Source organism: Melospiza melodia, chromosome 1 (assembly GCF_035770615.1).
Source record: "Melospiza melodia melodia isolate bMelMel2 chromosome 1, bMelMel2.pri, whole genome shotgun sequence".
Taxonomy (NCBI): Eukaryota; Metazoa; Chordata; class Aves; order Passeriformes; family Passerellidae; genus Melospiza; species Melospiza melodia.
Genome location: NC_086194.1, coordinates 126,261,981 through 126,406,159, shown reverse-complemented (window position 1 = coordinate 126,406,159; position 144,179 = coordinate 126,261,981). Strand labels below are relative to the sequence as shown.

Sequence of the window (144,179 nt, the reverse complement as noted above, 5' to 3'; positions counted from 1 at the left end):
AGTAGGACAATGCAAAGCAGGTCACATACAACTCCCTCCACACAAATTGCATGTGCTGCAAGATACTCACACAAGCTGTTCTACCCAGGAGTATCTGGCAGGAGAAATCAGTCCTGTGATATCAACACCACAGATGTGACAGGACACAAAAAAACCCCAATACATATTCATACTTACTGAACACAATGAAAGTGTGTGCACACTTTATACAACCCTGGGCCCAGAGGATAGCTTAAAATGCAGAAATTCCTTTAGAAGCAGTGATATAATGAATCCAGTAGTCCTAAGGTCCTTCCAAAAGTTAGATTATAAACACAATCTCCAAGCAATTGGTGAAGTTGTAACATTAAGGGTCATGAACAGTTTTAAAAGGAAATGAGAAATTACTACATGGGGGTTGTTTTCCCCCTGCCCCTTATCTCTCTGCTCTTCACGAGCACTGAGCAGTGCAAAGAGGACACTTTTTCCTGGCGTGGTTTTTTTGATGCACCCACCACAAAATACTTACCTGGTAGTCAAGACACAGGGAGACAGGGAGTTCCAGGTTCCTGCCTGGAATGGAAGAGCTCAGCCCTTCTCTGTCTGCAAAAAGGTTTCGGGGTTAGCTAAGGGCATGTGGCACTATGCAAGTGGGGCACCTACTCTGTTTCTTCCCAGGAAGGTCGTGAGGGTTGAGGGAGGAAGAACAGCAGCTCTTGGTTCACAGAAAAAGATCCTTCAGTCCTCATACATACCAGCTGCTCCAGCTCCAGCTCAGAGGGGCCTTTCTGAGCTTTCCTGTGTCCACACACTTAGGAGCACATAGTGCCTAATGCACCTTTCCCGTTGCAGCCACATCCCTCAGGAACCCTTTTGGATGCTGTCCTGGGCTGACTATATGATGCTTTTATCCCCAATCGTCTCATTCTGTTCATGTTGAATAATAAGTTTTGCACCTTTAAGAGTGTTCCAGAGAGTGAAGGGGGGGGAGAGAAGAAGCGCGCAGTTTGTTTTCAGACACTGTACTCCACTCCTCCACATTCGTCCTCCTGGACTGTTGTTGTCTGCGGACAGACAGCGGGACAGAGCACTTCTTTGCTTTTTAGTTAGTATTAGCTAGCTGAGGCAAAGAAGTTCCCTGGACTGTGTTTTTTCCCTTTTCTTTGGACCCCTTGAAACCTGCTCTGGACTGAACACCCAGCAGAGCACCGGCAGCTGCAGCTGTGGCCCACCGGGCCGGGCCTGGCCTAAGACAATTCCAGCACTGGAGAGACTGATCAGAGACTGAGTGAGCTGAGCTGCAACCTGGGGTTTTCTCAGTTTGTCATCTCTTTTAGAGCGGCAAGGGGTCTCATTGTTTGATATTGTTTTGGTTTTATTGTTTAATAAACAGTTTTTCCCCACCTTTCTCCAAGGAGGTATTTTTTCCACCCAGACCAGTTGCGGGGAGGGGCCGATTGGATCTGCTTTTCCCACCGGAGCTCCTTTGGGGGATTCTTCCCCAAATTTGCTCTAAACCTGGACAGATGCCAAGACATGGAAGGAGGGAGCAGAGGGAACATTATTTCTGTACACGCTCGGGTCTCTGTGGATGTTGGTACTTGAGCCTGGAAACCTTGGGGCTCAATGGAAGAGCATCAAATGGAAGTTGAAAAATAAGTCAGGAGGGCAACTGGAGGACAACTGTGGTTTGCCAGGGCTGTAACATCTGGGCTCACTGGCACCCACCGTGTGCCAGTGCTTTACAATTTCAAAGCTGTCTTATTTGTTTCTGTGGGAATTTCGGGGAAGTTTGTTATTTGCTGTTGGGTTTGTGTTTTTGTTTTGCTTTTTAACAAAGCACCTCTCAAAAGGGTATGCTTTCCAAAAAGGCATTGTTTAAGGTAATAATACAAGAGGGAAAATGGAGGATGTGGGGGAAGGCAGGAGAGAAGCAAAGCAGACAGAAAACCTCTGCAGCTGCTCTCAGTAGAAAAACTCTGGGTCTATAGGGTGTGATGGGCTAAAAGCAACAGGGCCTCCTGGAAATTTTCAGATGTGTTCCATGGAAGGCCATTTATTCTGGGGGGAAAAAAAATAAAAAAACCCTCAGTTTTTTTCTTGAAATGTGATGTTGTTGTTTAAGAGGACAGGAGACCCAAGCAAGGCGGAATACCAGGCTCCCAGAGCTCATGCCCAAAGCACAAACATCTGTGGCAAACTGGATTTTGGCTCTGGCCACACTAATAACCAAAAGAAAAGCCATGATGACCATTTTCCTGATGAGGTTATAGGACACTTGAATAAAAGCCACAGATTACCTAGGATCTGCACTTAGGGCCTCCACCACTGGCTCTTTGGCAGAACTGGTTTGCTTATTTCTGAGGAGGCAGTCAACTGGAAGAGGTAAGTTTTAAAACTCAGATTGGGCAAATGAAGGTGATTGGAGTTGCTTGGCTCCAAATGCAACAGAAAGCAGCAAATGGAAGATGAGGGAGCAAAGAGAAATGGCAGGACGCACCATGACTCCACTCTGTGAGCACAACACCGTGACTCCACTTTCTGAGAGCAACAGCTGACTTCTCCTCTGCATGCCACCACTTTGGCAAATTTCAGGAAGGGCAAGAGCATAATAGATGGCTGTGCTGATGATGGACATTGCCTACATCAGTCATCTGCAGGAGAAATCAATGCACAACGAGTCTTTGACATCAAGCAGAAAGATAAACGCTTAATATCAGAAGGGACAGGCAGAAGATTACATCTTTCCCCATCCCTTTAAAGGTTTGTCTTGAGCAGTGTATAATTAATGCTAATATGCAGGTACCTCAAATAATGTATGAGGTTCAAACAGCCCTGCTGGTTACCAGTTAATTGCAATAACAGGCTTTACATGAGAGGCTGGTATTAAATTAAAACTATTTGTTTTACCTGCATAACTTATATTAGTGACAACTTATCGGGCAAAAGGTTGAACCCAGGCAGTGTGAGGTGAGAACAGACTTCACAAGATAGTGGCATTCACCTCACTCTGGACGTTTCACAAGCACCTGGGTACCTAATAGGGTGTCACAAAGGAAGGATTCTGTGGGGTATCTCTCCACCTGTGTAACACCTATTATTACTCTGAGCCTCTGCATTACTTGCACAAAAATAAAACAGCTACTCACACATATAAAAGTCAGACACAGCTACTTGTCTTGCTGGATCAAGATAAAATTTCTTGCATCTCCAAAACGGAATTAAATGGAACTAAAAATCACAAGTTCTCATGGGATTTCCAGTACTTCCCATCTCGAGGCAGGCTACCAATCCTGCCTGAACATTTCACAGCGCTACACCTTGCAAGCCAATTCTGGTCAGATCCAGCAATGGCCTCCTTCCTTAAAATGGAAAATACTTTATGTAAGATATCTATGCACACGCTAACTTCAAGTTAAAAAAACAAAAAAAAACCAAAAAAAACCAAAAACAAACAAACTGAAGCTTGGTTCAAGTCTGGGCTTTAGATTAACTCTGCTTACGTGCTTATTTTTGCTCTGTACTCATTTTTGTCCTCTTAACATGCTTATCCTTTCCTTCTCTTGCCCAGCATTTCCAGACCTGCTAAATCTGCCCCTTTTTTGTAACATGTTTCTCTCGAAAGAATGAGCCCCTGGTCCTTCCTCCCCCTTATCCCTGTGTAAGTAACATCCATTGCTGTATCAGCCCCTGACTGAGCAGCACTAGGGAAGGGTTGAGGTATTGCTTCCTACCCTTGACAGGTGCCATAACAACACTGAACCACCTCAGCTTATAAAACTTCCATTCTACAAACTGTTGCACAGACTTTTCCTCTTGTTATTCCGTCCTCCCTGGAGGCTTCCTGGCTCTGCTTGTGCCAAGGCAAAAAGCCACTCACACTTCTGCAAGTACAAAAGCCAAAGACAGACTTTCTCCATCTCGCAGTGTCTAGAAGAGCCAGTGAAGGTGAGCCCAGCCTCAGGTGTCCTCTGTGATGGGCCCAGCTGGCATTGTCCCCTGGGCTAGGCTCTCTCTGAGGCATGGTGCTGGGAATTTGCCCACCAAGCAGGGCAGTGCTTGGGCTGAAATAGAAGATCCAGAGGAGAAAAATAACCACACAGAGGCACAGGAATTCTTCTCACACACCAACCAGTTAGCCCTTCTCTGTGGAGGGGTCAACACGCACGGGCACTTAGCACTTACAGAACTTACTTACACAAGCAACATCATAACCAGAACTAGGAAATCAGGACCGAGTTTGAAGTGTGGGGATGCCAGTTTGGTTGTGGAGGAGGTAACAAATGCCAGTGCTAAGTAAAAGCAGTAATGCACCCATGAAGAGCACAAGCACCTCAGAGGGTGATTTTCAGAGAGATGCCTGATACTCTTCCTCTCACTGCATTCCTCACTGTCCTTTTCTGCCTCTTATAAGTGTCCAGACTAAACTAGTTTAAATCACTCCATCTCTGTGGCCATCAACTAATTCAGACAACTAGCTGAAATGAAACATCTAGATTTCAAGCAAGTGGAATGAATTCCCTCCCTTGGGATCCAGATGCTTAGATGTTGTTCAAAAGTTCTCATTTCCCACATGACACATTCTCTGTTAGCTTGTAGCTCAGAGACACAATGCAGCAGTCATTTGTCCAAGAAAAAGAGGAGCTCCTTGCAGAGGCTGCATTTTGGGACTGTCAACCTCCTGTACACCCTTCCCTTTAGCAATGCTTTTATCTTCATGCAAATCAAGCTATTATTGCTGGTTCAACCAGTAGCCCAGTACAAGGATTATGCTTGGTCTTCTCCTCAGGAAATGCAAAAAAATTTGCTTATCAACCTAACTATGTGTGGAGAAAGCACAAGAGAAGGCTACTGGGGAGGCGGGAAACTGTACTGTTTCTAAAATATTTAATATTACAATATATTATTGTACATACTTCCTTTCACATGGTTTGGGCCATTTTGTTGGGTGTTTTACTCCACATCAAGCAGCACTGTGTTTAAGGAGTAATTTTGTACATCCTCTAACGTTCAGTTGATGATAACCATTGTGGAAAAGCTGCAGACCTGCAGCCTCAGAAGCAACCAAAGAGTTAAGTATTGACTGGACCTGCTCAGAGGTAGAGTGAGAATATTTCTGACATTCCAAGGCTTGCAAGCAGGTGGACAGGACCTCAGCACAGCAGCAAGAATTAGTGATTTCCACTCTTCACTTACATTCCTACAGACTGGAAGGTGGAATAAGAGACATAACAGCAGCCTTTGTCCATCAGAGACACCGTCCAAGCAGAGGAATCCTTGCAGAGACTGTCTTAAAAACCAACCAACCAACCAACCAACCAACCAACCAACCAACCAACCAACCAACCAACCAACCAACCAAAATAACCACCAAGAAAAATCCACCAAATAACCCAACAAATTTATTCCTTAATTCCTATTAGTGGTTTAACTTAGTTTGGCTATAATTCATAAAGCAATTTCAGGCATCTATCCAGCAGAGATGTGCAAAGTTTCTTTGACAGTGGCACCAGAACTCCTGTACTGGCGGGAGAGCATGTACTGGCAAAAGTGCTTTCAGCAAAACTCAGAAAGAGAAACTGCAAAAACAAGAGAAAATAAAATAATACCCTAGGCAGAGGATAAAGAAAAGGCTAAAGTCAGCATTTTATCTGATAGTCTGTCTTCAGGAAATGCCTGTGAAAACAGTTTTGGAAAGTAATAGCTGATCTGGCTGCAGATATTCCCTGAAATAAGAAAGGTGGAAAATCCTTGTGCCATTTGAGTGAATTTTTTTTGTTGTTTTGGTTTTTTTTTTTAAGAAAAAAGAAAATAATTCTCACTAGAAGAGAGATATTCTGCCACCCCAGGAAAGGCAGAGTGCCTTTTATGGATAAAGTATTAGAAGATACAAAGCTGACAGGCAAAGGAGACACATAATTCTAAGTGCAAAAGGAAATAAGTCTGCATGAAAAATGAGTGAATGGAAAGGGATAGACAAACACAAAGAAGGTCACTATGGTGTTGAAGTGTTTACCTAGAGAGGCTCTTTCTGAATCTCTGAGTGCCATCATCACAGTTTTCCTCATTCTCTGAATTTTTATGTGCTTTGTTTGGTTGGTGTTTTTTAATTGACAGACAATTGTAGCTGTGAAAATCTGAACCTTGCTCTGCTCTGCTGCATACCTTCTCTTCTTTATTCACTTGAAGGCGTGCATTCTGCAGGAGACGGAAACAGCCGGAGAGCTGGCAGGTGTCACACTGCCATTAAAGACAAGAAATGTGTCTGCAAAGGTTTTCAACTGTTATAACATCCTGCCTAACCACCCCAATTAAGCAAGGGATTGTAATTGCTGCTCCCAAAATAGGGCTTCCCTTCATCCCTCACATTCACACTTGCTTAAAACATACATGTCTCTTGCAATGGCAGTGGACTTGATCTCTCTCTGTCAATAGCTTTTTATGGGGACAGAAGCTGAGTGCAATGGAGCCACACATCTGCAATGCAAATGATATCCTAAACGTGTCTCCTGAAAGCAAATGCACAGCACATGGGAGCCCTGACAGATGTACTGTGTCCTGAAACCTGGGAGCAGCATAAATAACACCAACCTCACTGTCAGCACCCAGGGCCCTGGGGCAGCACTGCCATGGGTTCTAGGGTGACACATAAGCAGGCATCTTCCCCTTCAATTTATGGTTTTTTCTCCGTTGGTTTAAAGACAGGAGAAAGCTCCTGAGGAAGAGACATGGAGAGGTGCCCTTGTGCCTGGAGCTGGCGGAGTGGTCTGCAGGGAGGATGGTGGAAGATGCTGCACCTCCTGGCCTACTTGGCTGAAATGGCAGCTCAAAACTCCAGGCTTCCCTCAGTTGTGGTTTGTGGCTTATGGTTTCTTGGGAGGAAGGGCTCCTGAGGGGGAATAAGGAAGCTGATGCCATAAAACAGGCTGTAAATCACATGTCAGCTTTTATGGCCAGCATTCATACTTGTAGAAGCATCTTTCAGATTGCTCAGGCTGCTGGACTGTAGGATGGCTCTTACTGAGCTGGGCAATATTGGGACTGTGCAAGCAGCACTGTGGAAGCAGATCAGGCACCCTGCAGACAACACCGGGTTTGGGATCCCAGCAGGTAGGCTGGGATGGGTGTTTGGGGGCTGCAGAAGCACATGCATTTCACTCAGCTGTAGCCAGTCCAGAGCCCCTGAAAGTGCCAGGTATATTAAATACTTGTAGGCTCAGATACTGGATGCAGCACACCTGGAAACTGTGCTGTAGAAACGAAGTGGCAGCCTGGCGTCTAAGTCAGGCACTCCAGCATCCATGTCTTCCTCACATCTGGTGCCAGAGTCAATCAGCCAAACCAGATGCTGATCCAATATAGCTGTTACTGGCATGGAAATGGGAAGGGAACCATCCCAAATAACAGCAAAGCGAATATCTCTTTAGAAACTGCCTAAGTAAATAGATTAACACAATAACCTAATCCAACCAAAAATTAAAAATTATTTCCCTGAACAGCAGCAAGTGGAAGATAAGAACCAGACTTTATCAAGTCCAGAGGCCTCCTGGACAGAAGGAAAAACAAGTGGAAGATCAAATGGATTGTGGGTCAAGTAAAGCACTAGGCAAAGAGGTTTGAGCCAAACCACAGGACACATTTGTCAAGCTCTTAAAAAAAATAGAAATGCAGGATCAAAGCAGAAGCACTTTGCAAATATTAACATTTGTCACCTACTTTTACTTTTGATGTGCTTCATTTTGAAGACATTTCTCCCTTTTCTCTCTTTTTTTTTTTTTAACAGGATAATCTAATCTTTCAGTACACACACTTGTCTTCTTCAAAAGAAACACAGGGACAAAATTACTGAATCATGGAAGACTTTAATAAGAACAGATTAAAAGAACCAACATATGGAGAACAAATATTAAAAATATATTAAGCACCAGTCCAGGGAAATGTTGTTAACACTACAGTCAAATATTCAAACATAAAGGTTTTGGTAGTTTTCCCAACAAAATACAAATGAAACAATAACTCCTTGTATTGCTTCACATTTGAGTGGAGGAAGAGCATTCCTGTAGCACTTGAGTCAGCAACAACATAAAGAAAATCACATTAGCACCAAATGGATCACATTCATTACTGATCCGTAGGTATTGTTATGGAGATGCTACCCCATTGATTACCAGGATCAGAATATGGTTTCAAAAAAAAAAAAAAAAAAACAAAAAAAGGCAAGGATAAAAAAAAAAGGTTGAAAACTCTTTATGGAAAAACTCTTTATGGAGCATCTTCAGCTGTGTGCTTGTCCCTGCTACACCAGCAAGAGGAGTCCTTACTCAGCAGTGCGCTGATGTCCCTGCAAGACTGGGTTACAGCTTTGTTTTCTTCTGCCCTTCAGTCAGAAGGTTTCCGTGTCTCCACTGACATCCTGAGCCACGGGACTGCGGAGGGAAACAGCCTTGGAGGACCTTGGGCCTATGTGGAGAGCAACCTGCTGCACACTGGGCCTCGGCGACCTTTTGCGCGCTGCGGCCCAGGCGCTGCTTCGCACGGCGCATGATACACACCAACAACAATACCTCGGGCTGAATTTAGGAAATTCGGTAATTGTCAAGTGTGGTAAATCATCTTTAAAGCAAACACTCTTGAAAGCACGGAGATAATGTTCATTCCCCCGGGACGAGGCGGTAGCGAGGAGTAGCGAGGCTGTGGGCAGGGCTTCAAAGCAGCCCCGTCACACTGGGCGAGATAGTGCCGCCCGCTCCCGACGGGATTTGAGACTGCTGGCACCAGGGTGACAGGCCAGCAATCGTTAACAGGGGAAGTCTGTCTGGTGCCTGCTCTTTGTTCCAGCCCCACTTTCATATTTGAGAACCCTTAGTGTATACTTTCTATTCACAGCAACATTTCAGCCTGTCGCAAGTGTGGCCCCGGTGATTATAGTTAGGCAAATACAGCAAGAACCCACACATGCTTGAGCCCTTCAAAGTATCTTTTTTTCCCCCCTCCGCTCAGTTTCCACTTGTTAATATTTGACCGAGTCTGTAGTTTGAACAAGTACTTCCCAAATATATTTCAGCTTTCAAAAAGAAAAAAAGAAAAGGCACCGAACGTTTATGGTGTTCAGAGCATCTATGGCTGAAACTCGTTCTGCAGGTTCAGCCATCTGTCCTGCCCATCCTTGCACAACCGTTCTCCTGTAAAATGCAGTCGGCCTTCTTATTGGGGAATGCTCAACACCCCTGGCACCACAGTCAGTTCCTCGATATCCCACCAGGATGACTTCTTGGAAATACTAAAAGCAAGGAAGATGCTAGGAAGATGTGGCTCAAGATGCTTACAGCTGCAGGGGGGAAGAAAGCATTGAAATGTAGATAACTATCTTTTAAGGGATCCACCTGAAGGAAGGACATACACAAAGTGAGGGATTGTGATCACCTGCCTAGAAAGATGATGATGGGATACATACCTCTGACTACATGAAAGGGAATTGCAGTACCAGGAGGAACATCAGAGATGGGCCAATGTAAATGTTACTCATATTAACAAGTATGGTAATTGCCATTCCTAACTGCTATCCACATGAAAGAGCTTGTCAAGGGGACCTATTCCTGTTATTCATGATTAGGAGAAATATACCTGGAACTTCACAGAAGCTGGAAAGCACAGAGTTCCAGCATCTCCAACCACTGCCTTTCAAACACTTTACAGTCTTAGCACAGGTGACTCAGTGGGATTTTACACAAAGGCTTCTTCATTCTGCTTCTGGCAGCATAAAACATTTTAAAGCAGATATCAATAGTGCTGTTTTTATAGAGGCTATAACAATTGTTCTTATGTGAATCTGTTCAACTGTTTTAAATCTCCTTAATCCTATGAGTGGACAAATGTGAAACCAGAGAATTTTACAGACCCAGCTTCTTTTTTTTCAGTCATGCACATGTACCAGTGCTGGATTTCATATTTCTGTATATAAGCCTATGCCCTGTACATCGATATATTTTGCTCACCAAGATAAGAAAACAAGGATGCTGTGATATTAATAACAAGGCAGCCCATTTTTCCTTCGAAGAAAAGTTCTTCTTTAAAAATAAGCTTTATGATAAACATAAAAAATTGCATATTCTTAGAAATTATGGGTATTTCTTAGCATGCCAATATAGAACTATTATAATGACCCTCAAACAAGCCTGAAAGGCTTTTCCATGAGCAAGAAAGGAATATGTGGGGTTCATCTCAAAGTCTGTGTAATTACACAGACCTACAGGAACTGTAAAAATGGTGTGGGAAATGCAATGTATGACTCCACATTTATATTTGCCTTGCCTGTAACTGGAACAAAGTTACTGTAGGTGAAGCTCAGTCCCACTACAGCAATCAAAAAATTCTGATCTCACAGGGACACCAGGGGAAAAGATGTTGGGAAGGCTGAAAATGGGAGAGAAGGTTTTTCTAACAGGTTAACTTCTGAAAAATAAATAGCTAAGGTTAATAACATTTATTAGCAGTGCTTGTCAAGTGTTTGAACCGAGCAATTTTTTACCAAATTTGTCTCACTTTACCATAGGAAACCTCAGAATTACAGAAACCTTCAAAGGTTTCTGTAGAAAAAGAAGAAGAAGAAGAAGAAGAAGAAGAAGAAAAAACTATGGCTCTCCATCCTCCCTAATGGCTGTTACAGTGCTGTTGAAGACACACAATCTCACAGTGCCCCTGCAAACATCTTGGGTGAAAGCACAGTTTTGTTGAGTTTTATGTGGCCACTTAAATAAGTATAAAATTTTCCATTATTTTCTTCCCATTCTTCTCACAGACCATGGATGCTTCCTGTCCATTTCACAGACTGCAGATGTTAATGCCACAACTCCACTGTCTCTCCTCCACTACCCCTTTTCTAGGTGCCCCTTTACTTTCAAACATGCTTCTTCCACTCTACCTTCTTATCTTCTACTTTCCCACTGGGCAATCACAGTTGGAGCTGTTTTGTCATTTTTTTTCCCTGGAAGACATCCCTCTTTCTGCAGCTCATGCAAACATCACAGCTTTCTCTTCACTAGTAACACTTCACCAGCTCAAGCAGGCTAGAAGAGGCAACCTGCAATCTCTTGTCTATAAGGCCAACGAGTGCTGCCAAATGACCTCTTTGTAGCATTTCTTCCTCCTGGAAATGCAAGCATGGAACAGTTAACATTTTCAAAGTGTAAATCAGGCTCCTATCTTGGATGCAACTGGTACAGTTGTGTTTAAATCAGCTCATAAAATGAAAACTACATAATGAATGAGCACAGAAAATTGACTTGGCAAAACTCCACTGCAATGATTTGTTTTCCAAAGTGCAGCTGATTTACAGATTTGAGGCCTTCACTGGTGCTCTCTAGGTTTAAAGCAAGATATTTCAACAAAAATTATAGCTGAAGAGCTGCTCTGCTAATCCAGGAAATGTTCTGAGGGTGACAGTAAACGCTCGAGGTATGTGTGAGAGGGCTATGTCCCAGCTGGTACTGTTACATCTCTGCACAAAGCAGCCAAGCAAGCAGAGTTCCTGGATTTATTGGCTTTCCAGGGCCCTGCCCTGCCCATGGCCCCAGAGCCATCCCACCACTCCAGCAGGCCAGGCGTGGGTTTAGCTGGATTCCTGTGAATTCCCACCAAGCTTCCACCCCGTAGCTGGAATGGGCACGTGCAGACCCTGCTGGCTCTGTGTGATTCCCAACTACCCAGCCCCAAAACCACCCCTGTTCATGGGGGCAGGGTGATTCCTTGGAGGGCAGACAGAAGCCTTCGAGGGCTGAACCATGAGTCACAGCCCTTGGATGAAACAAATGCTGAACAAGGCACTTCCGTTTCTCTTAATGAAGGGAGAACATGATCTCCGTGTTCTAGCAACTATCTGTGTTTTCTAACCCCAGCATTTAAGTTTCATCTCATTCCTGAGCAAGGAAACAAAAGTTCTTGGAGAGACTGACCTACTACATGCTTTGTCAGTTGTAAGGTAAGTCTCATTCCTTAATAAATGGGAAGGTGACTCTGTTGTGATGACAGAGGACCTGGTAGCTGACATCAAATGGAATGCCTGACTACACACCAGCCATCTGTGGGAAGGTGCCCACAGGCATTTAGGAGCTCTCCTGGATGGATTTTTTTTTCTTTCTCCAGCATGAAATAAGATGATGGAAATTTAAAACTACTTAAGACATAACAAAGTGCCCATCAGAGACAATATAAGCTGTACAACCCTACAAATGTCAGTGTCCTGAGTATCTTTAACCACCATGTCAATTTAAAAACCAAAACAAGAGCACAAGGGAAACTCAGTAGGATGGACTGTGCCCTCCCTTCAACTCCTATACTGCAATTAAGTCCTCTGGCTTAAGGATGTGATGAATGAGGTTGATTTCTCTTTTAAAGGATGTGATATTAGCTTGGAAAGCCATGGGGATATTTACTGACAGCTTCCTCACAAATGAAAATAGGATAAAGAGTTTATTAAACTTTCAAACTTTTAAAGATGACAGACTCAAATTATTGTTCCATATATGATGCGAAGAATAGAAAGACAGAGGCCCTTCTGCTGTGGGGTGGGAAGATGGCTTTGTTTCTAGCAGACCTGAACTCCAGAAGTTAGGAAACCACAGATATTTCATATCACTCATTTGCCTGAGTCTGTGGAAAGAGAAGCTTAAAAGTTCTGCCACAATACTCTCTGACCAGAAGTACTGACAGTCATCCAACCCTCCTCAGGAAGCTGGGAAAGGTCTGAAGAAGAACTTTTACAGGACAGAAATTGGAAGGAGACAAACTCAAATTACCCAGAAATGACTTGGTTGCAAGAGGGGGCTAGTCAGAAATGTAAATTCAGAGTTAAAGGTGTAAGATTTTCAGAGGGCCATCACAATGCCTTGCCCAGCACCACCTGGACCTTTGTGACACATTTTGGAGGACACAGCAGGATGTGGCCACTGAATGGACAGCAGGCAGGAACTGGGAAACATGGCCCTTGCTAGTTCAGCTGGGCAAACAGGGCTGGACCTGCACCCTCCCAGACACAGAGCACCTGCCCAGCAAGGCATTCAGAGGCTTTTTCTTTCCCTGGGGTTTTTTTGGCAGGAAAAAAGAAAATCCTTCAATTTTTCTGTACTTTTTTCTTGCTCCATTTTTTAGCCCTGGTTTCTTTCGAGCTACAAGTTCTTCCTCTTTGTGCCACCTCCATGACTTTCTTTTCCTCACAAATTGGAGTGGAAAAATGTTGGAGGAATAACAGAAAATTCTCTAAGAATTCTCTTTTTCTGGAGATAAATTCTGAATTTTTTTCTTCTTTTATTTTCATTTACAGATTTTCAAGCTGACAGTTTTCTCTATCAAGCCTTGGAAAGACTTGATAGCTCCTAAGGGCATGTGAAACCAAACTCACCACCCTGATTCTTAAAATCCTCAGAAGGTCAACATTCAGCAATGCAAAGCCTGAGACTATTACTTCTTGCATTTGCACATCATTATTATCTACTCGAAACTGTAGCTGAAGGAAAGGCAGGGAAAACCGCAGGGATGAATTCATGCGGCTACCAGGGAAAATTTGCAATTGCCTTAATGTGGATAGTATATTTTTTTCTGTCAATGCTTGCAGGGCAGTGTAAGAGGGCAGCTTGGCTCTGTATGTGTATCACACAGAGTAGCAAGTTGGTGGCATGAGCAAAAGTTGGGTTAGGATTTTTTTGCTTCACATTTTTTTTTTTTTTTTCCAATAGACCTGGGCAAAGTTTTGTGTATTTTTCCAGTGACCTTGATTATGCAATTGGGCATGGCTGCTGCCCTAGACGACATCAAAGATGCCACTTTCATCAGGTGGCAGGCAGCCCCAGCCAGGGGAGGGACACTGCGAAGGCACCGGGCAGTGGCAGATGGCTCTCCAGCCTGCCTGGTTTAATGAACTTCTCGGGAAGCTCTTATTGCTCCCACACATTTTTTTTTCTTCTTTTTTTTTTTTTTTTTTTTAAGCAGGAAAGTTACAGAGCTGCCAGTCATAAAACACACAGAGGCATCAGCAGTTAGACGATGATTTACTGCAAATCAACCGGATTATTTATTTCCCCTTTCGAATAAGGAGAGGAAGGTCCCAATCCAGAAACAGCACGTGCCTAACTCCAGCCAGGAGCTCAAACCCCACTGAGGTGAAAGGGTTAAATTCAGCCCCCTTTGAAGTCAGCAAGGGCAGCCCTTCATCTCAACAGGGCCGGCTCTTCCTCCCGGCACCAAGCGCTTTGATGAAGCCGCGCTGTAACACCCAAACGAGGTGCAAAGCCACATCCCCGCTTCCAGGGTCCCTCCCTGATGCCGACACAAGGCTTTGGAGCCGGGCTGGAGCCAGGGCCGGGACACGGCCCTTCCACCCTTTCTCCTGTAAACGTCAGGAATGTCAGGTGAGAAGCACCTGGCTCCTCTCTGCCGCCCTGGCATGGGCAGGCGGCAAGGAGCGATGACCCTGCAGAGGCAACGGGGTGGGGAAAGCAGAAGCATTGCTGCCCCAAATTTTCTATGCTATTGGAGACCCTTGATAAACCTCCTCACCAACCTCACAGGTACAGAGGAAACCAATTTCAGTGCCAAACTGCAAAAATGTGGCTAACATTACCCAGAAACCCTCCCATCACCACCAGATTATCTTTCAATGTTACCATAATTTTACCCTTCCCCCAAAGACAGATGAAAGCCACCTACACCCAGTGTTTCAGGTGGTTGAATGTTAGTTGTTTTTGTGGTAGGACCTGGAAAACTAAGCTATGAGAGGTTTGTACCTGGTTCTCTTTGAGTACTTCTCTCTCTTTGGTCCCTTTACCACAATTTCTGTTCCCTGAAAGCCTGGGAGGCAGACCTTAGCAAGCAGGTAATCTGTCTCCCAAGTGCTCTTGACACAAGTGAGACAAGGAAGAATGAAAATTGCCCGTTAATCCTTGGTTTTCAGACTTTTTTTGCATCAAGAATTTTCTGACCAAAGCAAGTTCTTTCCAAAGCATCTTTTTCTTCTTTCCCTCCAAAAAAGGCAGAAAATTGAGTGAAAAATAAGAACGAAGAAAAAGAAAAGATAAGCTCTGGTCAATCAAGCCCCATGTCTCTTGTCTCCAGTTTGTGATTATGTTTTATGATCTCAGACACAACAGATTGTGAGCCTGCAATGTTTGGAAATAGTAGATGATTAAACCTTCTGGCCAGGTGTAAATGCAACCTTTGTCTTCTGATGACTGTGTGAGAATTACCTTCCTTCTCAAAGTCCCTGGCTGGCCCTGCTCTTACTGATACAAACACCCCTGCTTGGAGTTATAACCACAATGTGCTTCCACTTTATTTCTTATCTATCCACAGGCACCATCACAGCCCATACCATTTCAACTGTCCTGAGACAGAGGAAGAAAAATGCTGAGCAAGCTACCAAAAATTTGAAAGAGTGTGGCCTGTGAGTTTTTCTACTTCTTCACCCAGGGGGATTTTGTACCAGGTAAATAATAAAAAATGTGTAATGATTGACTAGGCTTTTAAACCTGAGCTGAAGGTAAGTTTGCCTTGCTGTTCCAGTTAAATATTCTCACTAGCCCCCTTCTTTTTCTCCAGTTGATCATGCCATGAAATCCCATTCACTCCCTGATGCATTCTTTATTCTTTAGAAATTTGGGCAATAGTCAAATCTGACCTTTAGAGCCATAAACAAATTAAATTGTTTCACAACCAAATACTATGAAACAATATATATTGAATAGCTCGGCTTCCGCCGAGTTTCCTCTTAAAGAGAAAGAAGCCCTGGAACAGCACAGACGTGGGAGATAGAGAGAGAGAGGTGGAGGACAGGGGATGCTGATACTCCACACAGCAGTGAGATGGCAGAGCACTGGGGCTCAGCCAGGGGCTGATGGCTATTAGCCCTTTGGAAAATGTTGTGGGAGGCATTTATTAGTTATTCCCTGTTCTGGGAGCAGAGCACTCCCTGAGAGCCTTGCCCCCCTGCACAGACACCAGTGCCAGCAGCACCTCGTGCTCCGGCTGCGCTTCAAGGTGAAACCCAAAAGCGGCCAAGGCGGCCTTGGTGCCACTGGGTCGGAAACCATTCCTGCTCTCCTCTGTTTGCCTGAACTTTGGCTGCAGGCAGGGCAGCCTTCCTGCACACACAGCTCCCGCTGCCACACACGGTCCTGCTGACACGGCTGAGGGGCAGGGCTGTGTCACCTGCTGCCAGCCCTGCGGGGACGTCCTTGGGAGCACGGCCCTCCCTTCCCCTCGGAGCGCATGCAGGAAGCTGACAGCTGCCGAGGTGGCAGCAAGTGAGTCCTCTTTGGAGACATGCTGTAGGGTTCAGCACCTTTGTGGAGCATTGCTGGAATGCAAAGCATCTGGAGCAGATGTGGAAACGTGATAAGGCTCCTTGCTGTCCTTAAAAACACTGTGAAGTGGCCGGGTAGGGATTCCCCTGGCAAAGGGAGATTCCCCAGCTGGCACCAAGCAGATCTCAGTTGCCAGTGAGACTCTGGGACCACCACAGGCAGCCCACCCTCAGCCCCTGGGGAGATCTCTGCTGTGGGTGGCACCCTGTCTCCTGCTCCCCCTGTCTCCTTTGCAAGGGGACACCCCAGCTGGAGACAGGCCACCCCTCTCCTCCCTTGCCTGTGCAGCCAGTTATGGTTTATGCATAAAGGCATAAAGAAAGAAACAGAGCAATGAGAGGAGCTCTGGACCAACATGAACTGCACACTACTGCAATGATATTGGGCAGGTGGCACCCACAAGCCCCTTGCTCTGACACCAGGGCTGGCAGAGGCATCCCTGTGCCCCTGGGCACCCATCAGCACAACAACCCATCCGTGGGGCACCTCTCAGCAACTACACCAGCACCAGGACACTCAGTATAGAGATCCCAAACCACAAATAATTCTTTCCCTACATGATGTCTGCCCACACCATCCAAGCAACAATCTGCTTATTGGAGATGTACAAATGACACTTAGAGCTGCTGCTGTTCCCCGAGGCTGGACACCTAAACTGCCATTACTGTTATGAAAAGCATTTAATTACCTACAGGTATGTGCCATTTACAAGGCAGAGGCAGCAGACATGAAGCACATTTAGATGCCTTAATTAGCTTGAAAAATTATGAAGCCGTGCCTGTAACTGAACTGTAGTTTTGCCTTCTGTAAACCGTTTGACGTAAGAATGATGAGTATAAGAATTAGATGTAGGAATACATCTAAATATTTATACTACATTCACTACACCAGTATCTGAGCACATGTTTATGTTGTAACCTCCACTTTTACATCCGTTAATTTTGCCTTGCTGTGTAACCCCGGGTTAGCCACTGCTCAGTGCCACAGTGCCCTTCTACAGGCACTGACTTGGCTCTGGGATGATTCAGGGTAGAGCTCTTTCTCTGGGCAGTGCACTTCCATGCTCTTGGGGCAAGACCTGCTGAGGCTTCAAAACCAGGACCAAGGATTGACCAGACTTATGACCCAAACCAGGCTGGCAATCCCTGCCTTGCACAGCCCCAACAAACTGAGCCTCCTCACGTTGTATTTCAAAGTCCTCTGACACAGGGCAAGGAAATGCTGTGGCTGGGATCCAGTAGCTGCTGTCATCAAAATGCTGACAGAAACAGAGGTTAAGGGTACTAAATATTTCACTGTTAACAAAGCCAATCTAACGTGGTTTTTTGGGGAGAGGGGGACTCTGCCAGCAATGATAGTGAAATAGACACAAAGCCCTGAAACTAACTTCGAGTGAGGTTTTAGAAGTCTTCCAATTAGATGAAATAAACGTGCATTTTGATCAAATGTTTTGCTCTATCTTTAATGCTTGTTTTCATTTAAAATATTAACCAGAAAAATTAAGAAAATTAATTTTTGGGGAACAAAGTCGTGCTTGATTTTGAAAAGTTCAAAACAAGTCTTCTTGTGCCTTAGCATTTTGTTCCTAAAACACATGTGCTAATAAATTGTTATCCAGAATAATCCATCTAATTCCACAATTATTGTAGCAAAAAGAAATGTTAGCAATTATACACTATCTCACACACAGGGATTTACCTTTTTTTTGCCCATGGAACAGAATTTCAAGTGCTGTAGGCAGAATTTTTGACCAAAGGGCCATTTGGAGTTTTCATATCAGCAAGCTAAATGGTTGGACAGAGTATTTCTAATTTTTTCTACTAGACACCATGGCACTTTCCCCTTGCCACGTTCCAGAAGATCTCTTGAAGTCAGCATCTTCAGGGAGGAGGTCCCAGCAGAAGCTTTCCCCCAACATCCTCGATTCTAAATTTCCAGCCCATCTTCTACCACTCCAAGCAACAGACACAGTGTCATCACAGGCTCAGTGACTGAGAGCTCCCTCCATGAAGCTCAGCCACTCAGCATTGTCACTTTGTTCTGTCATTTCCATGCTTGTCCTTCTTTCCCCTCCACACACACAATTTCCCCAGTCAGCACCCTAAGCCTGGCTCTGGACAGTAGCAGCTCCCTTGCCACCCTCCTTGAAAAATGAGTTTTGCTTTGCAAGGGACAGTCCTGTTTTGCCAGCAGGGTGAAGGGCAGGCATGCCATCCTGCTCTCTGCAGCCACATCCCCAGGTGAGTGGGTGGGAGCTGTTGGCCATTGCTGGGAGCAGAGCCTGGGAGAGCCAGTTTAGGTGGGACAGGGATTTGTCCCCTTGACACGTGCTGGCAGGTGGCTGCTGGGGAGCCCAGGCTCCATGCTCAGGGCCCTTTGCATTGCAGGGACCTCTCACCTGCATCTCTGTATCTCACAGCAGTTTTGATTACTGGGATTCAGCCCCAGACTGTTTCATCCTATTCCTGCTTCATCCACCTGCTATTATCTCCTGCCGTTCTTGAGAAATTACTGCCAAATTATGCTGCTCTCTCTTTTTTCCCTCCCCATCATTAATTTCTTTTCTAGGGTGGAGAGCTTCCCAGATCACCCTCCACCCACTTACACACATGCATGCACACACACACACACTTTATAGAAAGTGTTTACTTATGCGGGGGCAATAGTTTAAAAGGTAAATGAAATAGAGGACGCAGCCTGGATTGGCTTAGCAACACAAACAGTGCCAGCAGGTAAAGGGCCCAGGCCTGTTCTTTCCCACCTCAGAATTGTTTTAAAATGACACCCCTTCATAATTAATTGTACAGCACCTGATTAGTCACTATTGACAGACCTAGAGCCAATTGACTTTTTTTCCTTCTTTTTTATTTTTTTTTTTCATCTGGCTGGGTAGAAAATATGAAGTGCCTGTAGCCACACACACAATATACCTTCTGGTGATTACATCAGGCAGCTGAGCAATTAGAGCTGGTAGGATCAGCTCAGGAGCTGGAGGCTACAGCAGCAGGATCACAGCCCAACCTTACCCTTTAATATGAAAATGAAGAAGGGAAGCAACAAATCCAATAAACCCTAGAAGTCAAACAAAGCCAACTGGGAGCTCATTTTTGGTTAGCTGAAGGAAGAAATGGGGCTGACAAATCCAGGTGCTGCTTCTGCTGCTCTGGTCTCTCTCCTGCGTGAGGAGGATTAAACTAGTCAGGAGGCAGCACCAGAGTGAGAAGGCAACCTCAGTGGCAGAAAATGTGTGTGTGGTTCATCAGCACTGGAGCTGTGTCAGAAGGGGTGTGTTTGTACCCCTTTCCACTCCCAGGCATCTGTGAGCACTTTGCAATGCAAATGAGTTTGCTGTGGGACAGGGCAAGGACACATCATACTGGGGGAAGGAGCAGGCAGCCTTCGCCCACCTTGATCTAAAACAGCATTATCTTGCTGGAAACTCTGAAAGAACAAAGTCAGTCTCCACCACCAGGAATGCAGTTGAGGTGCTCCATCTCCTGATCTCCAGCAGCCCGACTCCAGACATGCTGCTTCCAGGCACCCCAGCCAGCCTGGTATCAGCTCAGCCCAGCCATTGTACAACCCAGTAAAGCCGAGTCCTGCCCCTGTGCAAACACTTTACTCTCAAAGAAGAGGATCTGTACAAGACCTCAGCCAACTTCAGAGTACTTCTGAGTGAGGTATTAAGCCAATATCAGTGCCTACACAGGCGTTTGCTCCAGTGTGAGTTAATCAGGTTAAACCCATACCTTTGGGTAAATACTCATGTGCAGACAGACAATGACTCGGGATTTGACCAAAGATTGGTGAATACAATGTGAATGAATGTGTGCTCTGAATAAATAAATAATTAAAGACACACCTAATTAAGGCTCCTCTGTAGTCATTCTTGAAGATGAGGCACTGTATGCAGGAAATCTCTGGGTCAGCTCTAAAGCAGATTACATTAATTTATCAAAGGACCTCCTGTTCTGGAAGCTGATGAGTTCATCAGGAATATTTTGCTCTGAAAAACTCTCTTGCATGGAAAGGCCTCAACATAGCCTGTATTTAAACTTCTTAGACACAGGTGATTTTACGTCCTAGATGTAGAAACTTCCAGACTTAGACCCCAAGGCACAGGAGACTGCAGAGCAGAAATTCCACAGCTGGCTGACAAGAACCACTTGGCTGCAGGAGGAATTCAAGCCACTTTGGGTCCAAGGTGACAACTCCTGCTAAAGATGTCTAGCCCTGGACTGGGTTAGTAACATGGTCCAGATGTACTCAGCTACTTTCTCAGTTTAAATCAGTACAAAATGCAGCATAATGTTTAACTGCTGCAGTTAGATTAGAACCAAGTCACAGCTGCTTAGAGTTCCAGTTTAGGGTCCAGTTCTCTTTGGAAGAGTGTAAATACTGCACCAGTTGATGTCCTGAGACCCCATAGATGAACTCTAGGATCAGGAATGTATCACAAAATTGCAAATTCAAGTAGTTTGGAAAAGACCTCTGAGATCATCGAGTCTAACCTTTGACTAAACACATTTTTTGTCAACTAGACCATGGCACCAAGTGCCATATCCAGCCATTTCCTGAATGCCCCTAGCTATGGTGACTTGACCACCTCCCTGGGCAGCCTGTTCCGATGTTTAACAGCCCTTTCTGTGGGGAAATTCGCCCTCATGTCCAACTTGAACCTCCCCAGGTGCAGCTTGTGGCCATGTTCCCTTATCCTGCCACTTGCTGCCCGGGAGAAGGGATCAGTCCCCAGCTGGCTACAGTTTCCTTTCAGGTGTGAGAGTATAGAGAGTGATAAGGTCACCCATGAGCCTCCTTTTCTCAAGGCCAAACAACCTCAGCTTCTTCAGCTGCTTCTCATGGGATTTACTCTCTAGACCTTTCCCCAGCTCTGTTGCCCTTCTCTGGACATGCTCCATTGGACATGTCCAATGTCCTTCCTGAATTGAGGGGCCCAGAACTGGACACAACACTCGAGGTGTGGCCTCACCAGTGCTGAGTGCAAGGGGACAATCCCTGCCCTGCTCCTGCTGACCACGCTATTCCTGATCCAGGCCAGGATGCCATTGGCCTTCTTGGCCACCTGGGCACACACTGGCCCTTGTTCAGCTGGCTGCCAACCAGCACCCCCAGGTCCTTTTGCACTGGGCCCCTTTTTCAGCCACTGTTGTTGAAAAGTTGCACACACTGTTGAGGGAGAGATGAGAAGGGCTGACACTGGGGCAGAGGGTGAACACAATATCGGTTTCAGGCTGTGTTTGATGGCACTGAAATGTGAGCCCAGTTACAAATATCTCAGGCAACGCTAACACAGGAAGATCTGAATGCCACTTTCAGAGGAGGAAGCAACCAAGAATTCAGGTCTTGGAGGAAGGGTGTTAGGAAGGCACTAAGGATGGAAATGCTGGGCCCAGTGACTCAGAACACTGGCATGGGATAGTGCAAACTCTGGTTCCATTGCTCACCTCTACATCCAACTTGCCATGTGGACTTCACACGAGCTCACTTGCCTCTGTGCTATGGTATCTACTAAGATAATACTTAGATAAGTATCTTAGTGGTCATGATGTTGCCTTCTTTTGTGTGTGTGTGTGTGCACAAGGGCAAGACCAACAGATCCCCAGATCCCAAGGTACTGCAGCAACATGAACGATCCTGACAAGGGGAGGAGCAAGAGACCATGGAGCCCTGCTTCCCCTGGACACCAGCAGCTGAAATCTACTATGGACAACACTGTAATAAGTGCTGATCATTTTTTGTTAGTGGAGGACAAGTGTCTGGGGTGGGAGGGCAGTGCATTCAGGCTGAGTGCTTCAGGACAGATGTTGAGGAAGTGCTGTCAAACTTGAATGGCCTGAGCATGGGGATACCTTTCAAAATTTTGTGGAAGTCCCACCTTGATCATCAGGGAAGACCTACCAGTAAGTTTGTACTTCCTAATGTTATCTATCCCTGACATTATCATGCTTGATCTGGCTGTATTTTTCTAGCCCTTGAGTGGCTTTTCCTCCATGGGTTTGAAGCTATACCTATGTAAGAGAGATATGTCTGTACCCATATCAGCAGATATACTTTAGCCATAGGGCTATCAAAAGGATATTCTGTGTGCAACAGCTTGTAGACTTGAATTATTTTTCTTTCTCATTAGTAGTGGTTAGGAATGATAATTTATATTCTACAGATTATTTTACCATTACAGAATTTTTTGCCATTTTGACATCAAAGTATTAACCTGAATTGCTACCTAATTTTCAATTACAAAATTGATATTCAGGAGGGTTTTGTTGGGATAATTCCAGGAAAGTTCACTTTGCCAAAGATGATGATTCATTAGTTGAATAATTTACTTAGAGTAAAATGTTGAAATAACAGATTTTAATTTCATCCTCTACATGAAATGCAGAAGAATTAGTGACTTGTTTCAATATTTTTGGTCCCATTAGAACTGGAATTCTTTTTGTATGAAATGTTTAGAAATTTCAAAAGGAATAACTGTTCTACTCAGGCTTTAATATATCCTGCAGTTATAGCAAGCATCACTGTTCCTAGTTTGCTATTTTTTATTCTCTTTGTACTTTGCCTGTGGGCATTAGCCAAGAGGCGGGGGAAGATCATTTAAAAGAGTCAGTAATCCATGAATAAACTATTTCTTGTAGGAGAAACCATAAATTTTGCCACAGTTGTCCAACTCAGGATGCTTAAAAGTACTCCCACAGCACACTGTTATTCCAGAGGACCATTAATTCCTGCCAACTTTTGCTTGTTTGTCTGTAGATATTTGACTGTTTGTTCAAACTATGGAATGATAGTCTGAAGATACCTACACACAGGGAGCATTTGCTCTTTACTATTTGCAGTGTCATCTTCTATTGTCTTCACACAGTTGAGTAAAGCTAAAAGGACTGTGCCATGGTACTGGGGCAACATGCCACAAATTGTCTCTGATAAGAGTTTTATCAGATAAGCAGCTTGTTGATCTAAGAACCTGTCACAAAGAGAAAATTTACTAGACAGCTCATTTCCAAGGAAAACTCCATCTATTTGAAACTTTCCTTCCAGCAGCAGTCAAGACCCAGTGTTTAAAGAAAAAAAAAGATTGTAAAAATAAACTCATAATGCACCCGTAGAATTGTGCATTCTTTTATAGGAGAGATCTCTGCCTCTGCCCCTACTGCTTCTGTAGGATGAGAAGGTTGTAACGGGGTCTCACCAAGTCTCAGGGAAGTGAAGACAGCACTAGTGGACTGTGACTCTTGTTCTGGGGTCAAGACTCCCAAAACCACCAAAAAAGTGGAGAATGTGCAGGAAAATACAGATCAGAGGCAGCATCTCTCAGTCAGTGTCCAGCTTTTATTTGCTGGTAGTACAAATCCATTGAGAAGGAAACTGCGTCACTTAGCAAACCCCTGCTTACTTTTGCTGGGGAAAGACACAATACAAAGAAGTGGAATTTGAAGCCAGATAAAAAAAACCAAAAAACAAACAAAGCCAAAAACTGATGTGAGAACTTACAACTACATTCTTTACAGTGAAGCATGAGCAGAATGCCAGCAAGCTGCTGGGCTCACAGGGGGACAAAATGCAGGGAGGAACTCTGTGGCCAGTGTTAGGCAGGAGACCCCCAGAGCTGTACTCTGGCACCCTCAAACCTTCACAAATAACACTGGAAGGACTAAAACCACTAACACTTGTGTTAAGCTGCTGATGTCAGTAGCCACCTGTTACACAATGTTTCCTGATTTTCATCTTTCACAATCATTTCTATTCCTGTAGGAAAAGGTTTGGCCCCTCGAAAGCATCTTTATCCACTTACTTCAGTACACATATAATTTTTCCCTGAGCAGACCACCTCCATCCACTTGCTAATGCCTTAGCTTTCCCAGATTGTTGCACTCCCAGATGCTAAACACTAATCACCAAGCAGGGAGGCGTGTGTAACCACCAGGAATAGATCTTTTACATCCCACGTTAGGTCATGACAAATGACTTGCCATTAATGAATTTCATTGGGACTTGCAGGGTGGGGGATGCAGGTGTGGCTTTCAGAAATCCCAGTGGCAGCTGTTCGAGGTGCAGCAGCCACAGAGGCATCAGCAGGAGTGCATGCAATGGTCAGACCTGAGAAGTGACTGTCCAAACCACAGAGATGTGAAGAGATGCAAGAGACAGAGGGGCCTGAGGTCAGCTTAGGCTGGTATTGCTTGAACAAATCCAGGCTGTACAAAAGACTTGATGATTTAGGTACATTTTTTGCTTTTTCTGCTGTCATTTTTTAATGTCTCTGCATCCACAACATGTCTTGTCCTTTGATTTTCCACATAGCTGGTTCCCCTTCCCACCCCTGGCCTATTATTTCTCTCTCCTCTGCTAACAAAGTAAACCTCGAGCAGAGGCAGCACCGGTGGGATCATTGCAAATCAGCCCTCCACAAAGTCATTTTGGGGCTGGCTCTGCATGTCCTGAGGGTGGGGAGGGGTCACATCCCGGTGCTTTCAGTACCACCATCGATGACACCAGACTCACCTGGCTGGATGTCCTGCAGCTTGTCAGCCCAAGGGGCAGCGGCAGCAGCTTCCCCTTGCGTCTGCACAGAGCTGCTCGTTCCTTCAGCCCCTTCACCCTCCCTCGCCAAGAAACATCCTCCCTAGCCAGACATCCCATATTATGGCTAAGGCAGAAGGCCACAGGTTTAGTCAGTTTGTGTACAGTTTGCAATTATTCAGCTGTTTTAATGAGAAGAAAGACCTTGAGGCCCGTGATGTCAGAGATAAGAAAGTGTGGAAAGCAGCAGATGTGTGACCTTGCTGCTCTCCTATTGCTTTCTCCTTTGTTGTGTGTGCTGCAGCTCTTCAAGGTTTTAATGCCAGGAAGGGGTGAGGGGAAGGCAGAATGCAGGTTTCACTGTACCTCAAACCCCTGGTTCATGGAGCAACCCCTGACTTTTAATGCAAGGCACTAGTGACAACCAAAACCCAGCAGCTGCTTGCGAGCTGTGGTCTGGTAGGCTGTAGCGCCTGGAGATTTCTTCTCCCTGGTAAGTTGGGATAGAAGTTCTTAGTATCCAGTATTTTCCCAGAGAGAGAAAATTTTCCAAAAGAAAAATACCAGTTAATGAACACTGAGAGAACACTTTTTCAGCCAGAACACCATCTCCAAACATACATCCAGGATTGAGTGAAAGATTTCAGTTTGACGTGCGTTTGTGCCCTTTGGCCTCGCAGGGAGCTGCACTGAGAGAGCTGGAGCCAGCACACAGGCAGAGGTGCCTAAACCAAACCTCAGTGGTCCCAGAGGCACCTGAGTACAAAGGTTTGGTGCTAAACTTCTCTGCTCAGGTGCCTTCAGACCTCTGGGATGTACCCGGCTTCTTAAAACATGGCCAAGCTGAGCAGCAAAACGCCTAAACCCCACAGGTGTCTGTGCCAGGGTGTCCTCCCAGCTGTCTTGCCAGCAGCAGCATCTTTTCTTCTGAGCACTGTCTGGGCACAGGGTTGGTGCTGTGCCTTCGGGTATACCAGGAAAACACAGCTTCAATGCAAAACTGGTTGGATAATGCTGCCCAAGAAGCAGCTGATGGTGGTTGTCAAAAAGGGTAGAGACACAGAGGGGTGGGTAGAGGAGGCTTGTACCCAGCTCTGCCTGGCATCATCTGTCAGAGCACAAGGGAACACAGACTGTGATGGCAAACCTGGCAGAGAGGATCAGAATTTAAAATCTTTCAAATGAGGATAAATGGGGGAAAGAGACATTGTTTTGACAATTTAGAGAAGGCACATGACAAAATTCAGCAGAGCGGAGTGCGAGGAACTACAGTCAGGCAGAAATAACCAGGCAGAAATGGCTGGTTAAGAAGCAGTTCTGTGGAAAATACTCTAAATCACGCAATTACCAAAACCAAAAACCAAAACCAGCAAAGCAAATATCATGTTGGAAAGAATAACAAGCAGTACTGCCTGTACAAAGAAATGGCCCTTTTGTTCAGTGTGGATGAGCTATGCTGCTGCTCTTATAGGGTGGCCAGTTTTGTGCAATGCATTTCAGGAAAGATGTTGGCCTTTTAGGGACAATCTAGGAACACCAGAAGTCTGGGAAATGCATCCTGCAGAGGAGAGCTGAAAGAACTGGATGGCTTAGGTCAAAAACAAACAAAAACAAACAGCTGAGGGGGATGCAGTAATAATCCTCAGCTACATAAAACAGCTCAGAGATGAAGAAGGGAAATGTCTGCTCCCCTGTTCTCAGTGAACAGGGAGAAGAACCTTTCTAATGGTAAGGGGGACGCTTAAGAATTATGTAACACCTTTCACAACACAGTGCATGTATAGTTGGTCTCTTCTTGGGCAGAGACACACTTTTGGAGACCCCTTCCAATCCCTCCATCCATTTCTGTGCTCCAGGCATGGGATCCCTCACTTGCAGGTGGGCAGCCATCCATACATATCCAGCACCAATAAACATCCTCACCGCCAGCCTTGAGGCACAGTTCCCTTTTAAATTATTCCACTTGGCACAGGACTGCGGAGACATTTGTCTGAAGTCGAAGATCCCCCTTGCCTCGACCAGTCTGTGCAGGTGTGGCCAGAGTGGTGTGGATTGGAAGAGTTTGTCACAGCTGAGGGTCCCTGCCTGACCAGCCAGCTCTTCCCTGGGGCGTCAAAAGGAAAGATAGGCCTATTTGAAGAGTATTTAGAGCATCTGTGTTACCCCTGAAAATACTTCCTGAGGGAATTTCTCTCCTCTGCTCAGCTATAGAGTTAGCTAAGACGATCAGGAGGCTAGATAAGCAAACTTGGTGCATCAGCTTGTATGATCTCTCCCTTCCCCAAAATGTCCTGTTTGCAAAAAGTGGCATTTTTGCGTACATTACAGGAGACATTTAATCACATTGTTGTCATTTCTCTATGTAAGATCTAGACCCTTGAACTGTGAGGGGGAAACTAAATATTAAAAAATATTAGCTGGACATGATATTTATTTTTCAAATTAAAAACCCACAGCACAGTTCTTTATTGATTGCAGCTGGAAGTCAACCCGGCAGGCCATTCCCACTTGCAAATACTTGGCCTGACACGTCAGGGAACAACAGCTCCAAGCAAGCTGTGCCAGCCACAGCCCTGGGACAAACAGTGCCTGCTCCCAGAGCTCACCCTGTGCCTGAGAGGGGGCCAGCACCTCGCCCTGAGCCATGGCACTCCCAAAGAGACAAAGCAGAAGAAAAGCAGCAACCCCGAGGCTATGATGCTGGAAGCTGTGCCTGTGCCCATCATTATGTGGCTGCTACATTCTCAAGGCAACTTTTTGGGACAAGATGCTGTGTGCACATCACCTGCAGAAACACAGCGGCCAGAAAATACAAAATTCCAGCTGTACAATGGCTTTCTTCCACTTATCTCCCATAGCTCTCCCAGCAACCCTCCCTTTTATACCTCTGGACATATTGAGAGGCCGGTGTGGGGTGCGGGCAGGGGCAGGGTGGGCTGGGGCAGCCCCACGGAGCAGGTAGGCAGCCCCAGGCCGGCCCCGCCCGCAGCCCCAGCGCACCATTGTTATCCTTATCGGCCTGAGGCACATTTTTCGCTCAAGGTGGCAAAACGCCCAGGACTGCCAGGCTGCCAAGCTTTCACTAAAAATACCCCTCAGACACATTTCAGACAGGGCTCATTGGAGAAAAGAAGGAGCGAGCGTGTTCTGGTTGGAATGGAAATTATGTGGAATGAGGCAGGGGAAGAGAGAAAGGGAAGGGGAGACAGGGAGAAGGATGTGGCACGAAGGCTGGAGCCCTGCCCATGGCAAGTTAAAGCCAGGCTGAGCCTGAAGGGGGAATTGGTTGTCCCTGGGGGACATCACTAGTGTCCCATCCCACTGCAGAAAATGTTTGTCCTTGGTGTGCTTCCTGTGATGCCACCAGCATGGCAGGAAAAGAGGGAGCACCCACTGGGATGTCCCCAGCAGTGCTCAGAGTAGGCAGGGATGTGGCATTAGGGAGAGAGGGACCGGGGTGAGAGGGCAGGAGGGAGCCCAGGAGACCAAAGGGAGCCTAGGCAGCCGGGATTAAGGCAGTCTGGTGTGGAAAAGGAGGGAAAGGAAAGAAAAAAGTTGGGTGAGAAGAGGGTACAGAGTGTGGGAAAGGGCTAAAAGCAAAGGGTGGGTGATGCTGGGTGGGTGACAGGAGAAAGGGAGAGGAAAAGATAAAAATTAAAAAGGGTTAAAAAGAACAGGGGATGGTAAAGCACTCTTAGCATGAGGATCCTCTGGCATCCATTCTCTGTCAAGCTGGATGCCATTAGCTAGAAGATCCTTGGGCAGATCCCTATTTTGGGAGCCCTGCACAATGACCAGTAGTTCATTGACTTTCCTGGCCTCCAACAAAGCTGGCTTTCATTAAATATAGCTGATTGTGTTTTATCAATATTGCAAATGCAGTTGCGGGGGGGAGCAGTAAGGAAGGGGCTTAGATTTTTGAGAATTGGGACTAACTAACTCATTTTGCTTTTCTTCTTTTTTTTTTAACATTTACCTCTGTGTTTAAACTGTTTGAGAACTGACAAACCTTCACTAACACAGCCTGTACTTCTCTCTGACCTTGCAGATAACCATGAACCAAAATGTGCAGCTCCCTAATTGCTGTTCCTGGTGGCGCTTTACAGGCTTGTGCTAAATTTAACGAGGAGGAGGAGGATCTGACTGAAAACCTTTCCAAATGTTTTTTTTTTTTTTTCCTGTGGCATGGGGAAGAATTGGAGATGCACGAGGATTGGAATCACTGTGTGCCTCCTGTGGCAGGGAACAAAAGTGCAGGAGATACAGAAATATCCAGAGGGCACAACCTTACTGTGGGGAATTAATCCAACCAGAGGCTGGAGCCTGCATGCACTTTTATCTGTATTTATTTATTTGTATTTATTTGTCCATATGGCCATAACAAACATAATCCCAAGGTTTTTTGTTGCTGGTCACAGCCCCGTCCTTCAAATCCTGCCACACATACCCATGAGGTTCGTGTGACAGTGGAGGACCTGAGGGACAGGAATGCCCTCCTTGGCCAGGGTTTCTTCTGCCCCACCAGCCAGGGGACACCCTGCACAGGGTAAGGACACAAGACAGCAGCTGGATCCAAAAGGTCCACATGTGGCTGCTGGGAGGCTCAGTGCCAGCCAGGATGGCATTCCTGGAGCACAGACATGCCACCCTGGGCCAGCCTCAGTGCCAGGACATAGCACTGACATGCTGTAGCTGCTGAAGGGTATTTTCTTTTTCATTTTTCTTTTTTCAAGATGCTTTTCTCTCCCAGTTCTGTCTCTTCTGGCCTGGCATGTTCCACACTTGCAATACATCAGAGGAAGGAGATGTTGCCCTGACCACAGAAATTGCCACAGTGTTTAATTTTATTAGTCTCTTGAGAAAAAGACTGTAGGCATCTTTCACAAGCTGCATATGCCAGCCTGAGAGCTGCAGATGACACCAGGCAAAAGCCATCACTCAGGAGGATCACAGTGTATCCAAAGAATGACCTTACAACAGGAGACATCAGATCAGCTTGAAATTACCTGCTTATTGAGTTAATGTTGCATTGAAAAAAAGAGAAGAAAAAAGAAAAAGAAAAAGCAAAAAGAAACAAACATCAAACCCCAAAACAAAAAACCCCAATTTACCAGAAACACACAGAACAATATAAAAGTCATAAAGAACAGAATATTCACTGATCAAGTAAAAGGGGCTGTAAAATTCAGTGGGTGACTTGGAGCCCTGAGGAGCCCTTCCTGAGCAGGAACCTGGTTTCATTGCTCCTTGTTCCAGCACCCATCTCCCCATGCCTCCTCTCCCTGCCACTGTCCTGTCTAACAGGACTGCAAGTTTCTCAGGCCAGGGACTGTTTCTCCCTGGGGTTTTGCACATTCCCAGGGCAGTTCAGATGTCTGTTTGTTCCCCCCACTCCAAGCAGTGGCAGCAGGAGCAGCAGCAGCAACAAAAATCTTTGTACCTCATCAGAACCCAGGCTGGTGAGCCTTTTCCAATCGTGTTGTATTGTTTGGCTTTGGAAAAGAGGAAGAACACATGACTTGCAAGGATATGGGAGATTCTCCCATGTCCCCATTGCATATTCCAATCAACCAAAATACACTTCTTCATGAGAGATGAAGATTCAGTGCAGGCAGGATTACAGTGCGTGTGGTGGATGCAGCAAGGACAAATAGAGAAGAAACAAAGCAATTCACAAACAGAGGAAACAAAAAACTGCTGCAGATAATCCAATTAAAAAAAAAAAAAACAAAACACCAAAAAACGTGGGCCAGCTGCAGAGAGCTGCCTGAGCTGGAAAAAGAGATGAAACAGTCTGTGCAGTACACTAAAGAAGAAAACCCAAAAAGTCTGAAGGATTAGAGAACCACGTCCTTCTAGGTGCATACAGCCAGTTGGTAGTGGCTGCTAAGTACCACTTATCACAGCAGAGACAGAAGTCAATCTTCTCACTAAATATTTAAATGAAGACAATATTTTCTAGTGTGTGAGGGGCAAGGGCGTGGAGGACATAGCAAGGGAAATGGCTGTGGATGAGCTGCACATGTGAGAGCAGCATTTAATAATACATGCTTGTGTTGCAAAGGGCCTGTTATCCATTTCTTTTTCCCGAAAGAGCATTCAGCCTTAAAATAGTGTAGGAAGCACCAACTGAGGAAAATGCCCACACTCCTGCAGTGCCAGGAGATGGGCTGTCAGCAGCTAGAGTACCTCCACTGGTTTTGCTCCCAAAGGTTGCTGTGTTAAACCATCCAGTTAAAAACCTAAACTTCTCCCCAAGTGCCCTGGGTGTTTTCCCACCTTCCCTGCCTGCCTGAGCGTGCCTGGGAGTGTGGCTGCCAGCTGGGTGCTGCAGCATGGGGAAAGGAGATCAGCAGGTGGGCCGGGACAGGGATCCCAAGGTGCTGCTGTAACTCATCAAGTATCTGACAGAATTTTTGGATTCATGGTCAGTTCTTTACAGAACAAGAAACATGAGGATGCAGGTCTAAAAGGCCCCACAGGCCTTTCCTGTCCCTAGCCATGTGTGGGTGTGCTGGGATTTGGTACCTGACAGAGCCTATATGAACATCTGGCTTTATTTCTGCTGGAATCCAGGCAATGCCTCCAGCCACCTCAGGTGGCAGGCAGGGAAACAGCAATATTGGCAGAGTCTGACCAAAATTGTGGCACAGCTCTTGACATATGCACAGATTTCCTCCTCTCCTTGCCAGCCCTGGCTCCAAAGTCAAGTGCTATGTAAAGCTGAAGAAGCTCTAACTGTACCGCAAGTAGACGTAGGGAATTTTTGTCCAGAATTAACTGGTTAATAACAACCCTTCCGTTTTTTCCTAACTGCTGTGTTCCAGGACACTTGAATTAACAATTCACCGAGCCTGTTCACTTTGAATGACTGCATTGAAATCGGCACAAACTCAAACAGAAGGCCTATAAAAAGCCAGGGCTTTATCGTGTGCTCGGCGGTGGCAGCGAGGAGGCCTGTGGCAAGGAAACAATGCCCGTCTGAGCGGAGCGAGGCTTTATCTGCCTGCCATCAGAACAGCCCAGCCGTGTTGTTTTTCCGTCCGTTCCCCGTGGAAGCCAGCCCCGGTGTACAGTACCAGCCTGAGCAGGAGCCCGCGGCCGGCTCCCTCTGTTTGTAGGGCTTGCTGACATAAGGTGGAGTTGAGGTTATTGTGGTGTGGGACGTTTCCTGCCCCGGCCGCTGATAACCGCAAATCCCAGCAGCCTCACAGGCTCCCTTTGTGCGAGCCGTGCACAGCCTTGCACACCGGGGCAGGCGCATCCCGGCGCCCAGGGATGCTCTGCCGCCCGCTGATCGCTGCCCGGCAGAGCTGGCCGTGCCGAAAACCTTTCTGCACCGGGTCCAGCTGAACTTTTTACCTCCGGGGGAAAAGGAGGAGGCTGAGGGTGGGTCTGTGTGCGGCAGTCGCAGCCATCCAGCACACATTCCTTCACACCAGAAGTAAAAGGATTAAATTGACTGCTAAAATCCGGCGTCATTTATACCGGCTGAGGTGTAAATGAAGACCTCGCTAGGAAAACAGCATTAAGTTCACTTTGCATTGTCCATCTTGGTGCCAGTGCGGGTGGCGAAGGGTGACACCTCCGTGACAGTGTGTGTCCCCTGCCCCAGGAGCCGGTGAGGTGGTGCCAGCCAATGCACGTAAAGACCCGACTCTGTGTGTGGCTCTGGTGAGCAGAAAAGGAGTGCAGGGGATGCGTTTTCATAAAGAGGTGATACAAGAGTAGGTGTGGACAGTCAGTCGGGAGAAGGATGAAGTGTGGGATGCAGGAGAGGGGAGCACAGGCGCTGAAAGGGTTGAGCACCAGCTTCCAGGAGGTGGGCAGCACAGAGCTCTGCACCGCTCTGGGAAAGCAATGGAGCAGCAAAGGGGCCATGCACAGCACGGTACAAAACCAAAGGGTGTGGAGACCCAAAGAGTTTTCCTGAAGCCAGAGCTCCCTTCCAGCCTACCTGCTGCAGGATCACCCCAGGGACCAAGTTGTGCAAGTGCCAAATGCAAGTTGCAGCAGGGAAGTGTAGTTACATCTCTCTAAGTGAATAAAATCCTGCAGGGATGTCCCCTGGTGTCACAGCCTGATAGCTCAGTGCAGCTCACACACATGTGGCCAGTTAACACACCTCTAAAAACAGACCTGTCACAACTAACGTGCTCGGTAGTCACAAACACCTGAAACACTCCAGTCACAGAATCATAGAATTGTTAGGGGTGGCCACACTGTTCCCAAAGCACCTCAGCATATCACTGGCCCTCCTGGGCACAAGGCACTGCCAGCTCATGGTCAACTTGTCATGCACTGAGACTCCCAGGTCCTCCTCTACAGATCTGCTCTCCAGCAGGTCACCCCCAGCCTGTGTTGGTATTTGGGGTTATTCCTCCCCAGGTGCAGGACCCTGTCCTTGCCCTTGTTGAACCTCATCAGGTTTCTTTCCACCCAACCCTCCAGTCTGTCAAGGAATGGCAGCAGAGCCTTCAGCTGTATCAGCCACTGCCCCCAGTTTTGTATCATCAGCAACCTTGCTGAGGGTACAGTCCAGTCCATAATTATTTACTTTCATGCAGGTAAACAATTATAAACAAGCAATTAACAAGTTGAATAAGACTGGGTCTTGATCCCTGGGGAATGCCACTGACCACAGGCCTCCAGCTTCAGCTCCACTGATCTCAGCCCTCTGGGTTCTGCCATTCAGCCAGTTCTTGATCCACCTCACTGTGCATTCATCCAACCCACATTTCCCGAGCTACCTACAAGGAGGTTCTGGGAGACATGTCAAAAGCCTTGCTGAAGCTGAGGTAGACAACATCTACTGCTGTCCTCTTATTGTCCCACCCTGTCACACCATCATAGCTGGGATGACGTATTCCTCAGAATGATCAAGCATGATTTTCCCTTCACAATTCCATGCTAATTACTCCTGATTAACTTTACTTCTACATGCTTGGTGATGACCTCCAGAATGATCTGTTCTGTCACCTTTCCAGGGATGGATCTGAGGCTGACTGTCCAGTAGTTTCATGCATCCTCCTTCTTGCTCCCTTTGAAGATGGGAGTAACATTGGCTTTTCTCTAATCACTGGGCGCCACCCATGATTTTTCAAGGATGATGGGGAGTGTCTTAGCAACCAGATCTCAGGGTGGTGGTAACTGGCATGGTCCAAGCTCATACTTGTGCTAACAATTCAGTTATACAGAACAGCTACATCCTGGACTAATTTAATTTATTGACATAGGTGTGGCTGATGGCTTGGAATCCTCTTTCCCTTTTGATTCTTTGTGTGTGGGCAACAGCCCAGACTGGAGGCATCCTGAGCTGCCCTGTACTGATGCTTTCTATGTCCAGACTCACCAGCCAAAGCACCCAGACCTTCACTCCCACTCACACAGGCTCTGCTGCCCTGATCCATAACTGCAGCAGCCACAGCAGACAAGGTGCTGGAAAGATCTGGCAAACTGCTCTGGTGCAAGGCAGAGGACCAGAGTCCCTCCCATCAGCAGGGCATTGGGACATGCTGAGGGAGGAATTGGGCTCAGAGCCAGCAGAGGGGCAGCACTCACCCTTGAAGAAAGGCAACCCCCTGGTTCCAGGGCTGGTGCTGACACTTGGCAGGGAGGTGTTAGAAGGCAGCAGTGTTTTACCTGGGCTCACAGGGAGCCTCAGCAGGCTGTGCCCTGTGGCTAAGCTGTGCTGCTGGAACAAATTGCAGTCTCCCTGAGCACCCCAGGGGGCTCACGAGGTGTCCCTGGTGACATCTGTTATCCCAGAATGGAGAATTCCTTCTCCCCACCCCACCTGGCGAGCAAGCCTGCTGTGCATGGAGAGTAAAGCTGCACAACAGCACCCATGAAGAGGAAGACAAATAAATTTCAGGTTCCCTTACTCCAGTACTCTGACTGCTCACTGCAAATCTGGCTTTGGTGTGCGTCTGTGGATGGCAGAGCAAAGAGTGTGGTGGGAAAAATTAATTAAACCAGGGCTTGAGGGTCTTGGTGGCTAGGCCTTACTTTGCATGAGGTACAATTCACTTCTTGCCCGCACAAGGAGCCCAGCAGCCCCTGTTACTGCTGGTATGGATCTATAGATGGTGGGATGGTACATTCCTCTCACAGCAAGCCCAACTGATGCGCCCTCCAGCTGGGAAGGACTGCAGACTTTCACTTTTAAACTGTATTTGCTTTACTGCGCTCACACCAACTTGGGAGAAGAGCACTAACACCATCAGCTACCAGTATCTGCCTCTAGTAATCAAATATCCTGCTCCCTGTGAAGCTCAGACACCAGGCACCCAACACTGCTGCTCCCTGAGGCTGCAAAGCAGGAAGATCCCCCGACTCCTGAGCAAATTCAAGTGAGAAAATAATCTGAATAACATGTCCTACTCACCTCAATCTACAGCTGCAAGGCCTCACACTCACAGATTACCCAGCCCTGGTAATCAGAGCAGATCCCATTTAACACAAATGTTAATTTATCAGGTGTTTCATCTCTCTTAAATGTTCATTTCTCTGTTGTTGGATCAGACAACATCCACATCTTTCATTTGGTTCGCTGTTTCCCCACGCTTTGGAATTCTCAGGGCTTTCATTCCTCCCTTCCACTTTGTCAGCCAAAGAGCTCTCCCAGTCCAGGCACAGCCAGTCATGTCTGAGTCATGTCTGTACCCCTCGTGGGGACAGATTTCTGTGCCCAAGGATGATGCTGCACACATGGCAGGGAGTGTGGTGGCAGAGGCTGGAAAAGGCCTTGGGAAAAGGATGTGGCAAACACACCCAAGGTGGAGCTGCTCTTAGGTGAAGTCTGTAATGTTAATGGCGTAGTGAGTCAGACCTCGGAGACTTCTCTTACTTCCCTTACCTGTCCCCTGAGCCATGTCAGAGGCCAAGCTGTGGTATTCCCAAGGCCCTTCCACCAGCCAGAGGGATTCATTGAGTGCTCTGCTTGGAGGAGAGACCCTTTGATCCCCAGCTTGAAGGCAATTTTTTGGTGTTAACACACCAGTAAGGCAATGCTCTCCCCCAGCCACATTTGGGCTGGAGCTCCAGCTCTGCAAGAGCCCAGCAAGCTCTTCTGACCAGGCAGCTGTGCTGGGCTGCACACCAACCACAGAAGGTACAAACCAACCACAGAAGGTACAAACCAACCACAAAGGTACAGACCAAGCCACGGAACAGAGAGGGGAATAAACAGGCAGCACATGGAGGGCTGGGGATGCGCAGGCTGGCACTGGAGCAGATCCACTGGCTGTGCGAGGTTCGGCTGGGCTGTGCCAGCGCCAGGGAGCACAGGTTCAATTCTGCTGGAGGCACAGAGCGAGGGAGAAGCCTCGGATTCCGTCCCTCTGGAGGAGTGGAGTGTGGTGGGTACGATGAGCTGGAGCCAGGGTGACATGTCACTCAAGGCCCAGCACTCCATCCATCTCGCTGTGCCAGTCACTGCCGGCAAATTTCCTCGCTGTGAATATTCCACCCGGCTCCCTCAACTCGCCCGGATAATGGCATTTCTGTTCCAGTTGTTTAAACTAACAGCAGCGCAATTCGCAGCCAGCGGCTTCAGCGCTTTGTGCTCATTTGCTCAATCAACATTCGCCCCCTAGTAAGTGACTTTCAGAGAAAAGTGTCACCGGCAGACAATGGGCTGGCTGGCAGCAGCAGCAGCTCTGTGTCTAAATGTTTGCAGACGCTCGGGTAAAATGTCTCAACCCAAATTTATAAGGACAGTGCGTGGGGCGGGAGAGGCAGCGGGGAGACGAGGCTGGCTTTCCTTCATCCCTGCCCCTGCGCTGGGAAGGCCGAGGGAAGGCGTCTCCAGGCGGGAATCCAGGCCTCCCGCCCTGCCCGGGCCTGCGCCGGCAGGGAGCCCTTTCCCCGAAGGACGTGGCGCTGCTCCCAGCTCTGCTCCACAGCCCCCCGCCACCAGCAGCTCCCTGGCAGTGCCCCCAGACCCCAGAACTTCGAGAGAAGGGTTGGCCTCCCTTTCTGCGGCTCACGTAAAACATTTATTTCGACAATGAAAGCGATTATTAATTCCACCCGGTGATTTATTTTTCCTAAAAGCCCATTGTTATCCCCTAAATGTGCATGATAACTTGCCATTTGAGATACCAGCAAATGGCTTATAGTCTTGTCTACAAGGAAAAGCCGTGTCAGTTTATAAACAGGCTGGGTAAGTGACTCCCTTGTGGCAGTGTCCTTATTTTGCTTTGACAGTAAAGCTTGATAGGGCTTGAACTGTAGACAAACCATTACTTATGTAAATTGATATGATTTTCTCGTGCAGCTGAGACACCCCCTGGTTTTGATAATGCCATAGAAATCCTACGTATCAGCAGGTCATCTAGAAGTTAGATCCTTCTCATCCTTCTGATAAGGAAAATGTCCTGAATTGTGAACTTTCCTGAAACTTTTATCAGAGTCTTTTAAACAAATAAGTCTACTTTCTTGCCTTAGGAAAAATAAAAAAGACATTTCTAGCTTTTCTGGCTGCACAGCAAACCTTGACAGACAGGTCTTCCAAAGATTCAAAAGCCAGAAAGAGAAAAATGAAGAGTGTCTTGGGTTTTTCTGTCTCTTCAGGCTTACAAGAGTCTCTAGCTCCTCAAGCCAGACCTGACTGCAGCACGTGTGAGTCTCTGGCAGTGCAGTCTGCCAGCCTGCCAGGTGATGAAGATCCAGGTTTTACACAGCTTGACAAAAGAGTGTCTGGTTTTTACCACCGGTGTTTCCCACACAGCACATGTTCAAATGTGAGCCAAGAGGCTGTGCTATAAATCACCCCGTGCACCTTCTGCCTGCTCACAGAGGCTTTTCCTAGCCCAAGCCCTGTGGCCCTCCAGAGGCCCTCTCTCCATCACACCACCAAGGCCCTGCTCATCCCAGGGATGTCCCCGGCAGATTGATCCCAGCTCCAGGGCCCGGAGCAGCAGCCTTCCAGCGCACATGCATTTGGGGAAGGTAAATACACAACCAAAATATCCAAGCTGCGGGGCGGCGTGACCCTCGGGCGACCCTTAGCCTGACCTAACGCTGGTCACTCTCACCAGAAGATTTGTTTATCTTGGGACCTCGAACCTCCCAACCTGAGAGCACCGGGGTGACTCCCAGCTCCAAGGCCTGCCAGCGCTGGCTGCCAGCCCCCATGAGAGGCAGATTTCATTTTCAGTCCCATCCCCCAGGCTCAGGCCGGGCGAGTGGCTGCGATCGTGCTAGAAAAGGCCTGGCAAGCCAAGCTGGAGTGTGAGCCCCTTCCCTGGCCTGTGGAGCAGCTGTGGGCACCCACTCAGGAAACAGCTCCGAGAGGGGCTTTTCCTTTCATCAAACTTTGAGGAAATTTTGCCCAAGGGTTTCCTCTCTTTTACAGCGTGGACCGGGAAGCAGTCAGGGCAGCAGATGCAAAAGCAGGGGGGGATTTTCTCTCCCCATCAGAGAGCAGAATGCAGGGGGCAGGGGCGGCAGCGGCACACATCATTTCGGGAATGTCTGCTATCCCAGAAGTGAGTGGAAACAACCCATCTGAAATATGCAGAGCCATTATCAGGCCAGGGCTTAAATAAACTTTACTGTCCATTCAGTGATCAACCTCCCTGGGAGCCACCGGCTCCATTCATCACTGTCACCTTTTCAAAGTGACTGTGATGACAGTTCATGATCATTAACTAGTAATGGTGTGCTTTGCATTAACAGGAGGGCACATCAAACGGGCAGGCTCGCAGCTCGAAAGTTAACTAAATTATATAATAAACATTCTCCAGCTAACCATGTACAGATGGTGACAAAAGGTGGGACAAAGTGGCAGGCGGGAGAGGAGAAGGAGCACTTTGGTACCTACCGGGTGATTCGCCCCTCGGCTTGCTATTAATTAGAAATAGCACAACGTGGCTCTCCAGCTAGAGGGACCAGAGCTGCTTGCTGAAGTTACAGAAGTTTTGCTGTCAGAAAACTTGCTTTAAGATTTCACAGATCTGCCACGGCCATGGGATTTTTTTTCTGCATTTTGTCTTTTTTTTTTTTTTCCTTCTCAAGTGGTATTCATTGCGGGCAAAGCTGAGGCACTCCAGGCACAATTCAGATGGGAAACATTGGAAATTGAAAAAAAGAGGATGTGAGGAGAGAGATTTCAACTTGTCCTTCATCTCAGAGGGCTGGGGTGGCTCGGTACCACTTCCTACTGGCACAGAGCATCAGGCTCCTGTGCAGCCTGGTGCATGCTCAGAGCCAGAAGTGCCCATGCTTGAGTGGGCCCACCAGCCCAGCCAGCTGAGGCTAAACAGCCTTGTTTAGAGAATAGCTTGGGAGCCAAGAACTCCTAGCACAATTCCCAGTACAATCCCTAGTGACTGAAAAACATTTTAAAAAAATCTGATTTTTTCCATCTATTCACTAGCAAAAAAGGAAAAAAAGCAATAAATCTATTTTATTACAATATATTATATTATACTTGTAACCAGATCATTCACACAGAGAAAAATGGTGCCTAGAGTCAGGTTTTTAAGTCCATAATTCAGCACTTTAAGGAAATGGAAATATATTTTATGTGGGACTTCAGCAGTAGCTGCTGGATATTCAGAACTTTTGCAAAAGTCCAGCAAAATTCCCCTAAATGCACTGCAGCAAAGGGCTCTTCTGCTACAGAATCCAGAAACCTCTCTACTTAAATGCTTAACTATGCATTTGAAGGGTTTTAGTTTCAGGCACCAATTTTTTAACCATTCATTTTAATGTTTTAAATTAGTGCAGTCACAATCAGGAAAACATTTGTGTTCTCCATTACTTAGAAATTACAAAAATTTCACCAGTCAGTGACAGTTAGTCTTCCTTCACGTCCCCACACCTCAGCCCCTTCAGCAATCTCTCAGATGATGTACTTTTTCATTATTTACCCTTCTCTCATATCTATGTCTTCACAGAAAAACGTCCCAGAAAAGGTAATGCAGACTCAGCTTTTATCCTAACCTAAACAGACGCTGGAGGGGAGGAGAGGGAAAGAGGGTGGCCTGATTTTTGTAGCTCCTCTCCTAACAGTTCTTCAATCTGCACTTGAAGAGCTGGCATCCCTGCATGAAACATTTTTGGGCATGTATTTTCAAAAACAGTCAATTTTTCAATGCTTAAGTTATCGTGGATTGAAGGGATTGAGTTTTCCTCTGCTGATGCACCCACCTGTTTTCACCTGAGTCACTACTGGGCAGGGTGACTCTCCCACTGGTTCATTGCAACTGCGGGGAGTGTTGTTAGAATTGAGATTTTTCATAAGAGGCTTTTGAACCTGCGTCGTTCACCATTTGGGAGCATAATTTTGAAAGCGTGTGGCCTCGGCTCTCTGAGGTGCCCAGGGCTCCCACTTGTGTCAGGTCTGTGGGAATTCCACGTGCGTAAAGTCACGAGTGCTTCCAAGGATCCGAGAGACCTGCAGACAGAAGGTCCCGTCCGAGTATCTGAGCAGGTAAATTGCATTTCCGAGCGCAGTCTGCTGCTGCCGCCTCCCCTGTCCCGGAGTTTGCTGGGTTCCTGCAGCAGGACAGCAGCAGCAGAACAAGAGCTCTCCTGGCCCAGAGCATCCCCGCGGCTGACAAAAGGAGGCAGCTCCGATGCAGCCGGCTGAGAGCTGCTCTGACCGAGACAGGGCCCAGCCTCTGCCCCGGGGTGAGGAGGGTGGGGCGGACGCCGCCGGCTGCCGGCGCTGCTGCTCGCCAGCAATGTAAATGGGGAGGCGCGGCCGCGGCAGCACATCCCTCCAAGGCTAAGGACGTGAGAGAGAACCTTAACTTCTCCTAGAGCTGCTCTTTTCTCTTTTAAGCTGCAGGACAAGAAGTGCCAGTGTCCAAACTCTAGAAAGCCAGCTTGGACACCCACTGTCATTCACCCCCGCTCTCATGCTCTGCCAGAATCCCAGCTGGGCTCCGCCGCCGGCCCAGCACAGCATTTCTCCTCGGGAATTTGTTGGGACACCAGGCGTACAGTGCCCTAGAAGGAAAGAAAGCCTTTCAGAAATCAGATAGAATGAAGAAGCTGCATTATTTTCTCAGGAGATTTATATTTCTTGTGGGATGTTGTTTAACAAATCTTTATGTCTCTCTTCCTTGGTTCTAAAACAATGTTTCTGACAGAAAAGAAAAGCAGAGAACTACAACTGGTTTGTGATTTGTTCCTTCATGCATGCAGATGTTTCCCAAACATCTGTAAAATACCAATCCGCCCTGGGAACAGAGTGGGTGAGAGAGGCAGCACAGCCGAGGACTTCTGGGTCCTGTTCCTGGTCTCATCTGCTGTCAGCTGTGTCATGTCACAGGAGTCACCTCGGGACTGCTTCATGCCTCTCTGTGGCTGTCTTGCAAATGAGATGCTTTGTATTTCAGCATCGATGGAGTCTTTCAAGCAGCCCTTGAGGTGATATTGAATGGGAACTGATGGACTCAGATGTACTCAAAGCAAAAACAAACAAACAAACAAGAGCTAAGCCATTCTCTAATATTAACCATATGCCCCACACAGGGATGACAGAGGTTTTGCACTTACTCCTGAAGGTCTGTGCTGGGCTAAATGTTACCATATGCCATAGGAATGCTCCGCAAACACCAATGAGTGGCCATCAAAGCTGAAAATTGAAGTTACTGTACAGTCAGAGGTGGTTAATTGCAGCTTCTGCAGCCTGCTTGCCTAGGTGTACAGAGCATTCAACCGCTTGGTTACCAGGGATGTCAGCTTTTCTGCTCACACATGACTGACTCATTTTCTACATACCATTCAAAAAAAAAATGCTAACAAAAGTGGTTTTCAAACAGAACATGATTTCTTCTCCAGCATGGCCTCTACAAATCTTTATCAGTTCTACAGTGACTGGTCAGGAAGAGAAGATCAAGATGCATAGCCAAGTGGCTTAGGAAGGAAAGGGAATGGAGTTCTCAGCAGGAAAATCAAACTCTGATTGCCAATAACTATTTTTTCTTATGCTGGAAGGTCTCCACATATTTTGCAAGCAGTTAACTCCTTTCACACATCTCATGCATCAAGCCCCTGATGTGGGTAAGAGCATATGATAAAGCACATTTTATCCTAAATAAAGAGCAAGAATGGACATCAGGAACATGGATCCAGAGGGGCTACATTTAAAGTGACAAATAGTGACTGCCATTTTTCAAGGACTGTGAAGTCAGGGACTAGCAAAGTGGGGCAGGCAAGCACATCAGAAGCATGAATGAGATTGGGATTATCATAGTGTGGGATCCAGCTGTGATCAATGGAAAGAAAATAGCTTGGTTTGCCAAGATCACCTGAGTGGAGCTGTGTTCACACTGAGTGATGGGTGATGGGTGTCCATCTCACAGGCATGGCTCAATCTGCAGAGGAAGATGTTCCTCTGCAGGAATGTGTCTCCTCATACACAGAAACTAGATGAAGGAGCATGCTGAGATGAGGAATGACAAGCTAAGACACAATAGGAAAGTGTCCCTGAGGCACATATTGGTCTTCCACTGTCACTGAAAGATATAAACTCACAAACATAAATTATAGAATATATGTGTAAAAAGAACCAGCAATCAGTCTGAGATGGAGGTGAAGGCAGAGTGGGAATTAGGACATCCAACAGTATAATTCAGCCATTCTCCTACAGTCTTCATTCAAAAGTAGGTGGTGATTCAGGTTCTTAATTTCACCAGAGCCCAATGAAGCATCTCTGCCCCCACCATGTATGCAGCTGAATAGTCTGTTGCAAAATCCCTCCCCTGGTCTCTTAGTAAAGATCTACTCCAGTCCGCTGGCTTCTTTGGAAACATCTGCCCACACACACGGTTCCTTCTTTGAAAACAAAAAATCCTAAAAAGCCAAGGAAACTAAAATTGACAAAGCCATTCTCACCTGGTAGAAGATATGAGAGACATCACTAGTAAAGTGACTTGAGCAGGAAAGCCTGCAAAAGTGATTTTATTAATCCAGACAGACTGGGAAAGTGCAGGATTCTGATGCTGAGCTTTGCTCTGAAGGTATGACAAGTATAGGCAGCAAATGAGCAAAGGGGAAAACTGAGCAAACCTTATATACTGAAGAGTGAAAGGAAAGTGTTTCCTGACCTGCTTCATTGCAAATTAGACCCATGCAGCTGGATTCCTACTTCCCACTTTCAGGAAAAGCGCTCCAAACAGAGAAAATGGCAAGCTCAGGTCTGACTAGGAAGCAGGTCTGGTTGAAATTATGAAAGGAACTAAATTTCCCTTCCCCCAGCCTCTTCAAGGGCCAGAGATTTGTGTGCAAAATAAGCTGAGTTTTCCCCCATGGTCAAAGACTGGTGTTTTATTTATTTGTGGTCAGTAATGCTGGACTCCTGTCATATTTTGCTGTGGTACTCCATTATTTAATAAAGTCCCAAGGAAACTGGCCAATGCCTTTGCTTGACAGGGACTACTTTCTGACACTGCACCTGGCCAACAAGATCACTTTTTATTGAGAGAGGAGAGGAATTAAAAGTACAACAAGAAATTGGTTTATAGCCTGAAGGAAGGGGAGCTGTCAACCCTGCAGTGGTTTGTGATTTTTTTTTAACACATTAGACCAATCCTGCTGCTTATGCCACAGAGCACTTGTGTGTTTAGATCGAGCTGCTTTTAACTCCTTCTAAGCACAACAGGCCTTGGCAATTTCCCCCTGTGACCAAAACCTGAGTCTGCCCAGCCACTGCTTAAGAAAAGCCTTGGGTTTTATCCATTCTGAAAGCCAGGAGTGAGACCCCTCAAACAGCTCCTTATTCCCATGTCCCAGGAAAGGCAGGCGGGCTCCTGCAGTCCCTTGTGCTGATAGCCACCCACTGTAGTCAGAGTTGAAAGCCTTTCCTCAAGGCAAGGAACATTACCATTGCTCAGCACCAGCCCAGAGCCTTTGTTACTGCCCTGCAGATCTGAATCCTGGACATGATGAGGCTTTTGGGATGGAGGTTCAATGCAGCAGCACTGTAGTACCAAGCCCTGCAACTCTCACTCTGAAGACAGAGTGAAAACAGGCGCCTCTCGGCCTCCTCAGTGAGAACATTTTGAGACAGCAGCTACTAGGCCTGGGAAAACAAACCAGGGGAACTAGACAAGAGAAAATTATAAACTGTTGAAGTCCTGGAGTACTTCCAGGTATTCAAGCAGGTAATAGATTTGTTTAAATAAGTGGAAATAGTTTCAAAATGTCAACTTTGCCACATTGTCTGGCTTCTCCTTTCTGGTTCAGCTCCAGTCTGGGAGGTTTATTCATGCATGAGCTCAGAGAAAAAGTACCTACTGCAGAAATATAGCAAAACCTACAGTGTTTCAGCAAGGGGATTTTCAGCTGGCACATATCTAATGTTTTCATGGTTTCCTGTTGGACAGATAGCTCTGGGGAAACAGTTATGTGACCTACTGCCCAAGGAACTATGCACAGAAATAAATGAGCAAGCTTAGATAAATGTGACACTTGTTCCTCTCTTCCCTGCCAGAGTTCTAAAGGCTGTTGGATTCTTGATAATCCAAACATCTATTTTGGCCAACACTTTATAGCTAATATCAATTAGGTAGGTGACACAATAGAGCGGTGCCTAATGACTTCCAAAGTCCATCAATATACAACTATATATATATATATATAAATATACACATATAGACTATATATATCTATATCTATCTATCTATCTATCTATACACAGTACCAATCAATAGGTTCATTAGAAATAAACCAAAACAATATTTCATCCAGGATGTAGCACGTAAGTCTATTTGCTTCTCAAAGGAATGATGGCATTTCAAACCTATGCAGACAGCCCATTAATCTCCAGAAGTGCTACTTTAAGACTTTTTACCTTTTCAATATCCAACATTAATTTGTGGCAAATACCACTATCTGCATCTTTCCAAAATTGTTCTTTTTCTCTGCAGCCCTGGCTAGAACAATAATAATACACTCATTAAGTACAACTTCTGCCTGAAGGTATTTTATAGTACAGCAGTTTCTGTAGATGCTGTCCTTGATTCAGAGTTATGGGAAAACAAGGCAGACAATGATTATTGGATACTCACAAGAACTGTGGCTGGTATGAAGATGTCACAGATGTCCCAATTTTCATTAATGTTCACACACTTCAAGACAATTCCCTTTATTTGTCAAAGTGATCACAAATTGGCTGCCAGATTTAAACCAATTTGCATTTAGCTCAGAATCCTATGGAACCAAACCTTGGGCAAATCAAATTTCACAAACGGAATTTCAACAAAGTTGGAGAAAAAATAGACAACTGCATAAAAAGGAAGAACAAGTGGGAGGGAAGGGGAGAGAGAGCGAGAGCCAGAGAAAACAGCATGGCTCACAGCCGGAGCTCAGAGAATCTGCTCCAGTGAAAGCTGATGAAAATCTGATTCAGGTCACTCGCTTAATCAGAGAGAGACTTGTTCCTCCATATGCTCTGTAAAAAAAGCACTTCTCATGTCAGTAACATGTGGAGACAGCAAATATTTCTCAATTGTGAATGATTCATTGACTTAATAAGCATCTGGCCTAAACATCTGATATATATTTGAAATTCCATCTATTTCCTAAAAAATAGTCCTTTTTTATTTCGAGTGATCAAAACCAAACGATAACAGTAAAAAAGGCAATAGGGTAGTTTTTTTGGATGCCATTTGTGATCAGGGGAGAAGCTGTTTACCATTGGTGTGGGCCAGATTGGGAGCAATTCCTGGCTAAAACCCTTCAGCTGCTCCTTTCTCAAGTGGAAGAGACTGAGCACGGTGAATCTGGGCAGTGAGGGACCAGTGGTGCTGCTGGGGTCTGCGTCAGGCAGGGGAGGTGATGACAGCATTCCTGTGCAGAGGGCTATCCCCAAAGGCAGCTGGTGACTCAGCCTGCCAGGTGCACACCCACTGCAGGAGGACACAGCTCCTGGCTCCAGCTCCAGCCCACACCCTGCACCACTGGTCCCTATCAGTGACTTTTGCCATGCACGGAAACTGGCATCAATCACAGATCAATTTATCACTTTGGAGCTGGATCAAGCACCAGCCCTCTAGGTCACTGTGGCTCCAGCCACACATGAATCAACATTTAATATGGCATTAAAATTCTCTGGTGATTGCTTTTACGCAGCGTGTGCTTAGGGCTGCAGAGCAGGGGTTCTCCTGTGCAGCATTTTGTAGGCTGGTTTGAGCTGCGTGTCCAGAGTGACATTCCTCCTCTTCTGGATGATCCAGAATATGACACTCTCTCCCTGCACCCATTTCCCCTCTCTCTTCTATCTAGTAACAAAGCAGCCTGAGCTCAAGGATGCACAAAACATCCTTCTGTGGTGTGCAGTACAGCCAGGATATGAAGGACCATGACAAAAGGGCAGCTTGTTATCATCCAGCATTTTAACTTCTTTTCTTTTCCTTCCCTGTTCCTGCTGAATTAAGCTTTTCCAACATAACTGGGCCGACTCTGGGTGTCTGGACTAGATTTAAAGTTCAGTGAGGTTCTTTATTTTCCAGGAAACATTCTTCCTTCCTCCCCTTCCACGATTGTTCCCACAGGTTTTAGTTTCTCATTTTGGGGTTTTTTTTCCTCCCTTTCTGGGTTTGACCTTTGTCCAATTGCTTTTTAAACAAGAGTCTTGAGGGTCTCACAGCAGGTTTCAACACAGTTGTTCTTCCAGTCTGAAAGGGGACTTAGCTGGGCAGATTGGAAGTCCCAGAGCTGGAAGCTCAGGCTCAAACCCTGCTTGGTCACCTTACTCCACACAGAGATTTACACCACCCAACAGACTGTTCAGGGGCTGCTGCTCTCATTAACTCAAAGAGCCCATTCCTGCCCCTGCCTACCGCAAGCAAGGATGGCTACAAGAAATTTAAGGCAGCATACTGAAGCAGGAATACCCTCCTTTGAGGCTTTTCATGAAAACTACATATATGTCTGTGCACTTGTGTGTGGATAAAATAATATGGAAAGAATATAGAAAGAAAATCCATTGTCCTCCTTCATCCCTTCCCACATCCACCAGAACGAGTCTCTTCTCCACCACTAGGTTAAGCAGTTACCATCTACCAAAATTGAATACATTTATCCTGAGATGCCTAATACCATTGTATTGGCAGAGAAGACAAGACCTAGGACAATGTCATTTGATCTAAAGCCTCTGCAACTTTTCTGTCTTTCCAGCATGGTTTGCTTGGCTGAGGTCTGTCCCTGCCCTTTCTTTCCTACAGATCCCTCACACTAGGCCAGCATTATAATGAATATTGCTCTCCCCGCTGCTGGCTTGATCATCTGTCTTTGCCAATCTAATAATGCACATACTGAACTCTTACACACTCACCAGGTTTTCTAAGCTGCTCATCTTAGAAGGCTCATCCAGAATCTCACAGCTCAGACTATGGGAATCTCCTCTTAAACCTGCAGCCTATATTCTTAAATCTACACTCAACTGTTCTCTCTACTATTTTTTACTCGCACAAAACTCATGACTCTTATGACTCTTTATACCACTGCCCTCCAGTTCCAGTTCCTCTTCTTTGCACCTTTCCCATTCTGTAGCTTGTGAGTGAAGCTGGTTTGCCCTCTCACAAGACAAAGGTTTCCAGCCTCCTGGTTGATCTTCCAGCCCGATATTTTTAGCATGGTCTCTTTCTTTTTTCCAGTTCTTCCTACAAAGGCAGCTGCCCAGAGCCATTGACAGTGTTTCACACGAGATCTCTCCTCAGTGCCTGGCTCAGCAGTACAGCTACAATGCTCCCCCCTTCCCTGGAAAGACCTGCGCTGGCACTGCATCCAACTTACACTTCCTGTCACTCACTACAGCACCCTGGTTTTCACCTTCTCTGAACCCTCCGGCTCCAGCTCATTGCCAAAATGTTTATTATTTTTCCCTAAATACTATGAGATCTTATCTCCTGCAGCATTAAATTTCACACCTCTTCTGCTATGTGATTATTCCCTTCTCCTTGTGGAAATCTAAATTCCACTCTTTATGTAAAATGCTTCCCAAGTCCAGGTCATCAGCATAATCCTACACTGACATTTGGTGAAAATATTAATGCAACTTAGTAGCCAAATTTAATTTTATGAAACTATGCCAAGAAAACTCCCTCAAATCTATTATATATTTTTAATGGGTAAATCACTTCAATTTTTTGTCTGTTAACCACACATTGAATTCTCAATGGCAATAGTTTGAGTCAGAGTTCAAATAAAAATCATGACTGATAATTTCACATGTGAATTTTTCTTGGCTTTGTGAGACAGAAATGGAGATGAAAGAGCTTTTCCTGTAACTCTTCCATTGGTGTTACTTGGGCTAGCTCTCCCTTCTTAACCAAAGCAAAAGGAATGAGCACACTTAATTCAAGCTAAGTGTGGTAAAAATTCATATTTAAAAAATAATGAAAATTTTAGGTCTTCATGAACTACTGTGTTTTAAGTTCCAATTCTCCATTTCCCACAGTCTTTAATTTAATCTGCTGCAGCATGTCTTACTTGGCTAGGTTCTCCTTGGAGCTGGTGTTGCATTAACATTCCTCTCCTGGCATGAGAAGACCTCAGGCCAGCAAAGTCAAACCAAGATTCTCCAAGTGTTCCACAGAACTTTTCTGGCATGTTTGGTCCAGAATGCTTCTGCCTCCCTCTCTAAAGAATCCCTTAAATACAAGTGACATGAATTGCTTTGCCAGATGCCTGATACGATTTCTCTCAGGAAAAATGCATGTTGATGTTAATCTCACAAGACATTGGGAGATTATATTTCCTCCAGGGATAAAAAAATAGAAATCATCCTGATTTTCCTCTTCTGTGCTCATATAAATCTGGTTACATGGAAGACAGAACCCCATAGGTCTCATCTACCAAAATACTTTGTTCAATACTCATTCTGAATCAAATTGCCCTGAATTTGTGACTCTACAGCTATGAAATGTCCATGTTTCCTTCATTCCCAAACAGGCTCATCAGTTTGTAGAACCTTAGTGAACAAATACAGCAAGAAAAATACTAATTTCCATCTCTTTGGATCAGACCTTATGCTGGAGACTATTATAGAAGAAAAGGGGGAAAAAAACCAAACAAAAACCTAAGTGGTGGGAGAGGACAAGAAGCTGCAGCAGCTGAGGACAAAAGTCCAAGGCAGAGCTTATCCAACATGACCACAAGCAATTCTGTCAAACTTATAAAATCTGCATCAATGCCAGACACGACACACAATCTCTCAATCAACTCATTGGCACCACTCCCCCTCCCTGGTAACCCACCACACCACCCTCCCATTTCCAGCTCCCAGTCCCCCATCACAGCAATGCGAGGGACCAAGGTGCTCAGACCCTTCTCCCTTCCAGCTGGTTTTCCATGATGGCCTCATCAGCCAGGAGCAGGCCACTGGAGATGGCACACACACTCCCTGATGCCACTATCCATTGACAAGGACCCAACATGCTTGAAAAGTGAGGAAAACTGGGGTCGCTGAACGTCAGCGAGCTCAGCATCCTTTCTTGGGGGTGCCCAGTGCCTTTGAAGATCAGGCCCTCGGGTACTCTCTGTGTGAAGACATGAATAGACCTTTCTCTCTGCCCTCACTGCAGACACTGGCAGCATTGTTAGAGCACAAGCACAACCAAGTCTAAACTGGCTGAAAATTTGGCTGGCCTTTTTGCTTCAGCGTGATCAAATGGCAGCATTGCTCACCGAGTGTGAAGGGCATGAAAGGATTAGCCGCCCTCCCCCAGCAAGCAGGTGAGCTGAAACCTTCTCCAATTCACTACATGTCAGTTTACAAGTAAAACATAAGGTATAAATGCAGCTATTGTTAAGGTGAAGCAGCCATCCTGGCTGGGCAGTTAGATTAGCAATTTACCCTTTGTAAAAGGATTAGCACAGCCCTATTGTTTCAGTGTTTATTTATCAATTTGCATTTTTAAAAGGGGGCATATATCTGATGAGGGCCCACGTTCTCCATGTACCCCAGGCCACACCATTTCCTCCCAACTCCCCATTGACAGAACTTACCAGAGCATTTTATAGACCAGAAATCGAGGAGAAACCAAAACTTTGGCAGTGCTGCTGCTCACACAGCATTTTGTTGGGCCAGCAGGCATCCCTCCATCTTTCAGCTGAGAGCAACTGCTGGGTGCTGCCAGCCACGCAGATCAAACACCAGAACTGGCTTCCCACTTTTCCTCAGAGACCTGAGCTGCATGCTAAGATATTTATGGCCCATTCACCACAGTTTCTAAGGACATGAAAACCTGTGCCAGGTTCTTCCCTCACACTGATTGCAGGCACCAAAGCAATGAAGCTCCTCCATAGAGGTGATTCCACACTTGTGGTCTTCAAAGCTCCTCAAATAATTCCTATAGCCTCCACTGGGCTGATAAAAGCCTGTTTTTTTTACTGACAAGGGTAGTGAAGAAATTACTCGGTCCATTAAGCACAGAGGCTAGCATCAAACATCATTTCTTGGCATCCCTACATCTCCAATGGGCCCTCAACTTCAGCGGTGTTGGGCGCCTACAGAGTCTTTGGGAGCCTTTATTGCTGCAAGGGCTGGTTCAGTCTCCAGGTGCCGCAGGGACTCCTGGCTGGAGTTCAAGCTCAGGGAAGAGGTTTCACACCGAGCCCTTCGCAGCAGGGAGAGCGGGAACGCTGCTCACCCAGCCAGCCCCGCCAGCAGCACGGGCTGGCCCTGGCCGTTTAGCAGGCAGCAGCTGCTCGCTCGGATTAGGTAAAAATTCCTTGGTCAGAGGGAACAGGGGTGCTCTGGAAGGTGAGTGAGAAAGTAGAATTTTTAATTAAATGACACCTTTGCACTCTGGTGCAGCCCCACACTCTGCTTTTCCATGAGACGGTGATTTAGGAAGCTATTCTTTCAGACCATAAAAACAGTTTGGAAGACGAACAAGCATCCAGCTGCGCTAAATTATTTTCCTGCTCCCGCAGGACCCAGCAGCAAGCTACAGCATGTATTTTACAGGCCTATGATTTATTTATATGGACTAACATACAGGTATTGATTTTGACCCACAAACCCCTTCTGTGGCTGGGGGCCTTCACATCCCAAAGCCTTCTCCCAGCCTGGGCTCCACCACCCCAGCTGTGCAGGAGCAGGATCCCCATCTGTGAGAGATGGAGAAGAAACCACAGGGTGTTCTCTGGCTTTTTGTAACTCCTTCCTCACATCCATTTCTTTTTCTTTTCCCAAACAATTCTAGTTTGTTGATCAAGCATCTCACACAGGCAATTCATTTTTCCTGGTCATGGGGGAAGTGAGGAGGCTCCAGTGGGAGCTGTTAAGATCTTAAAATATGCTCTGTGCTGCTGGCTTATTGCAGATACTCTGATTCATGGTGGAAAAGAGAGGCCCTGAGTGGACTCGATTAAAGACAAGAATTTAGGAATCATCAAGGAGCATGTAAGGCAAGCAACAGCTACTCTGCCCAGAGGATCATGTGCAAATGTAAAATAAAGTCAATTAAATTAAATTTAATACACAGAAAAGGAAGGGAGAGAATGTAAGGGACAGACCATGTCCCACAGGGCTTACAATTTACATTTAGATTAGTACAAGAAGCAGCAGCATTGCAGGGAAAGTGGGTGAGGGTTACAACAACAAAACTTGGTGGCTGGCCTGAATTGTAATTTCACTAATTATAAAAAATGAAGTTTCTAGTTAATAAATCAGTCCTATTGACTGATTTGAGGGAGGTACACAAATATCTGTGGGATACACTCTTTGATTGGATTTAGCCATTCTACTCTCTGGGTAAATGGTTTTAAATCATTTGCCTTTGAGGTCTGCTTTGAAGATAAATGAAATGTACCTCAAGAAGAAACAAGCCTATTTCCTAAACTTACATTTGCTGTATGTCCCCGAGTAATGCTGGTGGATACAAAAGAACAAATCAGGTGATATTGTAAGCAATTGCTCCAGAATGACACATGGAGAGGATTTCTTACTCGTTTTACTCAACTGAGAAAATCAATTACCACATCCTCATGGACAGGGGCTGGCAATCTCCCAGTACATGGAACTGACCTCTCCATAGGAGCTGGTTTAACTAGGCTGACTGCTGGTGAGCACTGGGGTGTCCATGAACACTGACCTACATACAGATGCCTCACCTTGAGAGCAAGTTTTCTCAACAGACCTGCAGAGGCCCCAAGTCATCTCTTAGAGTGGACTAGCGTGCCTATTAGCAATAAATATCTAATCACAGCTCAGCACAGCACCAGCCCAGAGACATCCATCACTCCCCAGGTGCCATGGCTACGGCACAACACACGGCAGCAAGGCCACGGCACCGCTGGCACCGCCGCCGCCCTTTATCGGCACCGCACGCTCTGCCGCCCTTCACGAGGCAGCAGCGTGCTCTGGGGAGGGGTGGCACTGGCAAACACCATTGTTCATGGCTCTTCCCACAGCAGGGCCCTCTCCTGCTCCTGAGTTACCACAATTCCCCTCTCAGTATGGAAGCAGAGAAGTGACTGTGACTCTGGTACTCCTTGACCCTACTCCAAAGGCTGGTGATAGCAGCCTAAGGTCTGTGAAGAAAACTGCTGATGCCAAGAACTGTACTAAAGTGTAGTTTTTGTTCAGCTCAGTGTCTAAGGTTGGATAGTACAGGTGAACTACCACAGGCTGAAACAACCCCTGTGTGGATACAATTGAATATATTGCCTCATCCAAACAAGAATAGAAGGGAAAAGCCAATTACTCTGTACTGAGAGCTCTTTCCCATTCAGCTGGGTAGAAACAGACCAGGGATCTCTTGGTATTGTTAATATTTGAACGACTTTATTTTTCTATACCAAATTATCCTCAGATTTTCAGCCTAATATTCTGTTGTTATGAGCCTTCTGGATTTAAATGAGGAAACAGAAATCAATATACATATGAAGCCAGACAAGCTTTTGGATGGCAACCATGTTCTGGCAATTTGGCATGTTAGCACACGTGTCTGGGGTGAGACTTCAGCTTCCAAAGGTACCTTTCATTGCCATGCTCCAGATTCCCCTTCCTCACCCTGCCAAAAGTGCTCACTGAGTGAAGGTGGTTTCCTGAACCCAGCGACTGGCTGCAATCCCAACACTTTCTACCTTAGCTCCAGGAACATCAGAAGGCAAATAAATTACTATTTTAGACTGCCCACAGTCAACTGTTTGAAGTCAAACAAAGGTTTAACAACACATTCTAGTTCTAGTTTTAAGGCAAGCTTCAAAAAATACTGGATGACCACAAAGTATTCCATGGTCAAGGCTAAATGGACACCACTGTACCAGGCAAATATTCTACAGAATACCGTGACTACTGTTTAAAGGCAAACAGATAGAGCGAATTGATAAGGCAGAGGTCAACAAGTGGTTCTGATATAAAACATTTTTAAAAAAAGCAGACCCAGATCATGGTACAGTAACTTTTATTGCAGAGATCAGTAGGCCAGCACAGCTATTCATAAGTACTGTACACACGAGTGCCTCATGCTTATGCCAGCCTGCACAGGGCTAAAATGGAAGCATATAACCAATTAGTGTTAATAGGCAAACAATCATTAGAAGTGTTAACAAGTGATGCTGGAGAGGCTGTTTTTCATTTTATTACTGATCTCTAGTAAGTGTTATTATCCTCATAGAATAACATTCTATTATGAAATGCACATGCACAGCATTAAAGCCTTTGATAGTCCAATGCTTGCCAGCAGCAGCAAAACTGTAAACAAAGTGAAAGAATCATTTCTGAAATGCCAACAGCCATTAGTATTCGCAAAGTTTGGAGGATGCAGAGAGCCAATATGCTAAAGTGTAAATAACAGGAATTTACTATGACCTGGGGATCTATGGAATAAATTGAGTATTCAGTTTCTTCCCATTTTTTAAAAGAGCCTGAACATACATGCTTAATCTCAATTGATTTGTGCCTGAACTAAGGTCTTGAGTCTGTTACATATTTTCAAATCTTTTTAGCCAACAGACTCCCCTAACATTTTTCTCTTTTATAACAAAGCAAACAGCTGCAACTAATCATATTTCATTATGGTTTTGTATATGTTTTGTTTTAAAACAAATTTTACTTAACCAACAAAAATATAACTGAGCAACTTCTTACTGTAGAAATTTTTCTGAAGACTGGCAGAATTGGACACAACATCAGATAGAATTAAGACAATGTATTTGTTTTAAATTTTAGCAAGGGGGACATGGGTTGAGGGGAAAAAAAAACCACCTTGAAATGAAGGACAAGACAGACTTAATCTTTGCCTATTTTCTATTGCTGTTGACAGACAGATGACTTGAAAATTACAGATGCATTTTATATGACTACCTATTTATTGCAACCATTTCCTCAGCTCTGACATAAAACCAGAACAATAAGTGAACGAGGCTTAGATTTCTGTGTTGGAAATATGCAGTCTCCATCCATCAGGAAAAGCCTCAATGGGAACTCAACCTACAACATCCTGTGTCATAACTGAGTAACACCAAGCCCCTCCCAAGCCACCTTCAGCACCAGCACCACAGAGCAGGGCAGTGCACACAAGTCACTTTACTGCCCTGCATAGGCTACATTTAGGAAACTTTCCTGAACTATTAAATAAGCAATTGTGACAATATAAGATATTAAATACAGATAGAGTAGTGTCAACCAAGCTACTAAATTCGGGCTTTGGGCTTTCCCACAGAAATATTAGGGGCATTCAGGTAAGCACTATTCCTTTCCTTCCAACACAGACCTCTTTATTCTGAAGACACCTAAAATTCAGTGAAGAAATAAAAAAAAGAAAAACATAACACAGCAAAGTCCTACTGGGGAATAGGGTTTTAATGAACACACAAAGCAACTAGGTGACATCTTTATCAGCCCTCATAAACCTTGATTGAATACACAGTGATAAGGCCTGTTTAAACTGTCATCCTCACGATAACACGGGCAGAGACAACGCGGGCCTTAGCAACGACCTGTGCGAGGGAGGCCCCTCCTGAAGGGGCCACCCTTCCTTCCCACTGCTGGGCAATGTCTGTGCTCTGAGCAGAGCCCAGCCTGCACGGCTGCCTGGGCTGTGCCATGCTGCGGCTGCCTGGCATGGTACAACCACGTCTTCTCCCAGCAGCAGCTTGGAAGCGCATCTGAGTCAGCGCATCTGGCTTTGGGGATGGCCAGTTCTCTGGGGAAGATGGGGGCTTTGAGTCAGAGTGACCTTTAGCACTCAGATCTGCAAACAGCAAGAATTCCATATAAATGGCTTTAAAGAATTCAAGGAAAGGCTTTTGGGGGTTCTTTGGCTGTTTTGCTGTTGGGGTTTTTTTAAACCACCATCATCTCTGAGGCACATAGCATTCAGCACTAGGAAGCAAGGCAGCATTTGGGGCCAGCATGGCTGTGGAAGTTGCCAGTGACATGACTTCTATCACAAGATTGGCCTTGGCCATCTACGATACTTAATTTTATATTTTCTAAAATAAGTATTTCAAACCTTTAAGCATCTCCAAGAAACATCTATTCAAATTGCTAGGTTATTAACTTAGGATATAATTATTCTTCTGCAATTATTTCTAACTTTAAAAAAATACAGCATACACTTGAACTTTTATTCTTTCTCCCCAAAATCGTTCTTCTCTCACTGCAATGCTTGCAGTGACACCCACTGGCTGTGGGAGGTGGAGTTGCAGAGAGCACTATTAAAATGCTTCAGTGCACTGACCAGATCACAGAGACAGAACCTCAGAGAAAAGTTACCACCCAAAAGCTGGCATTTTGTCAGCTCACTTAGTTATAACTCAATATCTTGATTGAATACAGCCCTTTCTCATTAACAGATTTAATAAGGAAATAATGATCAACAGTTACTAGTTAAGTATAATAAAATACACATTGGTATATAATTACTAGTTAATTAATAACTCCCATTGCTTGGGTGGTGGAAGGTATTAGTTCATTTTATGCCTATTTGCTCTGTGGCAAGATTGAAGTAGCACTAGTACCTGGTTTCAGTTTTTCATCAGGAAAACGCCGAACTGAGCTGGTATACCACAGTGTGACTGGCTGGCAGGGGAGGCATCTTATCTACTCAGGAACTCATTACAGCGGTTGTAGGAGTCCCTGCATACACCAGCAGATTTCTTTCTGTACCCCCAAGCAGTAATTTCTCATTTCACACTTAAGAAAGAGAGGAAACACAAAACTAAGTGACTCGTGTAAAGACTCACAGGAAAACCACGGAAACCAAATGTAACAAATCACAATCTAATGGCCTCAGTTAGAGGATAACTTGTTTCTTCAACTGTACTAGAGAAACTTCTTTATATTATATACACATAGGCTCTTAATGTTTAAACAAAATTATCCAAGTTTAAGCTGAAACACAAACAAATCACTCCTGTTACACAAGGTATTTACCAGAAGAAAAGGCTGAGTTTTAATTTAACTACAACATGATGGCTTGGAACGGATCAAGGGAAATTTCAGAAATACTTAGAATAAAAAATAAGAAAAAAAAGAGACCTATTTTTTGCCTGCTCCATGGCATAAGCCAAGAGCAAATGGCTCCTGGCTGTGAGCACACAAGGTATGTTTGCTGACTTACTCAGATTAAAAATATTTTAGTCACCCTTGTGTTATTTCCCGCGCACACGGCACTAATGTTCTCTCCAGAGAGTCAGAAGCAGAACTATTACATTCATGGAAAACACATTTATGCAGGACTTCCCGCAGAGCTGAAAAAAAAAGTTATCCAATGCCTTCCCAGCCAAACTTCCTCCTGAAGTGAAAAATCCTTCCCTTTGATAAGAAAGCTGTGTCAGACCACATTTCTGTCCCTGACAAAAGAACAGCGCTCCCTTGGCTTGCTCCAGTTTTGGCAGCTGTGCTCAGCAGAACCAGGCTGCTCTTCCCAGCCAGTCACCACGCTTAGCAGAGACACCACTTTATCTTCCCTGAACAATAAAACAAAAATGAACTATGCAAAAGCAAGCAGTAACTGTGGGTAACACTGCCCACAGCTCCCAGGCAGGCAGTTCTCTGGGTTAGAAATTCCATCAATAATGTAACACATCAATAAAGACCTCTCTGTCCTCCCCCCTCTCCCCTTTTTTTTTTCCTTTGCCTGTCCACACTCAAAGCTATCTAAGGAGATGTTCAATGCTGCATATACACAGTTCACAGCAAAACAAGCTAGGCTTGTTAGCTTCCTGTGTTCTTTCCATATCAGGAGGAACCAAATTAATAAAGCACAGGGAAGGACACTTTTCATGCAAACATGGAAAGCTGGTGCCTTATAGACCCTCTTGTTTCTAATTCACTGACAGCCAATCCAGACACACAAGCAAACTTGTTCTAGAGTTTTGGGCTACAAGTACCAAGCACCACTCAGTGCTCTATCTCCAGGTTCCCTAGGGTACCTACTGAGCTCATCTCAGGCTACCTACCCTTCAGAAAAGCCAGATGTACCAACTCATGAAAAATATTATGTTTTCATGGATGCAGTGCCCTTCCCTCACTGCTAGCTCCTATGGACACAGCACTGTGCCATGAAGATGCCTTAATCTCTATCTACCCTTCAGACACTGCAGGTCACACAGCATTTAGCATTCAGCTGTGACAGGGAGGAGCTTAACCCAGGACGTGCTAAGCCCTTCCTTATCTTCCCCAGAAAAACCTGCCAGCTCCAGGCCATCTCTATTAATATTCCTATGAGCAGTGCTGGCTAGCTTAGTGTTTAAATACCTGTACCTCATAAAACAACCACTCTTAGGCCAACAGGTCTAATTTTTGTAGGAAAGGACAGGCCAAGCCAAAGAACTCCAGACATAGCAAGGATGCTCCCATTGACTTCCTCTCAAAATTAAATGCCACATGAAAAAAAAGGCATCTCAACATTTGATAATTGAAGATGGTCAGAAAGAAAAAGATCAGACCAAATCAACATTAAATTCCTTTCCTTGTCCTGGAAAGTTACAGAGGATAACACTAGCTCTCCTATAACTCCACAAGCACACACACAGACCCTTGGAAGGATGTTCTTGGGAGAGGTAGTATGATGGTCAGGAATAGTTAGAACAGACATATAGGACATACGTTTGATTTTGGCAAACCCAGATGTCAAGTAGCAGATATGGCACCATTTTTGGCTAAATGAAAATTGGCAAGAGAAATGAAAAACCAGGCACAGTTGCCATCCAGTAGAGGGTGAGAACAAAAAAACCAAAACAAATCAAAGGCCAACCAGCAAAAAAAACCCAAAAAACTTTCTTCTGAAACACTCTTGCTATCTAGTTGGTTTTTTTCTTTCCTGAGGACTATTTGACTACGTCCTCAAAGTTGAGAAACTCCTACAAAAGCCCATGAGTAACCTTTCCTGGAGTGCTCAACAACCGCTTGCCAAATCTTGGCGTCACTGCTAGATTCAGCACAGCAGATAAAGCCTAAAATTAAATGTCTGGTATCCCAATCTTGTTAATGAAGATATGCTTTTCAAATCTATTTCATTTCCATGCCACTTACCAATAAAGCAATGTCAGCTCAGGATAAGTAGATGCCCAGAGGGCTTGGCCCACTCAACCCTACTTGGCTGCAGCACTTTAAAAGCTTAAGTGGCTCCCAACTTCTGCTTGCTGCAGGGCAAGCACCTCACACAGCTCATTACTGAGCAGTTGATTTGCAGCAGCTCCTTTATGCTGCTGCCTGGGTGCAGACAGCCACAGCACAGAGAAAATCCAAGTCAAGATCACTTCTTTACATCCTCAGTGTGTGCCATGGGAAGAAAGCTGTGTTAAGTAAAACAGCAAATCCACAACTTTTGCACCAGGGACTGGCTTGTAACTGTCATGCCTTCCTTCTCCATGGGTGAAATAGTTTTCAGTATAATTATAAGATGTATTCCTCCAGGGAGATTTGGTGTGGAGGGACCTATCCAGGGTGGTGGGACATGCAGGACATGCCAGAGTTCCAGCAGGACTCAATGTATCCATGTTACAGGCTCCCCAAAGAGGGTACAGAGGAATTTAAAACTCAGTTTTAGTAAACCACTCTTCTCTCTGTCAAATTTGCATCTGAGTTTCTCAGCTCATAAATGTCACAAGAACTAGGTTTATGACTGTATTTTAGCTTTAAGTTTCCCTATTCCCTTACTCTAGCCCACTTTTCTATCTCAACAAAATAGTATGGTGCTTCCAGACTCTATGTCCTCTACATGAAATGGTGGGAGAATGCAGTTTCAGCAGACAACAATATCAAGATTTCCTCAGGCTTACACAGAATCAGAATCACTTGAACAAAACCCAATATCAATATAAATTAGGTGCCTTAAGTGCCATGTGCTATAAATCAGAAAAACAGACAAAAAACTTGAATATGTTGTATGGCTGTACCATAAACAGCTTAACTAGGGCTCTGTGTTAGGAAAAGCCACCTTATCAGGATAGACCTGAAATGATCTTTATTTTTATCTTTTACAGGTCTCATCACAGAAGAAGAAAAGAGGAAGAATAATAGTATTGTATTTCAAAGCCAACAATCTGTGGCCATTGGGAAATAGATGTTATATAACTGGCATTTAGTTTATATAGCATTCATACAGAATCTCACGCTACCTTACAAATGTAGAGTATATACACAGTAGGGGTTATAAAGTTTTACTTTATTCAAAGAGATGGAATTATTTTCCTAATTCTTTATGGAGTCAGCAAGAAGTCAAAAACCAGACCCCTTCTCTTTGCAAGCAATCCTACCTGAACTTCCTCCAGGCCACGTAAGTGCACAAGACACTCTAGATGGAAGCTTCTCTCTTCTAGCTGCTAGTGAGTTTCTTTGAGAAGTAACCCTTAGGCTGCCACCAAAAACCAAATCCAGGATACAGTAAGAATGAAAATTACAGGTGGCCTATAGGACAAAAAGACATCACCAAAGCCAAACAACCTTGAAACACTTACTTGTTTCTGCATTTCCTCATATGGTTGAGGTCACAAGTGGCCCTATCCTTTCCTCAGGGGTAGACAAAAACTTTTTCTTATGCCACCAATGGGGAGAAATAAGGGATGTCAATAAATTACTGTGAAATTATGCCAAGGCCAAATTCAGGAATTCCTCCTGCCAGTACAGAAATTCACAGTGGAGTTAGGGACACAAGGACAAGGCTTCACTATGCTTATACCAACCTCAAGTGTAAAAGAACACAGGAGGACATTCAGAAGGGACACACCAAGAAGGAAGGGACACGGTTCTACTATCAAAAATACAGACAAAGAAAGAATTGAAATGGAGGATTTCAGTAGTGGGGACAGAAGCACTGAGGACATGAAATACAAACCCCACAACAGCTGTGACAGAGAGAATAACAAGAGTTGCAAACATGGAGGTAAGGAAAGCCCCTTGTTAAATTCAACACACATAAGAACCTGTGCCTGAATGACACTGAGCATCTCAAGATTCCTATTTGTGAAACATGACTTTGCTACAGGGGATGGAAATTGTTGTTGAAGGAACAGCTCTCTGGTCTGTTCAGCCTCTTGGGAGAAAGATTATGAGTTACTTCAACTTCAAACTTCTGGCCTTCAAGTAACTTGCATACTCAGAGAAGCCTTGAGAAGCTGGACATTCCTTCCACTGAGCAGCCTGATAGGCTTCAAAGCATGTTTAACTGTAAGCTGTGTTACTATAGAGTGGAAAATATTAATCAGCTCTAGCCATCTAGGGAGACTGTGGTTATCATTAAGAATATGTGGGACACTCTTACAAGAATTCTTTTCCCCTGCCTGCTGGACAAGCTCTTTCATATAGTTTATCTGCTCCAACTGCATGCTTTTGAAAAAAAGCTTGACTAAATGAATACTTTCAACTAGAGCTAAAGGCAAACACTCCACTGGAACTTTGCCCTAATCAATAGTAGCAATGCTCATGTCACATGAGAGTCAGAGGATAGAATATGGTGCTTACTGAAGTCAGCAAATAACCTAATTATACTTAGCCTGCTTGAAGAAGGAGACAAGTTAGGTCTGGTCCACCCACATATTAATGCAATCATCATTATCCTTATCCCATGTTTGCTTTCTCCTTACATTGTAATAAAAAGTGGTGCCAAATGGAGGGTGCTACTGACCCCTTGTGGGAGAAATACACATTTTGGGATGCAGACACATCAATGGGGAAATCGGCTCAGAATTAAGTTTGTCTCCTTACCTCCCACAGATTTATTTCTAAGGAAAATTCAGCGAAACAGTGTTAGTTTTGCAAGAGGTCACTATAGTCTCACAAGTGAATTTAAAAAATTTTAGAACTTAGGTTTATTAGCTTCTCTAGGGCAGTCACATAAGCATCAATAAATCCTAATTGTAGTAGATACTGCAATGACTTTCCCATAACTTAAAGTCTTGCACTGTCGAAGACTAAAATTTATACATTGCCAGGTGACACAGTTCTCAGTTTTTAATAAAAACTATTTTAATCCATCATAGCATCACCTCTAAAGACTGCAAAAAACCCCTACCTTACTATCTCCTGGAAAGCAAGGACATACTACTCTGCTGAAAAGGAAACAAACCATTTAAAATACTGAAGTTTTTTTCAGCCAAAACCTTCTTTTAAGTATCAAGAAAAGTTGGTATGATTCATTCTTGAAAGCAAAAGTTTTCCAATGCATGTCATCATCATGAGCAGGGCTGCACAAAGCACAAGAACTTCAACAATTTTATTTCTGACAACTTATATTTCCTTTCCTTATGGTGGAAAACTAAGTCTGAAAAGGAAGGCTAATGTTTTTTTATTCCAATACTACCACTAATCTTTACTCCCTAAAGGAAACAGAGTACACCCATGAAGAACTCTGCGTTTGATTAATGTCAAATCCAAAGGAAATCTCCATGCACTTTAACCACTCCCATCAAAAACAGATTGTACATGGGATATAGCTGGAATAACTTAGAACAGCCAAGCGCACTATACAGAAATTAACTGCATTACACCGTACTTACATTATAAAATTATTATTTATATAGTACAGTAGGAAACAGCCTTCTCAAAATCTAAACCCATCAATACCAAACACTATTAAAACCTGCAGCTTCCACTGCAATCAACAGCAGGGGCTGAAACCCTTGAGACCACAGAGATGAAGTCTTCCACCAATGCCAGCCCTGCTCCCATCACATTCAATGAACACATAAGGAGAAATATGTGAACAGCTCATAAATCCCAAAGGAAAGAACAAGAGGCTACTTCAAATGTACTCAACAATTTGCATAAATTATTTTAAAATAAAGTTTTTTCAAAAGTATTTGACACCACTTTTTTCATACAGACCTGTCATATAAACCAAGGCTGAAGAAACTTGAAAAATGAAAAGAAACTGAGAAAGAGAGCAACAAACTTTTTATTCTGTCAGTTCCTTTTTTCACCTGTACACTAGGACAAATAAAAACACTAAGCCATATAAGTCTGGTTGGTTTTGTTGCCTTTGATTACATAGGCTTTTTTTTTTTTTTTTTTTACAAATGCATCCATTAAATTGAATCCTAAAAGTACAAACCATGATGCAGCATCCGTTGTCTCAGAATATGGAAGTTACTGTATCTGGCAGGAGATGTTAAAATGATCACATTCACGTAGCCAGATCTGTAAAGGCCATTCAATTACAAGTAAACACAGAGTCTAACAAACACTTAACAGCAACTTGGGTCAGTAGAACAGTACTATGAACTGCATATTTACAGAAAAATTTGCACATAATCCAGAGATAATTTTAAATCAACCTTTCTGTTGTTACAACTTGATCCACCCTTCGAACTTCTACTGTGCTGCGTTAACAATGTTTGAGTACCTTGGAGATTCAAAGGCACATAAGCACTTCTGATGCTTCCACAAACTCATTCTTCAGGAACATATTATAAAAGAAACTGTTTTTTTAAGAACTTTGGACTGCAAAATTTCTCAATAAAGTCTGGTGCTCTTTTAAACATTATATGCCAACAAGTAACCAAGTTTGCAAATACCTTTTCAGGTATCCAATTTTCAAATTCCATGGTGACATCTAACATCATTACAACTCAGGAGGAAGACATATGAGCCACCACCCCCTTTCCAATGTTGTGTGCAAAATATCAGTATTAATTCAGCCCAACTATACTTTTAAATCAAAGCTCTTCAAAAAGTCAGTATACATCTTATATGACAAGTTTTACTAACCATACAGTACATCAGCATTTCCTTTGAAAAGCTTAGACCTTGCTAAGCAGTTTTAAAGTAAGCAATTATATAATGCTACCTGCATACAGAAATACACTACATTCACACAGGCAACCTTAAATTTCTCCAATAAACAGTCATGTCAAAATCTACAGTTTACAGAAAATACAAAGTTAGTTTTAACAAAAGCAAAAATGCTCGTTGTGATTCAGTAAAAACTGTTTCCTAACATGAATAGTTTGCATTCATACAGACACTAAGGCTGGGACAAATTAAGTATTTCTAGAAGCTCAAAATGACACAAAGTTTTCTAACTATGAAATGGCATGCAAACATACTGATTTGTTATTGGTTATTTCCCTCTCGCTTACAGAAGATTTACCAGATCAGAGTAAAGCAGGTACTTTTACATGTTATACAATTACCTCTTCCTCACACTGAAAATGTCACATACAGAAAATTTTCTCAGCTGTCTTTGACACAAAAGCTGCTTCTTTAAATTTGAATATTATGCCCTTCAGATCCTCATGACCAGTGCAACAATTAAACAGCTTTCAGAAAGCTTAACAATATCTAAATTTGCCAATTTTCCTTTACAGAAAATATATACAAGTTTATAAATCCATGGCGAGGGCATTACAACTATATCAACATCAACTCACTAACTGGATTGAAAAGATACTTGCATTCTTGTGAAGACCTTATGGCTGCTGCCCATTCAATAGTTCTATCAAGGCACTGTACAGTCATTAAATGTCTAGTATTCTCCAAGATGTGCTGAAGAATATTGTGAATGTGTTTAAGTTGTTAAAAAGCCCTGAGTCAGAACTTGCGTATTTACCACAGGCTGAGCTATAAAAATGGCACACACTAAAGCTTCTGCAGACAACAGTTTAGCTTTGTCAACACAAACAAAGTATGAAATGCACAGAAAGACAAAGTATGAATTCCAGGAACTTATGCACAGGTATACAATGTACTTTGTGGCAAATCACACACTGCTATTGTACGCAATTTACACAGTAATTTTCTAAAGTAAAAAAACCTCTGCAATGTATTCAGACATCAAAACTGATGAAGCAAAAGAAAACTGATGCATTCCCCACCCCTTCCAAAAGACAACGAACAGCTAGAGAAGAATTCAGCACTTTGACAGAAAGGAGGTAGCACTGCTAAAGGTTAGACTGTAGTGTTGTTGGGGTTTGGTTTTTTAAAGTGAAAACTTGACCCATGCAGCACAAAGAACAGGATAGGCTCTTCGGTTCACCAGCTGCTACTGGAAGAGTAAAATTAAATTTCTCACAATTAGTTTTGTAGAGGAAGCTCAGATCACTAGCTGAAAGCAGCTTCTTCAAACAATTTAGTGTTTACACTAACTGCAATTAATACTGCTAAAGATAATTACACGTACATAAACCTTCATCTCTAGAAAATATCTACACAATAAGTACTCAATTATTTTTAAAGACCATTTCAGGTCTTTAAAAGAAGCTAAAATACCAATTATAAGATTATGCTAAAAAGGCACAAGTACTTGTGCAAATCTGCTATATTCTCACCCAGTCCAAGTTAAGAATACCACCTTCTAATCAAACTTCCACATTTAGAAAGGAACTTGTTTGCTATCTCACCAGTCTAGTTTTTATTATCCACTACAGGAAAAAGGGATTTCTCCAAACCCCAATGTACAAATACACAGTAATCCAACAAATGGAAAGTAGGCAATAGCAGCCCAGATTTTGAGAAGTGCCATATAAGCCTGGGCCACAATAAGTGATGATACAAGTTTTGAGGGGAAAAAAAGTCAAAGGTAGTTATGCAAAAGTTAACAATCTACAACTATTTAGTTTATTCTGTTAACCTCCTAGGTTGTCTTTACACTTTAAATCACTGCATAGTGATATGACTGCCTATGTCCCTTAATGAATGGAAAAGAAAGTATTTTACTTAAACATCTGAGCATACCTCACACTGAACAATACATATTTTTAGGTGTCTTGTTACTTGTTTCAAGAAACAAATGGAGATATTTCATTCCATTTAATTTCAAAGTTGCTATTAAATGCTGGGGAATAGACATAACAAACCTTACAACCCTTACATTCCACGACTTTACAATAAATTAAGAGATAAATGCCTAACTGATTTTTCTAATTTTCACTTGGCTCAGGTGAAATTTAGACTTTAATCTTTAGTTGAAGACAGAAGCACAGTGATATTTCCTTAACTCTACTACTTGTTATGATCCCCTTTGGCCTTCAAGTGAACTTCTCATCCTTAAAATATGTGCTATCCAATTAAACATTCACACTCTGTGCACAGATAACCACAAAATAAAGCAAATGAGCTTACTGGGATCCTCAACACCACTGGCTCACCTTCTACACCTGAATGAAAAGAGAGAGTCTGAATATAAATATTTATTTCCATAAATGATACTGGATTTGCAAGCAGTTTTCCTCTTTAAGTTTTCTGAAAGGCAAACTGTATCGCCATCTCCAGACGTGATACAGCCCTTCCTTCTGTCAATAAGAGACCTATATAAATAAATCAAGCATCTTGGTTAGCTTTCCTAGTTTTTATAATTCAGTTGTTTTTCTTGGCACTAAAATAGTTGTTTTTCTGTGTCACCATCAAGCTGACACAGTTCAGTCTCAACTGGCACACAACATTGCTGAATGAGTCCAATCACAAACTCCAATGCAGTCACATCCATCTGCCTTGTGCGCAGTATAGGATACTAAAGCTGCTCCTACAGCAACACCTTCAGTCGTTGTCTCCATTTCCATAGGACTGTGATTCAAGCACTGAGGGTGTTAAGCAGTAACTTAGATCTTACATCCAGTTTCCTACCCAGGATGCTTCAGATCTGTTCTAACTCAGCTGAATTATTAAGCTGATGCTAAGTTGGAATACTTTCAAGTAATTCTGGCTTGTTCCAGGAACTAAGGAGTCAGGAAAATGTGAACTGCTATACTGAGGTTTCAGTTTTGAGTTGTTATCAAGAAGAGATCCACCCTGCATCTGCATAGCCAGGTTTGCAGAGGTTCCCTTAAAGAATGAAGAGGACAAAATATGTCTGCCAGAGACAAAGGAAATCAAGGTACAAATCTGATGGATGACAGGCTAAAACTCAGAATGGATCATCAAATGGCACATCCTATTATAGAAGTATTTCCAGGGGAAGCCTGACAAGAAACGGAAGCCTACTACAGAAAGTTCAGCTGTAAAACATGCTACCAAAAAACCCCAAAAAACTAACAAAAAAAACCAAACCAAAAACTTTAGTAACATGCATATTGTGCAAATGAAAATTGCAATGAACACTCAGATGCACACAGAGTTCAAGTGGAGATACCCAAAATGCTGAACTGAAAAAAGGTCTTACATCAAAAACTTTCCAAAACCCCTTGAAATTACGGTATTTTTGGATAGGAATTGAGAAGCTAAAAAAGGGAAGCCTGCTTCATTTGGTCAAGAACACAATTATCTGAGACCAGATGACTACTATTATACAAAATAAACCAGACTACTACAGTGACTCCAGATAGTGATTGTGTCCAATGACAGAACGCTGAAAATAATGAGGAACATTTGGAATGCTGGAGGAAGATTAGAGATGGCTATTGTAAGGCTGTGTATTACACCACTTCATGGTGTTAAAAGCCCCTCTACATACACTTTTCCAATATATCACTGTACTTGTTTCCTGGAAAACTTTATTCAGTGTTTAAATCTTATTGCTTAAAGGTTTGTCTATCCTCACAGTTTATTACTAACAGTCTTCTGAGACATTTGCCAATATTTGCACAGTTCAGGTATATCAATATCAGTTTCAGAAGACAGATTAATTTATATGCAAAGACCACAATTACATTATCCTTACTTGGATCTTTCCCTGAACTATCCTTTTATCCACATTTTAGACATATGCAATGAGAATTCAATGATAAATTCATCTTAGCTGCAAGTAAGGCACCTAAGTGACTCCAGCACGAATTTCTTTAATGTTCTGCAAGAGCACATCCAAAAGAAGTGTGCACAATGGCAATGGGCTACATGAACTGTGCACTCAGAAAACAGTCAAATCACTTAGGAGCTAGCACAGATTCCTTTTAGCTACAAGAGATCCTTAAATCGGTGTATTTTCTACCACTAAAAAGGATGAAAGGATACATTTGTTTTAAAAATGTTAATAGTTTGCAGTCCCTAACAGTAGCATTTTGGAGGTCAGGAGGAACAGCTTTTTACCATATCAGGGACAAGAAACTCCTTCAGCAAAATTCAGCTCAACTAGGCACAGCTCACAAAATTCACTGTTCTGTCAGCAATATCTTCATTTGCAGTATTATTCAGTAATGCTCACAGATAAGTTCTGGTGTTAACACCCCACTTAGATGAATAATCAATATTAAATATTCTCTTTTGCTGTTGACACTGTTTGCCTGGAGACAATAAAACTCACTTAAAAAGAAAGGAAATTTTGCAAAATCTTTTTTCTGAATTCACAGACCCACAATTTCTAAATGTCTCTGCATGTATGTCTTTCTACACAACGGATCAAATTCACTCATCTAAAAGGGGTAACTGACCCACTGCTCAAATCTTCTCCTTTCCACTCAAGCTAAAAGCAATTCCATACAAAGTAAAGTAATTAGCAGAATTATGAAGTTCACTATTTAAGTTACTTAGCTTGAACCTGTTAGCTCAAAGTGCGGTTTTGGAAACATAATGCTTCTAAGACAGATTTTTCATTTTATTGTTTCCTATACAACCCATCCTCAGGAACAAAGGGCATGATGAAGTCAGAATTACCCTACCATTGCATTCTGAGGCATGATCTTATGGGAATAGTATATCTATTATTACTGTGTATATATTTTGTATTGATTTTTCATGACTGTGTATTTCAAGACAGAAATTAACTGTGAATCAGAACTGTCACAGGAAATGTTGACACTCTCCAGAAAGCACAAAGCAAAAAAAAAAAATCCTAAATATTTATGTTTGGTAGTAACGGACAATATAAAAAATTCCCTTACATCACTTGACATCTGATACATACGATACACACGAACAAAACCAAAATAAGATTGTTCCTTTAAACTTTAAGGAGAAGAAGAAGACAGAAACAAACTGAAAAAAGACTGCTTTAAATTAGCATTAGGTTTAGATGTTTTTTAAGAGTAAAGCTACAAGCTGACTGTTCAAATACTGTTTCTTTTATTTGGTGTATTCACAGTCTTTAAACAACTACTATGTAACAAACCTGTGCTACAGTATTAGAAATGTTTTCATCAGAACCTTTTACTACCTTTCAAACTAACAGAGGCTTAAAAGCATCAACATGTCCTTACTCTTTGACAACCTAGTAAAAAAGACCCTGGCCCCTGCTCAGTACAAAAGGATCCTCCGTTCGATGGCCTTGCGGCAAATGGGGCACTCGCTCATCCGGTCTCCGCACAGCTGGCACGTCCCGTGGCCACACAGGAAGATCATGTTCTTCAGGCGGTCCAAACACACAGGACACATCGTCTGCAAAAGATGTGCACAAGTTACCTACTCAGTGCTAGCAGTTATACAGTACTGAGCATGCAACTGCTGAAATTCAACAACAAATATGTCATCCTAAGCATAGCAGATAATTGCCACGGCCACTAAGCTAAATTGCAGGGGTTTTTCAAGTACCATTTTTATTCCACATGAACTTAAAATATATGGGCTTTTCCTACTCCATCATGACACAACCACATAGATTTTTAAAAAATATGATTTCTTTAATTAAGGCAATCCAGTAGTAGGTTGACATCATATTTTCAATATAATTATGCAGATTTGCAACATTAAAACACTCTTCAGAAACGTTCTACTTTATATCATATAATATTCCAGGGAACAAAACATCAACAGCTTGATATATGCAATGCTTGGGTAATGATTTACAAATTTCTTCTCAGGCTAGCTAGCCATTCATGAACTTACCTGTAAACACCAAGCACTCAACACCCACAGCAGGAATAAAAATGTTACATAATCAATATGATATGTAAAATTTAGTACTTTGTGGAAGTTATCTAGATTTTCAACCAAAAGAACACCTCAAGTTTCAAATTAAGAACAGTTTAGTAAATCTGTAACCTTCACTCATAACAGCAGCACAGCAAACTTTTAAAATCAGTTTTAATTGCTGAACGTGAAGTGATGGTCAATGCCCAAAGTTCTTCAACAGCAAAATTCATTTTGCACCAAGCCACTAAGGAACAATGTCCTTCACCTTTTGTCTTGGGCAGAAATTGAAGCTTTCATAAGGCATGTTCCTTCACCATAAATATATTGCACCCATATTAGGATTTCATTTATAACAGTTTATCAAATTTAGTAAATGAATAGATGTTACAAAAGATGAAAATTCTTAAGACCATTCTACAGAACAAATCAAATCTAAGATTCCTCTTATCTGAGACATACTACAAATATCTAACAATTACAAATATTGATCTCATACATAAAATGAAATACTGACAATGCTTGTATTTCAAATACAAACTCATTTTATCACCACCTTGCACCTGTGATTTACTTCTGTATTCATCATTGGGGCTTCACTTCAATTTGTTCATTGCATGAGAGAAAATCCATAACGAGGTATCCTGTTCAGAAAAATCCTAAAGCACATTTTCTATGAAATCAATAGGTATTACTTCCTAGGGCAGATAGCGTAACTGAAGACCAAAAGAATTCAGCAAAATTCTGCTTAAGAGTTTAAACTGGCATGGAACCTGGCCAAATCACTATTTTAATCTTCAGGGTACTAGTATAACGGACGAGCAGGAAAATAAAACTTCCAGGTAAAACCTTAAGCCATTTTATACTTTAAAAAAGCCCTGAAGGGAAATGTGCTCCAGCTTTGCCAGAATTTCCACAATACTGTAACAAAACATTGTCAAACTAAGAATTTACAGAAGACTGACTGTCTGTCAATCAGTCCTGCTCATTTTTCCATTCACATGAAGTCATCACCTTCACATCCTACACATCAATGGGACCTTTAGAGAATTCCTCCTCCAGCAACTCAGACTTCAGGTATCAGTGAAACAGCTATTTCCAATGCAATGAATACACAGCTGTGTGACACGTGTCTGTAACTTGGCAGCGCTGGTGTGAAGATCATTCACAAAGGACCGACAAAGCAAACACTCATCTTATCTTTGGGAAAATCCTCAATGTGTAGCATTTACTGTATGTTTTGGCTAATTATTTGCTTTTGTGTCTAAATATAATATCAGAATTATTGAAGTTACAAGGGTCTGTTTCTCTCCAAATGCTACACCATCATTTAAAAATGAAAGCATCTATTAAGGAACACAGAAATAATAAAAAAATCAAATCTGTTGAAACACCATTACTTTGAACTGTTTCATTCACTCAAGGACAGAAATTCCCATATTTTCATTTTATAGATATGCAGTATTAGAAGATTGCCCTACTTCTCCTGCTTAGTACAGAAGCACAGTATATAAAACATGTTAGCTGTTTAATTTCTTAACATGATGCTATCTTAACACTTAAGTTACTTCACACAGTAGGAGGACTCAGCTGGCAGAATAACAAGCTTCCTCTTTGCTACACAATTCTCTTCTGACAGGCTTTTCTCAATTAGTTCAGCAGTTTCCCAGTGGGGTATAAGCCCAGATAACTGAGTTTTATCCAAATGTGAAGGAGAATTCCTTATTTAACCACCATCTTATACTTGTACAGTGAAAGAAAGTTCACTGCAAGCCTTATGTCCCCAATGGGCAACAGAAAATAAGGAGTGAAAAAGAAGTACCTGTAACTATTATATTATTTGTTAGAACATCCTCTGCATGAAATCCTATTTTTTATGTGCCTGCCACATTTGACTCCCATCTTTTGAACAAAAAGAAATAGTATAAAAAGGCACTGTCTGTTCTATATGAGAATTACTTCTTCAGGTAAGTACTCTGGGAAAGTGCCCATTGCACCTTAAGTATAACTGGGTTTGCAACTCAAATTATTTTTCTTTCACTAACAAGGTGTTTTAAACTGCTTGAAATATGAATTCCTCACTACTAAAAACAGTTTTTACAACAATATACAGGTGCACAGTGACAAAATAAATTTATTTTTTAAGGAAGAAGAAAGTGATGTAAGTATGGTGAAGGAACATACGCAAGATATTAGATGGATGGTGATGATTATGTATGAAATGGAGTGAAGGTATTGCAATTACAGTCAAAAGGGTTCACATTCAGGGAATCCCTGACGAATGGTGTGGTCATCAGATGTGGGAGATTCTGTTGACATCAGCATCACTTCTGCTTGGCACCAGAAATAGTTTTAAAAGCTTGCTGCACTAACATATTAGATTATCATTGAAGGTATGAGTTGAAACAAAGGCTTATACCTGCTGAAAGAGAACAAATTAACTTTAAGTAGAAAAATATCAATTGAACATGAAGACTGAACTATTACAGCAAAAATCAAAAGAATAGACAATTATTCTGAATGCTGTGCAAAACTTCAAGCATAAATTTAAAAGATGAGATGATCAATTTTAATCAAATCCGACTTGCTACACACAAGTACGATACAACTTGCCCTGTCACAAGACTAAGCACAAAAGACACTGAAAACACAAGTCTCAAGCCAAGAGGCACACAAGGAATAGCCAGAAGCATCTCTTTCTAGTCAGAGGCATTGAACAATTCTGGTAGCTGGCTAGCAAAATCCCAAAGGTTAGATAAAATCAGAGAGAATAAAATAGCACCTAAGGAAAACTGACAAAAAATCCCTGAGATCACATCTAATCAAGAAGAAAAACTGTAACAAAGTAGTTTTCTTTTCACGTGCCTATACATAAGAATATCGACATAGGCAAACAGAACTCTGATCTTCTATAACTCCTAAAGTACCCTGAAAAAATGTATCTGAAGAAAACAGATTACTTGCATTTAAGCATGCATCTGGCATCTTGTGGATGCACCATTTCAAATGCCAAAAGAAGAACCTTATTCTTTCCATTCAATGCTAAAAAGTAAAGCAGAAGCTATATAGTGGATGCAAGCCATCAGAGATGACAGTAACATCTGGAGCTTCCAGGTAAGACAGATATGCATTTTCAAATTACAATTTTAAATCTTGCATGTTCTTTACAGATAAAAACTACTCAGGAAAGAGTTTTGAATTTCTGTGACTGGGGTGCTGGCCCAGTCACCATATGACAGGAAAAGCTCCTCACAGATATTCAGTTGAGCATATCAGCTCTCAAATTTAAGGCATTTTGAAACACAGGCCCTAAACCTGGCAATCTAAATGTTCCAGCCCAAGCTTTTATGCACATGAACAGCTGAATCCAACAACTACCAGGACTAGATGTGATGCTGCCATCACTGAAGTATTATGGACTGCTGTAAGCCTACTACAGGGAAAGGCAAGCTAGAACATCTCAGTTTCCTGTATCCATGAAAAGTTTTTTCCAATTGTGTTATACACAGGGAAACAAAAAGTCACATTATCAGGGGTTCTAAGAGAGTAACCTCATTCAGTAGTCAAATGCTCCAGATCCCTTACTGCTGAAAGATCTGCAAACACTACACCTAATTACAAAGATAAACCTTAACATTTAAATTCCAAATATTTGAATTACATGTATAGTATTTTCAAAGTTTTAACCTTGAAGTCACACAGTTTTTTGAAGAGTGTGTTCACTATACTCTTCATAAGACATGTAACTACCAGCTATTGTTCCAAGGCAGTTAATGAACAGACAAGTAAAGATTAAGGTAGATACAGAATGATGAAGATGATCTACTTTTATCACTGCTCTGTGAAAACAGTTTCTTCTGTATCAACACATTCAGGTCAGCTTAACAGTCAGAGAATGTACGGGCTGGGAAGAGCATCCTTTTTCAGTCACATCAACACACACGCTCTAATAAATGGATTATCAAACATAGCCACTTGATTTTTTCTTTTAATCCCATACATAAAGGACATACAAGTCACATCCCACAAAAAATATTGGTCTTCCAACTACAGTTTAAGACCTGATGCACTTCAACATGTCATTTTGCTTTAAATAATAAATGATGCATTGCCTTTTTCAATCAAGTGGTTCTTGCACTTAATGGGTCTTACAACTTTTATCCAGCACTTTTACCTGTTCCTTGATGTCTTGCAACTGTTGCTGCAGCTTCTGTACATCTGCATTGACATTAGTGTTGTCTTTGTCCTTCTGCAAAACTGGAATGTTTCCACTTGCTGTAACATTAAAAGAAAATAAAGATATGTGATTACGCAGCAATCTAATGAACCAGGAAAAATTATTTTCAGTGTCACAGCTATAATTTTTCAATTATCTGAAAAAAACGTTAGTCAACCATCTTTGATAATCTAATTAAGTTCACTACACCCTCACTGCAGCTCAACAAAGAATTTCTTTGAGTTTAGCAGCAATACTTCTTTGACAAGTATTTCCATAATAATGATGCTTGTAGTCCCTTAATGTTCTCAGAATTCTTATTTGTCAGCGAAGTTCCTGACATGAATATTTTTTGCATATGTTTAAGGGAAAAAAAAAGCCAAATTCCATCACACTGAAATGACTTTTTTATCTACAGAGATGATTCTATTTGGTGTTCAAAATTGCCCAAGTGTCTTAGGAGCAGTTCATTCAAAATTTGAACAAGCTCAGATTAATAGTCCTCTATTTGACTGATCTGGGAAGCAATGAAAGAAAGAATTGTCAAGTCTTGAATTTCCAGTGAGTACTGAAAATCTGATTTTAATGACTATTCTTATATTTATCTATATCAGAACCTTACGACAAGAATGAACTGATATCCCATTCTCATAAACTCAACAGAAATACAGTGTACCACATATACACACACAGAGCAAATACAAATAATTCATAGAAATTACTCAAATAAGTCACATGAAGTTTAAAAACGAGTCAAAGGAGGAGATGTAAAACTAGACATTCTCTCAGGAAAGTTGCTTGTACCTAAATACAAAATACTCACCATTACTTCAGAGTACCAGAGGTAAAAAAAAAAAAAATATTTGCTCATTTGCACAGTCACAGAAAATCTTCAGCTTTTACTTCTTAGGGCATTAGTAAGTGGCCAAGTCATCACACGTTTTGGATTCTACTCCGAATGCCAGAAGCAACTCTCCAGTGTAATGACTGGTGGTGGTACCACATTTGCTGCTACTGATGCAGAAAGTAGCGCAAACAGCAAAGGGATACCTGGGTTAGCACTGTTTTCATTAAACATTTCTTCAGAAAGGAGAGAAATATTTAGATCATTTGAGAGAATGAGAATAGGTTGGTGGAGGAACAGGAAAGAGTATGGGCTCTGGAGTCACTCACAAATATCATCACTGGTATCTTCTGTACCTTTCCCTCCGCAGCACATTATGAAAGGCACTCTTCGCTCAACCACTGCCCGACACTGTACACATTTCTTCATCAAGCTTGCACAGTCTGAGGGAACAGAAAAATAAATCAACTCTGAATCTTCCCACTTTGTTTTTCTTTTTTCCTATACATGAGTTTGTTTATTCAGAGTAACTAAACAGCAATGACTTAACAGATGCTTATAACATGAAGAACTACTTGAGTTTATCTCCACATAATTTTCTGCAAATCACACCCAAACAATGCCCTTTTTGGTGCTGAAACTAAATCTATTCTCTGTCTCCTTTTAAGGTATTTCAAGTGAACATGTTCCTCTTTCTCCAGATAGATGTCTAGTCCACAAGAACTTCAGATGTTAAAAGGTAATCACACATTTGAGACCAGAACTTTCAAGAATGTAATGACTATCTGGCTATCTTTTTCTTTAGAACAAAGGATCTCACTACCTGTCCTAATGCTCCAGGGGCAAAGAGTTGCAGCTCTTTACCCTTAAGAGTAAACCTACATATTTTGATATAATCCTAGAAAGGGGGCTGTAATTTTTCTACTAAAGGCAAGTTATTGTCTTATAAATGCTAAAATGTTACTGTGAATCAAGAGAGTGGGTTCCTACAAAATACACAAACTTGAAGACTCTCTCATCCTGCTTGAACAAGATGGCCAGAAAAAAATCTGGAAAGAAATAATCTACAACTGTTAAACCTTCGGCTGTCCTTGTTACAGCTTAGACTTGGTGACGTGTACTGTGCTGCTGAAATCCTTCACCACAGTCATCAATCTTTTTGTTGTCTTCTTTCCTGGGAAACGATTCAAAAAAACTTCTCTCATCATCTTTCAACTGCAGACAGTGAAAGAGGCCAGACCAGGCTAACTATAGCCAGTGGTTTGATGTCAGCTGCCTCAGCCAGAACAGAGGAAGAAACCAGACTTCTTTAGCAAGTCCAAGTAAGCAGTTACTCATGGGAACGATTACCTTCCCTCTTGTGTAGATCCTCATCAATAAGGACTGCTATTCTCTAGGGAAATGACCCTTCAACAAAACCCTGAAATGTCTGGAGACAAGGTGATAGCTGCATTCTCATCCACTTCTACTCAAAACCAAAAAACTTCTAGAGCTCACCTACCTATTTTACCATTACACAAGATAAATCAAAATGAACCATAACTGGTGTTCTTTGCAAAGATACATGATGTGACTTTTGGGGCAAAATACAGCCCTTGTGCAAATCTGTAGATTAATAATGAAGCATACTAAGTATTTATTGACAATATATTTTAAAACACCATTTGCACATCTGAATGTCTTCAAAAAGCTGCAACAAAACAACAAAATTAATTCTAATTACTACCAAAGTGTTAATGATATGCAGTAGGCTTCTATTATGTGAGAAAGCCTACTCAGTTAAATTATTCAGATGACAGAGCACACACTTTCTAAATATTTGAAAATCTCCACTTTGTCCTCCAATTATTACCAGCATGACAAAAAATGTCAAAATTCTGATGATCACACCAGACTACCAAGTAAATTGAACCTGAAATCAGATTACTAATTGTCACTGTTGAGATGGACACACAACATACACACACTTGCTAATGGTTTTAGCAATCTGATTAAAAACATTCTGTCTCACAATTACCTCCAAAAGAATTTTTGTAAAGTTACTTACTCTCACAGGCACACATATGACCACAAGGCTGGAAGAGCACTGCTGCCTTTTTGTCTGAACATACTACGCATTCTTCAATCTGTAAAGAACAACATACACACGTGAGCAAAGTGCATCTCCTGCTCTCTACATTAATTTGCAAGGCACATGGGCCTCAAGAATCTCCATCTAGTGGGGTTTTTAACACATTCAGCATCTCAAAATGCAACTTAAGTTATCACATTAACTTCTAAGAACAGGTATTTGCTGGCAATTTTTACACATTCAGTACAATGACAGGCAAAGAGAAGCATTTAGAACACCATATATTTATTTTTCTTTTCTCCTTCTTTATTCCATCAAGGATACTTAAATCAGGGTTGATCAGACTGGAGAAGAGAGTCTCCAGGAAGATGTCATTACAGCATTTCTGTACTCAAAGGGGACTTATAAGAAAGATGGGAAAAAACTTTTTTGCTGGGCCTGTTGCAGTAGTACAGGGGGTAATAGTTTTAGACTAAAAGAAAGCCAATTTGGTATAAGAACCAAATTTTTTATGATGAGGGTCATTAAACACTGGAACAGGTTACCCAGAGTGGTGGCAGATGATCCACCCCTGGAAACATTGAAGGTCAAGCTGGACAGGGCTCTGAGCAACATGATCTCGTTGAAGATGTTCCAGCTCATCGCACAGTATCAGATGTCAGTCACATTACTGATTTTAAAGGCCCCTTCCAACATTCTATGATCCAATGAAATTTAACTTAAAAAGTACTTTTACAGAAATGTTTTAATATTCTGGGCTAGGCTTTCTCAAGTCGTTTTGTGTGAGAGCTGTATATATCATGGAATCATCAAATGGTTTGGGTTGGAAAGGACCTTATAGATACTCCAGTTCCAACCCCTGCCATGGGCAGGGACATCTTCTACTAGACCAGGTTACTCAGGGCCCCATCCAACCTGGCCTTGAACACTGCCAGGGATGGGGCATATGCAGTATGATCATAGACATCACAGACAATTCCATTTATACTGGCCTGCACCACCTCTTTCAGTTCATAGAACTGTTGTTCTGATTCATTCATTTCTTGGCCTTGCAGTTTTTATACAGAAAAGTATAAGAGAAGTATTGACCAGATATTCCAATCTCTCAAACTAATTCAGCAAAAGAAATCAAAGGAAGGCTATCCATAAAGCTTAGCTTTCACCTGGGAAAGCTGATTTCCATAGAGTACCTTCTTTACATCAATGAGTATGGGCAGAACCCTCACTTTGCTACTCCAAATCACCCAGTGGCAGACCCTTTCACTGACTGTAAAGAAAGTCTTAGAGAAAAGGAGCTCCCACTATGTTAACATTTGGCTTTGGAACATACACAATGCAGAACAGCAAATAGTATAAGAAGAATAAGAGAATGAGTAGTAAAAACAGTGCAACTCTATATTTATAATTCGTATACTTACTCTGAAATGGAGGAAAAAACAACATACTACAGAAGCAGACTAATCAAATATATTTGGAAAAAGCAAAAAAAAAAAAAAAAAAAAAAAAAAAAAAAAAAAAAAAAACAAAAAAACCAACCCAAAAAAACCAAACAGTTTGGTTTCAAAAAAATCCCAAACAAAGAAAAAAAAAACCCAAAGCCAATCTAAAAATCAAACATAAATCCAAATGCAGAACACGATTTCTTTTTTTTTTGGCAGCTAAAAAAAACAGGACAAGACTTGGTGATTACAAGGAATAAAAGAATACTCAAACAGAAAAGCAATGGGGAGGTATCCATATAGTCAAAACTACTTGTGAATAACCATTTGAAAAACCTTTGGTCTCCAAAACAGGGCATGACTGATTGATTCTCTGAAGGAAAAAGACAGTGTAATGAAACTCATGTTTCCAAAGAAAAAGAAAGTGAATGCTGAAAGTAATTATTAACTACAGAAACAAGTACATATTAACTCAGTTTACAGGCAAATCATCCTTCAAGTAGCCCTAAGGAATAGAAGAACTCAATATTACTGAGGGAAATTATATTTCAGAAAAAGCAGCAATTTATCTTAATATGAAGAAAAGATATCATGGCAGGGGGAAAATAGTCTATTTCAATAAAGCATCCTCAGGTGACTATATCAGGAACTCTGAGGACCTGAACAATGAAGACATTGCGAGGCAGGGAGAGGTAGGTATGACAGGCAAACAGAAAAGAGCAAGATATGATTATGATGCAAAATTAACTATCCAGTGAGACATGTTGGGCATAATACCACATAAAATATGTATATTTCTTTGACCTCTTTTTTACTTTTTTTTTTTTTACATTTCCATTATAATAAGAGAACCAATAAATTTCAAAGGTTTTTACCTTTGTCCTAGACTGAACTTGTTCTTTACAGATGAGGCATTTTTTCACCCGTGGTGAGCACAAGGAACACGTGGCAATGTGGCCACATGGGCCAAACAGAGTGTCTCTCTTCATGTCTGAACACACCATACATTCTTCTAAGGTTTCAGAATCATTGTTGATCATAGATGGACTTCGGGAACCAACCTGGCCACTACAAAGAAACCTTGCAGTCAAACTTTTAATAATTAAAAAAACTCACTCAAATTCAAATGCACATCAACTGGCTGCTTCTATGCTCCTATGCACTTGGGCATCAATGTATGATCATACAGTGATTTGAGCTACCTTTTCCCAGAAGTACAGCTGACACTGCAGTGCAAGGTTACACACTTGGATAAGGCATTGTACAGAAACAGGACACACAGGTTAGGATATCGTGTTGTGAGCGTAAAACGTCGCTTTCTCTCATCCTAAGAGCTTGCTTTACTAACAGAGACGTGCCCTGCGGCGGGCAGCCCCCGAGCCTCGCCCACCCACCCGCACGCCCGGCAGTGCCGGAGCTCCGCGCTGCGCTGGCCCGCAGAGGGCGCCCGTGCCCAACTCCCGCCATGGGATGGGGCCGGACACACGGACACACACACGGACACACACAGACACACACAGACACACACACGGACACACACAGAGACTCCGAAAGGAAATAAGCACCTTACTCTTTACCAGGCAACACCAATAAAAAAAGCGTCTCTTTTTCACATTTTAAGAGTACAGGTTTTTTTTCCATACAGGAATTAAAGATGAGAATCGTTTGCGGCAACGGGTGGAACGTAACTAGGACAAGGTGAATCCTCTGATACTGCATGGACCTGATAACATGGTACTTCACTGAAATTGTGATACCTAGAGACATCAGACCTACCCCCTCGTTCTCTTTTCACAGAATCATACAGTTGTTCAGATTAACAGGCACTCAGTAGGTGACCTTCTCAAAGCAGCAACAACAGTGAATTCATATCAGTTTATACAAGGCTTTGCCTATTTCAGTCATTAAAAGTTGTACAGACAGAGATTTCACAACTTTCCTGGCCAACCTGTTTGCAATGCTTAGTTATTCTTCCAGGGATTTCCCCCTGACTGCCTTGTGAAGTTCTACCAATTCCTCCCCTGAAGACTATCACCTTCCCATTCTCACCTTTCCCATACTAATATGCATGAAAGCTTGGGTAAGTTTCAAGTAATGTATTTCTGAATAGCATTCAGTGTACCATAAAAACCTAAAGAATTAAAAGTTAAAAAAAAATTGCCACACACAAAAACCCCCACCAAACTCCCAAATTTGTATGTTTTAATTAGCTATTGCTAATTTCAACATTTTAAAAAAATCAGTTAATCTGTGGAAAGCAGACATTTGGAAACAGTGTATTTTATGAATATACAAACCTGACTTTTTCTTTGTGACATTTAGCCAATGCTTTGCAGAGACTTGGATCAGGGCAGAGGTCAAGAGGGGACTGACCCTTCTTGTTGCGAATACCGAGGTCAGCCCCGTTGGCTGCCAGGAAGCAGGCAATAGATGCAGCACTCTTCTTCTCTGCTCCTTGAGTGCCAAGTCCCATAATTAACTGAAAGAAAACAAATATGTAAGCAAGAAAGACTCTCTAAACAGTTAAGAATCATCTGGCTAAAGGAAAGCTACTTGACATGCACACATGCACATATATACGTAAATGTGTAAGGCAAAGGAAGCGTCTCTAGAACTAAAACCAAAACAATTGCTTCATTCTGAGTCAGCTATATTCAGCTTTCTTTTAGAAACTAAAATTTAGCAAGGAATAGTTCTACTGAAGCACTCAATCTCCTGTACACCTATACTCACGTGTGAAGTGGCTGTCCTTCTATGTAAGCACTGTAAAGGGCAAAGTTCCAGTGGGTATATTCAGAACACACTTCAGTATATAGTCAAATTGCTCAGTTAAGACAAAATGCTACCACTGCACTTGGACTGAAATCACAGTTGAGCATAGAAATGAATGCACATCTACTTTTAGTCCAGTCAGAAAAGTACCTGCCCAAGAGAGACTGAAATTCAGTTACTTTCCCAGCCTGGATGGATTAAAACCCACACACTGTCCCTATCTAATCACATAATGCTACTCTGCCCTTTCACAGCTGTTACTGTATCCTTGTGTAACTGCTTCACAGGGTCAGCCAGAAACACTAAGAAGGCTCCCAACCGCAGCCCAGCAAGGAGTGGATTCCCCAAAGCATTCTGGGCTCCCAACACCTTTTTGTATTAAAGCTCAATCAGATGAAATGCATTAAGTATAATATAGACGCCAGAACTGCTGGCATCACTAAGAGTCCCTCAGCAAACTACACTACACTGTATTCAGAGGAAGAGCTTTGGCAAAGCTAGGGCAGCTCGAACTCAAGGAAACCCAGTTGCTTAGGGAAGCATTTTATAAACCTCAGTCTATATGTTGTTCCTTTTTTAAATTAGAAGTTCTTATATCAATACATGTCACTGAGGCTACAAGACTCTTGAAGGTCTCTTTATGAAGTCAGATACTTCTCCTGCATTCTTCCTCATGATTAGGTAAGAACAGTACAGCTCCAAAAGCTTTATACCAGGAAAATCAGTAAGTTATGGAAACAAATATTATTTTTGTGGTGTTCAGATAACAGAAAATTTTCATTTATCAATTGAGACTGTTTTTCTGCACTTCAATTGCAGAACTGGCTGAAGCAAAGCAGAGATGTGTTCCAGCTTCAGTCCTGGTACTTTGGATCGCATTATTAATAATAATAGCCAAGGCAGTACAACACCCAGTGAAACTGATTTGCTCCAAGGTAGGCAGAGTCATTGTGGAACAGTCATCTACATTAGTCACAAAAACCCTAGGTGCTAAAATGCCTCTGCATGCTGTACAACTTGAAAACACTAGGACAATGTTGCAGCCCATGACATTTCTCAGGAAGCCTGCAACTTTTCAGGCACAAAGAATGAGAGCACCACAAAAGAACCCATGCACAAAATACTCTCCATTTTGTCTCAGTGCCCAGTATGGCTGCAGTATACCTCTGGAGGGGGCTACCCCTGAAATGCATCAACACAGGCAAACCCAGCCAATGCACCAGTGAGGGAGAAGTCTCAGTGCAATCCACAAAAACTGTACAAATATCATCCAAGTAATTGTACCTTTGAAGCAGTAAACACTTTCCATTAGCTTCTTTCTTTTAAGTTAGGATTTAGGCGGTGGCATCACTTAAAAGCATTTTAAGAGTCAGAAATACACCTTAAAGACACTTGTATATTAAAATAAATGACACAAAATGACCCTGGGAATAATACAGTTGTTTAGGATAAGAAGTACTGTAGGCTAGAACAGTGCATCTGTAATAAAGCAATTCAAATGACTTTTTTGTGGTAGTGGAGACTATACTTCAGAAAATTTCTCCTCCTCCCAGCTGTAGTCACCACAATATGCTGGATGAAAAACTTAAAAATTACTTAAAGAAATGGGGCTCACTGCTCATAGCACTTGAGCACAGTAATATTTTTCAGAATGGTACCTAAAAAGAGTAGGGCTTTGTGTACTATCAAGATTGCTCACTACATGCATGAATGTAAGCATTTAAACAGTCTATCAAAAAATCAGCTGAAGAAACCTGACAAAAATTGTTTTATGTATAACATAAAATATCCTGAGTTGGAAGGAATTCACAGGATCATTAAGTTCAGCTCCTGCCCCTGCACAGGATAGCCCCAAGAGTTGCACCAGGCGCCTGAGATCATTGTCCAAAGGCTTCTTGAACTCTGGCAGGCTTGGTGCTGTGACCACTTCCCTGGGGAGCCTGCTCCAACGGGCATAACGTTGGCATTCAGAAGGAACTACTAAAAAAAAAAAATCAATGTTAAAGAATTCCTTCAATTTAGTTCCATTTGTGAAATAAGTGAATGATAATCAGTAAAAAGTATTGTTTCATATTTTTAACAGTGGTCAAAGTAGAAAGTAACAAATCATACAATTTCAATGAGTTGCTGTCTAACAAACTTGATCAAGTATGAAAAAACTCTAAAATCCTGCAAGTGAGATTTTTCTTTTCAGTTTATTCAACTGAAACAAAAATAGAAATAATTATTTCTATTAAGTATGTATGTGCTACAAAGAGGCGCCCTACAGGCCTCAGTAGGTTGGAATCTCCAAGACAGCAGTGCAAAATTAATTAAAATTTAGCCAAGCAAAAATGAGCTCTAAAAGCTAAATATTTACAGAGATGTGTTGCTATCACATTGCCTAATGAAATCTGACACATTTTGCAACCTTTAAAGGAATTAATGAAGAAGAATAAAAAAATCTCTCAAAACAAACCCTCAATTTAAGTCAAAACATTTACAAAAAGAAAATCTTACTGATTCCCAGGCAAAATTATTAATCCTCTTTATCATCTATTATCCATCACCTGTATTTGCAATTCCACACAAAACAAATTACCAACGTGTGCTTGGATAGCTTTAAACGTCCAAATGCCTGCACATATTTTTACAGCTTCAATTCCATCTTTGTTGATACTCAATTTTGGGGAAAAGGCAGCTTAATATTTAAAACTGTTTAATGGTAAAACCTAGTTCATAGAATTTTTACCTTACTCTTATTTAAATAAAGGTAGATAGGTACAGGTATTGTTCTCATTTCCTGTTTTCAGAAAACGTTTTCAAGATAATTTGATTTGCTGATCATCTTAAAGCGTTTTCAGATATATTTACTCCATCTTTTACATTTCACATAAAATAAAAACAAGCAAGTTTTTGTCTCTTCTCTGCCAGAACTTATCTTCTCCACACCACTTAAACCTCCCAAATTTGTTAGTTTGGCAAAAATTTTCTCTGCAGCTAAACAAAGTGCAAAGAAATGACCAGTAGTTTGATCACGCTAATAAAGGAGAGGACGTATTGGATGATCATGATTTTTTAAAACTTTAAAACATTTTTAGGTGATCAGAGACACAATGATGAGGGAATTTTTTTGTTCCGCATATCTTTTGCCTTATCTTTGTCTTATTACTTCAATAGAAATGTGAAAAAATTACACTTTTGTTTTAAACCAAGAATACTTCTCAAATGAAGCTAGAGATAAAACTTCATTATTTAAAATATAAATTCCCCCCCCCACAAAGAGAAGTTTAAAAGGTGATGGAAAAAAAACCCGCTTCGGTTAAAATCCCCAAAACTCAATGCACAACTCTAGTTTCATTGTGAAAGCCATTAATAAGACTGAGCAGAGAAACCAATTTATGAAATGCCAAATCTGAGAAAAAAAATTCCCTTTCATTCATTTCACAGTTAAACACAAAGTATTCTAGACAGCTCTCATAGAGTCCATTTCAGATCACAGAAACAACTGAGCTGTCACTGCTCTTCTTGTCTCATTTAAAAGGACAAACACGTTTTCTTACACGTTAGACATATTTCAAATCTCTTTCAAGGCTTATTCCAGTGTATTTCAGAGAGATTCAGTAACCAATTTGAAAAAAAAATAGTACAGTGGAATTATAGTTTTGAACAAAGACTTTTCATAAAGTTGGTGCATTTGTTTTTTCTTAATGAAACACAAAAGCAACAACAAAAAAATTTCTAATTTTAACCCTCAATTAAAATCAGAAAAAACATTATACTAACAACTAACGGTTCGGTAGTTCTGATACACTGATACACCATTATTTTGTGCATCTTTAATATCTAAAGAAAAAAAAATGTTTCTTTTTCTCAATCTGAATTGCTCCATAATTTTATTCCTCCTTTGTCTCTCAGGTAAACTACAAACTTCACCTCTATATATGGGGTTCACACAGCTTCTTGGGTGTGAGGGTTTCTTTTTTCCAGTAAAACATTTTGACTTTTACTACCTGGAGGCTATTTGACTATTCCCTTTGACTACAGCACAATTTCTGAAGTGAACTCTGTCAAAAATACAGATCTCAATAAACATACTAAATTAAGAATGCCTTGTTCTAACAGAAAATACTTTCAGAAAGTTAGAGAAGCAACTAAGCAACTAAAGTTATAAAGACATGCAAGACGCTGAATCACAAAAAATTATTTCAGTCTTATTCTGTACTGTAATACTGTTGAATTCTCTTTCCAAAAATGCTACTTTGATTTTTTGGCAGCCATATATGTTCACTACAGAAGATAAATTCTTAGAAATATTTTTGACTACATAACCCTCTTTCTTCAAAAAAGGTAATGACTTCATGTGGAAAGCCACATAGAACAGTATGATTTCTGCCTACACTGCAGTTTAATGCAGAATGTCTACATAAAGTAATGCTGCCAAAACCCAGTCCAACAGTACAGAAGTAGACCAAGAGACAAATATACAGGGGAAAAAAAGAATAAATAAATGTGTTTTATTTACTGTGTTCTTTGATGGCTCCCAAGCAGTATCTACCTTGCCCACATCTTGCATGTCTTGGAGTTGGCGGAGCTGTGACAGGGTGTGGTGTCTCAGGGCTTCATGCAGGGGAGTATCCCCATCTTTATCCTGAATATCCAATTTAGCACCTGCACGAACTAAGAGCTGAAAAGAGAGAGAACCAAATTAAAAAAAAAAAAAGCTCCCTTTTAGAACTAATTTAGTTCTAAAAAAATTATGGTTTAGGATTCTCTAGGAGGTTCAAAAGGGCTACTCCTATCTTGCTACAATTCACTGTTTAATTAATTTAAATTCATTTTCCTTACCTGGAGCTCAGCCCTCAAACAATACATTTATCTGTTTCAAATATCAAGCTTATTTCAGCAGAAGGCTAATGCTTGCCTCTGCTCTGAATGCTACAAAGACATAATTTAAGAGGATCCTTTCTACTTCCTTAGACTTAATTCTTGTAAGACAGCCCACAAACAATGTAATTTATTAGAGCAATATGTACAATACTTGAGATACGTATATATTCTTTACTATTAGTTTTCAATGATCTCAAAAATCATCATTTTCACACCATACTAAACTTTACAACTTAATTTACAGTGTCCTCACGTTAACAAAGTAGTTAAGCATGTACTTTGGTTAACCCTAATTCAGGAGAAGACATAAAAACCAATGACACTATTAAAAAGTCTCTCAGAACACTTTGGAAAGTAATGAACTGTAAGACTTGTCTCTAAGCTAATTTTAGACACCCGTTCCTATTCACATGACACAAAACAAGCACAAGGCTGCACAGGCCCTCCTATTCCTATGGCCTTTGTATACAGCCCTTGATAATTCAGCCTACCAGAACTTGCTTAAATACACTGTTGAACAAAACAGAGCAACACATGCTGACAAAAAAATACTAACTTTCCCTAAAAATTAAATTCCATCACTGTCGCCATTCAGAAGCCCGTAGGCAGCAGCTGAGGTTTTAACTTCAGTTTTTGAGCTTCTGCTACTCTGCAAAATTGGGATTAGCAGTAGAGACAAAAGGCATAATCCAGAACCAAGAATATACAAAGAGGGATCTCCCTCTTTGGAACCCACATGCCTGCAAGGAGTTTCAGTTTCTCAGAACCAAAGAACCTCAAACATCAGAACAGGCTAAAAGGAATTGAAAGCCTAATTTTCAAGGAAGTATCTGTCTGCAGTTGTTTGCAGCTTATCATTTTCCCCAACCTTCTCTTCCACAAGTGAAATCAAGAATACCAGCTAATAGCTGACACAGTCTAGTCTCAACTTTCTTACACTCTCTAAATGGATTTACTCTGGACCAATTTATTTTCTCATATTCATATCTTGTGTCTACCACTAGCTCTTTACTGCTATGAGTTTCTCCTGGAATCCTTGACTACCACAGATTTTCAGAGTCTTTGCAGAAGTTTAAAAAAATGATTAAAAAAAAAAAAGCAAACCATTGCCCTTTGTCATGGCAGTAGGACTTTTAAAAGAACCATGCTACCTTTGACCACTATTCCACAAATGCCTAAGGGTACAAACCCAGCCCTGGAAGCTATCCAATAGGAATTAGTTTTGGAATATGGAGCCAACATGTTCTTTGCATGGCTACATGAGCTATTTTAGGACTTATTAAAAGTTAATCCAGTTCTGAAAAACGGATACTCTACAGGGTCATTCACTTAAACGTTCTCAGATATAAGCATGTCAGTGAAACACACATGCTAGTTGTTCTACGTGCCTACCTTCCTCTCATCTGCTACATTAATATTGTATTCCCAGGTACTGTGTAAATTCCAGAAGGGCACAAGAGTTCACCAAACACAGCTGCCAAATAGCTTACAGGATGCAAGTGGCACTGACTCTAGGAAACCATTCTTCTGGTAGCAAGCAGTTCCAGATATAGGGCCATATCACATGTTTCACTGTAACGGGATCACACCCATCAGCCCGCAGAGAGGGAGAAACCTTATGGCTAAATAACACTTAACAGAATGCACGTCTGCATAGGGGAACAATTCCGTGTAGGCCTGAATAAGAGACAGTTTTCCATACAAGATGACTCCATAAAAAAAAAAAAAACCATCAAAGGCCAAGGCCAGGTTGATGTATTCACTCTGAGAGCAGTGAGTGCTCTCTCCGAGCCTCAAAATCCCACAGCAGCAAGGCAAACAGTCACACAGGTCCTCTATGACAGGCCAGAAACAGCAAGCTATGCCAGACTCATCGCACTTCCTGTGCTAGCAACAAAGCTTTGTTAAGTTGAAGCATTCACTTTTGCAACCATGCAAGCAAAAAACCAGGATAGCATTCCTTTCACCAATAGGGCACTACTGTTCACTGCTTATAGGTCTCCCAAGCTAAGAGCATGGAATGTCAAACACTCAGAGACTGAAAAGGAGTTAAGGTCCTAAAAGATGTTTCGTGTTATAATTTGCAAAAGCTATGAGCAAGAACAATTACTCATACAGCAGGAGGCATCAGAAATGCTATTTGAAGATCCTCTTACAGCACCACAAGATTCAGACAAGTAACAGCTGAACATATTCTTCCTTACTAAACAAGAAGGGATGCTGGAATTGGCAACCACACAGAGGAAACCATAATGTACATGTACAAAAATTTAGCATGCTTCAAGCAGCGTTCATATTGCTGACTGACCTTCTGTGCAAGTTGGCAGGCTTCTGAATGAAACAAAATCCAATCAAACAAACATGCAGCGACTATATGTTGTCAAATAATTTTCTGAACGTTCATGAAATATTCATATTTTAACAGCCACCATCAGCTTTAGCCAAATGCCATTAACCATATGGCTTACTGCAAATAAGATACTTACCCTAACAATTTGTGTATGCTGTCGTTCAACAGCAAGATGAAGAGCAGTTTGCTGGTTAACGTTCTGGATATCCAGGTTAGCATTGCCCTGCAAGATATTCAAAACATTAGAGCATTATCACCCCAGCAACTCCTCTACAGGCAAGGCAGTCCATTAGGACACTGACTATGACTCTGAATACAATTCCTAGTTAAGGGATTTGAGAACAAAAGTGATTGAAAACTTCAATTATTCACTGTACAGATGTTAATCTGTTGAATGAAACTAGGTATCCAATTTTTCAGTCCCTCTGCACCATTAGGCCATTGTAACAATCTCAAAGGCAAATTTGACCTTTAGAGCTCAACACATCCTTCCCTCCTCCACTGCTTCTGCATTGCGACTGCAGGCATAAAGCAGCCAACTATTTTCACATCAGATGGTTAACCAAAGCATGACATTTAAATCCTCCTGAGAAAAGTCCTACCTGATGCACCAAAAGTTCAGCCACTTCCACATGATTATTAAGAGCTGCCAGATGTAAGGCCGTGTAACCATCATCTTTTTTCTCATCAACAATCCACGGTCGTGGTAACTTGGACAACAACACACGCATTGCGCTGAAAAACATAAGCAGAGATGGCATAAACACCCCTACAACGTATGCTGAGTGACAACAGTAGAACAACATTAATTCTCAGAGCTATGTACTAGTGGCTAAAATAATTTTCATCTTTTTTCAAACAGAGAGAGTGGGTGAAAAGCTATACCAACAGTTTCAAAGCAGAATAATTTCATGTTCATTTCCCTCTCATTAAAGCACACAAACAAACCATACAATGCCTGGAACAGTGTGAGGATCAGGTTTGTTTTTTAGAAGAATGCTATCTAGCAGTAAAAATTACATTAAAGAAGTATTCAAACAATCTCTGAAATGTAGAGAAAATAATTTTCTCCCTCAAAATCCTTATAGCATCCTTTACTTCAGTATTTAACGACCAAGTTCCACTACATTAGATTTCTTTAAAATCATCACTTTATAAACTGATGCCATGGGCTGTAACAGTTAAAACTCAGTTTCTAGGAAAGAAAATGGAGGAAGACCTCTTAAGCACAGACAAAATAAATGCTGAAACTGTTAAGTGAGAACTAGTGGGATATTTTCTTAACAAATAATGGTTGACTATAACATACCATGGCAGTGTCTGGTAGTCAGGGAATAGGGTGGGGAAAAGCAACTTGACTACTACAAGTATTAAAGCACACTAAAATCCATAAAATCCAAAGTTAACCTTCAGTTAAGGGTATTAACAACACAATGCTAGATAAACAAATTGCTCAATCTTGTATTCTCTGAGAAATAAGGTTTTTGTAAGCTTATATGTCTTCACTTAGCTTTTGGAATACATAAGTTACCACACTTAAACCCCTTATTGTCTTATCTTTATAAACAGCATATGCAGCTCCCTTATGACAGTTCCTTAAAGATAAACACAAAACCAGAAACTGCTACAATCCTGTGCCAAGAAACCTCTTCTGTCATCTGATGTTTCCCTACTGTTGAAGGAACATGATATCTACAGGAGAAACACAGCTTCTGCACAAAATTCAAATTTTTAAAATCCAAGTAATCCTTGCTAATGCAAGTGGAACCACTCAGTCACACAGTGCATTGCAAGGCAGATAATGTATCTAAATTAAAGAGTTCTTCAAGAGCTCTGGTATCAAAAATGTGGGATCTCAATAATCCTCAGAAAAAGACTCACGATTGAACCTCTCAGCTTTTACTTAAAAATACCCTCATAAGGCATGAATGACTGCCCCGTCAAGTAACAACTGAGCTCCCAGTTCATTCCAATCATATGTTTCCTTGAACATCCACACTGAGGTGAAGTAGTATTCATTCCTAAGCTCTCTTTTAGAACAAGCCAATGAGTTCCCTATTAAAAAACCCTAAAAGTTGTGTCTGGGCACAGATCATCCTAATAGACCTTCCTTGAAAGCAGAGAAGTCTGTGAGTTAACAGTAAGGAAGTGCATTCCTTCCTACTCTCGGCTCAAATGCTCCCATAAAAGACTCTGCTTGACAAGCATCTCCATGTTCTCCTGCTACTGAGTGCACAACAGAAACCTCTGGTTTCACGCCTATGCTACAGCTGCCAGAATGGCATATTAAGTGACACTTTTTTGTCCCCAGAATCAGAGTGTCTATAGGAATCCCAACTAACCAACTGCATTTTCAAGCCACAAGGTCATCCAAACCCACAGGAAACCAACTGCTACATGAAGCACCCATAGCCATGCTGCTCTGGATGTTTGTCCTCCTCAGAGTGGACAGAAGCCATTCTCAGCCTCTTAGGATTATTTGTTTTCCTGGCAGACTGCTTCTCACTTCCTCACAGTCCAAACCACTTATAACACAGCAATATAAGACAACAACACTTAACAGACTGTACATTGCTCAATGTAAGCCATTGCTCAGTTTCTATTCATAACACCTTCTACAGCTCTCATGTGCTAGGAAGAAAAGACTAGAATACTTCAGAAAAAAAACCAAACAATGGCAACATTAATTCTTCGGGAGATTCACTTATGCAGGATTTTTCAAAATTAGCGATATAATTTAATAAAACTCAAGTTACCAAAGCTTTATGAAATGTGGCAAAATTAACCAGTATAAAGTTGCACTGATAAACATAGTCTATTTTGTCATGCAAAGATGCCATATCTACATCTACAAATCTTGGCACCATCAGAACTGTGTTTAGCTGCTTTAGGGGAGCATGCCTGGGGCACTATGGTTTGCTTGGTATCTGGGCACACCACCACACCAGCTCTTCAGAATGCTGGGCTGATTCAAAGCACACAGTCCCAACAGCACAACTAGCCTTCTATAGTGGCTTCCCACAGGGCATCATGTCATGTAAGCTCTTTATCTTCACCTGCCAGGCTCAGTGCTTCCAAAGACCCCATAAAGCTCTTATCTATTGTGGATAGTCTAAAACCACAATAAAAAATTCCTGAAAATTCCCTATGACTGATAGAAGCAATATGACTATGAGTAATGAGGAAAAGGTGGGGCAACAATAACCTAACAAAACAAAGAAACAAAAAAGACCAACAAGAAATTTTTCTTAAAACTGCAACTACAACTTGAGGAACACTGTGAAAGGGCATCAACACCAATTACAGTCAGCATGTCTCCAAAGTAGCTCCAGTCACTAAACAACAAACTGTCTTAACCAACTCAATGATATGTTATATCCTTTTTTTTCAGTAAGGAAATAAGAAAATTGCCAGTTCTACAGATGAACAAAATTTGAAGTCCATTGACACACTTTATCAGATTTCTCAATATGTAAATATACTTCAGAAATACTACTGACATTTCTTTCATACATCTCATCTTTGAAACAAAAATAAGAAACCAACTGACTCAGCATTTTGTGTGCTGTGAAGAAAAATCACTCATCTTAATATGTGAATGCTATCCTTACCAGATCCTCTTTGAACTCTTTAGTTTGCTGTCTTGCACCAGAAAAATTTTTATCTGAAGTGTGACTGAAAAATATTTGGAGATATCTTGCTTTCAGAGAAATGAGATGCCTGCTACATTTCTGAATGCTTTTAAGATACATTGGTCTTACTGGAAAAGCAGAAGGACCACCAAAACAAATAGCATCTGTATGGAATACATTTTTATCTTACTGTTCACAGCAAATCACTGAAGGGTCAGGAACCACTACTCAGTTGTTTCTTTTTATTCAGAAAAAGACTATATCTCTCTTTCAGACCATGCTATATTACAGGACAGAAGGCTAGAAGGACTGTTTCAAGGAATGACACCTTAAAATTCTGCAAGATATTATTATGCTACAATGGTAAATTCAGCTCAGTGGCTGCATCCTCCTCCTCATTAGATGAGAGGTAGTTTCTTTCAATTTTTATAGGATTTTCTAGAGCTCCTGCCAAAATTTTGACAGTTAAGTGGCTACCATTCAGAGCAGCACTCACTGGAACAGGCATACATCATAAAAAGTCAAATTAGAGAATTCATGTTGCCAATTACACATAATTCATGATTCACTCTCCCCCATGAAGTATTACAGAAGAAGCTGGGTTGTATTGCTCTGTTTTGAAGACCACAACATAGATGTGAAAACTGGCTTTTATCTTGTATACATTAAACAAACCACAGACTGCTCTCACTGTAGTTGCACTGCAAAGATCAAGAAATAATCTATTAGTAAACCTGATCATGAAAACACCTGAAGAAAACTTTGCAAACTATCATCTTCAGTGTGTTCAACAGTAACAGATTATATGGCTGGCTGAGGGGCTGCAAAGACTACTGATGAAATGCTTAAAACTCTTAATTGAAACACTGAACTTATACCATCACTGTGCTATTTGTACATTATTACTAAAGCATCACCAATAAAAAAATTTTCTAATAGGCAAGCTTTGGTATTTATTGGTCTGCAGTATTTTCAGCTTAGCGGGAAGCTCATAAAAAGATTTTGGGCCTTTTTTACCTGGATGCCCATTTGCAACTTCTGAACATTTCTAATGGAACAAGAAGATAAAAACTCCAGTGAGAATTGTTGAGGGAGTTATCTGCAAAGCTTTAATAGGGATAAGTAAACTATTGCTTCTTCTCTGGGTGCTAAACACGTGCTCAGTCAAAAAGGACAGAGAAAGCTCATGTGTGCATAGGGGGCTGAGACAGAGGTATCTGCTGCTCTCCCAGGTGCAGCTGCTGGGGGTACACTGCCTTATACTGCCCAATTCATCCCCATAAAATGACAGCCCAGACTCTAATAGTTACAAGTTATTTGGTCAAAGGAACATCCACAAATATGGTGCTACATTTAATTTGAGATGCAGAAGAGTAACAGCAAATGCTGCTGTTGCATGCATCTTTATTTGATCTTGCCACGTAAGTAGTACTTTTTTTTTTCTGTTTCAGGTTTTTAGAGAGTCTGGAACCACAGCTTAACATATATAGGACCACAGAATCACTTGGATTAGAAGAGACCTTACAGATCATCTCATTCCAGCCCTTGCCATGGAAATTAAGCAGTATGAACCGTGTATTTTCAATATAAGATATGGCACAGATCTGAACAATACACTAATTAACTTTCTGCCACACAGAGCACTTGTTTCAACACCAGTCACCAACATTAGACATACAAAAAAATTTATTCTTATGATGAAAAGTTAGCATATGGTGTATTATTCATTACCAACCTACATATAAAATGTTGGGTTTTATGCAGTACTTTGCTCACAGAGTTTTTGCAGATGGTCATCAGTACTATCTGAGAATGCACCATACAATAACAGATCTATTTGGAAAATCTACAAGATAAAAGTACTTCTAAACAAGATGAGGCCAACGCCTCATTGTATAAAAAATTCCAGATTTAGCAGTCTTAACTGCAAAAACATCCTTGCACCCTGTTTTAAAACAACATGAACAAAAACTAGAGAAGATTCTCTGCCAACAACTGCAATTTGACTGCAGAATGAGGCAAATGAAGAAGGTTGAAGGCTTGTGGGATAGTGGTAGAGTGGATTTGCTTGTTTAGCCTTTCAGAGTTTGTTTGTTAAGGTTTTATAGAAACAAATACTTAGGCAGAAAAAATTAGAAAGGCTACTCCACAATCTGCATAAGCACATTTAACTAAATCGCTACAATCCCACTTTTTTCCCTGCACTTCAGTTCCTGCATTATGTTGGCTGTACAGCCACATCATTTTCTAGCAACTGAAACAACCTGCCAGACTCCTGATTTGGCAAGTTTGCTTTCAGACAGATCAATGAGATAATCCAACCTACCCTGCAACTTCATGATCACTAGAAGCAATAGGAGTAGGGAATGACAAAGCCAGAGCTGCAGGGAGGGCACACCGCCCTTTCCAGAAGCAAAGTCTTAGATCAGCATAAACTTATCAGCAATCCTATCACCAGAGGTTGTAATGATTCACTGCACTTTCTATTACAGGTTTTTCTACTTTCATGCCATTCTCCTCCCTCAACTCAGGTTTTCACTGTCTCAGTATGACATGGTTTCATAACGTATTTTACAGTAATCCTGGCTTGAAGTATTCTCCACATACACATGCACCACCTCCACATACTCCTCTCCAGACTCCTAACCCTGGCTCAGCTAAACCCATTCACCTGTCTCCTGTTAGAGCCTCAAATAGTTGGAAGGAACAATTCAGATTTAAAGGTAGCTTCCATGGCAAAGTTTTCTTTCAAGACTGAGTAGTCTGACATGCATTTTACAACATAACTGAAGAAAAAACACGTTTTACTAATCCCTTTCTTGTCCTGTTGACTACCACCTCAGCTCAAAAAAAGCTCCCACAAAAAGTGGTCCCAACACAGCATCTGAAAGGTCATCCCTTTCTGCTGGATTACTTCTCATCTGGAATAGTACTCCAAGCCTGCTCACTGTGAAGCCAAAGAAACATTTGTACCAACATAGTGCAAGAAGTAACACAGGAGCAGGACAGCACTATTTTTGGCAACCATAAGATCGTAAGTGCACGTCAGCACACAACTCCAAGCCAAATCAGCTCCCTGATCTGATTCACAGCATACTCGCTGTGCAGTACAGAGAACCACTGGAAGAATGAAGAAGGAAGTTTCTATCTCTCAGGAACAAGCAACAGGAAGAGATTATTACCTTAGACTGGTACTACTGAGCACACTGTACCTTGAATTGAGAGTTGCAGATAGAATTCCTGACCAATCTGACCAATGGTCTAGTTAGTAAAAGTTTAAGAAGGCAGGCTGTTTCCTTCTTTCTGCTTCTCAGATTTTCAAGCATCTCTTGCTTTTGAAAAATCAGTTTCAATATACATGTAAACAAAGAAACAATGAGGTATATACATTTACATGGAATTCACAAGAATGTATTGCACAACACTTTGTCTTCAGTGTATAATTATGAAAACAAAGAGAAAAGCAAAAATGTGACTTCAACCAGAAAGCAACAGAAGTTACAGGGTAAGCAGTAACCAAGCACAGGATAAAATCAACACAAAAAGAAGCACCAAGGGAAGTATAAATCCAATATACTGGCCTGCTCAGGACTTCGCAATTCACTCTCTACCCTACCATACTGAACTTTGTAACTACTAATTACATCAATATTAATTGAATGGTATCTTGATTTAATAAGTTTGTTTCATTTTAGATTGACATATTTTCACCTTTTTCATCCTTCTTGCTCCCAAGCAAAGATTTTGTCTGCAGAATACAAAGTCTTGAAGTATTTGGGTTCCCAACTGTTGTATTTAAATGCTAAATTTCAGTTATTCATTTTAAAAAACACATTGCATATACTCTCCATGAATATGAAAATCTCTCTTCATGTTTTGAATGTGCAGTTATTAGTCTTGCCATGAGCCAATTTTGTAAACATGAAAGATTAATGCAATGAGCTGTTCCCTTGATTTCTTCTTTTTTTTCTTTTCTTCTAAAATGATTCAGTGTTTTTAAAGAACAGTAGCACCTAATTTATACATGCATTTATTTTTTTTAGATGCAATTCTATGGATAAGCATTAGGAACAAAATACTATGGCATTATTAAACGTAATGGTATGGAATGATATGAATTTACTAATTAAACTTTTTAAAAATAATTTCTAACTTGATTTGAATATGGAAATGCAGGGCTACAAATGGGCACTGACTTCTTAATTATAAAATAACTGTATGATTTGCAATTGAAAACTTGGACTGAGGCTGCTCAGACCTTGGGTTAATCAACGCGTTAGTCACGGCATTTGTCAGTGATCAAGAAACCAGGTTACACAACCTGCCATGGCAGCGCAGGATATTTATTGTTCTATATCTGCGTGAAGTCCCTGCCTTGTTACTAGCAGGGCTGCCTTTTTTTTTCCCTCTCCCACTCCTCCCCCCCTCCCGCCCCAAATGTTTCTAAGTATAGTGACAACCTCATCAGGGTTTACTAGTAGCAGCGCAAGCTCAGTGAAAACCTGGGAAATCTAACTGGAAACATGAGAGAGAGCTTTATTTGGCAGTGCTAAAAAAACCTGGGGACAAATGGCTAAGCGGCGGTGGAAGTGCAGGCTGCACAATCAATAGGCAGAGAGCTGGATAGAGGCTCCCTTCGCTGCCGGATCGACAATCGACAGCTGAGAGACTATTTTTTGCAATGGTTGACTAAATATGGTCAGGGAAGAGAGAGGCACAAGAGAGCCTGTTTGCCTGGGAGTGCATGTTTCAAATGCTTAGCTGCCTATAAAGCCGTAACAGTTTTGCTCGTGCCCTCTAAGTGGGAAATACGGTTGGTGACTTCTGTAGTGTGTGTGCGGGAGCCCTGACCTCGCGAGCAGACTTGACCTCTGAAGATGGAAAGTAGCTTCAACACAGACCTGCCTACAGTTAAGCCTGGAAACATAACCTCAAGCAAGAAAAGATGCAGTGCAATATCTAAGGAACTAGAAGAAACCAATATTTGCCGGGGGAGGGGGGAGACGATCGCTATTTTTTTGGTGCCTTTTTCTAATTTTTTTTTTTTTGGAAGCAACTCCAACTTTTGGGGGCTTGGTTTTGGTCTTTTGTTGGGTTTTTATTTTTCTTTTTGCCTGTGATTATCTTCATCTGACAGTGGGCTAAGTTCACCTTCCCTTGGCTTCCTAGCATCTATCCTTGGAGTCTTAACTCTCAGTCCAGCAGACATAAGGTATAATTTCTATACAACATCATCCATATTTTAGCATTCAAAAGAAAGGAAGAAGGTGCCAATTAGGCACTCATATTCATGCCTTTTTTTTTTCTTTTAAGTTTTATCTATTTAAGGTGGTGAGGTACTGTATGCACCGACATTCGCCCCCCCTTGCCTCCCCCTCCCATGTAACGAAGAGCTGATTCAGCGAATAGAGTGAGAGCACTCAGGATGAGATGGCTGCTGCTGATGTGTCTCTAGGTCATTACCTCTCTTCCAACTGCAAATGCTGCATGATACTAAGCTTACAGGTAACAGAACATCAGGAGACCTGCATTATTCTGCACGTTTAAAGGATGCCTATGACTTTCTGCATGTATATCTTATTTACTAGACTGTTTTTTAAATTGTTGTATTAATCCCTCTACTCTGGGAACAGCTTAATTTTGAGTGTGCTAAAGTACCAAGCATTTGTAGTGTAAAGAGCAGGTTGAAAGAAAACAACTGCTAGTCCAAATTTCATAGCAAAAAAAAAAAAAAAAAAAAGGAAGAAACAAAAAAAACCAAATCCCAACTTGCTTAGTAGGTAGAATTCTTTTTAAAGAAGATAAACTAGTAAATTGCAATGCCATTAACTGGTTGTTCATTTCAGTGAGATGTATTCTTATCTTCCTATGCACAACTAAAAATGTACAAACTTGAAAAAGACAACCTAATAAACAGTGTGGTAGTGCAATGCTGAGTTCTCAAATAGGTCTCGGCAAAATTTTCAAGGTGCTTTATATCAGACGTACATGAAAACAGCCTACTTAAAAACTAGGATGTGACTGCTGTGATTCTAATGCTGCATTGCTGATTCTCCTTGTACTACTGTGCTAGCTACTGCTACACTCTGATTTGCTCTCTATCAGCTGCACTAGGTTTTTGTCATGAGCTGCAGAAATTCTTACTTCCTCTGCCCTCAGATTTCCTTACAACTATTACAGTTACTAATTGTTCAGCTTATTTCGAATTCACCTTATAATGCTATACAGACAAAGCTTACTCATTACTGTAACCCAAACCAACTCCTGAAATACAGATTAAGCAACCATAAGCTATATCTGACAGTCCTTTAGAAGTCAAAGCTGTACTGCACATCCAATATTTAACCACTGCTCCAAACCAAGTTGCAGAAAATCTTACAAAACAGGGTTAAACTTGGGCTTTGTTTCTATGAGGCTTTTTTGTTTGGTTTGGATTAATTTTTTAGTTAATTATTTTAGCTGTCATAAATATTTCAAGGGTGTACAAGACTTTGACTGAAGCAGGTGAGTGCCAGTTTTAAAAAACGAGAAAAGCTGCTTGCAGAAGTGTTGAATAGGTATTAGCTTTCACATGTGACCTTCGGCCTAACAATCCAAATCCTGTCACAGCAGTTAGAGGTTGTTTTCTTAATTCAATGTCATCATCTTTAGGATAAGCAGGATCACTGGTGACATGTGCTTTTGTGTTTGGGTTGGGCTTTTTGTGGGGTTTTTTTGTTTGTTTTGCTTTATTTTTTGTTTTTTAAATCACTCTGAAATACAGTGTAAATAAGGATAAAGCTGCAAAGAGTTTGCAGAATAATGGATGGGATACAAAAAGCATAGAAGTGGGATTTGGGGTAAGAAAATAAGTTTATAACTGCTATTTTATATCAGCCTATGCTTCCCTTCAGGACACCAGATGCAAACTGTACCCCAGCATGAAAATTTGCTAAAAGACCTGGGAAGAAGCTGAAGTTTTTACAGTGGACTACAACTACGAATTCTAAGAAAAGACATTGCAAACCTATCAGCGATTCAACTCTCTACTTAAACACGGTCACTTAGAAGAGAAGAGGCTGCAAAAATATGGAAAAGCACTTCTAACATCAGTGCCATCCCAAAATAATGAACTATGCCCAGCTTTAAGACACTGTGCAGGTAAATTGCATTGCAAAGTTCAGTTAGCATATTAAGTTTATTTTCTACCATCAGTTTATCAGAACTGTTGTCCTTCCAAAGAACTGTTAGCCAGTTTTACCTAATGACAGCAAGAAAATGCAGCAAAATACTTTTTAGGTTCATCTGACAGGCAGTCAAGCAACTCTGTGTGTACCTGCTCAGAGCACATACTTCTTTATGTACCCATATGAACATACAATGCTATGGAATGTAAAGAAGTATGTATTTTTGGCAGGCAAGGAACGACCAGTAAGAGGAAACTAAACAGCTGCTGGAAGAAACAGGTTCAAACTCTTGTTTGAATGACATTCATGTGACAAATTGGCTTGCTAAGGGTCAGCTGGTATTGCCAAAATAACTCATACTTGTTAGTAACAAATCACAAAACATTAAATTAAGTGACTATAAAAGTGGGTAGGAAGAATTGTTAACAGCTGATAAACAGAATATTAGTTGCAAACAGAATTCAAAGCAGGGCTGGAAATGAAACCTTGAAATGCACCAATTAAGACTGCAGCATAGCTGCAAAATTCATCATTACCAGTACTCCTCACTTCATAGATCTTAAACTAAACTTAAAAGCCTAGTTATCAAAATGCATATCATAAAAACAAGCCACTGTTACAGCAATCACAGCCTGTTCTGTGTACTTCAGATGGTAGTATTTAAATTTACATCTACCATAGAACATTAAATCCACAGGTTGCAACTGAGACAAGTATTAACAGCTAAGAAATTACAGTGTAATCTACAAAAAATGACAGCCAAAATAATTGAGTATAACTTCTGCAATTTAATAAGACTTAAGTTAACATTTTCTCCAAATCAGCACTTATTATGCTCACTGAGCTCTTCGATACAAAGTGCAGTGTCAGGTTTATGCACAGAAAGTGACAATACAGAGATTTCTAGGCCAGAGTTGCTAGTCAGCGGATTAAAGCTATTGACAGATTCCTGAATGAAAACACAAATGACAACTACAGCCTTAAAGGTAAGGTATCTTAAATACTCTTTTTCAAATTAGCTGAATTTATTTTAAATCCAAATTTAAGAAAATTTGCCATAAAAAAAATTTAAGAACTACATGAGAAATAGTTCCACAATAGTTTCAAGTTCTAAAAGTGATATTAATTAAAATACATTGATGCATACCATCCCTAGGTAAAGATACTCGACATCAAATCCAGGAACAAGGGGAAAATGCGAGGAAAGAACTTCCCACTCACCAATTCAGCCATTTCTATTCATGACAGCAGCCTTCTAAAAGCAGTTATTTAATAAGATATGTCCATGATAAATACGCACATTTGGCCCAGATTAAAGATTCTAACTGTAGCCCTTTGCTTACTAAAATGTCTGTGAGGAAAAAAACTCCAACCAAAACAAACAAGAAAAATAAACAAAGGCAACACACAATTTTTAGATGGAGAACTAATTTTTAAATACATAATTCTCAAACAGCTAACAATATCCGAGCCTGATATTTTTAACACCTGAGACTACATATTAATATATATATATGCAAGCAGAAATATTACCTTACCTGCTTAAGAAAGCAAAGTTTCAATACTTTTTTTAAACCTCTTTCTCTTACGAGCAGATATTTTGACACGAAGGCTACAGTATCTTAACCTCTAAATTAAAACCTGGTTTATAGTGGGAAACAAATCAAATTGCAGTAGCTTTTCTGAATAAAACAAGGCCACTAAACTCAGTCATACTCACAGAAGTAGTTTGGTATAACTAGCAGTTTCACTGAGGGGTTAATTGCTAAGCATTTTCCTCTTTTCCTGATGAGTTCCTGCACTCAGCACCAATTGATTTAACTTCTTCTATAAAATGGGACAGATTTTTTTAACAGCTTTAATTTATCCAAGAGGTTTTTGGTAACAATTTATTATACTGTGTTCTCCCTTGTATAACATTGCAATGTTATTCTGACACAAAATGACAGTTCAGAGTGATACAAAAGTTAAAATTATATGTTGACATTGCTTCCTGCTAGTTCACGTTAGCATATCTCTAAGAATACATACCCAGTCACTCTAAAATGTCACATCCATCACTTAGATCAGCTGTTCAATTTTAACCGAGCACACGTTGAACTTTGGGCATCTGCTGACACAGTTGTAACTCAAACATTTCAACTGTGTGACTGACAGGGATAACAGATGCTGACATTATCAAATGCTACACGGCTTTTTTTCCACAGCCGTTTTTTGTCCCGATATGGCCAGTACATGAAACTGTATTGCCATCCAAAAGCGCACTTGAGCAGCTGTATCTGTAAAACAGTTCCTCTATAACTGGTAAAAATAGAAACTCATTTTATAGCCGTCTTGATGCTTAAGTCCAAGTGACACACCTGCTACATTTCTATTAGGATACATAGTGTTGGGGAATATATTAACATAGATCTTCTCACCATCATCAGACTATGCAACAAACACACATCGACTATCCTTGACATACTCATTACTAGAGAATGGTTTGAACTAAGGTTGTCCCCTAATTTCCACTGCAGACAAACCTCAGAAAGAATTCAGTATGATACAAAAAAAAAGCTATGTGAGCTCACACAATTTTGTATTAAGGACCTTAGTTGAGAAGAAATGCAACCCCAAATAAAACTTTTAAAGCTGTCTTTTTCTGGCATTAAACATTTTTACATATGTTATCAAGGTAAAAAAATTAAATTTATCCTGCTATATTATATAATCATTCCTAAAAAGTTAATACTAACCAGAGATATAGCAATGGAATTGAAAGCACTTGGCATTTATATTTGTGCTAACCAACTACAGCATAAAAGCAGCTGCAAAAGGGAACCTGCCAGAAAATGAATGAGGAGAAGGGGGGGAGGAGGGTGACAAGGAAACTGAAACGTTCTTCCCCAGTAAAATTTAACATAAAGAAGTAAGGGAGCTCTATCTATTTCTGATAGAAACTTTAAGACTACAGTTTCTAACCTATTCTAAAATCTGACTACACTAGACAGGACAAAGTTTAAACTGTAACTATGATTTGATTTAAGACTCATCCAAATATCCTCAAGGAAATACACAAGGACAGAACAAATCTGTACAGGCCCTTCTGGTGTACAGCTTTTAATTATACCATCTCCAAATTAGGAAAGAGTTAAAAATTTGCATTGACAAGAGACAAATTGTGTAACACAGAAGAAAGCCGCGTGTTCTTTGTGCACTGCTCATGTGCTTTAAAATGTGTTAGTGAATTATAAGCTCCCTGCACTCCAATGCTTTGCTAAAGCTGGTAAAATGGAACCAAATCACCTCTTCAATGGATTTGGTCCCCTTCAACCAGCTGTAGCTATGCATTGATCACTACAGGATTTCTGATGTTAAAACTGGACATGAAACCTGCTCAGAGCAATTATGTAGTCCTCTCTTCAGTCCAGCTGAACTTCTAGGCAGCCTGAAGATGGAAGGTAACCAGGAGTGTAGCAAATTCTGTATTCCAAAATTTCAAGTTTGTATTTGTAAATAAATAGCAACTGGTGTTTAACATTTTGTCCATACACAGTAAAAACCATCTCTTACAATATTTATAAAGAAGATAGGTAAGCAGTGAAATAAACACTTCCTAATGATTTATTGTCTCTTGTATTCTTCCTCATGTCTGGTGCCCTTTCTAGCAGAACTTACCAAAAAAGCCCAAAACCCAAAAAGAAACAATCATGAACAGTATTGGCAGGGCAGGTTTACTTTCTGGACATTCCTCTCCCCATTTTTATGTTGTACAAGGAAGGAAACTCCCCAGGGCAGGAACTGAATTTGCCATTTTGTATCTGTCGGGCACATTATTTACTACTTAAAGATAATACATTTGTTACTGACCTCAACAACTACAGGCTAATCTGCCACCTAATAACAGGTCTGCTCATGAAGATTATACTCTTCCTCCAAACCAACTTGAACAAAAGTATTCTTCCAAAGCATTTTCTAACATTATACTTTAATAAGAGGTTTTAAAAACAGACTCTCTTTGCACTTAGAGCTTAACCTACATTTACTGTCAGGAACTGCAAATACAAAGGCAAAAAACCACTTTGACTGGTTTAGAAAATAATTGTACCACTCTCATTTCCTCAGAACTTGTCTCTCTGAGACCTCCATGACAACATGGCCCGTGAGTCCTGCAGACACTTCCTGAAGACACTCATTAACACTACGTAGAAGTGAGAAACCCCACCTCTCAATTAAATTGCTACAGTTAGAAATCTCACTGCCAACCCGTTCAAACCATCTGCAAATCTAAAAAAAAAAAATTGAGATCTCCTAAATAATAAGAAAACCATGGGGAAAAGTTACAATTCTATTTTAAACCACAATCTCCTGCTTGCCAGTTTAGGAACATAAAGATGACATACTTCTTGCTATTGGAGAGCAATACCTAAGATCTGTATCTTACTCCAGGACTTTAATTTTTTGATTTAAAGTCCAGCAGAATTTATTGCCCTGAAGAACTAATCATGCACGTGTGTGAAGTCAGGTCAGCTCCAAGAGCAGCCTCTATTTAAGACGCTAGCTGCAGAGTGAATAAAGCTCTCTTCACAAGATACAATGCAAATCTAAAACTAACTGGGGCAACGGATATAAAATACGCCTACACTTCACAGTCATGTCTTCAGCTCAAAATCTGAAGTCACAGGTATGCGAATAGATCAAACATAAGCAAGAGATGATAACGTGGCAAAAATAACCAATCTGTACAGTATTTTCAAATTTTACTCTCCTTTTTTCTGTCTGAAAAAAATCTCATTAACACTGAAGAGGCAAAGTCTGCCAAGCTTTGAGGCTCACAGTACTTTGAAAAAAGTCCAAAATAAATGCACTTTTAATATGACTGACTCAGTTAAAAATCACGAACAAGAAACCATGTATTAAATAAAAGTTTAACTTTCCCATACTTAATTTAAAATTTCTTTTTAGTTCTATCTCCCATGCACAAGTTTAAAGCTACCTACAGCATTAACTAACATTCATTCTACATTTCAATATTATACATCAGCACAAAAACAGAAAGTTCCTCCTGTACCAATTCACAAGGTACAAAGAGAAGCAAAACATGAAAAGGAGAAATATTCTTCTAAGAATAGGAAGCTCTCTGAAACACACTGTACCTTGACTTGTGGAAAACACAGCCAAACTGCCATGGAAGATAAAGTGCTGAGAAAATCTCAGCAGTATTTGACATAAATCGCTGTCTTTCTTATATTATTTATCCAACACTCAAACATTTAAAATAGAATGTATTTGTTTTCATATGAAAAATTAAAAACTTTAGCATGTTCTTCTCAGCATAATTTGTAGGTTTTGTCTTGGGACATTTATCTCCCTATTATTTATAAAGGTCAGAACTCAAAAAACAAGAAATTTTGCTCTGAAAATGAAATTGGTTCCAAATACCTATTTGACATCAACCAGAAAAAATACTACAGAAATCCACCTCCATTTATTGTGATACTCATGCACTTAACACATGCATTTCTTTTATTATCCTCAACAAGGACGGGGCATGTGAACTTCATTAATTCTTGCATACACAGCACATTTTTAATTTTTAGAATTATAGCTATGCACACAAATGCCTACACATTTATATATATATTTGAATACATGTTTAAGCTTTATAAAATAATACAGAAATTACATAATATATCTATATATTTGAATATAAGGAGAATTTAATGCATTGTATTAATATAAGGCACCACATCCTGAAGCCACAAAAACTTCAGTTTAGGTGGAGCAGGGCAGCTTAGATGAGGAAAGATAGGTCTTAAAGTAAGGTTTCAAGCAGAACCTATTACATACTGTCTGTGACCCACAGTAGTAACAAACTAAAGATGAGGGGGGTTTTATCAACAGTGTTTTAAATAGCTTGTGCTTACTGCATTTAACAGATCAGTAATAGCTGTTGCTCTATATCAGATTAGAAAAACAAAGTGGTAAAAACAAAAACTTAGGTTTCATTCAGAAACAGGCAAGTGGCAGAACTACAAAATCAGCAATGAAACAAAGGAGCATCACTGAAGTCTTGAGGAATATAAAACTCAACTCCTAGATGAATGAAAATATTATGACAACTTTTGGCCAGGGGGAGAAATCAAAATAGATTTATTTTGGTTTCATTTTCAATTATTTCTTGCCAGGCTGATGGGTAATATATCTAATACTGTGAGCATTAGATATTTTAGATTAAACTACTCCTTCCTTGATGGGAGACAAAATTCTTTTTCCGCATGCTTGAGCAGTGCTCAGATGGAACTGCAACCAAGAAAGAATATTAAATATCTGTTTTAGATACTAGTGAAACCTCTTGTATGGAGGGAACCCACACAGCATTCAAATCACTAATACTGGAAACATTTTCCAATACTTCCAATGAAAACTTTTGTAAAGGAGGAAGGATTCTGGTTAAAGTTGCACTATACTTCACATTCTACCAACTATCAAACAGATCCAGTCTGAACTACAACTTGGATCCCTCCATTAAATGAATGGTCTGTCACTTTTAAAATATTCACCCACAGAAAAATCTCCAGCACATGCCTATGAAAAACATTTTTTCCCCCATACACTTTCCCTACATCTCATCTTGAGATTATGGTCACACAAACCAACTACCACAAGAGCTGAGGAAAAGCATTGCAGGAAAAAAAACAAATATACCCCACCAGGGTAACTAAGACAGGAAACAGTGCTCCAGGCTAATGCTGTTATATAAGTAGGAAGAATTCACTTTAGACGAAGAAGTTACCAAATTACCAAATGAGACTTGGAAGAATTATCTTCTGAATGCCAAAAATAAGCTCCCTTCACTTGGTCCTTGACGTGTTCTCATAAAGACCTTTTATGAGTACTGTAGAAAATGGTAAACATTTATTCGTCCTATCAACACTTCCAGCCACTACTTTTACCTCATGAAATGATTCCTTTCTACAAACATAGATAATTAATTATGTTTACTTTTTAACCATCAATCTTGATAGCTGTGTTCTAAGAGACTAACCTAGATTTTAATCCCATATATTAATAATGGGTGGAATTTATACAAATTTACAGCATTATTTCTCCAACTCCTCTCAACTGAAAAGCCAAATTTTGTAAGGAAACATGCACATTTCTTCTTTTGTGTAAACTATACTAAATACTCCACCCGAGGATAAAGTATTATTGAAGTCTTGTTGGCATGACAGCTTTGAAAAATACTATTTATCCACAGTGTAATAAGAAACCAGCAACACAACTTTTCTTTAAAGTTCTATCTATGAAGGATTTTTCAAGAGCTACCTTAACTGAAAATTGAATATAGACATATAGAATACAGTAAGCATAAAACAAACTGTGCTTTAAAATGAATTTTTTCAGTTGAGCTGCTATATAAAAGCTGAAATACAAAATTCCTTCTAGATATACTTCTATGAAAATATAATTAACTGTTTCAAATACTGACAAATATAATCTAATGCAATAATCCTGAATGCTTTAGAAGTGTATGGTTGACTTAATAATTATCCACAAGTAAGTATTTCTAAAAACCTCAAATTTCTTTATCAATTCCAATACTCAAGAAGGAAAACAGCAGTATTTACTGTTTTTATCCTACATCACGATTTCATCTTCAAGATCTTACAACTTATTTATCAAAACTTTTATTGGCAAAATTTTATAGCCATGACAGGAGATTTCTAAGAAATTTGGAGTTATCTGGATACAGGCATTAAACTGAGCAGACTCCTAGCTTCATTCTAGTAAGGGCTTCCAAACATTAGAAAGATAGCTAAGCAACATCAACATTTAAGAAATACATCTACATGCAGATATAAGGACCTTCTGAAAGAATACCATAGTTCTACCCTCACCTGTACTTGCTTTCCTTTTACATACAATAAAAATAATTAAAAAGAAATCTGTACCTAGGATTTCCTCTTAGTGCAGCATGATGAAGAGCATTAAACCCATTGTTGTTGGTGATAGTAACATCTGCTCCAGCTTCTAAGAGTACAGCAAGGATATCATCACGCTTTTTACTTATTGCATCATGAAGTGGAGTGTCTCCCTCAGAATCCTAAAACCAGAAACAGTTTATGTCAATTTTGCATGCATCCACATAAAAAAGATGCTAAAATATCACTAGGAAAACTGACTGCATAAACACAAAACAGCTCTTCCAGACCTGAGTGCTGCTATATTGCACAGTTCAGAGCAAGCTGCCTCTCATCTTGCTCCAGTTTTGCAAATGCTTCAGTGGGAAGCCCCACCCTGAGCTCCACCATTGTACAGACACATTACTGCCAGAACCATGCTTTGTACCCCATAGTGCTGAAGACACTGGGGTAGATAATGACTTCTCTATGCTGCTCATCCAGATGGAGTTGGATGCCCAAATTACAATTTATAAATAACAGGACAGCAATAAAAACTAATGTGACAGAGGGAAAACTAGACAGGCAAAAGGAGGCATGGAATTTTGAGTAATAAATGCTAAGTTTAGCCAGCAATTAACCATGTAGAAGACAATACCAAAATAATAGTGTGAAATTAAAGCATAAGCAAATCAAAATAAAATGCAGTCCAGGTACTAAAAGTAGGCATATCTGTTGTTTTAACTAAGCATATAACTTTCCATGAAGCAAAAGCCAATGCCATAAAGCAATATTAAGCTTTTAACTTGTTATGGCAAGATTTTATTACACAAGGCACATGATAATACTTGACAGCACAAATGAACAAGCAAAGAATTTATACTTGTAGCTTAATGCTTTATTTTTCAAGTATTCCAAATAAGGAAAAAATACTTGTTATTCCTAGAAGCATTTTGTACATTACTTATTCAAGGATGCAAATGGTTGGATTGAAGAGAAATGCCCTAGACCAACAGCGAGAAAACACATCCATTTAAGCTTACTTCCAGCTACATAGGCAAAATCTCCAGATTGATGCTTCCAGTAAAATTGTTGCACCATGTAAGTCAGGAAGTCTCTTGCCACCAACACTGACTCAACTGCAAGCTAACACAGAAACTGAACATTTTAGCAATTCACTAGTACAAAAACAGATCTCTACAGTGAGAATCAAAACCTGCCAAACAAAAAGTGCCAGAATATGGCACTTGAACCAGTGTGAATCAATTTGCCAGAACCAAATCACGTAGCTTTTACTTTGTTTAAATGCTCGCATTTAATTAATATATGTTTACAGAGTGAGTGGCCACAGTAGTAGAGTGCTGGCCAGTTAAATTCCAGTCATGCCTCAGTCTCACTCCCCTGTGTTTTCATTGACAAAATCAATCACCTACTCACATTTGCACATCGCAGTTCCTCAGCACACATGCTGAATCTGGAAGTTCATTTTTTTCAATAGCCAATTATATTTTCCAGATGCAGCATCCTTGCACCATTCCACTGACTTTTTCAACTGAAACAAAATTCTGTAATTTAGACTCGGGTAAATCCACTTTGGCTACCCATAGTTCCTATGTGAGTTACAATCACCCTTCACTGGTCTCAGCACATGTAACTCCTTATTATACCTACTGTTCAACAAATAGTAAACAGGATGTGGATGGATAGAACAGATCAATCTCAGCAAGATCAAGACAGTACCTCAAGAGTCACATAGAAGGAGATAAATAAACAATCACTATGCTCATTAATTTCAAAAAAGTTTTTGCTCATTTTCTTTTATGTGGATATACAGTCCCCAAAAAAATCTGATTATTGACACGGCAAAGCAAAGAGGCAATGTCTTGTTACTGCATATCTTGATTTGCCCAGGCCACTACAGCTTTTTCTGATGCCAATCTCTTCAAACTTACCCATTCTGATTTGTTTTACTAATGCAGTTCATGCAGCTGCATTCAGCAGTGGGATACCTGCCTATCTGACAGCACATTTCCATTCTACCTGCTAAACAGGACACTGCACTTATGCTACTGCTTCCATCACCTTCATTACAGATGAAATTCCCTATGAAATTATGGTACTTCAAATCCTACATGAGTGCTTTCTAGATAAAAAGCTGAATATTCGAAAGTGAATCGGATTAAAGAGTTCTATCAATGATAAGTCTATTTTGGGGAAAAAAATTAAAGGTTTCTTTTAACAAAACTTTCCATAGTCTTATTGGCCTGCTAAACTGTAGCTTGCAGAAGGAGCACAGAGTTGTGGGTTCGATACAGGAGTAATTAATCAGGAAGGAAAGTTAACAATTAGAAATAACTACAGACTGTGAAAACAGCAATTAGCATCAACTATAGAATAAAGCAGGAGTCAATCTAGCTGTCAAGAAAACAAACAGACTGAACAGCATTTTTGTTACAGTTGATCACATGGTGGGGTAAAGGTTGAGACAGAGAACTTTACCATCTCTGTTCCTTTCAATCCCATTTACCATGATTTTTCTATCACCTACATGCAGCAAATCACACAATTCAGTAGCTGAAAAGTGACTCTCCATTAAAATTTACTTTACCTGGAGACTGGGGTGGCAGCCAAAGTCCAGTAAAGTCTTGACAACTTGCAGATGACCTTTGTTGACAGCAATATGGAGCGGAGTCTGCCTGCGCTTGTTGCGAGCATTGAGATCTGCGCTGCCGCGGTGCAAAACCTCAATCACAGCACCCTCGTCACCAAAGGCTGCATGATGGACAGCCCTGTCTCCATCTTTGTCCTAAAGTGGAAACAATTTGATGGAATAAGAAAAATGAGACTTCCATGACACCATTAAAATACCCAATTAAATAATTGCTCAAACTGCAGCAATAGAGGATGAAGAATCACTTCATATATAAACACACATGCTCTAAAACATATGACATTCTACAGCATATATAACTATTGCCCTGAATCTGTGTGGTTTGTTCATCAAACTCAAATGGCTTCATTTGGGTTCCTACTATAAAACAACCACTGTCAAGAAAATATCCAAATGAAAAGAACAAAAAAAACCACAGATTAAATCCAATGCGCAAACAGTATAACATTTAATATCCCAGGGTAGTTCTTCCTGTAATCTGGGAAGTATTATGGACTCCAAACCATAGGGCAAGACATGAATATTTTCTTGTTCATGTAATTAGGTTAGTATTTATTAGGATTTATTATGTGTCTTGGTTTTCACTTAAAAAAAACTTTTTCCAAAGGAAATTTGTGACTGATGCTGACATTAACTAGAAGTTCTGATTCTGTGTTGATGATTCACAGTGTTAAAACTCTGATTCAGTTTGTTTCAGTTTCACACAAATTGAGAATCAAAATGTGAAAGTCAAATTTGTCAGTTTGGGCAATTTTAACATTCATAGAAGTTGACTGTACAACATGAAACATTTCAAAATATCAATCAAATGATTTCAGCATTAATGACAGTATAGAAAAGATAGAAGTAAAATGGAAGTTTACATGATTAAATAACTTCCATAAGCTAGTTTCTAGCTAGGTATTTCTGCACAGTTTAATGTAACCATGCATTTGTAGGATTCAATTTTGAAAACAGAGAAACACTGAAAATTGTAAAATAAAATCACGACTGATTAATGGCTCACTGCCTCTCCTGAGTGAGCTCAGGTTTCTCATCAATTTGCTTCTTCAGCAACATCTTTCTAAGTACTTTTTATTATATATTGCACATTTCTAAAACATTGTAAACCTATGCAAAAATTAGTAGCTCTTAGCACAAACTCTATTTGCACAATGAGACTAGTTACAGCATTTACAATGGTGGAAGAAGACTTATCACCTAATTATCAAATGTATCTTTTTGAAAACATGGATATGGTTTTCAAGATAGTCAGGGCACTACATAGCAGCTTCAACAGCTTCTTGAAAAGATACTTTTTTTCCCTCTAAGTCAACTCACACTACCAAATTGCCTTCTCAGATTGCAGGATTCCTTCTCAGGCTCATCTAACAAGAACCAACAGTCAAAAAAAGCCAAAGTTTGCCCATTTGGAAGGGAAAAGGATCAGAAAGGGGACCTTCTCTATATTTTTCATCTGGTTATAAGGATCATTATGAGGCAATCTTTATCAAGAGTGTGACAGTAGTCCTAAACTGCTACAAGACTTGTATTTACAGAGCACTTGGTTTCACAGAGGCATGGTAATTTGTCTTTTCATGTTTGCAGTCTGAAAAGTACACCAAGATATTTATGGATGAAACTCTGTATAATTACTGACTGTTTTAGTTTTACCATATTTCAATTCTGAGACACAACCGCCTGATTTTATTAAGTCTTAATGTACAGAATTCCTACTTTAATAAGCAGAGGTCCAGTATCATGCGGGCCTTTTTTTTAGCTCAGCATCAAAACAAATCATCTCAGAAACTAAATCCTACCCAATAGCAATAATTCATCTAGAAAAAGCTAGCAGCTAGTAAACCATCTGTCCTTAAGACTTACATTGACATTTAAATTTAAATCTAAATATTAAAAGCACTACATTTCTATACATGCCAACAGTATAATATAATACTCTTCATATAATAACTGACAACCATTAATGCCTTCAGCCTAGAAGGTTACATATTCTTAATATGCAATATCTACACTGGGTTTTTGAGCTACACCAATAACCAACTGTTCTCTGACTAAACAGAGGCCACTTGTAGTCTACATTAAGACATCAGAGAAAAACAGAGGAGAAAACAATGAGGATATTCCCAGAAAATGTAATCATGAATGGATATACTCTGAAGTAATGACTTTAAGTGTAAAAATATCCAACTTAGCTATAAAGCAAGGAAAGTAAGGATTTTTATCCATTGCTTCCATGCCTCAGACCACAACAGTGAAGTAAATGAACGACATTTTTGCTCTCTGCTTAATGGGACAGCTCTGCTGACCTTTGCATTTCGTAAACAATTATGTTTATAAACATTATATATATGTTTAAAATATTGATAAAACAGCTTACATTTTTAAAGTTTTAAAGATGCAACTACAAATCTAATAGTATTATGAATATTATTACTATTATAATAACCAAGGCAATTATATAATCAAGTGGGAAAACAATCCTCACTTCAGCAACACAGTTATATGAAGATGGCTTTAAAAGTCAAGTAAAATCCCTGACAATTTTTTTATGCTAGTGTAATGGTTCTTCTATAGCCTGAGCAAACATGAAACCCTTCACAATTCTAGTGCTAGTCGATTACCAGGTGGATTGTCTTCAAACTGTTTAAGTAGTGCTTCTACCTATCTCTTTAACGCTTCTAACCGTCCCTTCAGTCCACCACTTGATTAACATGGCAGCTCTGAACACCAGAGTACAGACAAAAAGCAGTTTAGCCTAATTTTACCAGTATTTGCTTTGTACTGCAGTGAAAGCACTACTTCTATCATGAAGTTATTTCACAGAAATCAGACCACAGCAAGTACGTATTGCATCAATTCAAGCCAGCATGAAAGCTTTATAAATTAATGGTGTGTCTGTAAAAATAAAATAGTTTTAATTCCAAGAATTACATTGTCTCATTAATGTCTTAATATTCTTTAACTTCTGTATATCAAACACAATATAATGCTAGATGCTCAAGCATGTGAAGCTATTTTTCTGTTATGCAAACAACAACTGGGTGCACAATTAATTTCTCAGCATCCCACTAATCTTCAGTTTTTATTATTAATAAATCAAATTTGACAGATCCTTCTTGTGCTTCTTGCCTTGTGCAAAACAAGAAATGGTTGCAATATCAGAGTGCATTCTGTGCAAATAATTGAGTAAAAATCAATTCAAAATGCAAATATCGGAGTATGCTGATAGATAATTCTCATGAACAATTATTCTAAAAAACCTAAACAAGAGGTTTAAACTTAAACTTCCATTTTTAGTGAGGTTTAAAAAAAAGGCACTGAAAAACTGGTCACAGAGATGGCAGTTTATACCCAAAGATACTGCTATTACCTTCTGCTTAAACTTGTTTTAGTTAAGAATTGAAAGATTTCTCCTAACTGAACTTTGTATATATAAGAAGCATGGCAAGCATGTGAAGTTGGAGATGCAGCATCTATAAACATCTTTTTCCCCTCAATGCCACAGGCAGAGTTCCCATTGTATTCTACTGTTGAAATGAAACCAAAGGAAAGAAAGAAGGGCATGCTGGCTTACATAGCTCTATCATGTTAGTTGTTGTATTTCATTTAATGAGAAGTGGTAAGGAATTCAATATTGACCCTTCATAATACTGTTAGTAGGAGTAGGAGTCACAATCACAGTTATAAAAGCAGTTTTTCACTCTGGCATTTAAAAAGAAGGCAAGTTGAGTACAATTGTTATGCACGTAACAAAGTTTAAGGACACACAAAGCATATTTTGAAATTTTTAGGTTACCTCTGCTTCTACATCCACGTTCTGTTTCAGAAGCAACTTCAAAATGTCGACATGGCCGTTCTGGCTTGCAGCTTGCATAGCTGTGTGTCCAGCACATTGCCCATTCACCTGCAATGCCAACACTTGCAGGTGAGTTTCAAGACACACACACACCCCTGTAAGGCTGTTCAGCAGTAGAAAACTCAAAGCAACAGCATACATAACAGAATCAAATGAACAATTTTAAGATGCCTTCTTAGCATATATAGATCACCTAGAGCTTCTCTATTTCATTTCTATATTAGCTAGATTGAAGGAAAGAAGAAGAAATGGATTTATAACAAACATTAATGATGCTTGAATTAAAAACATTCATCTTTGGGTGACTCCTGTAAAGGCAAGATTTTTGAGAACAAGTCTCAGATGTATACCTGTCCTCTGCTCTATGGTACAACTTCTTCGCCAAATTTATGGCAACAACAGGAGAGAGTCTGAACAAAAAGCCATGTTTTGTCAAATCTTAAGATAAAAATCAGTGCTCAGAACCAAAGTTCAGACTCTTATCTCCAAGCACTACTACTACTGTAGTGAGGACTGTAACTTCAAAATATGTTCTATAAATGGAATCCTATAATTACTAAGCATTTTATTTTAGACTTTTCAGTATTAGACAAGTTGGTAAAAGAAATCTGACAGAGAACAGATTAGATGATCTACCTTGTGAGTTTTAACAAAACAAAAGAAACTCACAACACCAGCAAAAACATCTTGAAAAATCTACCCTCCTTCCTTCTATGCCCCTTGAAAAAAGAAGAATTTGAATATCCTTCAGTAATTGGGAATGTTTGGTTCTCTGCAGCAACCCTGGCAGTCAGAGGCTGAAAAGTATCTTAATTTACAGCAGACAAAAGACTACAAAATCTGTCCAGCAAGAAAGTATGTACAGCTCTGTGTTCACACAGCCCACACACATTTCACAGGACAGCAAATGGGAGAAGAGATACTGGAACTAGCTGTATTACTTCTAAGAAGACACACTACCTACTGGAAAGGAGTATTCAGAACAGGTGTCCTTCCTTTAGTACTAGAGGCCCCCCAAAAGAGATATTCCCAAAACAGAACACTCACATCCACGTCTGGCCTCTTTAGCAAGTCTTCCACTTTAGCAACATCTCCATTGGCAGCAGCTTTAACCAATTCTTCATTGAGATCTCCAGATTCTTGGGTTTCAAATAATTTTTTCAATAGCTGGGACAATCTCTCTGTAATTGTTAGCCAAACGACAACTAAGATTACAATTCTAATTACACAAGAACAGAAAAAAAAACCCAGCTACATTTGTTTTGTTTCTAAGGCCATGTACATAGTAATACACAGACTACCATAAAATAGCAGCTGTAAAATGACTGAGTTTGAAATAAGAGCTGCACCCTAGTACGCTTTAGACAGTGGAGACTGCACATTAGACACTTCAAAACAAAGATGGTTGAACCATAAATAGCTTTTCTCCTGCAAAACACAAAAGGGTGGCACAAGGTAAAACCATGATCTTATGTATTGCTATTACAGACTTTCTAACATTGGGTATAGCATGTCTTCTGTGATTTGAAACACCAAGTTGTATTGCTCTTCTAGATAGTTTTATGGCCACTGTACTCGGTTCTTTATTGAGAAAACTCACGACATCTATGCCTCCTTAGGAAAAAATCTAGAAAACTATGTAGAAAGTTTTCTTGGCATTAAAACAAATATGTGAAGAGGAAAGAATGACTAGCTATGACTAAAAAAAGGAAAAATTCTAGTTTCAATTGAAAAGTGCCAACAGAACACAAAACACACTGGACAGTTTTTCTGCCTTGTTATTATATGAATGACAGCATGTTCAACAAAAGTGAAGTGTGATTACATAGACACCAAAAAATCCCACTGTAATTAGTCACAGGATGTCTGACTAAATTATAAGATAGAAATTTTAAGGAAATAAATATCCTGAGTTATAATAAATAACCACCTGCAACAGATCCCTTGCTTGTGCGTGCTGTCTTAACCATCTATTAAACAAGGAGGCTGCTTGTTACTGCCAGTGCATGCCTCAGTCCCTATTTCAATCTGATGTCCCTTCCAACTATTTTGAAGTCTTTAGAGTGGACCTCCAAAGACACACCTGCACTGCGACCAAACAGAAGCACCTGATCAATATAACAACATCTCCATATTGACTGCAAGCTTTTTTCCTATCTTTCTCACATAATACTTCATTTACTCAACTCCAAGGCTATTATTCATCTTTTCATACAAAGAGTGTATTAATATCTATTAACAATTTTTAATTAACACAATTACTAGCCATACATATGGCAATATTACTAGTTATGCTTCAAACTTACCACCAGATGCATTACTTATAGCAGATCCTGCTGATGCCACCTTTGAGACAGCTGCTGGATTATAGGTCCAAGATGTCCCACAAACTTCTACCTTTAAGTCACTGTCTGAATAAATCTGCTGGACCCGACCAACTTTACCTAAAGTCTGAATTAAGGAAAACATCAAATGTAAGTGAAACATTCAGATACTTAAATATTTTATTTTTAATATTATATAAATTTTATGAAGTCCATTGTTTAACAGTACAATCACTACTACTCTTATATAGGTTTCATTAGGTAAGCAGATTGCTGCACCTGATCAAGTATTCCACTGAGTTTGACCAAAACTTAAAAGAAAATTCCTTTTAGACTGCTGCAGCCTCCAGGTACATTACAATACTGTCCAGGTACAATACAATAAAACACAGGTACATACCAATAATGTACAGGTACATTACTAGAAATACTGCACAAGCCTGACCATTCTGTGAATGCAAACACACAGTTACTCACTGGAAGCATTGCCTCAGCCCACTCTCCGTGACCTCTCTGGAGAAGCTTGATTCGCTCCAGGTCGTAACACACTTGCACAAGGTCTCCCACTTGGAATTGAGAGGTTCCTCCTTCTGCACCTTGAGCAGCATCTCCACTTCGGACAACGTTGGCCTTGGTGAGAACAGCTGGATTAAATGTCCACCTGAACAAATAAACATTTAAAGAAGATCTTAAACACACTATTTGAAACATATGTTTTAAAATCATCTGTTGTGTAATTTTCTGCTTGTATGCCTACAAACTTTCTGTGACTGGATACTATAGATACTATATTTGCTGTTATCCATTTTTTGTCCATCAACTTGCCTCATTGATTCATTAATTGTGGCTCATTAATTAATTTCAAGGATAAGCTTCAGAGATATACATTTGTTAAGGCAATTAAGAAATATCCTGCCTATGGGGAAGCAAGCTGACAGCAATGTAGAAGCCCTGAAAGTAGCTATACTGTTACTTCATTTTTACAGGGATAGGAAATAACTGGTTGAAAGCAGCAGATCCAAGTTGTCTCACAAGGATTGAAGTGTCAGGAAACAACATAAGAAGAACACAGAATTTTGGCCCTTCCCCCCAAGTCAAAAGATGCAACATTAAGTTATAATAATACTTTTCAATTAAATGGATGTCCCAGATATACCTCAATTTTCAATCAAACTATCCTACTGGTAATTTAAATTGCACTGATTTAGAGGAATTACACTGTTTTGTCAGGGAGGAGACCACAAGACAGAGTAGCTCCTGTCACTGACTCTGCTGACATGACTGCCAGAAGAAAAGCCACTTAAATCCCTTTAGCTGGGAAAACAGCTTTGTTCTGCATTACTTTACAATATTAGCAAACAGTATCCTGAATGAACAGTACACTGTTAATTCTTTCTGAACAAACTGAACAGGTCAAACTCCATATACAACTGAAATGATATTCCATTCACCTGCTACTTTTTAAAGATAAGCCCAATACTTGAGAGCAAGAGAACAGAAAACCATGTGGCCATATTAGATTCAAACCCCGCTGTACAGCTGGGTTTGAGTCTTATTAACATGGACACAGCTAAGCAAAATTCAAACCTAAATTGCTTGCAGGGAGTATTTTTGGCTTCCCCAATACCTCCTATTCTTCGTCTGTATTTACATAAACTAACATTTCTTTGAATAATAAAAGGCTAGATATGGACCATGCCAAGGTGACTCTAGCTTAGACAAGATCCCCCCTGAAGTTTGTCACCTGTCCTTTTAAACTACTTTCCTGAAAACCCACAATGAATTGCTATTACCTTGCCTCTTGATACCATGGGATAAGATAGTTTTTAATTAAAAAGGAAGCTACTGCTTAAAACACTGCATTTTGCAAATAAGATAGTCTAGAATGTAATTTCTTATTGTGAACATAAATTTTCACAAGTGAGAGGCACAGCAAAATTCCTTTTCCCACTAAAGCATTCTCAAAGTAAAGTCCTCATTACACATCTAGAAGGAAATCTTAACATACACAAAAGGAGAAGAGAAAGCTTCTGGCACCAAGTAATCACAATCACTGAAAGCAAGGGAAGTTTGTGAGAAGCAATGATGAAGGCTATAGAACAAACCTGTTGCCACTTGGATATTGTACTACAATGTCGTGGTCCTCATCGATGCCACAAACCGTTCCAGTTGTTGTTAAAGTCTCAAACATGCCATCAGTCCATCCTCCATGACCATGCTGCAAAGACTGCACAATTTCCAAGTCAAGGTCAATGTTTACAAGGTCACCTATTTGCAGCCCACCAGGGTTTCTGTTACCATTTTGCTCACCTGAAAGGGAGTAAGAAAAAAAAAGTTTACACCAGCATACTAATTTTCCAAGTAACTTAAAGAGCAGAATTTAATTTCTGAGACTCACAGAATTAAGGTTGGAAAAAACCTTTGAGATTTTCAAGTCCAACCACCAACCAAGCACCACCACCATGTTCACCATTGAACCCTGTTCAAAGTACCTCATCAACATGTTTTCCACACTTCCAGAGATGGTGACTCCACACCAATGTCTCTGCAACCATAGTGGCCAAGAGGTAAAAAAAACTTTGGAACCTCTGGCAACAGAACTATGTGTTTCTTGTTGAGTTTTCAAGGCAAATAGCAGTGACACTGGCAAATGCTAAATACTTGTGACAAGTTCCACTATGGACTCTAACGGGGATCTTAAAAGCTATCATATGGTGTTAGACCTCTGGACACATAAAAGCTCTGGTGTCAATAAAACAACAGTGCTTTTGTGCAAGGAGTTAGATTTATTACATCTCTTAGTATTTAAGCCAGTTCTGTAAGAATGAACAGCTATGTTTGGCTTTTTAGAAATACACTGCACAGGACACACAACACAATTTATAACTTAATGAACACTTAAAAGCTCCCTTGCCATCCCCTTGGCACACTGATACCAAATACTATTTAGAAAAGCATGACAATTTATCATTAGTACATAGAAATGTTACAATTTACACTTCACTAGTTGTTGCATCAGGACAGTACTTTTGGATGACATTTAGAAAAGAAAGGGAAATCCAGAGTGAGTATAATTAATACTAATCAACATGAATTTACTTCAGCTTACCTAACACAGGACAATGGTCTCTGTAGAAAGAGCCTCCTTTTGCATCTTGAACACATTTCAGGTCAGACTACGGAGAGAGATTGAGAAAACTTTAGTCCTCAGTGACCGAGTCTCCAGGTCAGTGAAACTAGAACTGAAATATTTAATTGAGAAAGGCTGAAAATTATGTGTACAAAAAACATGTCCTATGATGCACATAATCTCAAATACTTTCCAATCTATCAGCCTTGACATTCTCAAGACTTTAATAACCTTTAAAAATATAAGAGGCTATAAAGGATGAGAAATTTTTAGTTCAAAGACAGGAATTAACACAAAGCACCTTTGCATTGTTCTATTTAGTTATTTTTCCTTTTAAAAATAATTCTGTGAACACAAGCAAGGAAACATCATTTAATGCCTGCCAGTGCTGCCCACTCTTCTCAACATTATTTGACAGATCCATGTTTAACTTGGAAGAAAACTTGCCACTCAGACTCTATAAAATGAAAACTTCTTAATTAAGAATATGAGGAAGGGTATTACTTCAAAAAAGCCTACAAAATACTACACAGAGCTAAACATGTTCTTTTTAAAGAGAAAAGTTTTAAAGCTCATCCTACATAAAACTGTTTCATATTATGAGAAAGAGATGCTTCAAGTGTGGTAACCAACTCCTACTCATAAAGCCAGCGGATTTTCTATAATTCTCCTTTCCATAATGTGTAATGCTTAATTCCAAATAGCTATCATCTGCCATTGTTCCTTATGAAACAAGTCTCACTAAACAAAGGACATATTTGTGTGCAAAATAAGTTGGGAAGGAGATCAGAAACTGCAAAATGTGTCAGAATATTCTATGGCATGGGGGAGGAAGTAGGGGACAGGTGGTGGTAATGATATAATTAACCACAACTAAACATACTTGAACAATTCTTTTACCCCTGCCCGAGATTTACTGACAGACAGTCCTCCTGCAAAAGGATTAAAACGCAAACTCTGAACTCTTCCAAATCATCAAGCCTCTGATGAGCACAATACCACCCTTGGCAACTGGTACAGAAACAATACAAAATTCAGTGTATGTCCTGATCTATGAAGAATGCACCGTCACTTTGGAAAAACAATGAAGACAGCCAGAGGAAAACAATGAGCTTTTAGCCGCTCTTCAAATCCCCCGAGGGAGCAGAGAAAGCTCGCTCGGCACAGCAGCAGCAGGCCTGCGGCAGGATGCTGCCACCCGGTGGGCAGGTGCTGGGCTAAGCCCGGCCGCAGACAAAGGGGCTGCACGGCCCATCCCAGATGGCAAAAACTCATTCATTCCCCGCAACCAGGCAGACCGAACGTGCCCGGGAGCACTGCGTCTCACCCACTGAATACAAGCCCTCCGTGTCAGGCACAAGCAGCTGTCTGTGAAGGAGACAAGGAGGGGTGCACATGCAAGAGCTGCTGTCACATTCTTCAGAACACTAAGAATAGAGCGCAGGAGAGTCCAAAGGCTCTCCTCCCTGCCAGGCAAAATCAGGGTGAAAGACTGCCTGTGTTACAGCAAGTGTTAGTGCACTGAGAAGACTGATGGCTAAAACCTAGCAGAAGAAACAAAATGTTCATTAAAAGGCTAATTACTATTTTGCAGCTGACATTACTAGGAAGCCTGTTACGGTACTCTAAATTTTCAAGGAAAAAAACACCCCAAAACTCAGAAACCTGCACTTGAATTTTACCCTGCCTGCACTGACCTGTATAGTTTATTTCTGGAGTATAATGATATGCTTGGTTGAAAGACTAAGTGGTAGATTGGTGTCCAACCTCAGCTTCACAACTGTCTGTCTTTCTCTTACATGATGTAGTCAATGTTACATTGCTAAAGAATAAAACAAGAGTCTGATCTAACTATAGCAGAAAAGCAAGGGAGCGTGGCTTTTTTTTTTCTTCTTTCCCAGAAGCCTTCCACAAAATAATGGAGGACCCAAAACACACAAAGATAAGACACTGACAGATACTAAAGTAGCACAAAACAAACTTGTATAAAAGCAGAGTGCCTTTGGACACATGGCAAACAGCATTACTAAGAAAAGTACTATCAACATGATAAAGGCCTGCAAATACCTTAAAATATAACCAAACCCAAACAAGATTCTGGAGTTTTAAGACAAAACTGTAGTTAATTGTATTTCAGTGCTACAAAAGCTGGGTAAGCAACTACAATTTTCCTTCTAGCACTCAGCTGTTATACTTGTCAGAGAAGGAAAATAAGCTTTATCCTGCCCAAGTAATTTAAGTAAAAAATCAGGGATGATGGTAAGCTTGTCATCACGCTACTCAGAAGACTGCATGGCAAGAGGCCCCCCTAGTGCACATGGAGCAAAACCACACATAGATGGAGCCTAGACGCACCAGACTTTGCACTTCAGAGAATCTCACTGGGATTTCTAAAAGTTATGAGTCACCCTGAGACTTCAAAGTCAATCAAAATAGCAGATTGTTTGGAGATGATACAAGTGTACAAGTGTAAAAGGGAAAGTACCAAAACAAGGGATGTTAGAATACAAGTTTTAGACTCACAGTGACGCCACCAGAAAAAGAACTAACAACTGTGAGGCTGGGTATAGTGTAAATACATGGTGGAGATGAACAAATCAGCTTTTCTACAATGACTTGATGGAGAAATCATCTGATAAACCCCAAGTAGGATTCTTTCAGGAAACAGAAAAATAAGCTAAAGATCTTGTAGAATTTGTGTATGATTAGAGACAGAAAGCCCAGTTAAGCAGGCAATAAATCAGAACTCAAGGAAAAGCATGCAAATCAGACATTGCACTGCACAACTTGCAGGTCAGTTGATGCACATGAGCAATGGGCAATAATAGTCTTTGCCTACAATGGAGAACTTTGGTTTTCTAGCACCCACACTTTACCTTCCTTAAAATCTGCATTCTAGCAGTATGTGGTGCTATTACATAGAGATCACGACTTGCCCAGTAAAACAGGAAATATAGTAAATCCACTTTGACATATCATCCAATTATACCAATGGAAACAAACAGCAGCAATTTCATCTTCATAAAACTTCAGAGAATGAGAAAATGTAGAGCAAAGTCAGCAGCGCTGCCAGATGGTGTAAAAGCACCATTATCCCTGACCTTGAGGAGGAAAACAAAGTTGAAGGAGCAGCTGACTACAGAAATAACTTTTAAGTTATTCCAATCAATATGGAATGCCATCCATCAATACCAGGGAGGAAGGATCTACAGACTTGGTAAGAAAACGAGCTGTGCTGCTGAGAAAAAGAGGAATGTTTGATCCAGATGCACTGATGCAGCATCTAACATCAGCAGCAAATATCAGGGGAGAAATTAATACTGATCTTACAGATACACCAGCAGGAATACCGCCACAGCTGCAGTTGTTCAAGGTAGCACTGAATACACACAGTAAAGGTCACTTTAAGTCTTTAAACTCACAACAGCTTTTGGCAAGGAAACCAGCCCTTTGGAGGCAAATGGAAAAAGTTCAGTGCATGCTGCTTTGTCACCAGATTAAGGCAACAAGAGACTGCATAAATCTGTATGCCTTAGCTAAAGGTTTATAAGAAATGCCATGTTTCAAATTTCATCAACTCAAATCCTTCTCAAGAAGGTGGGAAAAGTGAAGCAATAAATGGAGAAGGTAGAAGATGGTAGAGAAAGTTACTGAAATTACAAAAAAGTGTGAGGCATAGAAACAATAATAACAGTTTCTTACAGAGGAAACAAAACCTCAGGCAAGTACTGGGTGAATGGTTTGTAACCTTACTATTTATTATAGACACTTATAAAAACTTTGCATGTGCAACATTTTTTTTAAGGAAGGCACAGTCTTCCCTGTCAGTTAATACTATAAATAAACTGGAAAATGATCAGTAAGTACATTTCTCCTTAATGGAAATATTTTTCTTCGCAATACAGAAAGATGAAAAACTCGACTTGGTTGAGACTACAGGAGAAATGTGACTACATCAAAAAGAAGCAAAACAAAGTCTGCTGACAAATGCAAATAAATGCACAAGATAAATAACCAGAGAAGTGAAGATTTGACTGACATTACAGATCTGACAGTTTTAACTACAGTGGAAGAACTACTACTACACTCACATAAAATGCCTAGTATATCAAGATATTTACCTTGCTTTTATTTAAAGAAAGGAAGTGGTAACAAGAAATTCTTAAAATCCTCTAGAGCATTTTCAAATAATAACTTCATGAGTAATCCAAATAAAAGTTGATGAACAGACATTAATTATCAATCACCAAGAGGCAAGCAATCTCAACTTCCCTTATGCACTCACTATTTGGAATTTGTGGAAAAAAGTACACCAGCACAGATGGCTTACATATCACAGTGACAATGATGGATGATAACTACAGATACTTCTTTCAGAGGCTACACAGATGAAAGCACAATCCTCCAAAATGAGAAACTAGGAGAGGCTATTCACAGCAAAATAAGGCAAGTGGTACAGAGAAAAGAAATTCTGAAAGAAACAGACTCCTAAATGAAATTGATTTAGGACACTCCTGTAGCTGGAACTATTTTCCAGCGAAAACCAACGGAAGGCACCATCCTCAGCTCACATGCTAGGAAGAAATAAAATCCAGCCACAAGTCCCAAAAGCAAAATCACAATCTTCCCATTAACTTTTTAATTCCATATGACCTCTCTTGCAAAAGGATGTGTTCGCACATTTTTGGAAATGAAAAAATGCCCAAAGCAGGTTACTTGGCTGACAGCTCAGTTTGCCTCAGGACTCTGAATACATACAGGTAAGAAATGTGAGTAGCATAACAAACCATATAAGCCAACAGTAGTTCATTCTTACTGAGGATGTAGCAAACATTTTATCGACCTAACAGCATAATAAACACAGATTTCAATTCAGGAATTTGTGACTTGTGGCAACAGAAACTCCCAGACTTAAATGTCAAAAAAACTCCAGAAAACAGAGGCAAAATGCACTTCTCAGCCACTTCATACATAAACACAGCAAACACAAATAAAACCTCCAAGTATCGGACCAGAAATAAATGCATGTTTTCAGTCAGCACCTGCTGCCCCACCAAGCAAACCTCATCTCTCCAAAGCTGGCAGGCCACATAGATTAATTTTGAGGACCAGATGCAGCCTATAAGCTATCAAACAAGAACACTGACTTACAATAATGAGCTGTGTTTCTTTAATCAGCTCCATTAGCATGAGTCAAGTGTTACCCATTTGCAAGTCAGGGTCTCTTCCCAGCTGTATTTACATGGCTACACACTCTTGAATATTGTTGATTCCACATTCTCTGGACATTTTAAACCAATTTCCAAGTACCAAAACAAGTTTTCCCCAACTTTATGTGAACTTTCTGACAGTCTCAGCTTTATATAACTGCACATAAATAGTAGTAAACAATAATAATGAATTGTACACTTAATTAATTATTAACCAGTTACAAAATTAAGCATTACATTCAAATGACTCTCAAAGATATTCAAGAATCCATTCTGTCTGAAGTGAAAATTGCATTTTTTGAAAACACCAAAGATAAAATTAGTGTAGGAATGGATTACATTCAGGTAAGCACTACTTACACAGCCTCCAATTATCCTTTCTGTACATCCACGTGTACATATTTTTTTCTCTATTATCCTAAAAATAACATCTACATACATAGTCTCACACACAGTTTAACAGGCTGTTTTTTAAATTAAGCAAATATTTGTATTTCTACAAAACTTGTGTGAAGGGCCACCATTCACACAAGTTTTGTGTGAATTTACAGCTGCAGTACTTAATGGAGTTTTCTAGAAATATTTAACATTTTCAAAGGTGACAAAAGTTGGGAAACAGTATAGTTGATTTAAAAATAATAACTTTTTTTAAAATTAAGGGAATAACTATTTCAAAGCAGAATGTAACTTATCTCAAATGTACTTTTTTCATGAAACCAGAAGGAATCTTCAATGATTCCACAGCACTTTTATTATGTAGTCCAAAAATTTTTAACATAGCAACTGAAGTCATAACAACTACAACAACAAAAAAATCAGTTGATCTGTATCTCATTCTATCTAGATTTTGTAACCATTACCTTTCCATGTATCACAAGAGAGAAGACATCAAACATTTATTTAATGTTATACTACAAAACACAACACACATTCATTTTTGCCAGTATATAAAGAATTTTCTTTAGAACTGGGGGACACCATGAAGCATATAATTTAATACTGACTCATATTTTGCCCCTAGGATCTCAATGCATCAGAAAAGCTGACCTACACTAAATTACTTTACTCTTTTTAAATGTAACACTAAAATATGTATGTACTGCAAAAGTGGTATTTATTTTCATTTTAAGTATTAAAATTAGCTGTAATTGAGGCTGTAGGGTCAAATAGTTTACGTTCAAAAAAGTAACTGGTCATTGTTTAACATTTTATTACTGTTACACATCTGACAAGATGACACTTCAATGTTAAATTAACATGGTTTTCCCCTTCACAATCAAACAAAAATCATGCAGAGAAAATGCTAATTAAGATGTTTTAAGCAGCTGATAATCAAAATAACCTTTCCTTGACCCACATTAGGATAAGAAAACCCAGCAACAGAAGGCACTTAGGCTAGAGTCTGACCCATTTTCTTTCTAAAGCTGAAGAAGTTGCTGGAGAAGCTTCAAAAGGAAACAGAAAAATTTAGCGCCAAGCAAATTAAGGTTGTAATTTAACTCAACACCTTTCCATTTGCAAAAATAAAATTGCTCTCAATAGCATTCCAAGTACTGAAGTAATTTAAAAACTGCGAATCTTGCAGTAATCACACCAAAATTTGAAGTCAACGGAACAGTTCAGGAGTTGAAAAACATGGTTTTAAAAAAAGTTTTTAACTATGCTTGCCTTCATTCTTTTCTGAATTTTAATCTAAACACAACAGTAGCACAGAAAGATGTGTGTGAGGCAAATATTTAGTGTGCCAGAAAGCAGCTCTTAACTTGTAGTTATGCACATTTAGTAAATTCCCAGATCAGACTTCCTTACTAATACATATGCATGACCCTTACAGCTGGATTCACAATGACCTGACAACCAGCATGCAAACTGACAAAGCATATCACAAAAGCACGACCATAAAGCACAAGTTATTCTTACTGCCCTTCCCCCACCATGCATTTTACCCTTTGTGTTCCTTTATACTTACCATGCCCTCAAAGCCAACTCTGTAAAGGTTTTTAGCACCATTGTCCCAAAGAACATATGCTGCGCTATGTGGACTCGACGCGCTCCAATCTTGGATTTCAGTCACCTATTCAGTTGTGAAAATAAGAAACTGGTTTCTAGAGCAAAGACTCAGAAGTACAATTTGAACTTCAAAATTTACTCATCTCTTCAAAATAATTAATGATATTGTAGTTTTACTAAACCTGATAAAATTTGTTCTGAAGCTGTTTTCTGCTTGATGCAGGTGTTCCCTGGGTGTGTTAAGACAGCAGTCTGATTGTATACTTTGTAGGCCTGTTTTTCTTTTGTATCTTTGGAGGTTATCTAACTACACAACCAGAGAACAAAATCTGAACAGCTCTGATATGTTCCTACCAGAAGCATCATTAACTAAGAGAAACAGGATGAAAACAATTCTAATTGCTTTAATATGTCTGGTTTAACTTGCATTAGCCTGGTGGCTATGCACTATGTTAAGAGACAGAGTTTTATTTCCAGAGCCAGTATGTTTAACAACAGTACAAAAGGAGAGTGAAAATGTCTTTCCCTGACATTTCTGAAATCAGGAGGCCATGCATCAAATTCTGAAAACATTTCCATTATTTAAAAAACGGAAAAAAAAGTTAGTTTACAGATTTTGCTTTCACTCTTACTTATATTTAATTAAACAATGTTTCTGCTAGCTACGACCTACCTTTCCACGTTTAAAAACATTTATATGCATTTATATATTTTTTCAGATGTACAGGTAAACAATCTCTCTAATACAAATTTAGTACACAAAGCAGACTGTGCAGGATAAGACACTTATTTTGCGAAGTTTCAGAGATTTCAATGTATTTTGACATGGGAAGGAGTAAATAATCAACATGAAAAAAGCTGCATTTAAATATCTCTTGTCTTAAAAGATTAAGACTTACTATTTCCTTTCAGTAAAATTCAAAATGAAATCCTCAAATGTCCTAAGGCTTCCATAAATGTCTAGGATATAAAATAAGCTAAATAAGAATATAAAATAGGCTAAATATCATGGTCAGGAACTTTTCACTCTCCTTTAAATGCTGTTTAAGTGTATTAAAAATAAATTCAACAAAAAACACCAGGTTGCCAAGATACAAGGGCATCCAATTCTCAAATTTGGTGATAAAAGTCATAGTGTACTTTACACTGCCTGTTTAAAGTTCATACTTATACCAAACCTTCATCAGTTCTCAAGGTAAATGGAAGTTGTAAAAGTAAAATATACAAATGTTATGATTAGTAACTTATCATTCCATACAATTTTCAATAAATACAAATATTTTTACTAAAGCACTGCATAAAAAGCACTCCAAGACTGTCCTAAACCAGTAACATAATAGCCACACCCAAAGTTTGCAAAGCTTTTTGATTTTAAACTGGAGAAATCCCTATAATCATTATGTGAAAAACAAAACCCTAGGGTGCCAGCACTGAAAACCAAGAGCAAGAGATACACAAATGTGCTGGCCCACAAGCAGTAAGATTACAGAATGTAGTGATGACTAGAAAGGGCTACTCTTGATAGCTCTGTTTTTATACCAGCTCTCTAGTAATGCTGAAATATGCTCAAGATCTTAATGTTGCTACAAATCTTAAAAAACAATGACAAAAAATTAAGAATTAAAAAAATTCTGTGCTGATATTGTAAAAAATGCAAATTAAAATGTAAAAGAGCTGGCTACGGTGTACACATCCTCCTCCTCCAAAATGCTTAAATATTACAAAAAAAGATTAAAAAGTGCCCAGACAACTAAAATACAAGCTCTCATGATTGTATTTTTGCTCTACAATTAAAAAGGCCACCGAGGCCATTACATGAGCAAAAAGAGGTGCAGTTTCTTATTTAAACCAGTTTTATTTTTACCTTTCCTCTACGCCCATTGCCACCATCTTGATCTTCCCATTGCCAGTCAACTCCTCGCACCACCCTGGCACCTGCAAAGATTCCTCTTGCTGTAATTTTCTTTGATTTACGTCGAGACTCCAACAATACCCTGAAGTTATTAAAAGAAGAACCCACAAATGTCAAAATAATAAAGGAAGTCCAAAACAAATCTCTGGGGATGGGAAGGAGAGCATCTTAAAACAAAAACAACCCACAACTGCAGATTTCAGTGCATGAATCACACAAGCAGTACACAAGATAAAACCCCACAAACTTCCAAAATCTGATTCATTGAATGTTTATGATTAGTTTTTAAAATTCTAACATTCTTTCTCCAGACTTCCTACTACCAGCATTCATCTTGTAAATGCTTGCATATAGATTTGTACTTATATTATTGAAATCATTAAAGTACGTGCAAAGCCATATAAACACATCTGTTTCTCTTAGATGTGCTCTAAGCCAATACTTCTGTCCCACAACTGCTCTGTCACTTTTATTCAGAATTATGCTAAGAGCATCTCTTTTCCCTCCTCTCAGTTTTTCTACTCAGATTTTTTATAGCATCTCTTAAGAAATTAAGTCAATACAGTACAATCCATTTCTTCAGTCATATAATGTGTTTTTTTCAAAGCAAACCTCTTCTATTCCTTCTGACTTCAGCAGAACGGAAGTAGACAAGCCTAAACAGAATGGTTCATGATATTTTAACTAGAAATAATAATCTCAAAAGCCACCAATTTTCATGTAACAAGGCTTCTTGCTTCATACCAGGAACATGTCGCCAGACAAAAGAATTTTTCAGCTGACATTCGGAATGTTTCCTGACCACTTCAGGAAATTTCTCAGCATCCTGCTAACTTTTAACATCCAGCAGATGGCACACAAGGAAAGAGTTCAACTGTTACAATCAATGCAAAGAGCACATGAAAACACTGGCCATTTTTTTTCTAAGAAAAATAAAAGTTACCAAAAACACAAAGTAATCTCTTTTAGAGAAGATTCTTAACTTAAAAAACTGAGACAAAAACCTACATACATTACTTCATTATGCCACCCATACAATATCACAGACCCAAAAATAAAACATAAGAGCTTATGTTTCCCTTCATCAAAACGTTCTTACATGTCTCTTGCCATTTTTCCTGTGAGACATCTCTCAAATTCAACAGCACTGTTTTGCCCTTTTCTCCTCCCCAAAATAGTTAGCTTCCATCATTTGTTCTCAGCTAAGCTTGATCCAATAGAAACAGCTCCTTGGCAGAAGAAGCTGCTTTCTAGATAAGAGCTCAGTGAGAGTAAACAAAGAAAGGAAGAAAGTGACAAGATGCAAAAAATTTCCAGCAATATTTTACACAATGTACAATCTATCTTCAAAACTAAAACTTGTACTGTATTCACCATAACCAATCTCTTAAAACTACAAAGGAAACCTCAGCTTAAGAAAGAAAAAAAAGTCTGGCAAGCATTCTCAAAAGCAAGAAGACTTCAAAAAAACCAAGTAAGTAGAAAACATATGTATTTTGTCACCTATTCTCCTTTAACTAAATTAAGACAGCATCTCCAAGTCCAATTTGTAAGTCTTGTTCTGCATTCAACATTGCAATTGAGAGTAAGTTTATGATACCCATTTATTTGGCGCCTAAAGCTACTGGTGTGAGCCTCCAAAAAACAACCAACAAAAAGTTCTTATGTTTTGATTAAGCCACTGACTTGGACATCTGAGCCACGGTTAAAACCTTTAAGCAAGCACTTGAGAATGTAAACACAGACCCTGTAAGACATAATTTGAGACCTCAGGCTGTGTGCTCCAGCCACTTCCCTTAACTGTACAAGAACTGATTAAAGCACACCACTCATTTACAGCATACTTGTAAATCTAACTTCTCCAAGAAGAAGATATAAATGTTGTCTTGCACATGTCACATTCAAATGAGGACCATATCTAAAAAAAAAAAAAAGATTTTGATGATTTAATGAAAGACCATGGAGGAAACATCACAGAGGTGACACCACAGTGTGTAGCCTTTACACAGTGTTTTTCCATAGCTCTCCAAGTATTTAGCAGCAGGCAAATATCACTGTTCCCACTTAACTGGTACATAAATCATGACAAAGAGGGGCTTTGGACTGAGACAAGTTATTTAAGGTCAAGAACACCTATAAAAGGACACACTAAATGCAATTTTGTTCCGAGTTCTCCACTGAGAGATGATAATAGATGCTTAAGAACATGAAAACCAAGGCAAGAGCAGAAAAACCCTTCATAGCATCTTTTCTCTGCTTCCTGTAGTGAGTAGTTTAAGCAGTTCAATTCCAAGTCCAGATCATCCTGTTTCCCATAACCTTCAAGGAGGGTATTTCCCCTCAGTCTGTCCACACCATTACTGAATCTAATTAAACCTTCACATTCATAATTCATTGACAAATCTTTTTGTGATTACGCACAGTATAAAGGTAATTGCCTTTGTTTTAAAGCTGCTATACGAGAACACAAAAAATAGGAAAGCCTCAAGCAAAACTGAATAATCATATCCTAACATTTTTCTGTACTCTGTTCTTCCTAAAATTTCCATGTTTTCCAAGATCCAAAGACTTATCCTAGCTATCTGTCTCCCAGAAACAGAATCTAACCTCAAACCTCTTACTCTCTTACCTAATCCAAATTTCAGTAACCAAATGTTCAGTTTCAAAGTTAACCACAAATACCTGTTTCTACTTGATTTCACCAGGAAAAAGTTAGGTTTTACCTTTCACTTCCCGGTGTGGTAATTCTGTAAAAACGATGCCTCAAGTGATGCTTGTCCCCATGATAGCAAACTGTGCACAAGTCATAATTTGTGCATTCAGCACACTTCCATCGGATGCCAATGATGGGCTGCTGCCGACAAGTATCACACATAGTCCCATCATGTTTGATACCTGTGGAAGGAAAAGAAAAAAGAAAAAAACCTAAAAACTTTGCTGCATCACTACAGACTTCTGTTGCACATCATTATAATTTGACATTATATAGTAGAAATTTAACAATAAAGAAAGGCTGCTGCTTATACCCTATCAGCCTGAACCACTGAGGGGAAAAGATAGCAGACTTTGCCTCGTATCTCCAGTTGGCAGTCTGTTCCTGAAATATTCTATCTTAAAAAGCTGAGAAGGCTATGTCTGCTTCCTTCCATCTATACAAAGGAGAGAAAGAAAATGAGAAATCGTTTAACTACAAGTCAACAGGTCAGAAATGGGTTTATCAAAGCACACAGGGAAATCTAGAATTTTATCTCTGGAGTACAGCTATCAACACACGTTATATCACAAAGGCCACTGTGCTCAACTGTGTGTGGCAGCCTAAAAATTACTGCTTTGACTTACACATTTTGTACACTGGAAAATTAAAGTGCTTGTCTCTATTCTTTTTTATACAGGAAAAAAATTAAGCTCTCTTGGATAGATGCCATTAGGTTCATGAAAATCTGTTACCATTTTTGAAGCATTTTACTGTTATTCTGGTTTTGTTTCTAAAACGAATGTGCCAGAGACAGACCAGATGTAACCCACTAGCATGAGCTCTGCCAAGCCTTCCACAAAAACTGATCCCAAGTCTTTAGCCTTACAACTCTGCCAAGCTACAGCAGAGTGAAAATGGTCAGTCACAGAGTTTCCATCCACCCATTCTAAATACAGGGAACAGCCACAAGTTTATTAAAAAAAAAATCAAATTTTGCTGTTTGGAAAAAATTGAGCAATAGAAGAGAGAAGCACCAGCATTCAGTCTGTAGCACTAGACAGAAATGAGCACTAAGAAGCTAGAGTAACACAGAATTTTCCCAATCACTTCCCCTTAAAAAAATCCCAGATCAATTTGAAACTAAGTGAGGAAAAAGAATGGATTTTGCCTCCTCCAGGAGGGATGCTTTCAGAAATGAATGCCAAATTCACTATAAAGCTATTAGTCACTTACACCCAACAGCTGAGCCATCTGTAGCAAAGAAAAGTCAACAGTTGGAAAGGCAAAACTGAAGGAAATGCCTTCTTGTTTGATCATTTCACAGAAAAACGTAATAGCTGAGGTTGGAAGTAACATTTGGAAATTGTCTTTTCCAACAATTACTGCTCAAAGCAGGGTAAACTAGAGCTGGCTGCCCAGGACCATATCCATTCAAGGCTTTGAGCACCACCAAGAACATACTCCACAACAGAGCATATGCAACTATCCCTAGAAAAAAACTGTTTCCTCTGTTTCAGTGGAAATTCCTGTATTTCAATTTGTGCCCATTGTCTCTTGCCTTGTCATGTGGCACCACTGCAAAGAGCCAGGCTCCATCCTCTTTACAACATTCATCAGGCATTTATATACACTCTTAAGATCTCCCTGAGCCTCCTCTTCTCCAGACTAAGCACCACCAGATCCCTCATTCTCATCCTGTACCAGACACCCTTAAGATTCTTTGCTGCACACTTGCAGCCCTTCACTTGAATCTCAGTATGACCACATCCCTCTTGCTCTGGAGACTGTACTGAAGCATTTTACTATTCTTCTGCTTTCCAAGCTGAAGTCCTCAAGAGTGGATGCACTAAAAGCACTGAGATATCTTGTTCTTGTTCATGTTTTTGTCACCTTGTTTAAAAAGGCTAACTAGTTACAGTGCTTGGGGTTGAGAGGTAGTATTGGTGTTATTTCTAACTGATTGCTAAATTTGTATTTCACATAGAAACAGAAGTTACACATCTCTTGATGATACTCTTTTTTAATGCCTGCTGAACTTTTGGGAAGGCATTTGGCCAAGAAATACATTTCTTCTGGATGTGAAGGAACTAAGGATTTGGGTGCTGTAGGATTCTTCCACTTGACCAAACAGCAGGAAGAAACAGCAAAAGAGCAGTATAATTAGGAATCATGTGATACAGAATAGGTCATCTCACTGTAAACTTAAATAAAAACTAAACACTTCTTGACAGTGAGGCAAAAGCAGCTATGCAAAACTCAGCAAAATTTGCTTAGGAAAGATCAAGAAAAAAAAAATCGTACAAAGATATTTGACTCAAGTAATTTTACTGACCACAGTGTCTGGGACTTAAAAAAGAACAGTGCAAGTCTGTACTTGAAGTATCTGATCTAAAGGGATGTTTCTGTATCTCACAGATCCCTAAACACCATCCTGATAGATATGGCCTCTCTTCATCCATTCCCTGACACATGATTCCAGCAGCAACACCCACTTCAGCACATGCCTCACCTGACCACACTGCTCCATTCTTTCCATTATGTGAGCAAATGGTTTTTGCAGAGCTGGGATGCAAACTGCATGAAGAAACACACCAGGCTGGAAAACAGCCAGGAGGAAAAATATTCAGCTGAACTGGTTTCCCAATCCCATTCTTTGAGGTGCTGCACAACACTACTGCCATGAGAAACAAAGAATTGCAGGGCAGGAGCAGGCAAGTAATCTTGCTACAGAATGTCTAACTACTGCACCAGAGATCTGGGGGGAGAAGCAGATTTGTATGCTTCTGGTGACAGTGGACTAAGACACCTTGAACTTCATCTGCTAAAAACAGGATAAAACAAGGCGCTACTACTGATTACATAATGTGATACTAAACTCTTACTCATGGTCATAATACACACAAAATTATTTAGATCAAAAATACGTGTTAAAGAAGATTGAAAGAATTTAAATTCAACTAGATATTATAGGTACACCAAGGGTAGTAGGTTGACCTTGCCTGGCTGTCAGGTGTCCGCCCAACCAGTCTCTCACTCTACCTCCTCAACAGGACCAAGAGTGAAAACAAAATGAAACAGCTTAGGTCAAGCTAAAAGTGAAATTATTTACCAATCACCATCATAGGCAAAAGAGATTTGACTTGGAGAAAATTTATAGCTAATTAAAAAAAAAAAGAGGATGGTGAGGAAAACAAAAACTAAAACACCTTCTCCCCATACTTCACCGTCTTTGCAGAGACAACTGCATTCCTTCGTTCCAAATGCCTCTATCTCCCTACTTCTTCCCAGGGTATATTAAAACTACAGAATCTTTTGGTTGGAAAAGGCCCTGAAGACCATCGAGTCCAGCCATTAACTTAACACCACCAAGATCACCACAAACCACATCCCTAAGCACCATGCCTACACATCTTCTAAATACTTGCAGGGATGGTTATTCAACCACTCCTCTGGGCAGCCTCCTCCAGTGCCTGACAGCCCTTTTGGTGCAGATGGGAAACAGAGGTCAGTCCATAGCCGCTCCTCACACTTTTACCCAGCCCCATCATGGGTCCTCTCCACAAGCTTTATTCCTTCAGGAAAACACTCTCTGAGCACGGGCTCCCCCGTGCGCTGCAGTGAGGGTCCCCGCTCCACTGTGGCCCTCCCTGGGTGGCACGAGGACAGCCTGCATCACTGAGGTGTCCATCTGCTGGCTCACCATCCACACACCAAAACTCAGCACTGAGTTGGCATTGAGTGACACTCAGGGGGAAGAAAGGACACATTATGTCCACAGTTATGTCCACAGTTTCACACTAGCTTGGTTCTACCCCAGTAGACTGAAGGCTCATCAGCCCTGAGATAATTTCAATTTACTTTTACCAAAAAGCAAAGCAGTTTATGCACTCCCAAACCATCCATGATGTAAATCAAAGCATAGTACATAAGTCATAAGAACAACCAGGAGACTGCACCAAGTGTAGGCTCTGGAGCCAAACTAAAATCCTGACCCAAAAGCAAAATCTGCCACATAAACTCTTCCCCTCTTCAAGGCTGTTTAAGAAAGCTTGAGAAACACAAATGTTACAAAGTTTATATTGGGAAAGAAAGCCTTCATTAAACTACTAGAATGAATTGAAGTGCCATAAAAACTTCAAAGTTCAAACAGCAGCCTACAGCTGACCAGCTGTTCACCAAGAGCACTTTAGCTCTCTAAACCGAGATCATGAAAAAAATTAACCTTCTAAATATTCTTCAAGATTTTCTATTTCAAAATGAAACATGTTTTGTGTCATATAACTTTAAAAACCAAAACAAACTAGGTAATTAGAATGGTACTTTCACTATGCCTAGTTACTTTCAAATAACTGTCATTTCCTTATGTCCCTTCACCTTTAGTACACCATAAAATCCAATATTCCTGATGTCCACTTGTCATTAATGCTTTCTACTATTTGAAATTAATATTAGTTTTCTACCTTAATGCCATACCTTAATTTCACTTTTCTCATCTCTTCCCAAATCCTCCCTGGATTACCTAGTCCAGCATTCCTCTGTCATCACTCATTTATACATCAATTTCACAGCTCTTCACAAGTTTTTGAAACCCATGCTCACTCTTACAGCTGCCAAAGGAAATAAAAGCAGTGTTGCTCAAATTGCTATTTGAATTTGTTACAAATAGGTTTTTTGTACTGAAGATAATTAGATGGCAATATACAGCTGTCCAATAAAAGGATTTTAACAGTGAAATCAAATGTACAAGGGGTATCCACATTCACTCACTGTTAAACAGAAGACACCAGTAGTGATTTCACTTCTCAGACGAAACAAAATCTGGTTTCCAATGGAGTCATTACTCTCCACAGAACTGTAATGAACTAAAGTCCCTTCTTACCATAATGACAATACCACCATCAAGTAAGGGATACCATAAACAACTTAAAAAATTATTTATATACACTCCAATTTAAAAAGCAGTAACAATGTTTTGTTCTTCCTATTCCTTTACCCCAGGTCATTTTTACATTAGGGCCAGACTTCAGGTAAATTGAAAACAAAAAATTCTTAGCGATAACCAGTTAGATTCTGAAAAACTGCATGAAAACTCCAATGAGTGTTCCCACAAAAATAACTCCTCTACTAAATACACCATCTGGAAGTAGCCAGCTGACCAATTATTATTACAGATACAAAATGCCAGACTTGCTAAAGCATGTGTCCTATCTGGTAAGGGAATCACAAGATACACAGGAAGGGAGAGGATTACCGTGTAGAAGACATGGGGGAAGGGCAGGGAGAACAAAGAACACGTTTATTTAAAAAAACAGGTCTCCCAAGTACCACTACTCAGGAAGCTGTTAATTTTTTTAATTTGTGAAGATATTTCTTCACAAATATCCTGTAGATATTTACAAGTAGCCACTAAAAAAATCTTGACTAAGACAACTTGCTGTAAATTACATTAGATGTTCTAAAAGCAAGAACAAATAAACAAACACACAGGATAAATCATGGGTGCTCTGTCTTTTAAAATGCTTTGACATTTTTGACTTAATGATCAATTATGCCCCTTTTCAGGTATAAAAACCTATTAATACAACACAGAAAGCCACTCATCTCCTGCAGATAACACCCAGATTTTCAGCATTACCAGAATACAGCACATTATGCTTTCCACACTGCACTGATGCACGCTCCAGCTGGGGGATAATTCTGTATCAAGGTTTCCATTTCCTGACTCCAGCCCCTCCGCCAACTCCCCTTATTCAAACACAACTTGGTAAATTCTTTCAGCAGGAAAATAATATTGTTACTTTGAACCAACTGTATAAAAAAAGGAAATTAATGACAAATGAATTCTGCTCTATAGAAAGCAAATCTTCAGAAGGAGAACAAACAGAAAAAGTTTCTGTATTGCTCATGGCTATTATGTGAACATAGCCAGATGTGCTCTCTACAAACATGGTACTTGTCTGGCCTTTAGCTCAGGCAAAAGGCTGCCTTCCTCTCTAAATAAAAAGTTTGGATTTTTAACTTTCTTCCTTCTCTTCAGCAACTCAGAAAACAACTCCTGTTTCTTTTTCAGAACACTGTCAAAAAAGGGGGACACTCAAGACTCATAGATCCTGGCAAAAGTCTACTTCATAGAAAAAACAGGAATTATCTGCAAGTAACTGAACAAGCACACTGCACTACTGATGTATCACATCTGACCACTTTCTCCATTGAGGAGCCAGCTATGCAGGATCTACCTGAAGTGTTACTTCCATGTGAAATTTTGATTCTTTTTAAATCCTTGGTTTACCAATCCCTCTCAAGTGCTCTGTCGCACTTAAAGCAATGTGGGCAATGTAAATATGACCACACCAAAGGGCAGCTAACACAGCTAGCCTGGTAGACATAACCAAAACAACCCCAAACTTCATATCACATGTCCCTCACGACCCAGATGACTACATCTGGAGCAAAGAGTTTGTAAGACATTCTTCATGCAAATGAGTTTTTATTTTAAGAAGACGATCCTAGAATCTTAATAGCACTAAGGCTATTAAAGTTTTCTAAGATGTTAACATAGTGTCACAATGCTGGTAATAGCCTACAACCACTGAAAGACAAGAACAGTTTCTCTTTTAAGTCTATGAAGCATAGTTCTGGCATATATAAACACAAACATTAATCAAACTCAACTTGCCTTTTTTTTTTTTTAATAGAATGATCTTCAAACATTACTTTTATAACACTGTAAGTTCCTGATGCACCCCTACTGCTCTTGGCTGCACAGGCCTCAAACTTAAAGCAGCAATTCCAGCTGCAAGCACCACTTCTAAGAACTTACCATCAAGACTAGTTTTGAATACATAATAGAAAGAACTCCCAGCAATAACCGATTTTTATTTTTACTATTTTACTTTTATATTTATTTTCCCTATAAACTTACATTGTAACTGTAAATTCATGAACCAGAAAATTTTTTTTTCATTTTAAACTATAAGAGCCATGACACACACTCCACTAAGTATCATCAAACAAAAAGCCACCCCATGCTTTATAACATTTCCTTGCCCAACATCATCATTAATACTACCACAAGAAATTCCTGTTAAGTAATCCCACTTACATTAATGTCCCTAGAGAAGTATCAAACTATATCATCCAAAGTCAGTCACTTACTCTAAACAACGGACAGTCACCACCACGGAGAAAAAACAAATCATTACCAAAAGGTGAAGAAGGAAAGTGACTTAGACAAGACTACAAAGTGAATCAGCAGTAAACAGAGGACTTCAGTCCAAACTGACAGCACCTTAACTCTATTAACTTTGCCGTTTTGTTAAAACTACTTTACAGAATTCTACTCTTCCCATCTCCAGGGAATAAAGCCCCCAAAAGTAACTCCCTCTTGCAAAAAGCAACCCTGGGTACCTACACACAACAGTTCCATGCAGATGAGGATGATGTTCACCAGAAACCTCAGGAAGAGAAATACCATTTTGCTAGCCTGACAGTAGCAATGTGTGTGACACAATATAGACAGTTTTATCTGAAACAGAACTTAGAATTCTAATACAAAATATAAACAGAAATTAAAATCAGAAGGAATAAAGCAAAAAACGGAAATAAAAACATGACAGTTTTAAAACTGAATATTAAGTCTAGGCTTCCAGATAGTTAAGAGGACACCATCTGCTTGCAAATATGTCAGGCAGGGCTAGAACAATGAGCATTCGAGGCTCATATGCAACATTTATGCATATGCTTCAGTTCTAAGCAGAAGCAGTCCCACTGGTTTCTACAGGACATCAAACACAGGTAAAAGTTCCTAAGCATAAACATCCGCAAGACAAGGACTGACAACTTGAAAGACTCCTCTTTCTTGTTTTAAAGTCCATTGCAAAAGGATTTTCAAAAAAAACGTCATCATCATGCCAGCAGAGAGGAAGATACCGAGTCACTGAAAAATTAAATCCATCTCAAAGGGTAACCATGCAATATTTGGGGTTCTTTCCTTAGCAAGGTTTTTTGTAATCAGTTAGAATGAATTCCATGATTGTGTCTCCTCAAAAGTCTTTTAGCCTTAAGTACTGCTATAATTCTCCTTGCTGTAACACTACACGTAGCTGGCACAAAGATGGTCTCTCCATCACGTTCTAAATGAAAGACATATTACAAAAGAGCACAGCTCAAGTGCCTCAATAAATCAGTGCAAACACCTCATTACTGAGGCCCTGACCGGCCCAAAAGTCACCTCACAATATTTCTGATAAAACTTAACAATATCTACATCTTTCTGCGTGAGCTTTCACTGTAAAAACAGGTGCTAAAATGAACATTTCCCTGCAGTGTTTGGAACACTAACACTGCCGCATAATGTCAGTGCAGATCAAATTCCATTGTCCAAAATGACAGGATTTAAAGTATAAATATCAAGCGGCTAAGTCATTAAAAGAATCAACTCATGCACTTCTTTTCCTCCCAGTACCTTTACTATTTTACAGCAGCTCTGGCAATACAGATAAAAGGCAACGTGCAGATTACAGGCACAAATCCACAGTATTTCAACCACTTAGTCAAGTATAGTCCCTATACTTGACTCAAGGATGACTGCCAGTATTTTACAAAACTGCTCCGAAATAGAAATTCAAGAAGTGGGGATAGGGGCGTGAAAGCAAACCCAAACCTAGATGTATCACCCTCTCTCCACCTCCTCCCCAACCCAACAGGAGCCTGCTGTCTGTGGCAGATCACTTTGGCTTTGTTTCCAATTTAGCAGTCCCGGGACAACTTCTGTCCCCGCGGCCCCGCGCTGTAGATTGTCCCAAGTTTCCGTGTACACACAGACACACGGACGCGCACAGACAGACACCCACGCCCGGGGAGGGTGCAGACTCCCCCCGCCCAAACCCAAGGCAAAGGCGAACCTCTAAAAGGGGAAGAAGGAAGGGCGCAATCCGCTCCCCAGGACGGGACCCCGAGCACCCCGGGCGCTGCCCCCCGGCCCAGCGCCCTGGGGACGGAGGTGCCTCCATTCGCCCCCGCTCACCGGTGGGCGCGCTGTCCAGGATGCGGAGGTCGTAGGCCCCGGAGCAGCGGTAGTTGGCGGCGGTGCCGTTGTCCCACACCACGACCACCTCCTCGGGGCTCTCGAAGCTGCGCACGGTGCCCACATGGCCCTCGCCGCCATCCTGCTTCCCCCACTTCCAGTCCGGGCCGCGGACCACCCGGGCCCCGACTCCTTCCACCATCACCCGGTTGTTCCGCGAGCTGCTCATCCCGGCGGCGGCGCCCTGGGGCGGATGGAAGGGGCGCGCAGCCCGCAGGCGGCGGAGGGGGACCCCGATGGGGGCGGCTACCTCGGGCGCCGGGCGGGAATCTCCGTCCGGCTCTTCTCCTTGCTTGCTTGCTCGCTTCTTGCTCGCTCGCTCCCCTCCTCCTTTCCTTCCTCGCTCCCTACGCGCCCATTCCCCGGCCCCAGCGGCGTCCCCCGCCCGCTCCCACCGCCGGCCCCGCTCCCGCCGCTACATCCGGGACCTGCGGCCGCGACGGCGCCGGCTCCAGGGAGACCGGCGCGCCCGCCCCCGCCCCGCCGTGCTGCGCATGCGCGGGCGCGGCGGCGGCGGGCGCGTCGCTCGGGCGCCCCCTGCGGAGCCGCGGCGGGCACTGCCGTGCTGGCCCTGCCCCGGCCCGGCCCCGGGGCTGTGCCCGAGGGAAGGGCCGGGAGCCGAGGAGCCAACCGGGGCTGCTCATGCCTGCCGGCAGGGCTGCCGGAGGCTTCACCTGGTCCCCAGCCCGGCCATTCCTTCTGGAATCGCGGCGTCCTGCCGCCGAGGGCTGTGGCGCCGCCCCGCCCGGCCCTGAGGTGATGATGCGGTGGCTCAATCGGCCGCCTCCTTCTCCATGCACAGGGTGCTCCTATCGCCTATGCTTCAGTGGCAGAGGGATTATCAATTCAATTGTATCAACTAAGTAATGAGCCATCTACCTTGGGTAAACCATAGAATTACTGAATGGTTTTGGATTGAAAAGGTCTTTGATGGTCATCTGGTTCCAACACTCCTGCCATGGGCAGGGACACCTTCCAATAGAGCTGGTTACTCAAATCCCCATCCAATGCAACCTTGAACACTTCCAGTGATGGGGCATTTTATGAATCTATAATTCTACTATTCTAAACTTGTGTACCGGTTTTCTCGGTTTTCTCATTTTCTATTCACTTTTGTGTCCTCACATCCCAAACTGTGGATGCGAGGCTTGTGTACTACCGAGGTGAGGTTGGTGGGGCCATACTTTGGTACCCAGGAGCATTTTAAGCTGGTGTTCAGGTGCTCCAGTCTGCCAAGGGAGGAATCAGTACCTCTACCTGCCCTTCCCACCTCGGAGGATCCTTCACAGGGGATGTATCTGCTCAAACTCTGAGCCTATACCTGCAATGCAATTCTTTATAAACTACCCTCTTTTTTAACACTCTCATCACACTCAAGGATTTCCTTTAACGCCACACAACCTTGCTAATCTTTTATAGAATATAATTCTTCGCTTCAAAAATGGTCCTCGATTACTTTTGTCTCTCCTTTTTTATAATGTCACCTTTTTAAAAGCATCTAACCTAAAGGACAGACAAGTCTGAAACAGACAAAAGAAAACTGTTTCTTAGTCAACAGGGATATGGCTGAAAAAAGGCAGCCCAGCTACCTTGTGTTCAGGGTATTTTTACTGTTTCTGTGCTTTCTTCCCCCTCTGTGGTTATTAATACAGCTAGAAGAGTCTATGAGGTCATCTCCTGACCTCTTTTGTGCATTATTTTACAAAAGGTATAACACAGCAGAATAATAATATGAACATGTAACCACCAGGCCACCACATTCCTCACATAATTTATTCCTTCTTAAACTCTGCTAAGGCTAAAGAATGTTGCCTCAAACATGATGCTGTGTCCTGACAACAGGTAATCCCAAGCAGTGTCTGATTTCTGCTCCTGCAGTGGAAACCTTGAAGCCCAACAGATACCACACAGTTGCCAGGCAGTGTGGGTTTTATAGCAGATGCTTCTACTTGTACAAAAGCTACCCACAGCTTGTACTAGCTTATTACATTGGTACATGGCAGAATTTCCCAGAAATTCTGGAGGTTTCTTAATGTTTTAAGGGATCTAGCTGGGCTCTTGTGGGGAAAATTTGCCCATCTGCCTCATTCTACTTTTTCATGCTTTGATAGTTATGGACAAGTAAAAATTTCACACATGCCTAAGGATAACCCAGAGCATGTTTTTCTATTACTCTCTGGTACAGTTAGATAAAAAAGGCTTTTTGTAATCAGGAAAGGTATGCCAGAAATAATTAATAAAGTCTGAGATCAGAATTAGTTCTCCTGGAGAGAATCTGAGAAGTTCATCCCTTACATTAATTTCTCCACAAAGGCTATATCCTAAATTACAGACCTTAAGAGAATGTGCTGCTGCTGCAGTTCAGCAGCAATGCATGTGGGTAGATATTATCCTGGAGCTTCTTCTCTCCCAGTCATCCTTCTGACAGCTCATGCTCTATCACAATAACCCATGCCTCTCCTCCTACTCACCTGCTTTTTCTATCAGATTATTTACTTGCAAAAACCAGAATCTCTAAGAATGCCTGGATCATTTCAGAGGTGTCTTAGACACACAAGGACATGGAACACACACGTGGAACCCAGTATCTATTGGACTGAATGAGACTGCTCCCTCAATAGCTGACAGGGACTTCTTTACCAGCTCAAAATACAGAGCCTTGTACTACTTTTATTTGAGTGGTAGAAAATAAAGGCTGGATAGACTGGGTTGATGCATTCACACATGCCAATAAGTACATGACTAATTTTTGCACTCCAATCTCCTGTTATTTCTACTCCTATATGGCTACAAAGTTGTGAAAGGTGCAAAATTGTCATTGGCTACCACAATTGGTTTCCCAGAATCCCAAATATTTTATTGTATTATCTCTTTGAATCATACTTTATATTCCATATTCTGTGCATCTGTTTCACCAACTAGTAAAGAAAAAAAAAGATATTTAGCTCTTAAATATTTTATTTTAATTAGCCTTCAAAATAAGAAGTAAATACTGTTTTCAGATGGAGATTTAAAAAGTTACAGCAGGGCACAGAAAAAGGATACAGCTTTAGGGAATGATTTTCAAGTTAAGTTGGACAGTTAGTGGTTCTATCTTGATATTTTTCTGGTATCAGTCACAAGAATATACAACAGCATTAGTGCTAGAATAATAAGCAAGAGAAGCTAATTCTGAGTAAGGACCAGAAGACTATTGGAGACTCACAGAAAGGTGTAGATAGAAGAATCAGAATGTAATAGCAAGAGGAAGAAGAGAGCTTTGAGTTTTGAAAAGAAGCTGAACTAAGACAAGAAATAAAACAAGCAAAAGTATAAACAAGATAGAGATTCCATAGGAAGTTGGATCCAATTAACACATTGTGACAAGAAAAGTGACAGGCACCACATTTTCAGATATGTGTCAGCATTTTCTTTAGAAACTGGGAAACTAGCTACCATAACACCTTAAGGAAAGAACTCATATTCATTTTTCAGCTGAAAAAAACCTTTGCAGGCTTAAGGCCTTTTGTGAGGCAGAAGGAGTTAGCTCCTTAATTGGCTGGTTGTACACAGAATAAACGCACACAGATTTGTAGTTGTCTCTGACAAGTCTCTGGTCCCTCAATAGAACTGTTTTCTTCTGATGTATACTGAGAACTTTCATATCTCCTGAACTTGCATTTGCTCCTTATTGCACAGAACAGCTATTTTACAGAAAAGAAGAGAAAGGAGAAGGAAGGAGAAAGAGAAGGAAAAAGGAAGAGGAAGAGGAAGAGGGAGAAGAGAAGAGAAGAGAAGAGAAGAGAAGAGAAGAGAAGAGAAGAGAAGAGAAGAGAAGAGAAGAGAAGAGAAGAGAAGAGAAGAGAAGAGAAGAGAAGAGAAGAGAAGAGAATTGAGCCCTGAGGAGCACTGCTGCTGACCAGTAACTAGCCAGATGTGACCTCATTCACCACAACCACATGAGCCCTATCCCTCAGCCAGTTCTTCACCCAGTGCATTGTGAACCAGCTCTTCCCATGTTTGGATAACTTGTCAAAAATGATGATGTGAAGGACAATATCAAAAGCCTTATTAAAATCCAGAAAAACTGCATTCACTATCTTCCCTTCAGCCAGTAGATGTGTGACTGTATCATAACCAAACTGGTTAAACAGGACTGTCCCTTGTGAATCCATGTGCTCACACTGCAGGCAATTTAATCTATCAGTCCTCAGACTGTGGGGGAAAATGCTATCTAAACCGTCAGTACTAGATCTGGCAGATAATTTATTTCTTTGCTTTTCAAGTCTACAAAATTACACTCATAACTCTCCTCCAACCTAGGACCAGTAGAAGAATGGGACTATGGGGTTTTTTCTACTATTCAGACTGGCAGAGCAGTAATGCCTTAAGCTGCTGCATCATGAGCAAGCAAGGCTTGTCTGTGAAAGGCTCATTTACAGTGTTGCTAGCCCTGTGAGACAGTGCTTGCTGTGAACACCTCAGGTAGTCATGGCAGAGCAGTTGAATCAGAAGCTGGAGGAAGGGAATCCACAGTGCTGTAGGCAAAGTCTCTCTAATTGCAAGGACTCATTCATATTCATCCAGGGCAAGAGTTTGGATGTGCAATATGAACTAGTGAACAAGTTCTCTTCTGGCTACCCAAAATTATGTATATTGCTGAGTCAGTCCTCCAGCTGGTGGTTATGGTCTTCCTCACCACTTTCTGCCATATTGGAGCAATCCAGTAAGGGGCCAAGAGAGAAGATCTCTGGTTTGTGCAGAATTCAGTGCTGTGTGTACCCTGTAGCCTCCTTGGTTTTGTTGGAAAGCAAACACTTTTGTAAGAGTGACTTTCTGTAAGAGCAGCTGCCACCTTTCTGAATGATAGGGCAACTCTCAAGACAACTCTCACAGAGTCACAGGAAATAGGACTTTGGAGAACATCCAGTGCATGCTCCTGCCCATCAAAGCCATAGAGAAAGCTGCTTGTCCAAACTCTGCCTGGCTGCCTTTCAGATCTGCAAAATGTCATGCTCCAGCAGGAAATTCTAATATAAGTATTTGCCTGGAT

At 40.9% G+C, this 144,179-nt stretch overlaps 1 protein-coding gene and 1 long non-coding RNA gene across 5 annotated transcripts; one reads left to right on the top strand and one right to left on the bottom strand.

Annotated features, from left to right (window-relative positions):
• Positions 1–61,508: 61,508 nt before the first annotated feature.
• MIB1 (MIB E3 ubiquitin protein ligase 1) lies at positions 61,509–139,518 on the bottom strand. Of its 3 annotated transcripts, none has more exons than XM_063167375.1 (21): positions 139,088–139,518; positions 130,091–130,262; positions 127,320–127,449; positions 125,415–125,519; positions 118,215–118,281; positions 117,211–117,415; positions 115,583–115,766; positions 115,088–115,232; positions 113,829–113,962; positions 112,722–112,829; positions 108,863–109,060; positions 106,306–106,457; positions 88,173–88,305; positions 87,707–87,793; positions 84,856–85,017; positions 79,877–80,058; positions 78,455–78,647; positions 76,117–76,195; positions 74,399–74,512; positions 73,184–73,284; positions 61,509–68,538 (listed from the first exon to the last, which is right to left on the bottom strand). In XM_063167375.1, the coding sequence occupies exons 1-21, from the start codon at positions 139,314–139,316 to the stop codon at positions 68,398–68,400; spliced, it is 3,021 nt and encodes a 1,006-aa protein (XP_063023445.1). In that variant the 5' UTR covers positions 139,317–139,518; the 3' UTR covers positions 61,509–68,397. The 3 variants fall into 3 exon arrangements, with proteins under 3 accessions (XP_063023445.1, XP_063023454.1, XP_063023464.1); XM_063167384.1 differs by having other exon boundaries at positions 74,426–74,512; XM_063167394.1 differs by having other exon boundaries at positions 84,889–85,017.
• LOC134423894 (uncharacterized) lies at positions 95,778–103,971 on the top strand. Of its 2 annotated transcripts, XR_010029221.1 has the most exons (4): positions 95,778–96,414; positions 96,516–96,707; positions 98,096–98,342; positions 102,476–103,971. It is a non-coding gene; the product is annotated as an uncharacterized LOC134423894 (long non-coding RNA). The 2 variants fall into 2 exon arrangements; XR_010029220.1 differs by lacking the exon at positions 102,476–103,971 and having other exon boundaries at positions 95,782–96,414; positions 98,096–101,973.
• Positions 139,519–144,179: the final 4,661 nt, after the last annotated feature.

What these genes read in the sequence shown, in the direction of transcription:
- MIB1 (XM_063167375.1), bottom strand. Translation starts at nt 139,316, where the DNA reads ATGAGCAGCTCGCGGAACAACCGGGTGATGGTGGAAGGAGTCGGGGCC. An exon ending in GCTGCCACCCCAGTCTCCAG is followed by an intron (nt 106,458 to 108,862) that starts GTAAAGTAAATT and finishes TTCTGGTTTTAG; the next exon opens with GATTCTGAGGGAGACACTCC. An exon ending in TGCAAGACATCAAGGAACAG is followed by an intron (nt 68,539 to 73,183) that starts GTAAAAGTGCTG and finishes CATCTTTTGCAG; the next exon opens with ACGATGTGTCCTGTGTGTTT.